Genomic DNA, 144,179 nt, shown 5'->3' on the forward strand with positions numbered 1-144,179 from the left:
AAATATTGGTATGGAGCTCTGCCTCTGGGCCGTGCAACTCCAAGAAAAGGGAGTCGTGGGCACCTGCCACTCAGTGTTGCGTTACTTACTGATCGAGGCTTGTCAAGAGATCAGTTTTGAGATTCTGAAGACGTGCGAGTCTTTTAGTTCTGTGAATCCGGTGGGAAATGGTTTGATTGAACACGTGTACCTCCCCCCTTCCCTCGGCACACACAGGGTTGTTTAAGATGCTCTGGGATGTGTACCGATGAGTCCTCGGGGATGGACAAGGTGAGGACTACTCTCGAGTACAAATGCAGGCGGATCCACTCAGCCTTTCATCATTCCAAGGTCGATAAAATGAGCACTGTGAAGGGGTTAACAATACACCTCTGTTATTAAGCAACAAAGACAACTCATTTGTCTCTTGGGTGCCATGCACTCTTATAAAGAGGGTGGGGTTGAAAATCGTCATGATCCTTGCGTGTGAACCCGCACCAAAAGGGTTATCTCTCCAGCGAAATACAATTTAGTCCATGTGTTCTAAAATAAAAATAAAAATGTGCTTACTGTGAAAGAACGGTAAGTTCGGTCCTTTAAATAGCAAGTTTAATATTAAACCAATTCAATGGTACTTATGTTATCACCTTGCAAGGACGTGGAGCTAATTTGCACCTGTGACGCATTAAGTGGCTACAGATATCTTTGTAGTGATAAATTAATCCACTGAGCTTTCTCAATAGGATTTGAACGTGTCACCAGCAGGTTAAAACACATAGATCTACAGCAGGTGCATCCTGAGGTGCTTTCATCTGTGCCACTCGGGGTGTTTGCTCTTTCACCTTATATATCTAAAGCGCCCTTTCTCTTGGTATAAAATCGATGGTGAGGTTTATTGCGTTTTTCAAGCTATTAGTATTGTAATAACAATGCCTTGTATTTATGTTTGAAAAACCCAAAACATAAATATAAGGCATTGTCATTTACAATGCCAATAGCTCAAAATCGTTTGAATGCAAGACCTATTTCAATGCAAATGCCGAGGTGGGCACCACACCACAGGAGCCCACCTCGGAGCTTCAAAGTGGGCCGCTCTCACCCTCCTGATTCATGTTGAGCCCTCTCCCCACCCACCGAGCACAAATGTAGTGTTTCTCTCACGCCACCCTTTCCCTGTGCATAGAGTGAGGCACCATCCGTGCCATTGTTTGAAGAGGGGGAACATTTAGTCCCTTTTCTACAGGCAAATCGACAGGGCATACCTTTGCGATCAAACTTTTTTAGGTTTCGACCTGGCGAAAAGCTGCGCAAGCAGCGGTTCGCGCAGGCGAAAACTTTTGTTAGAGTATTGTGGCTTGAGCACCGCCTCACTCTGCCATTGGCTAGCTCTATAAATGGAGGCTAGCCATTGGAAGAGTGATCTGTCCATCAAAGCCGGAGGAGATTGGTAGGCGTTCCTGGCATTTTTTCCCTCTCCGCCCCTTTGTGAACGCCATTCCGGCCAAACACGCCCCTGAATCCGGAAATTTCACTCCCTTGCGGCCGCCATTTTGCTGCTCGAGCTGCGTCTAACAGGACATGAGGTAAGCCTCTGCCCCCCTGTTTGTGCCTCATTACTTGTTGCCCCGCTGTCCGTGTCTTTTTCCCGCCCCAGTGTCGATGTATTTACGTACCCTAGACGATACCTAAAAAGTCAGAAGCTCTGTTTCGTTTGCAGAAAGGAGCTGACACAATGTTTGACTCAGGCCGTCATCAAGCGAACTAAGCGTAACTGGGTTTTCTCTGTGGCTCTTAAATATTCTTTCTTCGATTTTATTGGCAGCCAATTTCTCCAGCGTCTATGGTCTTTGATTGTTGTAGTCCACTTTTTATGCTCCTTAACCATTAAGTTCTGTAGTGTTTCTTTTCTGTCTATTGTTTATATCGGCCTCCTTGTTAAAGACTATGTTTTGCTACTCTTTTAAGCCGTGGGTATGCATTTTATTCCATCCGTGGTGTCTATGGAGTTCTGTTCCCTCACAAGTGTTCGAGTGTTATTCCTCTGCATGTTTCATTGCGTCGTTTTGTACCCCCACCCTGACCACCACTGGCATGTGAAAACTCACTGCCTCGTAAAGTGCCATATAATAACACCGTTGTCTTAAGAAGCTCGTAGCTAGCCGCTAGGTTTTAGGAGAAGACAGATTGACGTCCTGCCAAGTTTCAACAGAGAAGGCTCGAGGGGGCTGGGGGAGGGGTGCTATTTCTCCTAGGCATTCCTGCCCGTAGACTGTTGTATTTGCTTTCCACCAGTTCATGACATAGTTTGAAACCTGAGCTTCGGTTTTATACAAGGGAACTGGAATAGAAATCCACCACCTGTGTTTTCTTGGTAATATTTTTTCAAGCTGTGCGGCCCCGTTGGCTTGTTTCACCTTAACTGTGCATACTATGCTTTAAAGGCTGCACATGGCAATATCTGTATGCATTGGGTCTTGTTTAAGAAGGCAAGTTGGTTTCAGTCTTTTCTTTCCGTGTGTCTGTAAGAGGGTGAAACGTTAGTCTAGGTTGAATCCAAATCGCATCCAGATGTGAATAGTTTCCCACTTGATTTGTAGCTCGCAGAAGTGTCCATCAGCTCACCGCGTCAGCACTAAATAAGTGTTTTTTTTAAATACTAAGACACGACCAGGAAGAATTAGTGAATACAGTGTTTTAGGCACAGGCTTGGAAAATGTAGCAGTTAAGTAGGAGTGTTTAATTGGAAAGATTTGCAGTTTGGCATGTGAAACCTCACATTTTCAGAGTTTCTCATTTGAATATAGTGGTGTTGTCACAAAGAAATTAGTGATTACCCTCACAAGTTAGGACGTTTACGCTGATAATATTTACGAAAGGTTATCAATTTATGGACACTTAAGATATAACATTAAAAGTTAACGAAAATGTCCTGCACCAGCAGAGCATTACTCACACAAATATTGTCCGGAAAGGGTGCCTTTGGAAAAATCGAACACAGGGAGCCAAGTAATTTGTGCCATGTGCTGTCCTATTGCAGACATTACTAGCACCCACATATAATATTTCTCTGTGGATGAAGTGCTTAAGCGAGTACCGTGCCTAAATGGAAAGCCACTTTTCCATATCCAACCCACAAAATAACTGTGACCCATCATACAGAATGGAAGGAATTTCGTCATAGCTTTCAAGTTCTGCACTTGAGGATTTGAAAAAGTATTGATGTGACATTGAAAAATGAGTGTACAAGAACCTTGACGGCTTTGGCAGTGTGCAATCTCACCAGGGAAGGAATATCTTTTCACTGTTAGGCCTTGTGAAGAGATCAGGCTAACTGATTTAGACCTCCTAAAGGCAGTAGATGTCATATGGACTTTTGGATTCAAAGCAGGATACAAAACTGCACAGAAACAACATGCCTCCTTTCATGTTTTTTTTTTTTGTCGCCTTGTGAATGTGATGTCCTGGAATACAGCTGGTAGGACCTTACTGCCGTGGCACGTGTGCGGAACTGGTCGCTACCAGCACTAAATACCGCTAGTTGCCACCATATTGTAATTCATGACAGAAGGCCATGAGGCAGCTCACAGTGAAGGATATGCATGTATTGGACATGCTAAAAAGTTGCCTAGGTTCACATACATAACTGGAACTCGCATTTGCTCTTTGGACTACTTGTCGGCATGACTGGCACTGCACTCAGATACTGGCTTCAGAGGTTTGCCACACGTTCAGCTACCAGAATTCCCACCAACATTGGACAGGCTGAAGCTAGTGATGACCACACTGTCTGTTTATAAACTGAATTTACACTGAAGAGATACCGAGCCTCGGTTTTCATGCAGGCATGCCCACTCCCACATACAAGTTATCTTCAACACCTACATTTTGGCTAGTAACAGGTCTACACACCTAGCTGTTGTATTAAAGTGACTTAAAATAGATGAAGAGACTTGTAAAGCACGACTACTCACCAGTAACGTTCTCAAGTTGGTTGGGGGGGGGTGAGGGGTGACTGCTGATCTTTCGCAGGCACTTTTGTTCAGTTAAATAGCCAGGTCTTGAGGTCCTTCTTGAATGGGGGCTGGGGCTGTGACTGTGATTGCCTTAGGTGGAGAAGCAGGTTGTTACAGGTCTCCCCTGGCCGTGGTCTTGCGGACATGTGGGATGGCAGCAAGGGCCAGATGTGTCACATAAGGCTCACTAACACTTCAGGGGTTCCCTTAGTACTGCAAGCAAATTAGGTGATAATCCACATTGTCAGAGACTTGATGGGTAGGTAGTTTACTAGTAGCCAGGTCTTGAGAAAGAGAAGCGTTTGTACTATATCCAGGACAGTGTAAGAGAGATTCAAAGTGTCTCCTGAAAGCACCATCAACAAGTCTGTTTAAGCAAGGCACATTATTTAGCTCTAAGTTACTGGAATGCTGACTGTAGGGGAGAGTTTGATAGTTCTGATTGTGAAATTCAGATCAATACAATTGATAAAGCAGTGGACAATGAATAACATGTGAAAAAACCTGTTGTCCTCCAATGGAAGCCAGTGAGAGTGCAGAAGGGGGTAAGGAAGCTGAATCGAGGAGCTTCTAGAGTAAGTTAAAACACCAGCCTCTCCCACTCGCCTCCTAATGCATGGTGATCAATTACTTGACCCGGCCTATTATTGCTAGATGGTGACTGTATTGTTCAGGAGTATGTACTACCAACTTTAAACCTGTCCATACCTCCGGCCCTGCTGTTTATTATCTGGTGGTATGTTGCGTTGATTGTTAAAAACCTGGCTGTATTTCAACAGAGATTTTCAAAATGTTATAATTGGTAAGCCTTTAATCAGATGTGCTCACTGTTTCAATATGGCACTGTAAGTGGTGTGGTCACGTATAGATTGTGTTCATACATGGTAGTGGGAATGAGAGCTGCAAAAAGACTAAAGTTGAAGAGTGGAGGGAGCACACTGCCTGGCATATTAGTGCACTGTGATAAATCCAGTGCATGATAACGTTCAGTTTAGCTGAAAGTTTTAGTAGTCACCATTGTTGGTTCAGCCAGTGCTGTGTATTTCTATTCATGGTTGTGAATTTGGTACATAAAATATATTATAGAATGCACAAAATGACACAGTTGTGCACATGCTTGTTGCTTACTGCGTTGGGAAGTTAAAGTTTGCCAATAGTCGCAAGACCCGAGAGAGGAAGAGGGGCTTGAAAGAAATCTGGCGGAACTTTAAAGTCTTAGAAGATGGCCCTCCGAGTGATCCGTCGCGCTATGAAATACCAAAATTTAACCAGAGAAGGAAAAAAAAAATCGTTATCTGTGCAAATGTGTATAGAAAAAATGGGCATTATTTATGTAGGTGACTCAAAACTACAAAGCGGCATTGCTCTGTGTGAAAGTTTCTAGGAGAAGTTTTCAAGGGATGGGCAAGGGGTTATGTTATACTTGTCCCAAAGGAGCATCAAGAAAGTATATGGACTATGCAGCATTTATTTACAACAGGTTAGTTTCTAGAATGTCTGCTGGGTTGATGGCGTAGATAGATGTGTAGCAGTCCTTATGAATGTTAGTGTTAATATAGAGCATTGTTGCAAATCGAAATGCTAACAACTCCGGACATGCAGAAGAGCAAGGTGAGTGTGTTTGAGAGTCGTGTATGTATGTAACTTGCTTGTTGACTAGGAAAGTCTAAGAAATGGACTGCAATGCACAGGATAATTGCGATGTCTGGCTTTTGGCAATTTCAGAGTTGGAAGTTCATTGTGGTGTAGGAACTTGACTGTTCAGTGTCGCGTTTTGTCCTGTTAAGATGTAGCAGAGTGGGTACATCATGGTGACTTAATACTGCCAACTGCTTACCAGTACCTGGCAAGTCTCTGCCCTTGCCGTTACTGTGTTGGATGGAACAGTCCTATGTCCTATCTCATGTAAAGTGCTCTGATACCGCCGGGTCTAGCCAGTGCTATATAAAACTTTTAAAATAAATAAAATAAAAACAGTAATGTCATTGAGTTGTCATCTTTTGTATGGCGAGTGCATGGCGAGTGCTCCCTTATGGTTGACTGAAGGCTTACTGCATAGATATCTCCCACCACCCCCTTGCATGTCAAGCTCTAACAGACTGTTTCTCAAGTCGAAATTGATTTAGACCAACTAATCTAATTCCTTTCATTTGGCTCTCCAGGTACCCATTCTTTAACCTAGTCTACAGTTTAACTCTACATGCACGGTGATGCATTACACCAATGTTCAAAATCAGTTTATTCATCCACTACTCCCTGAAGGTAACTTAAATGGGCAGTAGTAGAATCCATACAGTCGGGGAAAGGCTTCTTCTAATTTTTCATCAGGTAGATATTTTTAAAGTCTGGTGTGCTAAGAATTTACTAGCTACTGATACTTTATTTTTTAGGTCTCACATACCACGTATCTTTTAGTTAGGCGAAAGTCAATCACGGACCAGTACAAAAACCGTTAGTGGGCTTAGAGACCACCCTTTGGTTGAATGTATTGTTACTTGATATTACCTCCCTTCTAATTTAATGCATTCACTGCCTCTTCTTGTTTGGCTCTCCTGTGATAACCTCTTTACTATCTTTTTTGCTGACTTGTACCCTTCCACTGGTCACCTTAGGAAACACATTTTTTCCTTTTTGTTCAATCGCTCCCATCAGTGTGCCTGTTTTTCTTTCTCTTCTGTGCTTCTGACTCCATACCTACCTTGCGCTACATGTTAGTCCCTCCTACCCACTCTCATTTGTGTGCTGCTTTTACTGTTCTAGCTGCCCCACTAATCCATGCGCCCCATGTTGCCCTCCACTTCATGTTTTTTTTTTTAAACCGCAGTCTGCCACAGCTCATGGTCCTATCATCATAATATTTTTAGGTTTCGCCTGTCGAAAGCTGCGCAAGCAGCGTTTCGCGCAGGCAAAATCTAATGTTTACAGTATGTGTGTGTTGTCCCGCCCTCTCTTTCCATTGGCTAGCTCCATAAATGGAGGCTAGCCATTGGAAAAGAGATCTGCTCGTCATTCTGCAAACAGATTCGTGGGCGTTCCTGCGATTTTTAGGCTTTCCGCCACGCCCACGCTGTGCTTGCTCTCCTGGGTGTGTGTGTGGCTCTGGGTGGGTGTGTGTGGCTCTGGGTGTGTGTGTGTGGTAGTAATTGCTGTCTGCTGAGCTCGTCCAGTAGGGTACAATAGGTGTGACATTTGCGATAGATTAAGCTATTGGCAATGTAAATGACAATGCCATTTATTTATCTGTTTTCAAAACCACTAAATAAAAAAATTGTCATTTACAATGCCAATAGCTCTAACTTTTGCAAAGGCGAAACCATTGCATTGTAAATGCTTGTTTAATGTGTGACAGTTGGCACTGGTATAAGAATTTCACGGGTCGATTCACAAATGTTTTGTTCCTTTGCTCCAGAAGTTCACGAGATCCGGCCAGTGAGTAAGTCACCCCTTCACCTGCAATAAAATCGTTGTGATCTGGATACATAAATCCAGGGGCCACGTTGTTTGATGTCTATATATGCATGTAGGGAAGGCGTCTACTTAGGTAATTGCAGTAGGGTGGGAGCAGTTCTGATGTAGTAGGCGATATTGTACCTCATTCCAGGTGTTGGGGCTGAGAAGGCTTACCTTCCACTCTTTTCTTTTCTGGAATTCATGGTTTCCAGTCTAGTGATGTCCTGGCTCGATTGTGTGGCATTGCCCACCCCAGATGTTTGTCTCTCAGCCATGAACGCTGCTGTGTTATTTCTGAGGGCTTGTTTTTGATGCAACTTGCCTTGAATATATTGTGGGACTGGAAGGGATTTTACTGATGCTCTTTAGTGTAAGGATGATGAGGTCACATTTCGCAGCCTTTAAGTAGAGTGTTCGTCTTAAAGATAACTTTCACACGTGCAAATGTAGAGCCTGGGATACTTCGATCCAGGTGCGAGAGGTCCAATATTGGTAATGTTGATCAGGAGTCTCAGAGCTGGCGGTCACTTGGCCTCTCTGATGGATTCCTAGTTCGCATACTCCCATGGTCGTCATTTAGGGGTCTGGCTTGCCCCTGGCTACCCCTGGCACTGCTCTTGCTACTCCGTGCCTCAGAGGTCGCAAAGGCAGCACCAGCAACAGAGAAGCCGGATACCTTGGTAACAGATAATACAGACAAAATAAACTTGTGATTAATTCATTTCCTTATCGGACCTATAAAAAAACAAAAAAAATAGGCAGGTGCTCAGGCGGTTTTAAATTAATGAAGTCCGGATGCTGATAGAAGTAAAAGATTTATTCTGGATACAGCATAACAGTACAGCTCCTACAGTACAGCAGGAAGCCCGTCTCTGGAATGAGCGATTCATCAGATAGCATGCATCACTACATTCCAAGACATAACAGTGTTCTAAGCATCTCAAGATTACAACACATCCCCCTTTCAATGAGAAAAGAACAGTAACAAAGAGAACTAAAAAACAGACTACAGTAAAGAAAAAAAGAAAAATTGAATAATCTTGCAAAGGAGACATGGTACAAAAGTACATTACCCCAATATAAGACCCAAGGCCAGATGTAGGTGGGCAAGTACCGGTCGGTAACGGTGAAATTCAGTAAATTTCACCGTTACTGATCAGTATTTTGCCATGTGGGATGTAGGGAAGGAATCGTAATAAGGAATCGGTAAATACCGATCCCTTATTACCGATTCCTTATTGGCCTTGCATTTAAGGAATCGGTAATATCGATTCCTTAACCGCATGCGTGCGGCCGCTATTTTTGCGCTGCACGGCTTTTTTCAAAGAGCCGCGTTACATGACGAGCTGAGCTCGTCATGAGCGTGCGAGCGGCACAACTCATGACGAGCTCAGCTCGTCATGAGCGCAGAAGGGGTTAAATACAATGAAATGCAATGCAATGTAGAAAGCACATAAAAGAGTGCTTTTGGGCCTTAAGGAATCGGTAATTACCACCAACTTCTAGATGGTGATAATTATCCAATTCCTTTAAAAAAAAGCCCTTACTTGCTTTTTTTGAAATGCCATATGGCACACATCCATGCCCTTAGGGCATGCATGAGTGCCACATGTGCACACATGCACATTTCAGGGGTGCAACAGGGTGTACTTTGGACACCCTGGCACCCTTGAAATACCTTCCGGTATTATCGATTCTGTAATACCGAACCGGTAATACCAAATGTCTTCACATTCATTCCTACGAGCCTCCAAGCTCATAGGAATGAATGGGTAGGTATTTGTTATTACCGAATGTCAATTACCGATTCGGTTATAACGAATATTAAGAATTCAGTATTTTTTACCGAATTCTTACCTACATCTGAAATACCGATTTCTAAATACGGAATCGGTAAAATTCGGTATTTAGAATTAGGTATTTCCCTATTACCTACATCGGGCCCGTAGTCTCAACTTCACAAACATCCTGCAAAGAAACAGGGCATAAGAGAAACATTGTATCAATATAGAACATAGGTGCATATTACCAACAACTAGCGATAATTATCGCTATGTTGGCTTAGCGGCAATATTTTTATCGCCGAGCTGCGGCGATTTTTATCGCTTAGGAACCTTGCTATTATCAAGGTTTATCTCCTAAGCGATAAAAATCGGCCGAAATGCATGAATATCGCTGAACAGTCAGCGATATTCATGCATTACCGAGCTAATGCTCTTAGCCATGTTATCCACCTACCATTGGATAACATGGCTAAGAACAGCTCAGGGGCAGGTGTTAGATTTTGGAGATATTCGTGCTTAGCGCGAATATCTCCAAAAGTTGGTAATAGGAGATAGCGATGTTAGCGACTGTTTCCAGTCGCTAACATCTTGGCACGCCCACTTTGCATGTCATTAGTGATAAATTTCACTGACATGCAAAGCGGGGCCCAAGATGGTCGCTATCTCCTACTAGCTGTCGCTAACTGGTGTTAGCGACAGCTAGGTAATAGGGAGATAATTTTATCTCTGTTTTTTTGGCTTTTAAAGCCAAAAAAGCGGAGATAAACCCCCTTAATAATATGCCCCTCAGTCTCTTTACTTCACAGGCAGATTCATACACCTACCAGAAGAAGTGTCAGCTTCCTTGTTGTAAGTACTTTTATTCAAGGGGTCATAACCATCAGAAAAACTATTTTCAAATGGTGTATGTAAATTTGAGAATTTCCCGGTATATATCACTAGTCTAGACATGCTCCACATGCAACCTGTGTCAACTTTCACAACATTCTTTCTGATAGAAACAATGGTGAAAGGACCAATGAAACTAGTATTCCCTTTCAGAGTATGTCTAGGATTTTTCACCATGACTTTGTCACCAATGCACCACTTCTTATTTTTTACACGCATCTTGGAGTCATAATTAATTTTGTATTTTCGTTGATACTCAGAAATTCTAGAACGCCTTGTTTCAAAAGAAATACCCACATCAGAACATGCAGGCTGCCAAGATGAGTTCAACTATGAAACAGCCTACCTTCCTCTCAAGGCCTCAAAAGGTGACTTCTGCATGACCACTTTCGGAGTAGTGCGGTATGCCCACCATGTATTTTTCAAGACACCACTGCAAGATAATCTTGATAAGAGCACGCTTTGACAACCCGGTTCATCCTTTCTGTCAAACCATTGCCTAGCGGTGTATATAAGGCTGTTTTCTGATGAATTATGTTGTGATCCTAAAGAAACTTGCACATCTCGTCCTCGTCGCCAGTGTTAAATTAATGAAGTTCGAATGCTGATAGTAGTAACATATTTTATTCTGGATACAGCATAATAGTACAGCACTAACTGTACAGCAGGAAGCCCAGCTCTGGAATTAGTGATTCAACAGATAGCATAACATAACAGTGTTCTAAGTATCTCTAGATTACAACAGGCTGCTTCTGGCTAGGAACAGTTGAAACTTTTTAGAGTTTCAACTAGTCAATTAGAAATGAGTCGCCTAGCATCATGCCCTTCAAGTTTCTGCAGGCTCATAGCACTGTGAATATTGGTCCTGCAGGTTAGGGATTTTGATATTTTGCTTCATTGAATTCTAAATTCTTAATTCTGAATTAGAAGCACTTGTATCTTCTGCAGGCTTTCCTGGTTGTTCAGTTCTGCTGGTCTCTATTTGTCGTTCTGGTCCTGCGAGCTATACTACCACAAGTTCAAGAATGCAGAATTTTGTTAATGTGATAACTGTTCCAGTCCTGAAGGCATTCACAGTTAGTGCTTTCTTTCAGCGGAGACCGGCAACATTACAGTATGGTGTGGCGCAATGCCCGAAACACTCTTCATGTATGTTTGACTTGCTGGCTTGCTGCATGCAAGTACTGGATGCATTCTCCTACTTCCTGCCGCTCTCCATGGCGCTTACTCAGGCAGAAAGGAAAGGACTTCCTCCCTTGTACAACGCTAAGCCAACCAATCGCTACAGGATTGGTTGGATCAGGCCTGCGACTGCAATTCCCCAACTATTTCTCAGACCCAGGATTGCTAGCTCTGAAGTGCGCATGTCAGATTGGCCGGCTCTCGACAAACGGCCAATTTGACATGGGCACTGACAGGGGCTGTAGTAATGGTTCAATTGCACTGATCAGTCGTGCCACCCTGCCTCGCGCTGTAACAGCACAAGCCTGGGACACATTATAATAAAATGGTATTTATTATTTTATAAGTGTGTGTGCCTGCTGCACTCGCAGCAGGTGGGGCATTGCTCCTCCGCCAAAACAGAGCAGCCACTGCTGCTTTCGTTTTACTTTCTACATTTATACAAGTGCCCGTTTATGTCAAATTCCACAGCACTGAAGGGTGCCAAACATTTACTTTGCTTATTTGTCATATTTTATTATTTTCTGTTTGCTTATGTAAGAGAATTTAATGCTTGTGGATATTAGAGAGTGTTCATGGACCTGCCTCTCCTGTCAGACCTGTCTCTTAGATGACTGGTGTGCTTAATAGGGTGTGTGGAGAGTGGTCTTCCCAATGAGACCTCTGCCTTAGATGATGGTTGTGTGTAGTAGAGTGTCTGGAGGGACTGGCAACTCTTTTCACAACTTTGTCAGATGACAGGTTTTGCATAGAAGTGCTCTGGAAGGGACTGCCCTCTCCTGTCAGACCTCTCTCTCTCTCGGGTGATGGATGTGCGCAGTAGAGTGTGGAGAGTAAATTGCCTCTTCATTCAGACCCCTCTCTCAGATAACAGGTGTACATGGTAGGGTGTATGAAGAGAGACTGCCTCTCCGCTGAGACATCTTTCTCAGATGTTAGATGACAGGCGTGCGTAGTAGTGTGCAGGTAGGGACTATTCTCTCCTTTCCGACCTCTCTCGAAGATGAAGGGTGTATGTAGCAGTGTGTGGAGAGGGACTGGCCTCTACCTAACACTACCCTCTCAGATAACTGGTTTATTGCCAGAGGATGTACTCCCTGTTGACACCTCTCAGATGACGGGTGTGTGTATGGGTAAGTACTAACACCCCTCTCTCTGATAATAGGTATGCACAGTAGGGTGTTGGAAGAGACTACACTCTACTCACAACTCTTACCAAACTGATGGACGTAAACAGTTGACTCTGATAAACACTATCTCCAGTTTCACTCCTTCCTACAGTAGCAAGTGTGTATACTACAATGTATGCAAAGATCACCTTCTTCTTTCTACTTTTCTTCCGTCCGTGAGAGTCTTACGAGATCAGAACATACAAAGATAAATAATAAATAACATTGTAATCATCACAATACTTATCTGTTACACACTTCTTATAAAACAAGTACCACAATGTGCATTCCTACTAAAAGTGTATTAAGAACTCATAACAACAGTAACATCACTGCAACATTTGAAAAGAAATTGATGAGAAAGTTGTGCATGGCGGGGGAATGAGTTATACCTTTGTTAGGGTATGTATAATAGATACTTGAAATTACATTGTTACTGAACCTTGCACCTAATTATGAGGTGACCTTAACCTTTGTTTTTTTTCAGTGAAATCAATCTCAATCTCAATATCTCTCTCCTCTCCCCAAACCGTCCCCATTTGGACAGAACATAATTTCAAAAAGTTGCACTCCATCATGATCAAAATTAGGGTGGTGGGAGAATCAGTCGCAGAACAGCTAAATAACCTATGGCCAGTGGTACTAGGAGAAGAACCAGTACTAGCTGTACAGGAACTGGGTGTGATTATGGAAACTGAGTTACCAATCTCACCTCAAGCATTAAATAAAACAAGGAACAGATTCCCTCACTTACTTATACAAAGACAAATTCACTCTTTCCACACGGTATTCAGAACCCAACCACTGTGGTACTGCCCAAAAGAAATTACTACAACAGCGCTTCTCTAGATCTTCCTAAGTCACTTCTGCACGGGCTACAATACCTACTAAATTCTGCATCCAAAATATAACACTACAGAATGCCCTGTTACAGCTCAGTAGCTCTGTGACTTTTCATTGGTGTCACATATGTGCTTACAACAGGTATTTTTCCACATTTCTTTCTTCTTTGAAAAGATGCAGCTTACTATACGTGATAAGTACTTTACTGAATAATTCACCAAAATAATTTCCTAGTTTCAGGAAACCGATCATTAAACTGTGGTTGATAGGATAATAACTACACATTTGGGTACTGCAAAAATATATATTTTATTATTTATTACCAAATGTACAAATCACAGTGTGAACTATTTAAAAACTGTAGCGTATTAAAAACATACTTCAGAAATAGCTTCAATCACAAGCTAATTTTGCGGTATACTATTTAGGAAAAAATGTTGAAAGTCAGGTAAGGCACTGACTTAAAAACCTGATTTGTTCCATTAAGTATTTATTCAAAAGACCACTTGGAAAGTATCTCTGAATGTGGGTATGTCCTCTTAGTGCGCTGCCCACAGCCACCACATTACTATGAAGAGTCCTACTGGTGGCTTCTTTTAGACAGTTCATGAATACAGAAAAGCAACAACTCAAAACAAGCCTTCCAACCTGCACGCTTCAACACCAGGTGTCTCCTACTTGCTGCTTCTACTCGGGGCTAGGATTAACAAAGCACTGTAGCAGGCCCGCTTATGACGAGATCGAAATGTCGAGCACCTTGTAAATGCTACTTGACGAGATTATCAATCTTGTCCTTGCATCACAAATTATTTACAGCAATTTCCATCAAAATGAAAATCCAGAGCCTTCCTTTGACAGCATGATGTCCGGCTGAATATTTAGCAATGAGCACAACTGTAAAAAGACAAGAAAAAAGAGGAAAGATCTGTAATTTATGAGATTTTCTTTTTTTTTAATTACATTCAGCATTCAGCTAGAGGCAACCCACTTTGTAATAAGTTGAACATAAAACAGTACAATGAAATGTTGGGAGCTCCATTGAAGATGATGGAGTGCTTCGGGCTTCAATTGGCTGATAGAAGCCCGGAGCTCCAACATTCCAATGCTCTCCTCACAGCTGTTGCTGTGTACAAGGGCCTCATGGATCCATTGGGGATTTCAATCCCCTCGGGCTCCCTGAGGCCTTTGTTTTACTTGTTAGTACATTCTGCCCTCAAGTTGCGGAATGTTCTAATAGCCTTAGAGCCCTCCGCAGCTGGGCTATACTGGCATAAAATTTCCGCTCCCATGTTAAAAGCCCGAGCTGAATACTGGAATGGGTCTTACATGGCCAGTATAGTCCGCTACCGCAGGCTGAAAGGCTATATTATGCACTTTGTTGCTGTTTTTACCAGTTTCTGGTTTTCAGCTAATATACAAATCACAGGCAACAGGGCCATCCATGCAGTGATATACACATGGCTCTTGCCAATGAAATGGTGGGTGTATGGACTAACCTATGAAAAGTTTAATACCATCCTGAGTGTAGCCCAGCACAGGGAGCACACCCCCGGCTGCTCCTGCTGCGTGTCTTCCCGGGGTCTCGGTCCCACCTGGGCACCCCACATGTCAGTTTCGTTGGAAGCCAGTTCAGGGAGCCCACCGACCAGCTTCCCACGCAGGCTCCCCGACTGGCCAGAACTCTTGCGTGCTGCCCCTGGAGCCGGCAGCTGTGTTCTGGTCTACCCGGTCCCACGGACAGACACGGAGACTCCCGCTAGTCCAGCCGGACCTAGGGGGCGTGCGTCGGCACTCCCCCCGCCTTCCTCATGCACTCCACCCTCCTGCACGGGGCACACCGGACCCTGTAGTTGGGGATCCCAGGACCCTCCACCTGGGAGGTCTACAAGGGGAGTGCAACTGTGCTCCCCAGCTTTGGGGACCCGGTCTGCATAGCAGTCTTCACGGGGAGCGTGACGGTGTACCTCGAATTCTCCCATAACTTTGGGGCCCAGAGTTGTGGTGCTGTGCCCCGGATACTGCTACACGGGGAGCAAGACAGTACTCCCCGGCTTCCCTTCTTGGCATCAGGGCCTTTTGGGCCACTTCACAGGGAGCGTGACAGGCCCCCCAACTTTGCTTCTTGTGGGAGCAGCCCCCAGTACCTGACCCACATCTTGGACCATGGTTACAGATTTCTAATCTTGTGCATCTAGATTAAGACCGGTGAACTGGTTAGTTGCTTAATAACATAATTTATCTTCCAAGGAAGATAACTGAAAAACTGCAGATCTGACTCCCATAATGATTTATCATATTTTTCCAGGAGAACAAAGATGTTTGCTGCTCTTATGGTAGACGAAGATGTGCCACAGACGTTCTTGCCAAATGTATTCAGTCAACTGTTCAGCCCAGTGCACAGATTGTACAGTACTTTTTTAATGCAGATGCAAGAAAATGATGGGCTTCCATACAGAAGTTTGATCAAATCAATGTGGCCTTGCGCACAAACCTTTTCTATGTTTTAAAAGAGCAAATCATAAAATTAAAGCATTATGGGCCAGATGTATCAAAGGGTTTTGCCCATTCTGTATCTATGGAAAATGTGTACATGCATATGGCCCATTGTGTAAGTGTTGAAGCTGATGTAGATATACAAGTAAATTATTGGAGCAGTAAGTTAGACGCATTAAATAAGATATATTTTCAACAGTAAATTAATTTTGGCACTAAGCTATTACTCTCTCCTAACCTTAAAATGCAACATTATACAACGATTTACCGATTTTAGTTACAGATTTTCTCTCTTTTTAAACAGTACCTCTCCCATGTCGTACTTGGGGGTGGGATTAGTTGTGCCCCCAGCACCAATTACAATTCAAGCATTCCGGTATCTAGCAGACTGTAAGCGCAGCTTCTCCACCGCAGCTCGTATTAAAGAGGGATTTTGTTTCTTTAGTTGGAGGATGAGCCAATCACACACTTGTCACTGCCGAGGTAGTGTGGAGGAGGCTAAGGTCTCGTTCTCTGCATTAAAGAGGTTAAATATACATACAAATCTGTACTTAATAAAATATCCCTGGAAAATGTTGTTAACAATGGGAAACAGCCTTAACAACGTGGGCTGAGCCACGCGTGCGGTTTCCCCCGCAAGCCTTACCACGATTGCCTTTACCACGCATGTGCCTTAACAAATCATATGCATGGTTGAGTTAATGCGCTGTCTAGTTGCCAAGTACCGAACGGAGGTACAGGAAGGGGAAGACAGGACGAGGGAGAACTAATCGGGAGAGGAGGTGGTGAGGTTAGTAGAGCTTAGGCTTCGTCTTGGGGTTGGAGGGGTAGTTTTTTTGGGGTGGGGATAGGGTTTAGAACTCGGGTTGGGTAGTAGTTAAGTTGGGGGACAGTTTTTAGGGCAAAGGGTGGCGGAAAAAGGGACAGTTTACAGCGCAGGAAGCAGGGTTGGGGTAGTTTAGGGATGTAGGGATCGTTTTTAGGGTTTAGAACATGGGGCTGAGGTCGTTTTTGAGATAGGGCTTAATTTTTAGAGCTCACGGCTGGGGGTCGAAGGAACAGTTTACAGGGTAGGGAGCAGGGACGGGGTAGTTTAGAGATGTAGGAAATCGTTTTCAGGGCTCAGGGCAGGGGACAGTTTTAGGCCTCAGGGCGGTTGGGGGGCTGGGTCGGGGTACTTCACGGAGGTAGGGAATAGTTTTTTAAGACTATGGGCAGGTGGGCTGGGATCGGGATTAATTTTTAGGGCTCAGGGCAAGTGGAAAAGGGACTGCTAACAGGGCAGGGAGCAGGGCGGGGTAGTTTAGGGGATAGTTTTTAGGGCGCAGGTGTGCTAAAGACGCAGTCCTGTTGGAGACTGATTAGTACTAGCGTGCGTTGTTGAGGCATGTGTTGTACCATCATACAACTGTTGGAGATCGGCTACCAGATAAGTATCTATAATTTGGGGGAAAATCAAAATTTGCACTATTCAAGTTACATTCTAAATGTGGTAGAGTTGCAGGAAGATACTATGAAGCTGAAAAATAATTTGGAAAATCAGTTAGGAAAGCCCAAAACATCCCATAAACAAATAAAGTAGAGGCGACCTAGACAATGTGAAACTGTTCCTCAGTTCAAAAAGGTCTGTAATTCGCATATCGCCGTTAAGAACAGTCTGTCTCATGTAAACAGTATTAATAAATTGTTTTTCATCTCAAGTCTCCGTTATCCCCCATTTCGTCTTCCTAGTTCTTAAGATGGTCACACTATTCATGTGACCGTCCGTCGAGATGTTTTTAATTTCCTATTCAGATTAATGTTGAGATTCTTAGTGCTTACAGAAATTCCATTTCAACTTATTATCTCTGATTATGTAACAAACTATTCCTAAAAATAGTTTAAATGGACTCTCATTGAGCTACTTCAGCATGATAGAATCCAATTACTTGATTCAATATTTTCCTTTAGAACAATTCCTGTCCTCTCTTCGTACCTCCTATTTATGAAGTTTGTTACATTCTGGCTTTTTTGACTATTTTACAGAATTAGAGGCCAAATGCACATAGTTGGGAGTCATTTTATACTGTGACCAAAGTTCTAAAAGCAAAATTACTGATTCTAAGGGGTCTTGCCTCATTAATATTTATGAAGCAGAAGTCTCTGAGAATCCATCCAAATATCTGTGATTGCAGGAACTGACGGCATGAGAGGAACAGACCTCCGTCCCTGAAGAATAAGTTACTTGCTTATGGTAACACCTTATCTGGTAGAGAATGTACCTAGGCTCAGAATGTCCCCATGTATTAGAAGATTTTTGGTGAGTAGTACCCCTGCACGCTTGTAGATGTGCTCAATAGGTTCCACATCCATTGTCCACGTCAGAAGTGACGTCACCGTACCAGTATAGGTGCCACCCAGACGCACTGATGTCAGTTAATTTTCATGACTTTCTACGCCTGAAGTGTGGAGCGATAAAGAATACTGAATAACGATGTGTCAGAACTAGGGCCCTGAAATGAGTCATCCCTGTCCCTATCCTTAGAAATCTGTCAGAGCAGGGAGATAGTAATGTTTAGTGAACGTGTGCAGGGAAGGCCAATTTGCAGCCTGGCAGATATACAGAACACAAACTCAGTGAGCTAACGCAGTTGTGTCTGCTTAAGCTCTGCTGGAATGACCCTACAAACCTTCAGGAGGCTGCTTCTTGGCCAGTGTGAAGCAGGTTTTGATGGAGAGCACAACCCAGCTGCTTCTGTACTGCCCCAACCTTTCATACCACACGAACAGTTGTACGTCCACCTGGAATTCTCATGTGGAATCAATGTAGAACGACAACGCTCTTTTGGGGTTCATATGGAAGAGTTGCTCCTTTTTTCCAGAGGGGCGTGGAGGAGCATAACATTTTAGGCAAGGTTACAGATTGGCATTCATGAAAAGGGGTGACCAATTTTGGTAGAAAGAAGGCCTTTGTAGACATTTACACTTTGTCAGGATAGACTGAGAGGTAAGGCAGCTCAGATGATAAAACCTGCAGCTCACTAACGCTGCTGGCATATGTAATCGCACAAGGAAGGCTGTTTTCAAGTGAGTAGCCTCAGGCGACAATTAATGAATGGTAAAGAAGGGAAGAGATGAGTAAAATCCTTGAGGAACCTATGTACAATAGGGGGACTTGAACAACGAGAGCTGATCAGGCAAGCACAAGGAGGCAGAAATGGCAGATATATAGCCCTTAATAGTGTCCAGTGCAGAGCCCTGCTGGCCAAGAGAAAGAATGAAAAGCAGAGTGTCCAATAGTGGCACAGAAAGGGGATCAATAGATTTTTCTACACATCATGCCACAGTTTTTTTTCCAACTGCAGGCATATACTGCAGCACACCAAACTGCTGACATTACTCATTCTCTTGAGTAGGCCAACAGATCTAACCAAGGTTCTCCCCACTGCTGAAAAATATCTTGCGCCACCTTCTGAGTGGAGACGCCATTCGTGATCCGCTAGGCATCTTCAGCAGAATTCGCCTGCTATGGCGTACAGAGAACCCGCCAGGTGTTGAACCACCAGGGACATGCCCTGAATTACAAGCCATGTCCATAGACGCAGGGCCTCTTGACAAAAGGTACACGACCCATCCCACCCTGGATCGGGCGGAGTTCCAGCAGGTTGATGTGGAGTCCGGATTACGCCAGATCCCAGAGTCGTCTGATCTCCACCTCTCCCAGATGGCCGCCCCATTACAGGAGTGACACATCTGTCACTACTATGATACTTGGTTGAGGAATGGAGAGGGGTCTTCCTCTGACATACTCGTGGTTCGTTGGCCACCGCTGCATATCGTTAGTAGTTTTGACTGAGATCAAGACCTAGTCAGAGAGATTCCCCTGATGCTCCTCCACTGGAATTTCAGGTCCCACTGCAGAGCCTGCGTATACCATCTGGCTTGTGTCACCAGCACGATGCAGGAGGTCATGAGGCCACGCGGCCTCAGAGTCACTCCCACCAAAACCCCAGATAGAGGCTGAAATATCAGTATTATAGCCAAATGTACTTGACTTGCCACTAGGGAGGATAATCCCAAAACTTCACTATGTCTAGAACAGCTAAGAAGAAAGGAAGCTCCCGAGAGGGAGTCAGGTGTGACTATGGCATGTTGATAGTTAACCACAGCGAGTGCAGTAGTTTCCCCGCAGTCTGGAGGTGGAAGACGAAAGCCTGGGGCGAGCCTGCCTTGAGCAGCCAGTACTCGAGGTAGGGGTAGAATGGCACCCAAACCACTGCCGATGAGCTGAAATCACTACCATCACATAGGTGAAGACCGGCAGGTTGCTGATAAGGCCAAAAGGAAGCACGATTTTAGGAAAATGCCTCTTTTTGCATGGTTAGCCCCCACTTTTTGTCTGATGTGATTTCATTCTGTTAGTGCACTGGATTCTAGCTAACTCAGTGTTTTGGGATATCACTTTCCCAAAACATTGTACTACGATTGGCACAACTTCGGTTCTGCCTGTAGGTTCCCAGTAAGTGGTACCCCTGATCCCTAGGGTATGGATACTAAATATGTTCCTTTGGGCTGCAGCACTGTTTGTGCCACCCCAAGGCCCCCTTCACCAAGGCTACGAACTCTGCCATTTTAGGCTACGTGTCTTGGTGCAGGAAAAGCCGAAGAGTCGACTTGGTACACAGCACTGTGTGTCATTCCACATTCTGCATATGATATAGGTTAGTCACCCCTATGCCAGGCCTTTAGCCCTAAGGCAGGGGTCACTATATCCTATGTGGACATACCTGCATTAACAGTTATGCATTCACTGAATGCTAAAATGTTTTTAAAACAGCCCCTGTCCCTTAAAAGAACAGGGGCTGATTTAATAAATAAAAGTTACAAATCAGTAAATTACATTGGGGTGAGCATGTGGTGGGCACCCAGACCACCATCTGCTTTCCGTGTGCCAAATGCATGTCAAATCATGGAGGCAGCGTGCCTTTTTTGAACAGGATACGTCCATATTACGAAGTCAGTACAAGATAAATGGTTTGCGACTGAAAATGTAGTAGCAACGTATTGTTAAATTCAATTGTAATTTGGTAGGAGTGGGGGATTGCCCTTTCATGCCCACATCTCTTAGTGGATTGCAATCAGTTGCAAATAGCATTTGGTTAATCAGAAAGTGATATTAAACTTGCAATTTACCTTTTGTACATTGCGACTTCCCTTGTTTATAATTATAAAGCCTTTGATTATGTGAATTCAAAGCTATGGGACTGCAACAAAGGCTTACTACACAGAGCCCTAGGTCATGACATTTTGAAAAACAGGATTTTTCTGATGTAGTGACATCGTAGAAACAAAATGCATTGGGATCCATGAGAAACACAATTACACTAATAAACTGTAGTATAAATCAAGATAATTGACCAACTTAAAAAAGCAATGAATAGATTTACTATTAAATATGTAGTAATAGTATTTGTTTGTATATGGATGTGCTGAGAGGGCATGCTGAACAATGTTGGGTGTGGATGCTTTGAGATTGTGATGTTGCATGGGTGTGGCCTAACGGCTAGCGTGTTCGACCTCAAAGCTTGGGAACTAGGTTCGAATTTCAGCAGGGACGCTCTGATGGAGCGAGATTTAGAAATATTTTTATTTCAACTCGTGAAGTCACATTTCCATAATTAATTAATTATGCTAACAATTTGTGCTGTGTGTGTATTAATTCAACCTAGTTTAAAGTTGAATTTTCACAGAACACGCGGGAAACTAACATGTGTGCTCATAAATGTGCATTATGTTGCATTCTCATGTATGTGGAAAATAATAAATTAATCTTGTCTATAGTTATGTCATAACTAATAGCAGCTGTTCTAATAATGGCATGTGCTTATTTTGCTTCCTTGTCTATGTAGTGTCACTTTACTCTTTACAGGTGCATAAAGAATCCTGTTGGATTAAATGAAGAATGGTAGATATAAATGCTGCTTTAATTGTTGGCTTCTGCTAGGTAATTTAGACTAATGGGTTAATCATTAGCAATGGAGGGTGGCAACAGAACAAACTGTATTTCTTTCATTAATTGCTCTTTTGTGTTTGTTTATATAATAGTTTTACAAATGAAGCTTAGAGATGGCTGCAGAAAAATAGTACACTTTTAAAAAGTGACGCAAACAAAAGTGGCACAGAAAATTTACGCTTTCTGAAAAGAGGCCTGATGATGAAAATATCACAAGAGAAAAATAATTCTGAAAAGGATGAAAAAGCCTCTGAGCTTTTATTTTGAAAGGTTTTGGAAAGAACTGTTAAAAGTGACTCTGTGGAGAAATTTGCTAACGTGCCACGGGAGCTCAGAACGGACAGGCTCAAGGCTGAAAGGAAGAGACGTGACAGATTTTGTATTGCTTGAACTTCTTTCGCTACAAAATGTAACAGCCTGAGGAAGTGCTGCCAAGACTTCGTGCATGAACAATGGACTAGTGAATAACTCGGACATGAGGAAGGAGATGTCACAATTGGCTCAGGTGGCTCAGCCAATGGAGAGCTAGAATTCATCTAATGGAATGTGAAAAATAGTTAGCTCAGCATAGTTTTAGGGTATAAGAATGGGCTCAGACAACAGTCATTTGGCTTACGCTCGAGATTCCTGAGGGACGTGTTATGCTGATGGACAACATATGTAAGGAAAGGAGCTTTTTATTAAATACTTTATTTCTAGGTGATGAGGGTAGAGACAGAGAGATAGTTAGGGTTTGGAAATGCTTAATTTTACTTATTTCTGCTAATGAATAATAATTCTTGAATTATGCTCTCTTTAGTAATTCTGAATAAACCTCACTTTATGACATTTTCTAATGCTTGTTTAATAAGATTCCAAAACCTGAGTTTTTCTAGTTATGTTTAAATAAACTTTCTAAATGACAAGCTGGTCTTGATTATTATGGATAGTTTAAAACAACATATTTAGATCTTATCTCCTCATGATTCAGTCGCTCTGTTGTTGATATGGGCCTAGTGTTGTAGTGTAAGTTTGGTGGTAGTAGATAGAGTCATTTATGCAAAATTTTGGTAAGAGCGCTGGATCAGCTCAACATCCTGTGATTCTAGGAAAATCATGCAATCTTCCCGTGCCTAACAGAACTAATGTGTCCGTCTGTAACGCTACTGGTGCTCACGTAAAGTGCTCTAATACCTTTGGGTCGAGTTTGCTCTATAACTAAAAGATAAAGTTGGTGTGCGTATGTTGGGTGCAGCCTGAGAGATGATTACAGCTGGAGATAAAAGGGAGACTTAGCAGACCATACCTGCTGTTATTGCAATCAAGGAGCTTAACGTGGATTAGAGTACCTACATGGAGCTGCAGTAGTAAAATGGCACCAGTTGGGTGCTGGTTCTCGAGATGGAGATAGGCCACATGACATAGAAGAATAGTAGGGGCACCCAACCCTTAAATGCTTTAACATGTGGTGTCAGCGCTGGCTGTGATGGACCGGCATTGGATTCAGCATACTTGAGAGTTTGGATAGCTTGGATGTGATGGACCGGCATTGGATACTGCATACTTGAGAGTATGGATAGCCCGGCTGTGACGGACCGGCATTTGATTCAGCATACTAGAGAGTTTGGATAGCTCGGTTGTGATGGACCGGCATTTGATTCAGCCTATTTGAAAGTATGGATAGCTTGGCTGTGACGGACCGGCATTTGACTCAGCATACGTGAGAGTATGGAGAGCTCGGCTGTGACGGACCGGCATTTGATTCAGCATACTTGAGAGTCTGGACACAAAAGGTGGAGGAGGAGTTTTCCAGTTTTGGTGTTGGGAAGGTGAAAAGTGGAACATCCACTCTGTTGCATCAGCTGAAATTGCAGTAGACTGGTATGGGGGGATGAGGAAGAATCGGAAGAGCAGTTTCCTGTAGATTGTGGTTGTGTGGGGGTGTGTCCTGTCGGAAGCCAAAATGAGGAAGCGTAGTACTAACTTGAGAGGAAACATTGGAGGTGTAGTAGCCAATGCTTTGAGACCTGAAGCCACCAGTTCCGCTTGAGTGTGCTCCGGGACCAGTTGTGACTGTGTAAGAATGGGCTATTTCAACAGATGCTTGGTGCTGGAGCAGAGTCCATCAGCGTGAGGGATTGTATTGCCTATATCTGCTGTGGGACAGGCCTAATGGTACAGGAGGTAGAGTGTACTGATGGTTGTCTTCTTGTGCTAGTGACTGCATATACTGGAGTCAGTCATCGTTGCGTATGGACCGGCGGAATTGATGTGGCGTCAGTATGAATTAAAGTGTAGGGTGTAGTATGTGGCGCTTGCTTATCCCCACTTCGTTTTGTGTTGCCTTGGTGCACGGACGTGGACTTGTATTGGGGCGATAGTACTGGACTTTACTGGCGTCTGAATGTAGCGTTATCAGACGTTTCAGTCTGCAAAGACTACAGGATGTCATTCTTGTGTGCAGGGGGTGTCTGTCTGATGTGTGTGCAGGCCTGGCGAGGGTAGCAGGTGTAGTTGCTTCCTTCTGTCTGGCACTTGCTCATGTTAGCTTGGCTAGCTCATGTGACGCTGCTGGGCCTCATGAAGTGCTGGGCCCTGCACTTTTGTGTAAGTGTGTTTGTGCGAGAGCAAGTGATTGAGTGTATTGTCCTTGTGGGCTTGTATGTGTGGATTGTGAAAGAACGGGAAGGTGTTGAGAGTTTATCCTCTTATTTATTTTTTATTGTTGCATTAGTTTGTGGATTTTCCTATGCTTAAGCTAACAGGATCATGCAGTAACGTGGCCTGCCTGGTTTGCCCCGTGCGTTAGGAATGGAATGACATAGTAACGCGATCTGTCTGCATGCATGGGCTGAGTGGGCATGCTGCAAAATGTGGAGTGTGGATGCTGTGAGAAAGAGCGGAGGCATGAAATGTTGCTGTGTGTGTTTGACGTGACGGCTGGGGGGGTGGGGAACTAATTTCAGGAATAAACATACATTGAAAGCAGTGGAAGGGTTTATTGAGTTCTGCTGATGGGTTATTGCCTATGGGATTCTCTTCAGTAAGTGGGTACTTCACATACAAAGCAGGTCACATTCAAAGCACCATTGAACAGTGCACGTACTTACCTGAAAAACTGAACCGTCCCAGAGGTCACCAAAAACACATGGAGCCATGAAATCAGACTACAGCGGATCAGGTGCAAAAAATGAAGAAAAAACATGGAGGGAAGACTTCTACAGCTACGTGCCTACAGTAGGTAGTTCTTTGGTTTAGTGTGTAAAATCAAGGTGACAAGTTATTGCCCAAAGGTCCTTCTAATACAGCCATTAGTAAAGAGTCTCACACCTCTATAGAGTGCTACTTACTTAGAGTAACTAGTTCGACACCGAATATCGCCCCAGAGTGATCAATACAAGTATCCATGACTGTGCAATGCAAATTACACAGAGACATAAATGTGTCAAGTAAAGAAAATTCAAATAACTCACGGGAGACATTGTGGGTTCAGAAACAGAGTTTGAAATGTACAATACATACCTGCTTAAATTTTCCTCTAACCTTCTCCAGGTTCTCTTGGAGTTTATCATTGGTGGGATCCTCCCAAGGGCAGGCTTTAATTATTCCTTCCAACGAATCCAGAATCTTCAACTTTTTGCTATAGGGAGGTTCAAAAAAGTAATTTCTACATACATGCAAAGTAAGATGGAAAGGTAATTAGCTCGACATCTGTAGATATTTATACTATGTGAATTGCTATTTGTGTTGCACATAGTAACTAAACAGCCACAAGCCGAATTATTCAAAGTAACCAATTGCATGCTGTGAAATGTATGTGCGCAAGTTGCATGCTTTAAGGCCAACAGCCTAAATTAAGGTCTGCCTACTGCGATGCAAGCTGTACATCAACTACCACTGAATTTCTATTTTTTATTGATGTTGCAATAAAAGACATAGGAAATATCAATTTCATGAAACAGTAAAGCAGTAAAAATAGAAACCAATAATATCATGAGAAATAAAACATAAATAATGTAAAGAGAGTAATGAGAAAACAGTATTTGTAAAATAGTGAAATATTAATAAATGAATCTATAGATTATGAAATTGATACCTAGTAGTAATACGGAAAAAAGATAACAATGCATATTCTATAAACTGTTATAAGAAATACTAATACAAAAAATATAAATATATATCATATATAAGTAATAGAATAACGAAATAACTATATCAAAATTAAAAGAAAGAAGAGAAAAATGGAAAATAAAACAGAACAGCGCCAGAGTAACAGGGGTAGGGGGGAAGAGAGGAAAGATAAAGGGTAGAGAAAGTGAAGTAGAATAGAAAAGCATAGGAGAAAATAGAGTTAAGTAGGTAAGTACAATAGAAAAGGATAGAAGAAAATAGAGTTAAGTAGGTAAGGTATGTACAGAAGAAGAAAGAGTTGAGTCAAGGTCGTTATCCAATGTGGTTTCCAGAAAGGGGCACCAAGTCTGTAGGAAGATGTCAGCTTGGTACTGAAGGTTGTAAATTGTACGTTCATGTAAGGCAGTCTGCATCATTGTCACCAACCATTCATCCTGAGAAGGAGCAGATGAAGACTACCAATGATGTAAAATGCAAATTTTGGCCGTAGCCAAAGCAGTATGAAGAAGACGAGTCTGTGGCTTAGAAGGTTTTGGAAAACTACGGAAGTCATGTAAAATAATGATGGCAGACATAAGTGGCAAAATTAGTGCCATTATAGAGTTCAAAGTTTTGCCAACAAAGGTCCAGAAGGGTTTAGTGAGTGGGCATTCACAAATTATATGTGTTTTGTCACAACCAGGAATGGAACATCTCCAGCAAGAATTATGCGGTAATAACCCGGCTCGATGTAATTTGACCGGCGACCAGTGAATCATAGAGAATTTTAAAGACACAGAATTTGAGGCGCACTTCTCAAACACCTTTATGCATCCCTTCCAGGATCTGATCCCATTGAGCATCCAAGTACAAAATAGATAAGCAGGACTGCCATTTAGTTCGAAGAGTATGAGAGAGAGGTTGTGAAAAAGGAGGGAGTAAGAAGGTTTTATAAAGACCAGTAGTCACTCCATTAAACTTTCCCCATATTTGCAGATAAGATAAAATTGGAGAAACCTGGAGCAACCAAGGTGGAGAACCCAATTGTTTTTAAGATATTTTTGAAGTTGAACATATTTAGAGGAATGTTGGAGTGAAAGATTAAATTCCTCACAGAGTTGGGGAAAAGTTTTAAAGTCTCCATTAAGTAGACGTTGATCTGTAGAATAAATGGCAGCTTCTTTCCATAAAGGCCAGGATAAGGTACGACCATTGATACGAATAGCTGAATTATTCCATAAGGGCGCTTTAAGGTGAAGTCGCGGATTTTAACTTAATGTGCGATGACCCCTTTGCCAAGATTTATGCATGACTGATAAGATTGGATTTTTAGGATCAGTAGAACTAGTACCACTACCGTATAAAAGAGATAGTCCTGAATCCTGAGAGAGAAGATGACATTTAACTGATACCCACTGTGGGATGTCTTTAGTTTTGGGTAAAAAATATAAGAGTTGAGAAAGATGTAAGGCAAGTGAATAATGTTCAATGGATGGAAGACCCATACCTCCATATGATGGGCCTTTAATTTAGCAGCCGCAAGACGCGATTTAATAGTGCCCCAAATAAAGAGTTTTATCTTGGAATCAATTGATCTAAGAGTAGCTAAAGGAATTTGGAAGGGAAGCATTCCAAAAACATAAATGAATCTTGGTAGGGTAACCATCTTGACTGCTTGCACTCTGCCCCATAAAGATAATCCTAAAGCTTTCCACTTGTCAAAATCCCTCTGCATTTGAGAAAATAAAGGAGCTAAATTATCTGCTATTATATTTTCCAAACCTTTATTAATCAGAATTCCTAGATACTTAAGGTGAGAAGGTTACCAATGAAAAGCGTTGAGTACACTCCTGAGGAAGGTTTCTGGCATGACATTTTTTTAAATATCGGCCCCCCAGGGCCTTCAAAATCTTTCGAATACTGATGTACACACCAGACGGAAAAACAACAAATTGTGTATCCACAAGCACACAAATAACTAAATAGAATTAAAACACCATTCATCCGATCACCATGAAACTTTGAGAAGTTGTTGAGTACGCTCCCGCGAAGGATTCTGGCAAACATTTTTTTAAAATATCGGCCCCCCCCAGGGCCCTCAATCTTTTGAATACTGATGTATCAGATGGAAAACCAAAAAATCGTGTATCCACAAGCACGCAAATAAATAAATAGAATTAAAACGACACTTTGAAATGTTTTCCATATTAAAATGAATGCGTTTCAATAAAAATGACACAATGTAAATTGAATGTTATCATAACGAGTTTCCTTGAATTTCCTTTTTTCGGAGATCGCAGCAACGCGCGACGGGTAAGCTAGTAACAGATAAAGGATGACTAGGAGTCATAATGGAAAGAAGAAAAATAAAAAATAAAGTAAAAATTAGTACAGTAATCACACAATGATCAAGAAGAAGCATAGGAGAGGGGGATAATAGGGCAGAATTAGAGGAGTAGTTACTCTGGCTATTAAATGAGATAGTATAAGAGAAAAGGAAAGTAGGAGAAAAAAAAGGGAAAAGGGAGTTAAAAGAAGTGGAGGGGAGTAGTAGATATGAAGAATGTTAGGAAACCTGGACTGTAAACCGCGGGTCCGGGCGGACATGAGCACCACCATGGGGTAGGACCCCATCTAGCAAAAGAAAAAAGCAGAAATCAGCAGAGAAGATGATAATGTTAGGTAGGGAGCCCAAAAAGATGTACTAGGAAAGAAAGAAAAGTATAGTAGAAGAGGATAGAGGAGGATTGAAGATCACTTGTGGGACACCCCCGCGCCGCACGGCCACCAGCTGCTGTGTGTGCCCCTGCCCGCCCTCTGCCTCGCTACTGCCTCGTTTTGCCGGCTGCCGGCTGCCCCCGCAGTAGGGTTGTTTTGACGAACAGTTGTGCCTGTTTCTCTCCGTAAAAACTCCTTGCATCTCGTTTTTTCTTCCTCATTTGCCGTTTTTTGTCTAACAGTTGTGCTTGTACAGTTTTTCTCTGTGTTCCTGATTTCTTTCCCCCCCATACCCCTTGTTTTGTTGAAGATTTGTGCCTGTTTTATTCTTTCTTCGTGTTTTCCGCCGCCCTCCACCCTCCCTTCCCGCCACCGCCGCTTGGCCCCGCCCCTTTCTTCTCTTCTGTATCCCTCCCCGCTCCCGCCTCCCAGCTGCCCCGCCCACCCGCGCACTTGGCCTTAAATGGCGACCGTGCGACGCAGGTGAGTGTGACCCACTTGTGGGACACCCCCGCGCCGCACGGCCACCAGCTGCTGTGTGTGCCCCTGCCCGCCCTCTGCCTCGCTACTGCCTCGTTTTGCCGGCTGCCGGCTGCCCCCGCAGTAGGGTTGTTTTGACGAACAGTTGTGCCTGTTTCTCTCCGTAAAAACTCCTTGCATCTCGTTTTTTCTTCCTCATTTGCCGTTTTTTGTCTAACAGTTGTGCTTGTACAGTTTTTCTCTGTGTTCCTGATTTCTTTCCCCCCCATACCCCTTGTTTTGTTGAAGATTTGTGCCTGTTTTATTCTTTCTTCGTGTTTTCCGCCGCCCTCCACCCTCCCTTCCCGCCACCGCCGCTTGGCCCCGCCCCTTTCTTCTCTTCTGTATCCCTCCCCGCTCCCGCCTCCCAGCTGCCCCGCCCACCCGCGCACTTGGCCTTAAATGGCGACCGTGCGACGCAGGTGAGTGTGACCCACTTGTGGGACACCCCCGCGCCGCACGGCCACCAGCTGCTGTGTGTGCCCCTGCCCGCCCTCTGCCTCGCTACTGCCTCGTTTTGCCGGCTGCCGGCTGCCCCCGCAGTAGGGTTGTTTTGACGAACAGTTGTGCCTGTTTCTCTCCGTAAAAACTCCTTGCATCTCGTTTTTTCTTCCTCATTTGCCGTTTTTTGTCTAACAGTTGTGCTTGTACAGTTTTTCTCTGTGTTCCTGATTTCTTTCCCCCCCATACCCCTTGTTTTGTTGAAGATTTGTGCCTGTTTTATTCTTTCTTCGTGTTTTCCGCCGCCCTCCACCCTCCCTTCCCGCCACCGCCGCTTGGCCCCGCCCCTTTCTTCTCTTCTGTATCCCTCCCCGCTCCCGCCTCCCAGCTGCCCCGCCCACCCGCGCACTTCGCCTTAAATGGCGACCGTGCGAACGCGCAGCGTTGACGCGCAGCGGGCGCGCCGATTGTGCGCCGAAGGCGCGCCAAAGGTAAGCCCGTCTGCGCCCGTCCGCGCCTGGACCGCGCCCAGGGCCAGGACCCCTGGCCCCCACCGACGGAAGCCGAGCCGACGAACCTACAGCGCCGCCGACCTCAACGCACTCAACACCGGCCGCATCCCGGGATGTCACCGAGCCGCCCCGAAGCACACCCACGGACCCTTCAGCTGCCTCGCCTGCAAATTCACCTGCATCCGGACCTTCCCTGCACCCGCCAAGCCGAACTCCAGCAGCACCCACCTCAAGTGCATCCTGCTCAACACCCGCTCCGTCCACAGACACGCCGTAGAACTCTGGAACCTGCTCGACACCACCGCCCCCGACGTTGCCTTCATCACCGAGACCTGGATGAACGCCTCCTCAGCCCCAGACATCGCCATCGCCATCCCGGAGGGCTACAAGATCACCCGGAGGGACCGCGACAACCAGACCGGAGGAGGCATCGCCATCATCCACAGAGACACCATCCGCATCACGACCAACACCGACGACACCCTCACCACCGCTGAACACCTGCACTTCCAGATCCACACCAACCCAAAGACCACCCTCAGAGGCACCCTGATCTACCGACCCCCGGGACCGCGCACACGATTCAGCGAGGACATCGCCGACTTCGTCAGCCCGCACGCTCTCCCCTCCGCCGACTACATCCTCCTGGGGGACCTCAACTTCCACCTGGAGAACAACAACGACCGCAACACCATCACCCTGCTCGACAACCTCGACAACCTCGGACTCAAGCAACTAGTGACCACCCCCACCCACCTCGCCGGACACACACTCGACGCCGTCTTCTCATCCAGCAAAGACGTCACCTTCAGCCACGCAACAGGACTCCACTGGACGGACCACAGCTGCGTCCACTTCACCTTCAGAAGAACGACGATCCACCACCTCCAGCAACAGGTTGCTCGAAGAAGCTGGAACAAGATCACAGCCGACCAGCTCACCGCCTCCCTGAGCCAGCACCCGCCCGCCAACTCAGCGAACCCCAGCCAGGCCGCCGACAACCTCACGAAGTGGATCAGCAACTGCGCGGACGAACTCGCCCCTCTGAGGACCCCGCCCAGCAGATCCTGCAGCAGAAAAACACCATGGTTCACCGACGAACTCAAGTGCTCCAAGAAGAACTGTCGAGCCCTCGAGAAAGCCTGGAGAAGGGAACCAACGACGGACAACATGGCCACCCTCAAGCTCGCCACCCGGAGACACCACCAACTGATCCGCGCCACCAAGAAAAATGCATACAAGGACCGGCTGGACAACAACGCACACAACTGCAAGGAACTCTTCAACATCGTGAAAGAGCTCTCCAACCCCAACGCCGGAAACAACGACATCACCCCGTCGCAAGACCTCTGCAACTCCCTCGCGTCCTACTTCCACAACAAGATCACGGACATACACAACAGCTTCAACAACCAACCAACGCAAGCCACAACCGCAACGACGCCACCATCCACCACCCTCCGCACCTGGACCCCGATCAGCACCGAAGACACCATCCGCACCATGAACTCCATCCATTCCGGATCTCCGACTGACCCCTGCCCTCACCACGTCTTCAACAAGGCCGACGCTGTCCTCGCACCCCACCTGCGGGACATCATCAACACCTCCTTCGACTCCGCCACCTTCCCCGAGAGCTGGAAGCACGCCGAACTCAGCGCTCTCCTCAAGAAACCCACAGCAGACCCCACCGACCTCAAGAACTACCGCCCCATCTCGCTCCTCCCGTTCCCGGCCAAAGTCATCGAGAAGACCGTCAACAAGCAGCTGGCCGCCTTCCTCGAGACGAATGGATCCCTCGACCCCTCACAGTCCGGCTTCCGAGCGAACCACAGCACCGAGACCGCCCTCATCGCCGCCACCGACGACCTTCGAACTCTGATGGACAACGGAGAAACAGCGGCCCTCATCCTCCTGGACCTCTCCGCGGCTTTCGACACTGTCTGCCACCGCACCCTAGTACAGCGCCTCAGCAACATCGGAATCCAGGAGAAGGCACTGGAATGGATCACCTCCTTCCTCGACGGAAGAACACAAAGAGTCCGCCTACCACCGTACAAGTCAGAGGCCACCAAAGTCATCTGCGGCGTACCCCAAGGATCCTCGCTGAGCCCAACCCTCTTCAACGTCTACATGAGCCCCCTCGCGGCCATCGCACGCCAACACAACCTGAACATCATCTCCTACGCCGACGACACCCAGCTGATCCTCTCCCTGACCAACGACCCCGCCACCGCCAGAGCCAACCTGCACGAAGGGATGAGAGACGTAGCCGAATGGATGACGACCAGCCGCCTGAAACTGAACTCAGACAAGACGGAGGTCCTCATCCTGGGCTCCACGCCCTCCGCCTGGGACGACTCCTGGTGGCCCCCCGCCCTGGGCACCGCACCCACACCGACGGACCACGCACGCAACCTGGGATTCATCCTGGACTCCTCCCTCTCCATGACCAGACAAGTCAACGCCGTCTCCTCGTCATGCTTCAACATCCTGCGCATGCTACGTAAGATCTTCCGGTGGATCCCCACCGAGACGAGGAAGACGGTCACCCAAGCCCTCGTCACCAGCCGACTGGACTACGGCAACGCCCTCTACGCCGGAACCACTGCCAAACTCCAGAAGAGACTCCAGCGGATCCAGAACGCCTCGGCGAGACTCATCCTCGACATCCCCCGACGCAGCCACATCTCCGGACACCTGAGAGATCTACACTGGCTCCCGGTCAACAAGAGAATCACCTTCCGGCTCCTCACCCACGCGCACAAAGCCCTACACGACCAAGGCCCGAGCTACCTCAACAACCGGATCAACTTCTACACTCCCAAGCGCCTCCTCAGATCAACCAACCACGCCCTCGCCGCCGTCCCCCGCATCCGAAGAGCGACAACAGGAGGAAGATCCTTCTCCTACCTGGCCGCCAAGACCTGGAACTCACTTCCGACCAATCTGCGCCTGACCCAAGACCACCTCTCCTTCAGGAAGAAGCTCAAGACCTGGCTGTTCGAGCAGTAGCGGCACCCCCCCCCCCTCCCAGCGCCTTGAGACCCTACGGGTGAGTAGTGCGCTTTACAAATGACCTGATTGATTGATTGATTGATTGAAGACAACTTGAGAATGCAATAAGTAGTAATTATTCAACAGAATGCTAAAATGACTACATTAGACCATGCCCATATTATCTTGTCATATCTTGTGAATGAAATAGCAACAAACAAAACCCTGGCATGGTAAAATGATAGGAAAATAGTATGGGAAGAGTGCAATAGATTATGGCAAAATTATGAGGAGTACGAATAACAACAACCTCATAATAAAAAGTGAGTTACTAATAGTATGAACTCTTCCAATTAAAGGATATAAAAGGCATAATGCATATAGCACTTAATATCTAAGCTATAGCTAAAGAAATACATATTAAAATGATATATTACAGTGAAAGGTGGTGAACTACACTATAGGATAATGGGGGAACATACATCATAATAAATAAAAGGAGAACAAATCGGAAATATAAAGAAAAGAAATAACAATAGCAACCGTAACTCACTGAGCAATATAAGTAGGATAAAACATGCAAATATAGATAAGGTAATTCAAATACCCCTAAGAATGATTAAAGAGGAAGAATAAAAATGCAGTTTACTGCGAAATATGTCTAATCATGCACCAAACTATTTGATAAGTAGATAAACATTTCACATCATAAAAATAATACTGACTGTAAAATTATCTAACAATACATAAATGAATATAGTATCACAAAAGGCAAACAGGTCAATTCTACTAATAATGTCGTAAAAGAGAAACTAGGGGTAAATTTAAGATATAGTGCTACTATAGCAAGGTATAAAAAGAGACAGTTAAATAACAGTAAATTAATCAGTCAACATCCAAGGAAGTATTAAGAGGTGATCTAGATTTATGCCTCTACTACTACTAAGAGTAAGCAATAACAAGAAATAGATATAGAGGTTGTTATGAACTGTACCTAAACATATGAAAACCCAATTTTAATAATGGGTAAATGAACACTGTATGTCAGAAGGGTAATATTAACTAAAATTCATCAAACAATTCTGATAATAATCTTGAGGAAAAAGAATGAAATTAATTATAGTATGTAGTAATATCTATATCTAGACATCTGATAGCAATTAGAGAACATTAAAATATTCAGTCAGCATCCGAAGGAGTTTAAGAGGAGATCTAGATTTGTCTCTCTGCGGTTCTTTTGTAATTGTAGAGGCAGAGTGTAAAGCTGAGGCTATATCTTCATGGGAGCGGGTGACTCTCTGCAAGTCTCTGCCTCTCTGCCTAGAGTTGCTGTGTGCACGTGAATTATGTAACGGTATTTGTGAGGAGTAAGAAGAAGATGATTGTAACTGGTCAGGATGTGAGGACTGTGTATCCATGTCCTGTGATTTGATGTCTTCTAGAAATGACCGTAGAAGTACTGGATCATAGAAGTCTTTAGATTCTCCATTTCTGGTAATACGAAAACGCACAGGTTCAAATAAGCCATACTCGATGTCTAACTGACGTAATTGAGGACGCATGAAGAGAAATTCCTTTCGTCATTCATTCGTTTCCTTGGAAAAATCGTCTGCCAAGTGGATATTATAACCTTTATAGAAAAAGGAGCCTTTTGAGCGAGCAGCAGCCAATAATTGTCGAGTTTGTTCATGGTGAAGAGAACAGGCAATGATCGGTCTCGGACGTGCTGCTTGTTCTGAGCGTGGAGGACCCAATCTGTGAGCCCGTTGAATTTCAAGAGGTGGGGTGAAGGAAATACCTGTCATTACTGGAAGGATATCATAGAGAAATATTTTTGTATTCTGACCTTCAATGTTTTCTGGAAATCCAAAAAAGCGAATGTTATCTCTCCTACTGCGATCCACTAAGTCAATGAGTTTGGTGTGTAGAAAAAGAAGATCTTGGTCTTTGTTTTGGACTGAATCAAGGTGACCTTCTATCACCAATATTTTAGAGTCAAGACTATCAATTCTGGATTGAAAAGTGGTTAGGTCAGCTCTGATTGATTTAGTTTCTTCAGCCAGGAATATAATTGTAATATCCATACCCTCCAATCGACGATTGACACCAGAGATTTTGTGCAGTATATGTTGCATGGTGTCCGTTAATGCTGGTTCACTAGAAGAAGGTGAAGCTTGAGGAAAGTTTGTTGAAGAAGATGCATTTCCTTTCATTGACATAGTAGAGGATTGTTTTAAAACTTCTGTGAAGTGTGGTTGTTTAGGAATTTTGCTTCCGTTTCTATTATACATTTGCATGTTGTGCTCCATAGACTCTTAACTGTAATGAATTAATATTTCAGCGTGATGTGGTGTAATTAAAAATAGTCTCACAATTGATCACTAGAAGCAGAGATAAACAATACTATGTGTATAGCAGTAGCATAAACTAGCCCAATTTTATTACATATAGATTAAGCAAAGACTGGAAGAAAAGTACATGAGAAATACGTGCTGAGGAAAAATTAAGATAGAACACTATCAGAGTCAACATTCGCCCCTTCCTTTTATGAACATGCATATAAATAGTAGTACTTGCGAGAGTATTTCAATATATGAAAAACTGTGCAGCAGAAAGAGTCATTTATGAAGATTATTAAAAGGATTAGCACTCCGTATTTACGTCAATTTGGTGATGTAAAAACTGCAACATTGAGAAGACTTTATCCATGAGGAACCAAGGCTTTATTGCGTAGAGTGTTGAAATAACACGCAGCATTAACTGTGACGATGGTGAGATGAAATATCAGACAAAGCGTGCATATAATGACAGGAAAAGAGTCTTAATTATAGTGGAGCTGGTACAACAAACAAAAGGTCCACTAAGAATGTAAGGGGATAGAACGCGGTTTCCTGACTAAATAATGCGTAGTGAAGGCGCTATGATAACATTATGGGGAGAACTGGTCGTTGTTAGAAATAAAGGCACACTCCCTGCAATGCTAAACAGTCAGCGCAGTATAATGAATTAAAGCTTGTTTCCTGAAGCAGGACGCCTGAAAAGGGGGCGTTTACAGGCAAGAGCAGGAGGCGCGGCTAGGGCGGGAACACGCTTGTGTTCTCCGTCAGCTGAGGAGGCGCGGCGTCCTGAAGACCATGAGGGCGTGGAATTACGCATCAGGCAAGGCGCGCTGGAGAAGGCGCCCCATTACCATAAAAAGTCCGGAAAACAGGCAGTCAGCAGCCTCACATCTTCTGACTGCAGGAGGTCGTCAAAAGAGGGCTCTAGAAAAGGTAAGAGCTGTTCTGAATCCGGTTGGGGTCCGTCCCTCGGCGGAGCTCACCCGTCAGGTGGCCACCTTCCTGCGTGGGCAGACCACGCCCCCTTCCATTGAATTTCAATTCTCTAATCGTTGTGCATGGTGTCAATAAATAATACATGCTGTAATGTACATCATGTTTACAACCTCGCATGTTCTTTTTGCATTATGTGAATAAACAGTGCTTCTTATGTAGTCCATAATGTAAATAAAGTTCATATGCACGGTGCAACTACCTTTCTTTGTGCTGTGGCCTGAATGGTGTAACTAAACTTCTGTGTGCTGTGACGTGCTGGTAGTAACTAAACTCCCAAGTTGCAACATCCATGGTGTAATTATCTTCCATGTGTTGCAACATGTTTGGTGGGAATAAGTCACCACATGTTGCACTGTGCATGGTGTAAATATGTAGGGAAGAGCCCTTTTTGATGGTCACCCCATACTTTTTACTCCAATGCTGATGCTTAAAACTCTGCTGCCCAGGTACCAGTGCTCTCTACCAAAACTGTTAAGTTTAAATTGGTAACGCCAATTGGCAAGGTCTTTATCCACTTATAAGTCCCTTGTATATGGTACCAGGGGTTCTGACCTCCTGCCAGGTATTGTGATCACTCCCAGGAGTCAGGAACAAAGGCCTGGGCAGGAAGGTGGTCGCACCTCGTCCCCTCCAGGCAGGCTAGTAAAGTAGCACATTGAGGCGGTGAGCTTCAAAGACTGAACTGTCTCCGATATGCATCAGGGCTGATTCCCAGAGTAGGAAACAGCCCTCCACCAGCCCCAAGCACAGTTACACCTAGGCAGGCAGGAAATTAGGTATGAAAGAAGATATAGACCACAAGGCTTGCCACACCTATAGAGAGGGTAGCACCGTCTGTACACTGGAAGAATGGTTCTGCCATGTTAACAAGCAGACAAATCGAGGGTTTTGGGTAGAAAAGGTGATTCATACCCCAGATGTAGTTATCTCAGGAACAGACTACCTGTAGGGGCTAGCAATCCATTGGCTACTTGCTCCCACAACCCAAACTCTCCCAAATCCAGAACTTAAGGGACAACGCTGACCCCAGAACCTCTGTTCTGAACAACCCAATTTAAAGAGGACAGAAGAAGAGATCTGTGCCTGCAACAACAGGGCTTTCACAAAGCAAAAGAGGGATATTCTTCACCTGTGGCAATGCTCCTGGAACAGTCTGACTGAAACGTGTTTTAGGCTGTCTCTTGGTACCCCAGACAGAGGGACTCATGGGGTAGCCTAAAGCACCCTCATACTCCCTTAGACCAGAGGCACTAGTCCCCTGCAAACTGCAGTTAAAACCAAAATCCAGATCCGAAGAATCTCTGGCTATCGGGCTCTCTGAGGGATCACCCAATTTCAGATGGTCTAGTGCGTTTTGGCAACTGTAGTTCTGCCTTCCTTGAAGTAACAGATAGCTGCTGTGTTTCCTGGGACCACTAGACATCGTAGTAACTTTCTGCTCCACTAACCGCTGCCAAGTCTGGGAACCGACCCCTTCAATCGACGCTGCACCAAGAGGCAACTTCATCCAACCTTAGACTGACGACAGCAACCACCTAGGTATTTCATTCTCTAGTAGCATCTCACTTTTATTTTCTAAATGAATTGACAAGCAGTATGCCGATCTACACATATAATGGGTCCATTCCTGTTTTCTAATAATATCCCTTTAAGAAATTCTACATGTATCACGTGAAAGCCCCAACATGTCTACGTATACACGAAGACTAGCCTTACAGAAGCCGGCTCGTAACTGTGAAAACGGCACACATTAATGACGACCTTCCTGCAAGGTCTACACTCTACGCCAGCACCTTTTTACATTTAGATGCAAGGTGCCTGGTTTTTATGTTTGTGTAGACCAGGTTCTCTAGCGGCCATACCTCAGAAGTTATTCCAACACTTAATCTAATGGAGGCGAAGTGGGAGTTTGAACCGTATGCAAACTTTGTTTGTAACCTAAGACGCAAGGTGCAGGGCTCTGCTGTGGGGATGAATTGTATTGTGTTAATGGGATCAACACTAAACCTTCTTACTCATAAGAGGATAAGGTATCTCTTTGTTATTTGCATGTTTCTATCTGAATAATACAACAGTCTCGTCGTAATACTTGGATGCTGGACAAATGGCTCTACAGTTTTACGTTACGCTGTTCATCCCCATTTCCACTTGTATGTTCAATTTAGTATTGTGGTAATACGCATTCTCTTGTGTTTCTGTGCAATTTGCACGATTCTATGTACGTACGCCTTACTTTAAACGAACTATGCACATAACTGGTCTATTCCTGTTTTTTAATAAATGTATCACGTGAACGCAAAAGCACGTACGCGTATACATGCAGACTAGCTGGACAGGAAGTACTCACTGAGAGGAACCGATTCGGTAGTGTGAGAACGACACGAATCAAGGTTAGAGCTGCCTGTAAGGTCTAAATCACACACCAGCACCATTTTAAATATAGATGCAAGGTGCAAGGTTTAATTGTTCGCGTAGACTACACAGTCTTGCGGCCGTAATACGGAAGTTATTCCATCGCCTAATTCAATTGAGGCGTTGTGGGCTCTGAACCGTACGCTAACATTTTTGTAAACTTAGCTGCAAGGTGTATGGCTCTATCGTCCGGATAAACGGTAGTGTCCTATTGGTGCAATACCGAGTCTTCTCACTCATGAGGGTCAATTATCTATTCGTAATATGCATGTTTCTATTTGAAAAATATAAGAGTTTCATTGTAATACTGGGATGCTTGACACAATGCCCAACAGGTTTACGTAACACCATTCATTTCCATTTCCAGTTATACCTTTAATTTTTTATGGTAGCAACACATATACTCTTATGTTTCGGTGTACTTCACGATTTTATCATAAATCATACGCAAGCCTTACTTTAATGGGTCAGTGCGGGGTGAAGATCATGGTAAACCTTAACAACACCATGGCTGATATCCCGCCACAAATCTTTTGACAAATTTTATTTATTTAATAGATGCTTATGCACCGAGGAGTTATTTAGCACACTGCTTTTATTTAAAGGGTTTCCAAGCAAATGCTCTTTGAAATATACCTTTCAACAAGCTCTTATTAGTAGGAACTGACCGTATATAGAAAAGATAAGACATTACAATCATTAGGCACTATTATGAAAAATTACAACGTTTTAGTGAAGTTTTAAAATTAAAAATAATTATTTATAGGTGTCTTATTACCTCTACATACAACAACGACGAAACATATTGTCCCTTAAATATGAGGATTCTATTAGTTCTATTATACATATTGGAATGTCATACTGATAACCCCTATATCTTGAAGGTCACAATTCAACATATGTTATTGCCTTTCCTCTTTTGCATGGCGTTTCTCCAGTCTTCTTAATTATCACTTAGGGTGTTCATTATATTGTTGCCACTTTCTTTTTTCAGTTAGAACAATAGGCGAATAAGGACTACGGTTACGATACAATAATGCATCTTCTCTTCATGGCCATCTACACCCTACCAGGCTTTGTACCTCAAATATGTTTAACTGACACATGCGGTTTGGCGCCAATAGAATGTTTTTTTCAGATTACCTTCTTGTTAATGTTTGTTTGTCGGGTTGTTTATTCTTTCGCACAATCCTCTTCGTGTTTTCTATGCTATTGTGAATATATATATATATATATATATATATATATATATATATATATATATATATATATATATATATATATATATATATATTACCTACTGGCGGTCGCCAGTAGGTATATATAGTTAGGATTTTTTCTCTATGGGATTTTTGAAAATTCTATGTCTAATAACTTTGGCGTTTGTGGACGGAATTGGCTGAAATTTTCAGGAAAATGGCACATTTTGTTTCTGAGCAGCCCTTGAAAATTTGGGGGGGGTTCGTCAAGGGGGGGCCGAGAAAAAAGGGGGTCCCAAAACGTGTTTTTAACATTGAGTTTTCCATAGGGCGGTTGGCCTCACTTTTAGCCCGAACGGCTGAATGGATTTGCACGAAACTTGGCAAAATTGTAGGGACTGGTAGCCCGATGTGCCTTTTGTAGGTCTCAATATATGTGCTACAGTGGATTTTGAGAAATTAACGTTTAAAAAAAGATATATATCTGTAACAGCGGACCGGGCAGCGCTCCAGGACGCGTACTTTTCGCGCAACGGAGCTTTGTGAAGCGAAGCTGATTGGTTCTCCGGCGTCTGTCAACATTCCAAACAGTCCGTAGCGGCCGCCATCTTGTCTCTCGGTAGGATCGAGAGACAAGAGGAGGCGAAAGCGAAGGGGCAAATGACCATAAGGGGGAATAGTAGATCCTCGCTGACCCCCTAGGTTTGATGTGGAGGTTTTAAAAGGGCCCCGCGGGGCAAAAAAAAATAATAATAATAATAAAACGGCTGAATGGATTTGCACGAAACTTGGTAAAATATTAGGGACTGGTAGCCCGATGTGCCTTTGCTAGGTCTCAATATATGTGCTCCAGTGGATTTTGAGAAATTAACGTTCAAAAAAAGATATATATCTGTAACAGCGCTCCGCTTCGCGTAACAGAGGTTTGCGAAGCTGATTGGTCATTCTGTCACTGGGCTATAGTTGGGCTACATCTGGCTGATATTTGGGCTACATTTGTTTTTTTTCGTCTCTGGCGGCCATCTTTGGGCTACATTGGGCTACATTGGGCTTCATTGGGCTTCATTGGGCTACATTGGGCTTCATTGGGCTACATTGGGCTACATTTGGGCTCCAACATATATATAGGCCAATGTAGCCCAATATATATTTTTCAAAGTTAATTTTCGTAAAAACCACTGGAGCATATATCTTGAGACATAGCAAAGGCACATCGGGCTACCAGTCCCTACAATTTTGCCAAGTTTCGTGGAAATCCATTCAGCCGTTCGAGCTAAAAGTGAGTCCAACCGCCCTATGGAAATGAAGGAAATGAATGGGTAATTTGTAATTAGCAAATAGCTCATCGCAAACTAGAAATGGTAAAGAATCGCTATTTATTCCTTAAAGTTCGCTATTTAGGAAATGCAAAAAACTTTGATGATACATATGGCGGTTCATCTCTAACAAGATAAGAAGCATAGGGATAGATTTATGATGACTGGCGCATCACCAGGGATGTGTTAGTCATTCTGTGCCGCTGTTCCGTCACCTATGGTGTGCTGCATTTACAATGCGGCGCATCATGGGGCAAAAACAGCACAGATGCGTGATGTATCTGTGCCGTAAAGGTGGCGCATTGCTGGAGTTGTATCGCAAGTGTGATGAAGCTCCAGCAAGGGTCGGGGGTGCCCCTGTCGCAGGGTTTCTGTTCTCACACAGAACTGTGGACAGAGGATTGGAACCTCGGCGAATTAGGGTGTCCCAAAACTCACCTTAGTAATCAAAAACCCCTTAGCAAGCTAGGTACAGTGTCACATTGGATATAACAAACTCTCAATGTTTAGACAATCCAGAATATGAACTTATAGTACCTCAGGATACGTGGAACTCATGAACAGTCGGTCGTTATATATTTCTTAGAAACCAGAACATGGAGTTAAGAAGAACACATGTGTATTTGAAATGTTTATTTACTAATGCCGTCTTCTCAGGCGTAGTATCTTAGATAATACAAGTACACATATTATCAGTAGCAAAATTACCAGCATAGTTACTAGTACATAAAAAGCGAATGGTGACAGTATGTTAACATGCTGTAAATGAATAAGAGTTAGCAACACTTATAAGCAGCCGCGGGCCGTGGAGGGAGTTACGGTGGGGCAGGGAGGCGGGGAGGGGGAGGGGCAGGGTGGAGAGGGCTCCACCCTGCTTCTCCCCCTCCCCGCCTCCCTGCCTCACCGTAACTCCCTCCACGGCCCGCGGCTGCTTATATCTCACCCTCCCTAATACACATATTATATTATTTGCTAAGAAGGTCTCTTTGTGTTGGTTTAGGGCGTGCCCATACTTTAGTGTCTTAGATTTGAAGGAATCACATCAGCATACACCAGCTCTCTCTTCATGTGAACCGCATCAAGTGTTGTGTATGTGTGTTCGGCAAAGCAATATAAAACCCGCCTCATGCCCAGAATTGGCAGAAGTTGCACTTATGTTATGAGGATGAAGTCGTGGAGATCAGACCTCATAACAATTCTGTATCGTGTTGTTCTTGAAACTTTAGCACTCGCTGTACAGATATAGTTTAACAAGCAAAGCAGATAGTAGAGCAATAACATATTATTCTCATGTAAACCACGATGAACTACTAGGTTGAAAGCTAAAGCAACAACTAAGTGTCGTGTGCAGAAGTTGCAAAAAAGGAAAAATGGCGTTTAAACCGGTAATGAGCCCATGCTAACTTAACACGGTGTAAAGATATCCAGGACCTAGATGACACCTCCCCATGATCCGGAAACGAACTGAATAAGATAATAGAAGTGCCATCTCATGAGAGCAGATTGCAAGTTTATATGTGGACGGTCCGCAAGGTAAAGCATTAAAAACTAGGAAAATGTAATGCTAAAGAAAAATAAAACAGCCAAGTACTTTATCGAGTCTTCAGCCAATAGGCAAGGTAAATAATAAAAACTTGACAAATAAGTCAATGAATTGTCAATGAAATGCTAGTACTCAGCATATCAAACATGAAAAAGGTCTATGACATAACTGTGTATGCAAAATAAGCTGCAACAGCCTCCAATAGGAAGTCACCGTCTTCATCCGAAAACAGTTCAGCCATCCAATTTAAAAGCGGAAAAGAACATACGTGCTCTCCCAGCACCGGATCCTCTATCACCATCAGAGGACAGCTCGGTGGGTTTTCAAGAAAGCTCTGTTCCAAGAAAGACTGTGTTGCCGCCAGTAAATTCCAGGGACCAATTAGTCCATGCATCAATGCCACAGCCATAATCCTTTCGCCAGGACAAACCAACTCGTGAGTAATGATAGGAGTCATCAGCTGATTAAAGTCGACGTCAGGAGAAACCGGTCCGCAGAGACACAAATCAATGGCCCAATCGAAATCACAGGTCAGGCAGTGAAATACAGGCTGGACACAGGTGAAGTAGGAGAATCGAAAAGATAATCCATATGCCGTGCTTAATATCGCCAACGGCATTGTGCCATAATATTCTAGCATGCGATTGCGGAACAGTGTCAGCAGCTGCAGGGCGGGAGGTTGCATAGGAGGGACATCCATATTTAAAAATGTAAAAAAGCACAAGAGCGTCCGCTGGTAATGCAAGTAAAAATGGCAATCCACGAAGCAGAGTGGAAAAAATAGAATGAAAGAAAGCAGGGATGACTCCAAAGATTTTCTCACATGAAGTCACGAGACCACTGGTAACAACTTTAAAAAAGTGCGCCAGGGCCTTTGTGGAGGATGCGTTAAAGATAGTCCGAACCATCTTGCTGAAATGGAAAGGCAAATCTGAATTGAAAAGGGTCTGCACCTCTGTACGGGTGTTCGCTATGTGAAGCACGAAAGTTTCACGGGCCGAACTCAAGGCCACCTCTCTCTGAGACAAAAGAGCTCTTATTCTTGCCATGCCGTTGAAATCTGCTCCCAAGGTTGGTATTTGTGGCGAGATTGAAAACTCCCTATGTTCATGTGTGGGAGGAAATAGAACATTTCTGCAGCAAATAACCCGTTCACTTACTGTTACGATAAAAGGAATACTTTTAATTAACCCAGAACAATCTTCATTATTGAGCATCAAATAACTACCATTTTCCAACAACTTGAACGTGGGGATGATAGCAGGAACTGGCGTGCCTTGCAACACGCAAGCCATATTTGGTCGGTGTTTGTTGCATGAACCGTGTAACTGTATGTGCCTACACATTAGTGAATGATCTGGCGTCTCAGTGCATTCCTCTCCATTCAGATAAACTTCTTGATCATCTTTGAAACATCTGTATGTGTATGGAAGCGACCAGACCTCATGAAGAAAAGCACTACCTAAAGGTTCATAACGACCTATTGGTATATATTTCATACAATTTGAAAACTTATATAAAGCAATAGGCAGCGTTATTAAACCGTGGATAAGGCACGTTGCCAAAAAACCCGCAATCCTCTGCTGATGATGTCACTGAGCATGTCATGAATGATGTAATATGTGACATCATCAGCAGTGGATTACGGGTAATAGTATCTCTAGTTTACTCCCCTATAGCTGTCTTTCTTTTAACATAAGTGTCTGTTTCCTTCCCTTATACTTACTGTTTTTGGTTTGCTTCCGGTTCGCGTACCGCCGAGCGAACTGGGAAGCGAACTAAGAGAAATAGAGGTTGGCACAGTTCCAAATATTGTACCAATTTTTTAATAACGGGGAGGTAGTTCTGAAAAGAACTTTTTGTTGTTATTGTTTTTGTTGTTTTATATTTTTTTTTATTATTTTTCGGAACATTTTTTTACTTTTTTTGAATTTTTCTGAACAGTTTTATATTTTTGGGGGTTTTTCTTGGAGGGGGCAATGAAAACGATTCATTGTAAAGGGCTCAACAGGAGCAACAAAACAAAAAAAAAGTATTTATTATTTTGGGCGTTTCGTACAAACTTGCATATGATAGTCAATAGCTCTGTTGATCAGAGTGATGCTTCTTTCTCCGTAGCAAATGAATCCATCGTAAAATACGCAGATGTGTTTTACTTCACCAAATCTCATTTGTATATTTGGCACCATCTCCCTGCCCTCTGGTCCCGTTACTTCCGGTACAACAGATCTTCTGGCCATAATAGGGAGATTATCTAGGTCGTTCCGAAACTGTGCAGCACTGTAGTTGTTAGGATGCCACCTAGTCATATGGCGATGCATTGTGTAGTTTCCGAAACTGTATTTTTTCTCGGTTCCTCTGGACAGTCTATCTTGACATATAAGGCAAGTTACGTATCTTGCATTTACTTTTTTCTGACCTTTGGGAATTTAAAAAAATTGCCAAATGAAGTTTTCTTTCCGGTGAGACGTCCTGGGCTCCTCAGGCAAAAACTGCCTCTCTTCGTGCTCGTCGTTCTGTTCCTCTTCTTCCTCTTCTTGTTGAATTATAACTTGAGCAGGTGGTCCACTCTTCCTTGGATGTGGTGGAGGTGGTGGGGAAGCACCAGCTGAAGCTACTAAAGAAGCCATTGCTCAGTGATCACAAAGGGTCTTTCTCTCACAATGATGAAAGTCAGAGTGAGGAAAGAAGGAGGGATTTTCATCATTTGGGAAAAACAAGAGTTCTCAACCAATGAAAAGTGTTCATTTTAGATTATATGACCTAGTCTTACATCATTAGGAAACCAAAAGTGAAATGAACCAATGAAAAGTGTTATTACCAAGTCACATGACCTGCTGTGTTTACGTTAAGCGCTTTGCAGGGCCTCCCGGTTTGCTTCCAGAAACCTGCGCTTTGCGACTCGCTTCACGTACCAGTTCGCTAACGTAGCACGTCATATGACGTATCACGCGACAACGCGAAACATCATGCGGACGGGAGGCGTCACGATGTTGTTTTCTAACGCGGCAGTTGCGGTAAAGAAACGTTTACCGGCTCGCGGTCTATTTCGCGGCATCAAGGTCAGCTAACGGGAAGCTTCCCGATTCGCGAAGCGAGAACGAAGAAAAAAAAATATTTTTAAAAAAAATTATTCATAAACATATAAAATATATTTTTGGATTTAAAGAAGAATACATTTTACAGCTACAGATATTAGCTGTTAAAAAACCAATGAAATTCACTGAAAAAACCATAGGTTATAGACCATATATAGTTAGGAATTAGCATTTACAAAACCTTGAAAATTCACTGAAAAAACCATAGGTTATAGACCATATATAGTTAGGAATTAGCATTTACAAAACCTTATTTTACTCACACAAAACCATTGAAATTCCATATATAGTTAGTTGCACTAACTATATATCGCGCACCCGCAATCCACTGCTGATGATGTCACATATTACATCATTCATGACATGGTCAGTGACATCACTGATGACATCTCAAATGACATCACTGATGACATCACTGATGACATCTCAAATGACATCACTGATGACATCATGACACACCAATACCAGTTACTACATACGCACTCACTGATTCCTACGTCTACACACACATTCACTCATTCACCCATACAATCACTCATACATACAGTCACTCATTATTACAACACTATCATATGCACTCATACACCTATGCAGACACTCACACACTGCCACTCATCCATGGAGTTACTCACACACCTAGTCAGTCCTGTAAAGAATCAATCACACTTCCATTTCCTCATCTATACAGTTAAACACAGAACACCATACTTCAGTGACATCACTGATGACATCACTGATGACACCTCAAATGACATCACTGATGACATCTCAAATGACATCACTGATGACATCATGACACACCAATACCAGTTACTACATACGCACTCACTGATTCCTACGTCTACACACACATTCACTCATTCACCCATACAATCACTCATACATACAGTCACTCATTATTACAACACTATCATATGCACTCATACACCTAGTCAGTCCTGTGAAGAATCAATCACACTTCGATTTCCTCATCTATACAGTTAAACACAGAACACCATACTTTTTCACACATATACTAACACATACTTACTCTCTTATACAATCACTGATACAAGTACACATTGATATGCACAGAGTCACACACCTCCCAGCCAGCCACACACACACTCAGTCTTCCATACATCCACTCATTCTTCAATATGTAAAACATATTTAAACTTTACAAAAACACACAGACACTAGATGATGTCATTTGAGATGTCATCAGTGATGTCATCAGTGATGTCATTTGAAATGTCATCAGTGATGTCATCAGTGATGTCACTGACCATGTCATGAATGATGTAATATGTGACATCATCAGCAGTGGATTGCGGGTGCGCGATATATAGTTAGTGCAACTAACTATATATGGAATTTCAATGGTTTTGTGTGAGTAAAATAAGGTTTTGTAAATGCTAATTCCTAACTATATATGGTCTATAACCTATGGTTTTTTCAGTGAATATATATATATATATATATATATATATATATATATATATATACACAATTTTTTTGATTTTTTTTTGAAGAGTATTAATATGTTGTTTTTTATTGTCATGTGATTTCATGTTGTATTTCTGTAGTTTTAACCTATACGTATTTGTATGTTTTACAGCCCTGACGAAGTTCACATGTAATGAACAAAGCTGGTCTGTTCTATTTCTAAGAAATATAAAGATTACCGTAGATGACATATGACGCGATTGGAATAACAATTGTAAATACGGATTGTGCAGTGTACTGCACGTATATATGTTAAACCCAAATCTGTGAATGGGGATGAATGCTTGATTTGTACAGCATTCCGTCCATCCTCTGTTCTTTTTGTTATGTCACCCTAGGTGGGAATGGTATGCCCAGACCTGGATATCATAATCACTGTGCCACTGGATTCAAGCAAGCGTGTATTATGAGGAGTGATACCCAGAAACCGGTCCCAGAATGCTTGTACCTGGTCCAGGGAAGACCTCGCCTGGCAGTTTGGGCTGGACTGTTCTCATGGGGAGCAGGGTCAAACCAGATATGCATATGGCTGGGTCCATACTAGTTGGTGTGGTGAGCAAAAAAATGATAGAATAAACCTAGATCTGAGACTGGGGGTGAATATATGATTTGGTCAGCATCCGTCAATCATCTGTTCTTTTTACTATAAATAAAATACAGGCAGGATGAATACTCATCCTGGGTAAAATACTTCATATTAAAGGAAGTGCAGAATTCTCACTTCTGCATATGAGATGAGCAAGCATTGGATTTAAATCGTTTTGGAAAAATATTTCTGATTTGGGGAAACCGATTACCTGATCATCTATCGCCAGTTATAATAATATTAAATTATGGACTTGATTACTTGACCCTAGACAAGATACAATGGTGAGCCCCTTTAGCCTAAGTCACAGAGGAAAAAGTATTCACAAAATCATCCCATATAACACATGGGTCATGGGTACAGGACTACTTTCAAACTGTGAATCTGATCGAGGGTGAATTCAGGTGAGGCATGTATACAACAGACTAAGGGCCCGTTGTAGGTAATCTTGATTTACCTACTCTTAAATACCGAATCATACCGATTCAGTATTTAAGAGTAGGTAAATTGGATGTAGGTAATTTCTCTTTTTAAATTACCGAATCGGTATTTACCGATTCGGTAATTGGGGGAAACATTGAAGGGTGCCAGGGTGTCACTTTGACACCCTGTTGCACCCCTCAATCGTGTATGGGTGCACATGTTGCAGACATACATGCCCTAAGGGCATGTATGTCTGCAACATGGCAGAGTTTGAAAAGAAAAAAAAATGCTTTTTCAAGGCTTTTCATTATTTACCACCAACTTCTAGTTGGTGGTAAATAACGAATTCTTAAAGCCCTGTAGCACTGATAACAGTGCTACCTACATCTCATAATACAGATTCGGTAATTTTACAGAATCTGTAAAATTACCGAATCTGTAAAATTACTGAATCTGTAAAATTACCGAATCTGTAAAATTACCGAATCTGTATTTTAGGTGGCCCTACATCTCATTTTCCAAATACCGGTCAGTAACGGCCGAAATTACCGAATTTCGGCCGTAACCGATCGGTATTTGGCTACCTACATCGGGCCCCATATCTTCAATCACTATCACTTCATGAGTTATCACTCTTGAGGCAGTTGCCCCTCGTTGGCCCTTTTTGAACCTTTCCCAGGCATTCAAACTCTTTTAAAGAAATCTGCGATAGTCGCAACTAGACACCTTGGTCATGTTCCCAGATTTTTTGCGAATAGTGAAGAAAGTCTATTCCAACCTCAGAGGACCAACTCGGAGTAGGCATCACTAGAGCTAGAAGAAAATTTGTCACCACTATAATAGGAGTAAAGCAAGGTGCATATTGACCTACTGCCGTTTAATCTATAAACTAATTACTTGTCCACTGTAATATTAAAAGCCTCCCAAGATATAGCTAAAATCACCAAAATCACAATTTATGAGCTCTTCTATGCTAATGACTCAGTTCTACTGAGGAGGACACAAAATGCCCTTCAACCTTCACTCAATGCAACCGAAAGATACTTTGCTACCCACCACCTCAAATCAATCTGGGAAAGTCAAAGGTTATGGCCTGGGGACTGCATGCTAAAAGGTCTCTTGGTAGACCACTGACTCTGAGAAAGCAGCCCAGCTCCATGTTAACAGAGACACGCAATCGATGGACGGAATGCAGAACAAATCAAACATTCAAACTGTGAGGAGAAGAAGTGTTTTACATCTCCCTGCCAAACATCTTGGTTCTTTAAACACGTTTATTTTTTAAATTTGTCGGATGGTGTCTGGAAACTTAGACATAACAATTGAGTGGACAATCAAATATACAGTCTTTAGTTTTAAAATAGTTTAAAAATGTAAAACATTGTTTATTTTTCATCGAGGTGGTTAATTAGCGTTTCTGAAACATTATGTTGCACCATGGGAATTGAAGTGTCCCGGGTGTCGAGTGAGTGGCCCAGGTGTAAACAATTAGAGTGAAAGGAATGGGCGGGTTTAGAAGAGAGGGCGTTAGAAGGGTTTAGATATCGAAGTTCAGTGAAAGGAATTTGTGCTACACGAAGGATGTGAGAGACACGTAGATCTTTGAGCAGGTACGTGTAAAGTGACTAAGAGATGGAAGAAACAACACTAATCGTAGAGATACCAGGTAACTGAGAGTGAAATATTGCTAGTCGTTAAAGTGGGAGGTTTTTTAGCCGGAGCGAGTGAGATGGGTAAACTACGGATTACAGTTAAATAGTCCTGGATAGTAGTTTAAATTGTAGACACGCCCTTGTGTTCAGTTGGTGTAGCGGAGGGGGGGGGTGCAGAGAGAGAAAGAGAGAAGTTCGGAGAAGGGAGGGAGCAGGTAGCGAGACAGAAGGTAGAAGAATGGTATGAAGGGTCACTCCTGATAATACAAGTAGGGAAAAGATTTAGCAAAGAAATGTTAATTCGAGTATATTTTATTTTAAACTAGAAGACAAAGAGGAAATGCGTATATATCAATTTTTATAAAAAAAGATTGTTTTATTGTCACTTACAGTTTCCCCGGACGAAGAACCCGGTGGGGTTCGAAATGCATTGGGAGTGAATAAACTGCTTTTGAAAGAACTTTGCCTCAGTGCGTGCTTGGGGAGAAAGGTTCGAAAGGCCGACCAAAGCAAGAGAAAATATGGAAATTGCATAACTGTGCAGGAGGATGCAGAATGAAAGGATTAACAATTTTTGATGAAAACACAAATAACAATGGATAAGAACACTCAAGTTTAATGGAATAAATAAGCATATGCACTTTTGAAAAAAAGCTGTCGCCACTGATTTGGGGCATTAAAGGTGCCCTAATTATTAACTACGTTTGGTTCATTATGTGCAGTTTTGGGCTTGGCACGTTAAATAGTGAGCACGCTACCATGTAGAAACTGTTGATTAATTTGGAGATGAAGTTTGAGAAAAAAGGTGTGCAACCCGTTCAAATAATGAACTACGTCTAATGCAAGCCACTTCGGGTTAGCACCCATTGAGATGAACTGTGAGGAGAAGAAGTGTTCTACATCCCCCTGCCAAACATCTTGGTTCTTTAAAGACGTTTATTTTTTAAATTTGTCGGATGGTGTCTGGAAACTTAGACATAACAATTGAGTGCACAATCAAATATACAGTCTTTAGTTTTAAAATAGTTTAAAAATGTAAAACATTGTTTATTTTTCATCGAGGTGGTTAATTAGCGTTTCTGAAACATTATGTTGCACCATGGGAATTGAAGTGTCCCGGGTGTCGAGTGAGTGGCCCAGGTGTAAACAATTAGAGTGAAAGGAATGGGCGGGTTTAGAAGAGAGGGCGTAAGAAGGGTTTAGATATCGAAGTTCAGTGAAAGGAATTTGTGCTACACGAAGGATGTGAGAGACACGTAGATCTTTGAGCAGGTACGTGTAAAGTGACTAAGAGATGGAAGAAACAAAACTAATCGTAGAGATACCAGGTAACTGGAGAGTGAAATATTGCTAGTCGTTAAAGTGGGAGGTTTTTAAGCCGGAGCGAGTGAGATGGGTAAACTACGGATTACAGTTAAATAGTCCTGGATAGTAGTTTAAATTGTAGACACGCCCTTGTGTTCAGTTGGTGTAGCGGAGGGGGTGTGCAGAGAGAGAAAGAGAGAAGTTCGGAGAAGGGAGGGAGCAGGTAGCGAGACAGAAGGTAGAAGAATGGTATGAAGGGTCACTCCTGATAATACAAGTAGGGAAAAGATTTAGCAAAGAAATGTTAATTCGAGTATATTTTATTTTAAACTAGAAGACAAAGAGGAAATGCGTATATATCAATTTTTATAAAAAAGATTGTTTTATTGTCACTTACAGTTTCCCCGGACGAAGAACCCGGTGGGGTTCGAAATGCATTGGGACTGAATGAACTGCTTTTGAAAGAACTTTGCCTCAGTGCGTGCTTGGGGAGAAAGGTTCGAAAGGCCGACCAAAGCATGAGAAAATATGGAAATTGCATAACGGTGCAGGAGGATGCAGAATGAAAGGATTAACGATTTTTGATGAAAACACAAATAACAATGGATAAGAACACTCGAGTTTAAGGGAATAAATAAGCATATGCACTTTTGAAAAAAAGCTGTCGCCACTGATTTGGGGCATTAAAGGTGCCCTAATTATTAACTATGTTTGGAAACATTGAAGGGTGCCAGGGTGTCACTTTGACACCCTGTTGCACCCCTCAATCGTGTATGGGTGCACATGTTGCAGACATACATGCCCTAAGGGCATGTATGTCTGCAACATGGCAGAGTTTGAAAAGCAAAAAAAATGCTTTTTCAAGGCTTTTCATTATTTACCACCAACTTCTAGTTGGTGGTAAATAACGAATTCTTAAAGCCCTGTAGCACTGATAACAGTGCTACCTACATCTCATAATACAGATTTCGTAATTTCACAGAATCTGTAAAATTACCGAATCTGTAAAATTACCGAATCTGTAAAATTACCGAATCTGTATTTTAGGTGGCCCTACATCTCATTTTCCAAATACCGGTAAGTAACGGCCGAAATTACCGAATTTCGGCCGTAACCGATCGGTATTTGCCTACCTACATCGGGCCCCATATCTTCAATCACTATCACTTCATGAGTTATCACTCTTGAGGCAGTTGCCCCTCGTTGGCCCTTTTTGAACCTTTCCCAGGCATTCAACCTCTTTTAAAGAAATCTGCGATAGTCGCAACTAGAAACCTTGGTCATGTTCCCAGATTTTTAGCGAATAGTAAAGAAAGTCTATTCCAACCTCAGAGGACCAACTCGGAGTAGGCATCACTAGAGCTAGAAGAAAATTTGTCACCACTATAATAGGAGTAAAGCAAGGTGCATATTGACCTACTGCCGTTTAATCTATAAACTAATTACTTGTCCACTGTAATATTAAAAGCCTCCCAAGATATAGCTAAAATCACCAAAATCACAATTTATTAGCTCTTCTATGCTAATGACTCAGTTCTACTGAGGAGGACACAAAATGCCCTTCAACCTTCACTCAATGCAACCGAAAGATACTTTGCTACCCACCACCTCAAATCAATCTGGGAAAGTCAAAGGTTATGGCCTGGGGACTGCATGCTAAAAGGTCTCTTGGTAGACCACTGACTCTGAGAAAGCAGCCCAGCTCCATGTTAACAGAGACACGCAATCGATGGACGGAATGCAGAACAAATCAAACATTCACCCCCATTAAAGAGATCTGGGTTAAATTCATCATTCTTTTGCCCACCAGGCCACCCCAGTTCAGACATGGCTATATGCAAATCAGTCTTGACCCTGTGCCTCATGGGAACAGTCCAGCCCAAACTGCTAAGCCAGTCCCAGGATGCTTGTTTCCGGTCCAGGCAGGACCTGGCTTGGCACTTCGGGCTGGACTGTTCCCACAAGGAACAGGGTCCAGACTGATTTGAATATGGCTGGGTCCAAACTGGGGTGGTGTGGTGAGCAAAAGAATGATGGATTTAACCGAGATCCTTGTGACTGCGGGTGAATGTTGCATTGTCCAGCATTCCGTCCATAGATTGTTTCTTTTGCACAGCTCCATATTAGACTTCTTCAAACATCGAGGCATGACCATATGCAATTCCCTAACCTAGTAGAACTACCTCAATGACGCACTAGTGAGGACTAAAGGTGCCACAGCCATTGTCCAATAAAACAAAAACAGCAATGTGAACTCAGAAATCCCAGAAACAGTGGTGCAAGAAAAAGTAGGAGTAATCGTTTTTCTACCTCAATTATGGGGGTTTTACAGTGACCTCTCAGCAGCAGACTGCCTGAAGATGCACAGGTGGAAAAATGTATGGACCTTACCTAATATTGAACAAATGAAACGTTAGAAGCAGAATTAGGGTACGTACCTATTGTAGACAGTAGCCAATGACCTTGCACTGCGCTGCCAAAAGAGAATGCAGCGCGTCCAATCATCTTGTTGATACCCCCAACGCTTGAAGTCTTAAAATCCAAAAACACTACCCCCATGAGCCATGTATGGAAAGCTCTTGGACTTTTTACTTCGCACATAGCTTAGCAACAACAATGCAAAAGCCACGTTGAAGCAACAATTACAAGGATTGCTCTACAAAAATTGCCCCAGCAATGTATCAAATAAAATCATTCTATGGCGCAAATCTTCATTACCATCAAAGCGTCGGCCAATTATCACAAATGTTTACTGTCTCAAAAACAACTATTTTTCGTGGCACATCCTTCCTGTTAACGAACTCTTGCCCAGAGGGTCCCAAGCAAAATCACCAGATTGTCCGAGCGGTGGTCACAGACAAAAATCTGTCACCCAATTCGTGTTCCTTTGTAGAACTTGTCACTGTATTTGTAATAGAACAACACGGCTCATAATTAGGAGGCAGGACTGTGACAAACCAAACCATAATTGATTATACTCCTGGACCAGGTCACTTCAGAAACCATCACACGACTGTGCCACTTCTTATGGGAAACCACGAAACTCAGTCGGTTATAAATTGAAAGTGGAATCAACCTGCAAATTACGGACACTTGCTGTAAGACAAATAACTTTCTGCACTACTCTTCAGAGTAGCAAAGGAAGCAAAACAAAAATGAATAAGGACTACCTATTGTCATCTAAACAAAAAGCTGAACTCTGTCTCTCTCCTCTCTAGTTTATTTTTTTTCTTCAAACGGACTCATCTTTACTAATGAATTCCTATTCACTTCAACTTTATTTCTCTTCTGACAACTCTTGCATCACACTTTTCTTATTCTCTTATATTACAAATAAAATGTTATATACTATTGCTTTAATTTAATAAAATGAAAAGACAATTACAGAAATATAAATGCAAACTGAAATGCCATGTTTTAGGCATAGCGGATAGATTCTCAAACTTTAGAAACCGAGGAGAAGCTCTGCCAAGTACAGCGCATCTCGCGATAGATGGTAATTTCCTCATTTACCCGGTAATTTCCCCGCATTAGAGCAATGGCTGAGATGGTCAGGTTAAAGAACCGTGTCCTGAAATGCGAAAGTACCAGTTTCTCACTTTGCTGGGGCAGACGGAAAAGCTCAGCTCAAGTGTTGTTTTTCAAACGCCAGAAGATGGCGCTAGTGCACAAGAGGAGATATAGGGTTCTTAATATATTATGAGATGGAAAGATCCTCTTATGATAGTAATCCAAACAAACTTCCAGGATTTCAAGACCAAATCAGAAAACCATGCACTGCCTAATTAATGTAAAATACCATCCCCAGCTCAAACAGATATAAATGTCCCGCCACAAAACGAAGCTACTAAATACATGCCAAAACTGGGTCAGTCTAAACTACAGTAAAAGAGGGGCCTCGTTGGAGAAATGCAAGGAGAGAAGATTCCCCCTGTGTGCTCTCCTATCCTGTAGTCGGCCCTGGATCCCATGTAGCAGAAAGCCTGGACAGACTATCAATTGATCATGATCTGCTCATGCTATTAACTTGATTTATTGCCATCCAAGGAGGTTTAGGCTGGCTAAGGCAGAAAATCTCTGTTTAATGTATTGTTTCCCTGCAGCCCAAGCTCGGCAACAGGTGTTCAACCTAGGGTGTGGGATGTGCCATGCTACTACTAAGGGGTCGATTATGATGGTTTTATGAAAGCGTTCCGCCCGAATCGGTTTCGGAATGGTTTACGGCCGAATTGGATTTGGGGAGTCCGACCGACCGATTACGTTGGCTCCGAACACCATTCAGTCGGACTCCCATTGACTTCAATGGGAACCTATGTTTCGACCGACTACACAGGCTCCCATTGAAGAAAGGGGTTGTTGTGAAAGATCGAGCTCCCTGTGGCGGGCCCCCCACTGTGCCAGCCACACTTCATGGTTGGGAAGGGGGACCCGTGGGTACCCACACAGGCCACAATCTGAGGCCCCCGGGTGAAGGGAGGCCTGCTATGGACCCCAAAGTCAGATTCTGACAGCTGATCCATGTCGGAATAACCGATTCAGAAAGGCTATCTGAATCTGACTTCCTAATCACTCGGTCGGGAACGCGGTCTGTAGACCTGCATGAGTTGGCTCCGACCGACTCGGTAACTCCGAATGCCGTTCGGTCACGAGTCAGAAATCTGAACGATTTCTGTACTTCATAATCGGTCGTTCGGAAATGTTTCAGAGTTGATCGTAAAGAATCGCACTTGGACTAACCGAACGCCTTTCTGAGCCTTTTTGACCAACATTGTAATCGACCCCTAAGTGTGGGTGACATTATACTGTTCGCGAGAAAGTTCATTCAGTCATTAAATGTGACTCATAACTACACTGAGACTATGAAAATGCCACCAATAAGCAATCTGAAACCTTGGCAGCTATGAGGTGTGTAGGTAATTTGGCATGGATATCAAAATATAAGTGAATGTTGGGTGGGGTATAAAAGAATTTAAAGAAATATGAGGGGATACAGTTGGTGTTTGATGAGTTATAATGTAACTGATTACTTGTTTGAATTCTTAGTTCCCTATTATGCATCTTACTCCATCGGTTTGTTTTTCTGTATATTTGCTATACAGCTATATAGGTACTTGGACTGAATCGAGTAAATCTAGCATTACTAAATTCCTTACTTCTGTATAGTCACTATGCTATTTTGCGGTATACAACCTTTACAACGCAACTTTTACCACGACCTACCATTACCACGCATTTTTTACAACGCAGGATCCATTACAACGCATACCATTACCACGCATGTATTTACAACGCAGGTACTTTTACAACGCATACCATATTATTTTATTAAAAATATTATTTGTTTTTTTTTGTAAAGGGGTATTTTTTGGGTTCAGGGTCAGTTTTGGGTTTTTGGGTAAAGGGGTATTTTTAGGGTTCAGGGTCAGTTTTCAGTTTTTGGGTAAAGAGGTATTTTTAGGGTTTAGGGTCAGTTTTCAGTTTTTGGGTAAAGGGGTATTTTTAGGGTTCAGGGTCAGTTTTCAGTTTTTGGGTAAAGGGGTATTTTTAGGGTTTAGGGTCAGTTTTCAGTTTTTAGGTAAAGGGGTATTTTTAGGGTTTAGGGTCAGTTTTCAGTTTTTGGGTAAAGGGATATTTTTAGGGTTTAGGGTCAGTTTTCAGTTTTTGGGTAAAGGGGTATTTTTAGGGTTCAGGGTCAGTTTTCAGTTTTTGGGTAAAGGGGTATTTTTAGGGTTCAGGGTCAGTTTTCAGTTTTTGGGTAAAGGGGTATTTTTAGGGTTTAGGGTCAGTTTTCAGTTTTTGGGTAAAGGGGTATTTTTAGGGTTCAGGGTCAGTTTTGGGTTTTTGGGTAAAAGGGGTATTTTTTGGGTTCAGGGTCAGTTTTGGGTTTTTGGGTAAAGGGGTATTTTTAGGGTTCAGGGTCAGTTTTTATTTTTGGGTAAAGGGGTATTTTTAGGGTTCAGGGTCAGTTTTGGGTTTTTGGGTAAATGGGTATTTTTAGGGTTCAGGGTCAGTTTTGGGTTTTTGGGTAAAGGGGTATTTTTAGGGTTCAGGGTCAGTTTTGGGTTTTTGGGTAAAAGGGTATTTTTAGGGTTCAGGGTCAGTTTTGGGTTTTTGGGTAAAAGGGGTATTTTTTGGGTTCAGGGTCAGTTTTGGGTTTTTGGGTAAAGGGGTATTTTTAGGGTTCAGGGTCAGTTTTCAGTTTTTGGGTAAAAGGGATATTTTTTGGGTTCAGGGTCAGTTTGGGGTTTTTGGGTAAAAGGGTACAGTGTAAAAATTAAATATAATTAAATTTAAATTACATTAAATTAAATTAAATTACATTATTTAAATTAAATTAAATTACATTATATAAATTTTAATTAAATTAAATATTAAAAAACATGATATACTTACCAATACTTACGTTGTAATTGTATGCGTTGTAAAGGTATATGCGTTGTAAATACATGCGTGGTAATGGTATGCGTTGTCATGGATCCTGCGTTGTAAAAAATGCGTGGTAATGGTAGGCGTGGTAAAAGTATGCGTTGTAACGTCATACATCCCTATTTTGCTATTCAGATTCTATGGCTGAAAGTACTTTTCACCTGCTGTGGCTGTATTTCCATTTAATAAAATGTCTTTAAAAAGTTACCATTTTACAAGGAACACATAATGAAGACCCTGAGACTCACATAATTTTTCTTACCTGAGCTTGCCATCTTCATTGGTTCCAGAGCGGAGAATACTCCTCCAGGTTAGGATAAAACCAAGATAAAATCCAATCTATGTAATCAAAACAAACGGAAAAGTTCATGATAACTGCAAAAGAAAGACTCACCCGAAATTAATTAGAATTCAGTTTTTTTACGCACAAGTTGTAATAATAAATCAGGGAAAAATAGACACCGAATATTCTGGAAGAGGCAAGAAGGTACAAGAATTTACAATGCAATGGTCTCGTTTTTGTTAAAGTTAGAGCTATTGGCATTGCTCATGACATTATTTTTGTTTTTTAAACATATAAATAATTGTCATTGTCATTTGCAATGCCAATAGCTTAATTTCTCGCAAATGCGAGACCTATTGCATTTGTACCCACACACACACAGAGCCATACACAGAGCCACACGCACCCACCCACACACAGACAAAGCCACACAGACAGACCACACACACACACACACAGACAGAGCCACACACACACTGACAGAGCCACACCCACACACAGACAGAGCCCCACACACAGAGCCCAACACACACACACAGAGCCCAACACACACACACACACAGAGCCAAATACACACAAAGAACCCAACACACACAGAGCTCAACACACACACAGAGCCCAACACACACAGAACCCAACACACACACAGAGCCCAACACACACACAGAGCCCAACACACACACACAGAGCCCAACACACACACAGAGCCCAACACACACACAGAGCCCAACACACACACAGAGCCCAACACACACACACACACAGAGCCCAACACACACACACACACAGAGCCCAACACACACACACACACAGAGCCCAACATACACACACACAGAGCCCAACACACAAAACACAAAGAGCCCAACACACACACACACACACACAGAGCCCAAAACACACACAGAGCCCAACACACACACACACAGAGCCCAACACACACACACACACAGAGCCCAACACACACAGAGCCCAACACACACACACAGAGCCCAACACGCGCACACACACACACACACAGAGCCCAACACGCACAGAGAGCCACACACACACACACACAGAGCCAAATACACACAAAGAGCCCAACACACACACAGAGCTCAACACACACACAGAGCCCAACACACACACAGAACCCAACACACACACAGAGCCCAACACACACACAGAGCCCAACACACACACAGAGCCCAACACACACACAGAGCCCAACACACACACAGAGCCCAACACACACACAGAGCCCAACACACACACAGAGCCCAACACACACACAGAGCCCAACACACACACAGAGCCCAACACACACACAGAGCCCAACACACACACAGAGCCCAACACACACACAGAGCCCAACACACACACACACACACACACAGCCAAACACACAGAGAGCCACACACACAGAAAGCCACACGCAGAGAGCCACACACACAGAAAGCCACACACAGAGAGCCACACACACACAGCCACACACACACACAGAGCCACACACACACACACACACAGAGAGCCACACACACAGAGCCACACACACACACAGAGCCACACACACACACACACACACACACACACACACAGAGCCACATACACACACAAAGCCACACACCGAGCCACACACCACCAGTTGGTCAAGTAAGGTTTCTACTGACCTATAAGTAAGTCCACCTAAAAGATTCAAGCCATGCCATCTCAGAACTGCACCCCTCACTACACCTTTCCCGACCCCTTAATGTCAGCTGCTCTGCAGGAGAAGGGTTCACAAATGGTGCTCTTGTATTTTGCCATATCAACATCTCAAGGATGAAAGACAGACCTAAGGATGAAAGGCTAAGTTTGCCCTGCTGGGCCTTGAGGCTACAGAAAGAGCTCTGAAGCAAGTCTCTTAATCCAGATAGCTGCCTTGTCTCAGAACCCAATAAAAGGAGGACGCACCACAGAGAAGTTTGCAAACTCGAACATAATAAAAAGCACACACAGCTCGAGCCCCTATTTCATGAGCCAACCTTTCCAGGTCCTAGTAGTGCACGGGTCTAACATAAATCTAGTACTTGCACATTTACCCTTGACATGAGGCTGTACACATCTCTCCTCTTCTTACAATTCAGCAATAGATGGGTCTAGACAACAAGGTGTCTAACTGTGATGAAACCAATTGCATGTACCATACACACACATTTCTGCAACTGGGGCACAACCCACAGAGGTGTATAATGGGATTGGATTTGAACCGGTGTCCTGAATCTTGGACACACAGACAGGTATGCGTCAGGGGCACTATAGCGGTAAGCAATCAACATAATAGGATATATGGCCTGTGGCGCGCAGACACACACACCTGCAGGGAGTGCATTAACCCTCGCAGATGTCGTAGAATTCCAACCTTTTGATCAGTGTGCACCCAGAAAACACAGGGGCATTTCCCGACGAGCTATATTAGATCAGAGAACGTGGCCTGCAGCAAACAAACATCCAAAGCAGGGACATTAACTCACCACTACACCCGAGACCCGCTGGGCACAGCCAGCTGTCTGCAGCAGGGACATTAACCTGCCAAGCTTTCTTGCTGAGACTTGAATCCGTGACTCTCTGTCACACACTCATCGGGCAAACTCAGTACTCCACCCCTCCCTTTCCCGTACAGTCTGTGAACCGGGGGAGGGATGTCTGCAGCAGGTGCGTTAACCCACTGATCTGACTCATTGGAAACACGACCTCCTAGCATCTTGCGACTGCAAATGAGGCTCGCCCCGGTCTCGCCGCTCACTCCCTCCTTGGTGTATGGCAGCAGAAACCGACACTGAAACACAACCTGGTATTTTAATATCAGCCCCTCGGCAGAGGAAACAGGCAGCGCCCCCCTCCACGTCCAGATTTACACAAACGGTGCAACGCATAAGGGGGCGCAGCGAGGAGGCAACAACTGAAAACACACCGTGACACAAAACACACAACGGGTACAGGGAGCAGCACCTCCCTCAGTCCCCGCCTCCAAAACAAACCCATTACTCACCTTCTTAAGTTCTGCAACCCCCTAGCATCTCGCGACTGCAGATGAGGCTCGCCCGGCCTCGCTGCTCACTACCTCCCGTTGTGAATTGAAGCCGCTTCAGGCGAGGCCTGAGAGCGGGCGATGTACCTGGTGCCTTTCTCTCGGTCCCGCCAGGCTCCGCATGCTCGGCCGCCGCGGGTTGTGAATTGAAGCGGCTTCAGGAAAGGCCTGGGAGCGGGCGATGTACCTGGTGCCTTTGTCTCGGTCCCGCCAGGCTCCGCCCGCTCAGCCCGCCGCTCCAAGGCTGGCCGCTAAAAGCCAAGCTGCTGGACGGGACAATCCATGGGAATCTGGCCACTTGTGCTCCCGCCACCGGGAGCAACGCACAAGGGCGCGCGCGCAGCGAGGAGGCAACAACTGAAAACACACACCGTGACACAAAACACACAACGCGTACAGGGAGCAACATCCCCCTCAATAAATAAATAAAGCGTCAGGAAAGCATCAGTAAGAGCCCAGACAAACAAGCAAAACGGTGGCAGCAGCTGCGGATAAGCCCCGTCCTTTTCAGACTGGGGGGCATGTTTTATGTTGAGTGACTAAAGACATCACGGAGAGAAAGGACAGCAAAAAACATGCCCCTCAATCCGACACGGACAGGGCTTAATGTGACGGACAAAGCTCTTCTCCAATGGCTGGCCGCCGTTTAGGAAGCCAGCCAATGGAGAAGAGCTAGCTCATTTACTTCCCTACTAGAAGACATAAAATCTTGCCAGCGAGACTGCGCAAGCACAGCCTACGCAGGCTGAGACCTAAATAGAGAGTACTGTAGTAAAGAGCCTTTCCCTTCACAACAACTAAAAAAAAAAAAGAGAAGGCACACACCCGATTTTTCAAGCACTATACTAATTCATTAGCAAAATGACAAATTCACTGTTTAGGACATCAAACAACCCCTCTCCTTTGATGGTGACAGCTCACACTATCACATTGTAGGTTATGGATCAGATTAAATTACTGTGCGAGTTCTTCCCCAGATGGTATTACGAGATGCCATGTTTCTCTTTTCACCTCTCTCACTTCAATTATTCTACCTTCTCCTTTTCTCATTTCTATCTGCTTACTACTTTCCCTTCCTTGGTCTGTCTCTCTTACCGTTCTCTTCCTCGCTTCCCTATTTCTTACTCACTTTATCTCTCTCCTTCCTGCTGTCTGGTCTCAGGGTATCTCTCATGCCACCCCTTTCTTTTTTCTTATCTCTCTCAATCCCCTCTAACCTCCCCTGTCCTCTTCTTCTCCCACCTAGTTTCTCTTTCGGTCCACCGTTATCCATCCCTATGGTTTGTCTCTGTGATGCATATAGTGAACAGGAGTACGCCGGCTCCCACTTCCTAAATGACCGGGCATGTGGCGGCCTGTGCTCCGGTACAGTTCCTCCATGCTCCCTGCTTACACGGCCCCTAAAGAGAAGTATGATGCTGCTCCGTAGATCGCATGATAGTGCTACTGTATGTCCAGGAGCCACCCAAGTCCACCAACACCCTCCATCACCTGAATGTCTCAGACCGGACAGACCTCATAAAAACAAAAAACAACAAAAAAGGCTGCAGTGAAGAGGGTCTCTCATCAGTTTTCTGCCCCATTTTATACAACCTCACCTCGGCAAAGGCTAGTACTTTCGTTATTTATTTAGTGTGACCTCCTTCAAAGACCGCCTCGACAACAACACACACAACAAGGAGCACTTCAACATCGTAAAGGAACTCTCCAACCCCAGCTCCAACACCAACGACATCCCGCTGTTGCAAGCCCTGTGCGACTACCTCGCCACCTTCCTTCACCACAAGATCGCTGACATCTACGACCGCTACAACGCCCAGACAGCCCCAACAGACATCGACACCCCGCACACCATTGACCACGACCCCCTGCCAGCCTGGCCCAACGTGAACATAGATGACACCATCAAGACCATGAGCACAATCCATTCCGGCTCCCCATCAGACCCACTCCCGCACCACATCTTCAACAAAGCCAGCAGCTCCATCGCACCCCACCTGCGCAACATCATCAATCTCTCCTTCGAGACCGCGACCTTCCCAGAGAACTGGAAACAAGCAGAGATCAACGCCCTACTCAAAAAGCCCAAGGCAGACCAGAGAGACCTCAAGTACTTCCGGCCCATCTCCCTGCTTCCGTTCCCAGCCAAGGTCATCAACAGACAGCTAACCCGATACCTCGAAGAAAACAGCATCCTGGACCCATCCCAGTCAGGGTTCCGCAGGAACCACAGATCAAGACTGCCCTAATTGCCGCCACCGAACATCAGGACCCTACTGGACAACGGTGAGACCGCGGCCCTCATCCTCCTGCACCTCTCCGCCGCCTTCGACAACGTCTGCCATTGCACACTACGCACACGCCTTCACGACGCAGGGATCCGTGAGGCCTGGAATGGACCACCTCCTTCCTATCCGGCAGAACCCAGAGCGTCTGCCTCCCCCCATTTCGATCCGAAGCCTCCAAGATCATCTGCGGCGTACCCCAGCGACACTGTTCAAGATCTACATGGCCCCGCTCGCACAAGTCACCCGACAGAACGACCTCAACATAATCTCCTGCGCCGACAACACTCAACTGATCCTCTTCCTCACTATGGACCCCCTGACCGCCAAATCCGAACTCCACGAAGGAATGACGGCCGTCGCCGACTGGATGAAGATCAGCCGACTGAAGCTGAACACGGACACGACGGAGGTCCTCATCCTAGGCTCCAACTCTTCAGCCTGGGATGACCGCTGGTGGCCTACGGCACTGGGAGCAGCCCCGACACCCACCGACCACACACGCAACCTGGGAGTCAACCTTGACTCAACACTCTCCATGCTAAGCAAGCCAACGCAGTCTCCTCCTTCTGCATCAACACCCTCCACATGCTCCGCAAGATCTACAAGTGGATCCTGACAGATTCAAGTAAAGAACAGTTACCCAGGCCCTCGTCAGTAGCAGACTCGACTATGGAAACGCCCTCTATGCGGGAGCCCCGGCCAAGCTCATCAGACGACTGCAACGTATTCAAAACGCCTCTGCACGCCTGATCCTCAACGTACCACGTCACAGCCACATCACTCCCCACCTGAGAAACCAGCACTGGCTCCCTGTCAACAAGAGGATTTCCTACAAGCTCGACATCCACGCACACAAGGCACTCCACTAGACCAGCCCAGCCTACCTCAACAGACAACTCTTCTTCTACATCCCCCACCGCCAGCTCCGTTCCGCCGACCTCGCCCTCGCATCCAAAGAACAACCACCGGCGGCAGATCCTTCTTCCACCTCACATCTAAGACCTGGATCACCCTCCCACTGAACCTACGACAAACCCAAAACCTCCTGACCTACAGGAGGCTACTCAAGACCTGGCTGTTCAACCAGTAGCACCCCCCTCCCCTTTTTCCCCCCAGTGCCTTGAGACTCTCACGGGTAAGTAGAGTACTCTATAAATTCTTGATTGATCATCAATAAACGCAGGGGTCAGTGCTCAGTGGTCCCAGTGATGCAAGAGCGTTACATGCTGCTCGGGAGATCTGACCTGCAGGATATAGGGAGCTGCTTCACCTCATACAGGTGACACATTGGCTTCAGAGGCAGCAAGCTGGCAGTCAGACTGACTCAAGAACACATCTGTCTCTGCCAGATGTAGCCGAGCCGAAGGGAGCCAGCGTGTTACTTGACATAAGCAAGAAGAGCATGAGTGTTGTACAGGCCGAGAACAGTGCACTGCCCTACAGCTGGACAGAACCATAGTAACCAGTTCATTATTAAATGTATTTTCCCACGAGGCTCTGAGTATTGCTTACAGTAACTTAAAGTTACTTCTAAAGCAGCCCCCACCCTGCCGAGGAGAGCAAAGACCTGCCCTGTTCTTTATTAAAGCCATCTCAGGCGTTTGCCCACCCTGGGAAAGAGGGATTTTTTTTGCTTAGCTCAGCACAGACTTTTGAAGGGAAAAAGGAAGAAAGGCTTGGACCAGAGACATGAACAAAATAAGAGCTGGAAGAATGCGATTGGAGTTCGGGGTGGGGGCGCTCCAGTGTCTACACCTTACAAATTACCCCAGCATTATGAAGTTGAAAGCATGACATTTGGGGGGGGTCAGTCTTCATGTCTTTAAAGAGTAAAAAGCAAAGTACAAAAAGCAACAGATCTATACGCAGAGAAGGCTACTTACAGAGAGGAGGGAACGATTTCAGCAGACAGGGTGGAAAAAGATTGAGTTGGCATACTAGGAGTCAATAGGACGGTGTGAACCAGGAGGACAAGAAAATGGGTGCACTCTCTGAGAACGGCGAAAAGTGTGCACTTGGAGAGTGCAAGGGGGTGTCTCACAGAGAAGAGTGAAATATGGGTACCCACCCAGATGTGTTTAATAGAAGAGTATTCCCAAATAGGGGTGACTAGCAGAGTGAAATGAGAGTACAATCTCGGAGGGATCAATAAACTTGAACTTACACAGAGCACTGCAGCGCAGCGAATGAGCTAATTAAAAACAAATGGTGACATGCTCGACCTAAAAATATGATTAATGGTACTACAGAAACTGATGCACGCAAGTACAACAAAAGTGAGATGTATGAAAAGAAACAAAAAAAACACATACAAAATATCAATCACACAGCGTAGTCCTACAGATAAGTGGGAGGTCTCTGAGACGTAGTACTAAGTCTAGCATAACCAGTTCCTTCTCTCACATCACAACCACCACTGGTGCCTCCCAATATCCTCACGACAGAAGCCCCATCTGTACCAATGCTACTACTGGTCACTTCATGATCATAGACTCTGAACATCCCTCTTCCTCTTTACTCACACATTCTCCTCCACTTTGATACAGAGCAACATTCCTGAAATTCCACTTTTCCCAATTTTCCAAAGTCACGGAGAACCTGCCTATTTTAACAGTACTGAAGGGACCTTTGAATTTCGAGGGAACCCTTACTGCTCTTCCTTACCGAACTTTGACCCAATCACCTACCCCAAATGTGCTCCGGAATACTTGTTTGGGTTGTACCTGACTATTATTCTGAACCCACTCTCTCAACCAACCAGGAACTAGTGACCTGACATAAAAAAAATCCTCTGTGACACACTATGGGTTGTGGTGCGATACGATAGCACCATATTGTTCACCATGGTTCCCACATCCTCTTGACTGGCAATGGCCAACTTTTTAGTACCTTTCATTAAACTGTTGTCCCTCTCTGCTAAACCATTTCCCTGGGGGTTATATAACAAGGTGCGAGAATGTCTAATACCAAATAGTTACAAAAATGTTGTAATTTCTTGCAAAACTACCTGGGTTCCATTATCTGTTACCAACACAAGTAGGGCAACCTTTTCCTGAAAAAAGTCTTTCAATACTAAAATAGTGCTTCTAGTAAGAAGGTCCTTCAAAAACCTGAAAGCAAACCACTTTGAATTAACATCCAACACAATGACAGCAATTATTAACCCTCACTTCCAACAATTCCAGCATTGGACCAATAAAACCCAAACAAACTGTACGCCACGGTTTACCCAGGTCTTCGATATGACCCTGTACACTTCTGCACCACACATGCAACCGCTTCTCACTTTGCTTGCAACTACAACACTCTACCCACCTTTCCACTTGTTTATCAATTCCTGGCCCCCAAAACTAATTCTTGTGCTACCTGCTAGTCCAGCCTTATCCTAAATGCCCCACATGCGCTAACCCAAATAACTTGCGCCTCGACCCTACAGGAGGAATGAAGCGATCCTCCCTCATGACAACACTGGGGCCACACACCAACAACTCATACAGCATCTTAAAATAAGGACACACAGACAGGGATAAAGTACTCTGCCTTGTTGCTCCGCGTCGAATCAAGGAAAACACCTCTTTGAGAACATTATCCAGCTTAATTTCATCCTCCCAATCAGTCATGGTGAACGCACCAAACCAATCACCACAGCATCCTGCTCAGACAGTACTACCCCTTCAGACTGGAAATTCATGACTGCCTCACAATCTATAATTTACCATGGTAAGGTCAATCTAGACAAACAGTTTGCTTGAAAATTTCGCCACCCCTGCACAAACTCCACAGTGTAATAATATTCCTGCGGGCGTGCTGCCAACCTGGCCGAACCCTTACCCGCACCACCTAATGACTAGATCTTAATCACAGGTTTGTGATCAGTATGCATGATAAAGACAAACCCCACAAATGCATTCTAAAATATTTATATCCCCATGCAGCAGCTAGCACCTCACGTTCTGTAAACGGATAATTCCTCTCAACTTGAGTAAGCGTGTGTGAGGCAAATGCAACTGTCCTTTCTTTCTTACCATGGAGCTGTGAGAGCACCTCTCCCAAACCTGTGGCACTGGCATCAACAGTGAGTATACGTTTCAACTTGTTATCGAATAGTGCCAAAATGCCTGCATCACAAATCCCAGTGTTAATGTTGCCAAAACACTTTTGCTGCTCTCTACACCACACAAACCTCTCCCCTTTCCACAACAGCCTTCTTCAAAGTTCTATTCAACTAGTCCTAAAAAGGACCAGAGCTGATATTTCTCGATGGGCACAGTTGCTCCCCTTTTAGCATCCAATAGAGATCTCTTGGCCCTTACTCCACCAGTTGATATGGTATATTCTAAATACTCCACCTGTTCACACAAGAACACACATTTATCTCTATTCAAAGTAAGACCAAACTCCTCCAGTTTTTTCAACACAAATCACAACATTGCGTTATGCCTTTCCACACTCTCTCCCATCACCAAAATGTAATCTTGAAAATAGACAACCTCATTCATCCCCTCAAAAAGCCTGGCCATCATATGTTGGAAAACGCTTGCAGTTGACGCCATACCAAATGGCAAGTGAGTGAACTGAAATGTACCTACAGTAGTAATGAATGCCGTCAAGGCCTTAGAATCATCATGTAGTCGGAACGGATGATAGGCACTTCTCAAATCCAATTTCGAAAAGTACCTACCACCATTCACCATGGACCCTAAAAATGCTGTCTCAAAAAGCGCTGAAATCCTAATTAGTAGTTTGAGTGATACAAATACTGGCTAGCTATAATGTTTGGAATTATACTGTTCCTATGGCTTAAATGAATGTAGTGTGCAACTGACATTTAGGGAGTTTTCTATTTACTTCATGTGCCACATAATTGCTGTGAAGAGCATCATGTCCCCCAACGATTCTACTATAACTTGAAAGGATCATGTACTCACCAACCTCACCCACACGCGCTGTTCAAGTAAAAACTATGTATAGCCATCTGTTCATAATCCAATATCCACTTAGTAGCTCTACATGTCCACTACAGAGGAAAGAATACACTCTATACACCTGTAAGTATACCATTACATATAGATATCTTTTTTTGAGTGCATAATACATGTAGTGAACAACTTGCCTACAAATGAACCCCCTTACCTTCCAGCAATATCAAGATCTTCTTGCCAACTGGAATAGTGTCATATCAACATTGTAATGTATGAAATACATCTACGATTGTTTCTGTCTATATTGTATTTTTATCTCTTCTAGTTATAGACTAAATCAGCATCTATTACTAAAAAATGAAGATAAGCGAATGAGATAAATGATAAAGATAGGTGAATAAAGTATTTACTCATCGACAACTACTAGGAAAGTAGCCAACTTCGATCTGGTCCTGAAGAAGGCCCACAGCACCGTGAAGACTACCAGAGGCCAATACATGTCAACGTACCAGGGGAGTTTGGGCTGGACTGTTCCAATGAGGCACAAGGTCAAGACTGATTTGCATTTAGCTGGGTCTGAACGGAGGTGGCGAAATGCACTAAAGAATGATGATGGATGCAATCAAGATCTGGGACTGGGGGTGAGTGTCTGAAAAGTTTTCAGCACTCCATCCATCATATCCTTGGATTTGCTTTGTTCGACCTACCACGAACCTACCACAAACCATCACCAGGTGCAGTGGAACATTAACACTTCCTTCATAGCACCACCGCTCACTTTTTTTTAACTTATCTCATCCTCTGCAAATTAAGAACTGAGGACAGGAGGAAATTTTAACTCCCGTGTTGGACCGGGCCTCGTGGCGTGGTCCTACCCCTCCCGCATGGCAGGCCCGGGACGACATCGGCCTCCGTCGACCCGCCGTCGATCCCCCTGAACACGAACCATCGACGAGAGCAGCCCCCCTGGCAACCCACAGCTCTCCCCCCCTGGGACCCCAGCGTACCCTGCTCGCCAACACTGCCGGTCTGGCGACCATGCCAGGCCACCATTTCCGGCCCGACTCCATCTTGGGCCCATCACGTCCCGAGCACGTGGCCGCAGCCACCCCTGGCCCCGGCCCCAGCGAAGCCCCGACATCGAGGCACCAAGATCCTCCCAGGTGGTAGAGTGGCCACTTGGCGGATCCCGGAGGAGGGGAGTTTCGATGGGCCTCCAGCCATTTCCGGACGCCTGGTGTCGATCGCCCTCCAGCCTCCCTGGGCCCTGGCTCCACCCCCCTGCTGGGTGTCTGGACACCTTCATCCCGGCCCCTCGGACCCCCAGGCGCGAGGGTCCGGACATCAAAGGACTCCAGTCCTATATCTGGGCCAGCCCTGGATTAGGACTCCAGTTGTATCTTGGAGTCGAAGCCCTGTCGCGGCCTGACCAAGCTGAACCACCTTCGAGGCCCTGCTGACGCTGTCGCGGCCTGACCAAGCTGAACCACCTTCGAGGCCCTGCTGACGCTGTCGCGGCCTGACCCCTTGAACTATCCACGCACTAGTTGGTGCCAAGACTGTCCCGCTACCCCATTAGTCCCGAAACCACGACTTTATGGATCCCTCGATCCCTGCCTGCTAACCTGCTAAGAACGTGCCTTCATTTCGTATATAAAGATACTTGTGAATATTCCGTCGTGTGGTGTCCGTCTGTAGTAGTGTGATTGCTCAGCTGGTACGATTGTAGGAGAGGAGTCTCGCCAAGGAGGCCTCCCTACGGCGCTCGGCCTATTCCATAGAGAGAGGTGAGTCTCGGGGCGGGCAGTCCGACATCTTCTGTCTCCCCTGGGATCGCCTTTCCAACACCCCACTTCACAATTACTCTCTTGCACGTTTTATCACAGCTGTTAAAAACACCAGACAGTCTACCACCGGGTGGATGAAAGGAGATCACTTGGAGAACCCAGTATTCGAGTGATAAAAGACCCAATGGTGATGCTATTCACATAACTACCTGAACGAAGAATCAAGATATACCACACCGTATGTTCTTTGTGAATGAGGGTCAACACACAAGAACCCTAGACTTTGGTAAAAACAGAACTTGCGACTCATTGTCCTTTTTTGTCCTTTGAAATAAGCTTCAGACGATACCAGTTCAGAGAGAATCTTTACCTGGGCCAAGTGGCTGATTACCTTAGATAAGAGACAGGGTAAAGAACTAGACTTGTATGGAAGAAGGAAGAAGCTGAACTCTAAAGAGAAGAAAGGAGAGATACAGCCCCCGACCCCATGAGCAGAAGTAAAAGGTTGAGCTGACTGAAGCCTATCAGTGCCACCTAAAGATTTCGAACCTGCAGCCATCCCAGCCTAAATGGATGTTAATGTTTCTCATCTTCACCCCATTTATCCTTATTGTTTCCAGTAGGCTGCAATTGATCTCCTTGATCTAATTTTGGAACTGTTTTAACCACTTCTGTAACCATAACATTTTATTTGTTTCTATACCCAAATCCTAAATCCCACTTTACTGGCCAGGTCTGTAGTCCAGTGGTAACCCTGGGCCGTGTGGGTGTATCCTCCAACAGAAATCCTTGAACATGGCTGGATATTTTAAAGATACAGGCTTCTGAATTAGTGTATTAACAGGTGTCTCCTGGAATTGTGATCAGCTGGATATGAAGCACTAGACTCCTGGAAATTGCAGTTAAGCAGATACGAAGACTTTTTTTTTTTTAATATTGATTGTTTTATTGAGTATTTCACAAAATGCAAGTAGCAAACGCCCCATAAAGAAAACATAGGGCATCAAATTTAGAATTAAACACACATCCTTTATTCCAATACAATATTGATCATTGGCAACTCCACCCATAGAAGACACAATAATTAAGCAGGGTAAGGTAGTGCTGGAAAGAGGAATAAGACTCAGGTTTAAAAATACTTATTTTGTATACACTTTTCTCCCCCAATACTCCCACTATATTTGGGCCAAAATCACAACACCTATTACAGTCGTGATAGCCTATGATGTCCGGTCCCTTTTGGTAAAGCTTCTACTGCCTTTTGGTAAAGCTAAGTTACCAGTCCTGCCTCAAGTTTCACCTTCTAAACGTTTTGTAGTCCTTGAGACTCCTAAAAGTCACAGTTCTCCTAATAGCAGCGGTCCTAGCCAAGGTCTCTTACCACACATAGAGTGCCCATTAGACTCATTGCCAGTCCCCTCTATGAAGGCATTATCCAGTGTACCACCTTGATAGCCTTTGCTGCCATGTTTTCCAGGTCCATTGCTGATGAGCTGGCTCCAGTTCCCTATTTTTCCTTGCATTCTATGACTTGCAGCCCTCGTTTTAATAGACTAAACAAGACTAAAAGTCCTAGAATAAAGAGTAAAGAACACACTAGCTAGCCACGCATGGACCTGTGAAGCTTGACAGGGCTATAAAGTCACCATAAAAAACTGCCAGTAAAGACCTACAGGTTACATCAGGACCTGACGACTATGGAACTGGGTAACTCGGATCAAATTCAGAACTGGCTGAACATCCTGTGATTCTGGGAAAATCACTAAATTTACTTCTATTTTAAAATAAAAAAGTAAATTATGTTGTGACTTTGTAATGTAACTGGTGCTTTGTAAGGCACTCCAATACCTTTGGGTCGAATTTGCGCCATATAAAACTGTTATATATATATATATATATATATATATATATATATATATATATATTTGACTTACATGGTTAGAGCTAAGTCGACTCAAAACGCATCTGGTTGACACATTTTGGTAGATGAAAGATGCTTTTCTTGGGCAGCCGAGATAGGCTTAGTTTCTGTAATCAATTTAGCAGTTTTGAAGACATTAGCCTTTATTATTGTGTGTCTGAGACAGAAAAAGGCAGATTAATTTCAGAGCACACATCTTAGTGACACTGGGCATTTGTTTATAAAGATTTAGTACAGAAAGCAAAATCATTCCAAAGTACTTAATACTGGAGACCGGCTTTGACAACTCGTCCATTGGGGAGGATGAGGGCAATAACGAGGAATCCAAGTGGTTGACTTTGTTTTAAACTAGACAAATTTCTGACTTGGATGGATTTAATTTGACATAGTTTTGATTAATCCAGTTACTGACTGCTTTCAACATGGGGGTTAGACCGGAGATTGTGTTTTCTGGGTAATCTTTTAATTGATGGTTTCTTCAGTCTACTTTCATGTTTTTATTTTATTATATACTACATACACATAACGGTTGTGCCCAGCTTGGGTTGGTCGCACCCACAAAGTTGGACCAACCCTGAGTGAGTGAAAAATCCCTGATATGTAGAGCCTTTAGCTGTAAGTGGCTGGAAAAGCACTAAACCCAACTAACTGTGAGTAAGCGTTTGCTGTACTCAGTGGAGGTTAGCCGAAGGGTAGGGCGGACCCTGCGCCTAACCAATCATGGGTGACTAACCTAACCCCACTGTGCACTTTGTTATGCTCATGTCTCCACAGTGCTCACCGAGTATGAGCTTTGAATTTTTTTGTTTTAACTTTTTTTAAACCTTTTCCAAGATTTACAAAAACAAAATTTAAAAATGTTCCCCAAAATCTACAGCTCTATTATATAATAAGCATTTCAGCTAAACCATATTTGAAGCTGTGAACCCTGTGAAAAAAACGGGGTTGTTTTTTATTTCCGAGTACAGTATCCGCTCCCAACATCCTCACCGCAAGGATTCTCTTCTAGCCCCCAATTTGCTTTTCCCACTTATTTCAGACCAAGGTCATGGCATACTGTAATGACTGCTGCAACAAAAATGTACAATTACTAGAGATTACGCTGTTATTCTATTCCTATAAGGAGTCGCACATCCTAAATAGGACAAAAGCACAAAAATGCTCCTTCTTCCAACAGGATCTGTTTATTTTTCAAATGTATGGTCCGTGGAAGACTTCAGGATCCTGCTCCCTGAATAATCGGAGGATAAACTGTCAATATATATAAGGACCTTTGTCTAATACACTTTGTAATAGTGGCTGATATGTTTTTGATACACAAGTGTCTCAAAAAAAAGCATGCTGCTACGTCAACTTTCTTCCGAACTAAGTTTGGTGTAATTCCATTCCCTTGTTTTTGCTGCTGCGGTGAGCAAAGCTTTAATTGGTAGCTAAAATGGAAAACACTTTTTATGTCAAAGCGCTATCACACCATGCATACTCCACTTTATGCCACTCCACTCTATCCCATTCTACTCAACACCACGACACTACACTCTAAGCCATTTCACTCTAGGACAGTCCATGTGACGTTATTTCACTCTATGCCGCTCCACTCTGAGAAACTGTACGCCACTTTACTCCACTGTACACCCTTACTCTCTACTCTGTGACCCTCCACTCTATGCCGCTTCATTTATGTCGCTCTACTCCACTGTAAGTTATGCCCTCTATGCCACTTCACTCTAAGACACCCTACTACACTTGACCACTCTACGATGCTTTACAACTCTACTGCATTCTATGCCACTCCACCATACAACACCCTACTCCACTCAACTCTACGACACTCTATGCCACTCCACTCCACGCCCCTTCTTTGCACGACACTCCACTCTGCCCCTTTTTGTCATTCTAAACTACGCCACTCAATTCCATTCCACAATACTCTACTCCATTTTACGCAATTCCCTCTATGCCCCTTAATCCACTCTATGACACCCCACTTATGACAGTCTACTACACGCTACTCTACGACACTACTCCACTACACCCCACCCAGCTGTATGCCACTCGAGGACACCCTACTCCACTCTATGCCACTCTACTACACTCATGCCACTTTACGCTACGCTACTGACACTCTATGCAATTCCCTCCTCGTGACTCCATGACACTCTACAACACTTTACACCCCTCTATGCCACTCCACGATCTCTACTCCACACCAATCTTTGCCACTTCACTCCACAACACTCTATTCTACTCTACAACACTACTCCACTCTAGACATTTTACTCCACTGTACAACACTATGCCATGACACTAGGTCACTCCAATCCTCCACTGCACACAAATCTATACCACTCCACACCACTCTAGGTTGCTCCAATCTATGACACTTTATTCCACTCTATGCTATGCCACTTTACTCGAAGCCACTCTGCTCTAAGCCACTCCACTCTAGCCATGCTAAACAACAGCCACACTGGTGTACAACATGAGTAAACCACACTGGGAAAGCCAATAGCTCTTGCATAGGTGAGACCTTTTGTTTCCTATGGGAGAAAATATGGAAAACAAATGTATTTTCCTCCACCCTACTCCTTTCTTCACTCCATTCACTCCCTCCTTCCCGGAGGGATCATTTGATTGGAATCTTTCAGTAGATTCGACAAACTGTTTTAAAGTTATAAACAAACAAAAATTATATACTTTTCAATCGGAATTTCGTTTTACCCACAATCACTATTGACTATTAGGTCATATTTTTCGGGGAAATAAAATACTTTAATTGTAGAATAAACGTTGTTCGTAATGAGTATAATAGTTAATGGTTTAGCATAATGCAAGAGGATCTTTACTAATTAAAATAAATAAAACCATGATTTATATTTTACCTCTGATCCAATTTTAGCACCATTTATTGCACCATATTGATGTCCCTCAATTAAACCAGCTTGCACTCCTTCAGAATAACCTTCATCATAGCCTTCACCATGGAACCTTAAGGAAAGAGTTAGATGCATTAAAAAATGTCGCATGGCAACAGAATAACAAACTACTTGTGCAATCTCTTCAAAATGGAACATTTTACAGCAAGCAACAACCGATAGCCCATCTGAATTCTTTGCCTAATCTTGTAATGAAATGAAATGAAAAAGAAATTTATAGAGCGCTCTGTGGCCATGCGGCTTCCTGGCGCTGAGGAACACATCGGAATCTGCCTAACTGGTGCGGGAGAGATTAGCCCGGGAAAGCCTGAAGAAAGAAAAAAGTTTTGAGGGCTTTCCGAAAATGGGAAAAAATGGGAATGGAGCGGATAGAGAGGGGAAGAGAGTTCCAGATTTGTGGAGCACGCACAGAGAAGCGGGTGCCCCCTGTGCGGGACTTACGGAAGCGGGGAACGTGAAGAAGAGAGAGGGAGGAAGATCGGAGGGAGCGAAGAGGGGCATGGGAGGAGATCAGAGAATTGATGAAGAGAGGAGCGGACCGGGCCTGCGCCCTAAAGGCCAGGCAGGCAAGTTTGAACTGGGACCTGAACTGAACGGGGAGCCAGTGAAGGGTTTTTAGGGTGGGAGTGATGTGAGAGAACTTAGGTAAACGAAGGACAAGACGGGCCGCCTGGTTCTGGATGGCCTGGAGACGACGGGTCTCGTAGGCAGGAATGCCTACATACAGGCCATTACCATAATCCAGGCGGGATGTGATGAGGGCAGTGATGATAACTTTAAGGGCATCAACAGAAAAAAACCGGGAGATCTTACGGATGAGGCGGAGGGAGAGAAAACAAGAGGATACGACAGAACTAATGTGCGCATGCATCGAGAGGTCATTGCTGACCTTGATGCCCAGAGTCCGGACAGAGGGAACCGGGGAAGGTGGGGGACCAAAAGAAAGGGGCCAGTGGGCCGAGGACCAGGGGTTAGAGGGGCCACCAGTGAGGACAAGCTCTGTCTTGTCAGGGTTGAGCTTCAAGTGATTGAAGCTCATCCACTGAGAAATAAAGACAAGAGTCGACCTGAGCTTGGGAAGAGAGTGAGTGGGAGAGGATAGATCAAAGACGAGCTGGAGGTCATCAGCGTAATTATACACTGAGACCCCCAGCTCAAGAAGAGAGGAAATGAGGGGGCGGATATAGAGGTTAAAGAGGAGGGGGGAAAGAGAGGAACCTTGGGGTACCCCACACGTGACCGGGAGGGGAGGGGCCGAGAAAGAGGAGAGGTGGACTGCCTGCGAGCGTCCCTGCAGAAAGGACGCGATCCAAGAAAGGGCAACGCCCTGAATGCCCGCTGCGCTGACACGGTCAAGAAGAATAGTATGATCGACCGTGTCAAACGCAGCGGACAGATCCAAAAGGACTAAGGCCTGAGGAAGATTACCATCGGCCTTGCCCTTCAGTTCGTCAAGGACCGCAAGGACCACGCCCTCAGTGGAGTGGCCCGGTCGAAAGCCGGCCTGATGGGAGGCCAAGATGTTATACCCCTCGATGTAGGAAGAGAGGCAAGATGTTACGTGGCTCTCGAGAATCTTCCCTAGATAGGGGAGGAGGGAGATCGGCCTAAAGTTCGATGTAAGGGAGGGATCCAGGCCAGCTTTCTTCAGGATGGGGAGCACGATGGCAGACTTGAAAAAAGAGGGGACAGAACCCCGAGCCAGACAGGAGTTGAGGAAGGTTAGGGGGGGGGGGTGGGACAACTAGTGAATAAGGTTCTGAGGATGCGAGCAGGTGCGCAATCCACCGGGGAGCCAGACTTGACCTTAGCAAGGAGGTCAAGAAAAAGCTCAGGTGAAATGGGTGTGAAGTGATCAAAAACGGGGGAAGAAAGGGGGGGATGGTCCGGTATATCAGGGGGAGGAACAATCGGGATATTGGCCTTAATGATGGTTATTTTATTGATGAAATAGGTGTTCAAGGAGTGACAGAGGGATTGCGAAGGAGCAGGGGAAAGACCAGCACGGTCAGAAGTGGCCAGGCTACGGACCAGAGAAAAGATCTCGCGAGTTTTGTTAGCCGAAAAGGCAACGCGGTCCGAGAAGTATTTGGATTTGGCTGTTAAAATAGCGGATTTGTAAATATTGAGCAGGGCCCTATATTTCAGGCGGAGAGTGGTGCAATAAGTGCGGCGCCAACGACGTTCCGACCGTCTGAGCTCAAGCTTCAGAGATCTGAGGTCATCGGAAAACCACCTATGGGCGTCGTGAGGACGGGCCGATCGAATCTTTTTAAGAGGGGCGGCCAGATCGCAGGCCGCGGAAAGCCAAGTGTGGATGGCATCCGCCTGATTCTCCACAGAGAGGTCAGTCAGAGCGGGGGCAGATAGAGAGAGAGAGGAGGACAGATCATTAAGATCAACCTTATTCCAGCACCGGGCCCAGATGTTCTTGGGCAAAGTAGATTTCTCGGGCTGACCTAAGGGGATTGAAAAGGAGATCAGAAAATGATCAGACCACCCACAAGGGGAAATAGAAGACACCAGAGGATTGCAACGGAGAGACCAGATCTGGTCAAGAGTATGACCATGGATGTGGGTAGGGGTCAGGACGTGGGATGAAAAGTTGAGACAACAGAGAGTAGCAGAAAAGTCTTTCGAAAGGGGGTCCTCCTGCGGGTCGCCCGGCCAGAAATTAAAATCCCCCAGCAGAATTAGCGACGAATTGTCTACAGCCAGGGTGGCCAGGAGATCCTGCAAAGAGGACACAAAAGAGGACATGTACTGAGGGGGGCGGTACAGAAGAATCACCGTGAGGGGGACCGGGAGGTTGAGAGAGCGGGCCACCAGAAAATCTACATTGGTAATGCCAGGATGCGAAAGAAGCTGGAATTGCAGGGATCGACGGACTATCATCGCCACGCCGCCCCCAGGTCTTCCATCTGGACGGTCGGCGCGGAGGGCATAGTGAGTTGCAGGGAGAATGGCAAGAAGGTCAGGAAGTGAATGAGAGGAAAACCAAGTCTCAGTGAGGAAAAGAAAGTCCGGGGGGTCCGTGTCCAGTAGATTGAAGAGAGCGGTTTGATTTTTTACGGCGGAGCGTGTGTTCAGGAGTATAGCAGAGGCATTAAGGGAGACAGGGGAAACACAAGGAGGGGGGGACGGAGAGGAGATCGGAGAAGACAAAGGAGGCAAGGCGACACCGGGGAGGGGGGGGGGCGTAGATGCCATGCGAGGATAAGTGAAGAGCTATAGATGGGGAAAGAGGGATTGAGGCAGAGAAAGATGAGAGTTGGGCCGAAGAATACGCCAGACGAGGAGCAGAGTCTGTGGCCCCTGGTCCCGGTCGGGCGCAGACGGGCTTGCCTTAGGCGCGCCTTCGGCGCGCAAACGGCGCGCCCGCTGCGCCCGTCCGCTGCGCGAACGGTAGAGGCACATGTTAAGTAGTGAGAGTGGGAGGTGAGATCCGGGGGGCGTGGCCAAGAAGTGGGCGTGGCCGGGAGGGCGCCCGCTGAAGGCGGGAAGCGAGTGTGAGGGCTACCGCTGCAGCGTCCAACTCGGCTGCGCGGGAGGGAGAGAACAAGGGCAAGGACCCTGAACAGGTAAGGAGAGGGTGGGTTTAAAAAGCGCACTCAGGCGCTGAGAACGCAAAATAATCAGGGCTGGTAAAATATGGCTGCTAAAAGCTCCCGCGGAAGGCAGGGAGTGATCCTGTGGCGAGTCAGCTAGCACTCAGCTGCTAAATAGTGTCCCAGGGGGCGTGGCCAAGAAGTGGGCGTGGCCGGGAGGGCGCCCGCTGAAGGCGGGAAGCGAGTGTGAGGGCTACCGCTGCAGCGTCCAACTCGGCTGCGCGGGAGGGAGAGAACAAGGGCAAGGACCCTGAACAGGTAAGGAGAGGGTGGGTTTAAAAAGCGCACTCAGGCGCTGAGAACGCAAAATAATCAGGGCTGGTAAAATATGGCTGCTAAAAGCTCCCGCGGAAGGCAGGGAGTGATCCTGTGGCGAGTCAGCTAGCACTCAGCTGCTAAATAGTGTCCCAGGGGGCGTGGCCAAGAAGTGGGCGTGGCCGGGAGGGCGCCCGCTGAAGGCGGGAAGCGAGTGTGAGGGCTACCGCTGCAGCGTCCAACTCGGCTGCGCGGGAGGGAGAGAACAAGGGCAAGGACCCTGAACAGGTAAGGAGAGGGTGGGTTTAAAAAGCGCACTCAGGCGCTGAGAACGCAAAATAATCAGGGCTGGTAAAATATGGCTGCTAAAAGCTCCCGCGGAAGGCAGGGAGTGATCCTGTGGCGAGTCAGCTAGCACTCAGCTGCTAAATAGTGTCCCAGGGGGCGTGGCCAAGAAGTGGGCGTGGCCGGGAGGGCGCCCGCTGAAGGCGGGAAGCGAGTGTGAGGGCTACCGCTGCAGCGTCCAACTCGGCTGCGCGGGAGGGAGAGAACAAGGGCAAGGACCCTGAACAGGTAAGGAGAGGGTGGGTTTAAAAAGCGCACTCAGGCGCTGAGAACGCAAAATAATCAGGGCTGGTAAAATATGGCTGCTAAAAGCTCCCGCGGAAGGCAGGGAGTGATCCTGTGGCGAGTCAGCTAGCACTCAGCTGCTAAATAGTGTCCCAGGGGGCGTGGCCAAGAAGTGGGCGTGGCCGGGAGGGCGCCCGCTGAAGGCGGGAAGCGAGTGTGAGGGCTACCGCTGCAGCGTCCAACTCGGCTGCGCGGGAGGGAGAGAACAAGGGCAAGGACCCTGAACAGGTAAGGAGAGGGTGGGTTTAAAAAGCGCACTCAGGCGCTGAGAACACAAAATAATGCATAGTATTGCTCCTCTGGGTTTTCACTGGTGTTTTAATATTTTATACTTTTATCTCATCCCACTTGAGATGGTTAAACGGATTTAAAATCCTTGTTTAAAAAAAGAAAATTCTGTTGATCATCCTCACACTTCCAGTCTTCTGTTCTATGGGAGAAATATGGAAAACAAATGTATTTTCCTCCACCCTACTACTTTCTTCGCTCCATTCACTCCCTCCTTCCCGGAGGGATCATTTGATTGGAATCTTTCAGTAGATTCAACAAACTGTTTTAAAGTTATAAACAAACAAAAATCAGCAGGTATGCGAGCAACGATGTGGGACTCAACAACAAACAGTATAACAACAGGGTGCTACAAGGCAAATAGAGAATTTCTGTCTAATTGATTAGGGGTGTGTGATTAATAACGTATGAGGTCTATATTGTATTTACTTTCCTAGTAATCATAACTACTAAGTTATCCATTATTATAATGTTAATCCATATTCATATAATTTATATTAGACTACATTACAATAGACAATGAGGTTTGTGTGAGTACAGATTGTGGGGGTCCCATGCAGTTGTTTCTTATCAATACGCTACATGAGTAAGCTCACCTGGGTAGTCTATCAGATCCTAAACACACCTATGTTCCTGTCAATACTATTAGAATGTGAGGGAATGGAAAATACATCCAGAATCGAAAATACAGACATTTTTCTAGACCTGCAGGTCTAGTGACTTGATTAACCTACTTGCCCTAACATTAATGCACTTCACCAATAAAACCTTTCTCAAATTGAGTGATCCTAGGCAAATATTTATTTCACCAAGCAGCCCTCTGCTTCATTATCCCATACAAGAGCACCTTCAAAAATAGGAATTCAGCATGACTGCTGTACAACAACTCTTTTCTTTGATTTATTTGACTAAACTTTATCTACAGGTATAATAAAAATCTATCCATATCTAGGGCACCCGAGACCCCTGACTTGTCTCTTAGTTTACTAAGAACATTGTCATCAGGGTGAGGACTGTTTCTCAATTGATATTTTAAAACTCACTTCTAATAAGCATTAGTAATATATTTATTATAACATTGGAATGTTGGGAGCACTATTGAAAACAATGGAGTGCTCCGGGCTTATAATGGCTGGTATAAGTCCGGAGGACCAATGTTTCTTTGTTCACAGCTCTGGCTGTGAACAAAGGCTTCAGGGAGCCTGAGAGGATTTCAATCCCCTTGCGCTCCCTGAAGGCATTGTTTTATTTGTTAGAACATTCTGCCCTCTAGTGGCAGAATGTTCTAATAGCCTTATAGCCCTTCAAAGCAGGGCTATACCGGCAATTAAAGTCCTGCTGCTTTGTAAAAGTCCCTCGCTTTCGGCTCGGGCCTTTAACACTGCAGCAGGCCTATATGGCTATAATGTGGTAGACCACTGTAATTTACATACAGTTTCCATTGTAATGGCCACAAACTTTCCCCACTCACATGCATTTTTACCTATAACACAAATGCTTAGAAATAAGGTTTCAGAAAATATATATCATTTGCATATCACCAAGTAAAGTAATCCGGTTTGTTTTTATCCTATTAAAATCTTCATTTCCATCTCACTTTGGTTTTACAGAAAGAGCACTTTCCTAATTACTGAAAAATATTTTGAAATATTTGTACAGTTAACTTCGAAGCTATTTAAATGTTGGGCTGTCAACAGAATTGCCAGACAGTTCACTTTACAAAATCCTCTAACTTTGCAGTCAGAGTAAGAGAAGTAAACAACAGTAGCAATTTTTCAGAACACATAAAGCTGACATTTGACCTCTGTCTTTGAACAGAGATGTTTCGAGGCCTGTAGATGTCTGATTTGATGTTCTGAATGGATGTCGCCTTTGGGGTATAAGACAATCTATCAGTGACCTTCAAACAAGGTGTGTGTGTGTGTGTGAGGGGGTGGGGGGAGAGAGGGGTCCTGACTATAGGGGGATACCGAATGCTTCGCTCCACAAAAAAGATTCTTTCAGGATAGTCCAGCCTAATACCCTAAATTAGTAGTTTTTAACAAATGGCCTTCTCAGGCATAAAAAGCAATATGGAAAATTGAAAATGTTTAAACAGGTTGAAAATGTGAAGGAAATTGAAATATGAGGCAAAACATTTGTTACTTTTAGCTTGGTTCGTGGGCGTAGCACTAATACACCAAACAGATATTACTGTGGACGCTTGGTGGCATTAAATGAAGCACTGATTTACACAGATAGGAAAGAGCATACATTAGGAACAAGAAAAGACACGTGATATACCAGAATCTAGCACATCAATTCTTCTTTTCAAAATAAAACCAAGTTCTGAATTGATACAACTTTTCTATACAAATTAAAATTCTACTTTTGTTTGTGAAATAAACCAAATATTTCATAGTGTGTGTATTTGTGTGATATTTAACTTTTTTTAAAGACTCAATTGCTTTTTCCGTTTGGGGTCATAGTATTTACCGTTGGGGTCATAGTATTTACATAAACCGTAACCAGCATGTTCGACAGTAACAAAGTCCCAACTACACTCCTCCTCCCATTCTGCTCGTCTGTCAGCATTAATAATTACTGCCCCTGGTTTAATGGTACTTATCTTTACAACATTTTTGTCTGTATTTATCCATATGAATTTTTTGCTCATTTTTTCTATTATCCATTTTTATTTTGTGTTTACTGTATAAATGAAGCGGTAATGGGTACTATTCCCATCAGTGGATCACCTACCGATGGGAGCCTCCTGGTCCAAGGTGGAGTCCCGTCTGGTCTTCGCAGCATCAGTCTTGAGGTGAGGTCTCTCTTCCACCAATTCCCATGAAGCTACAGATGTGTCAAAGAACAGGGATGTGGCGATGCTCTAGTTGTTGTGGCGAGAGCTGGATCCGGATGTTCCCGACCGGAACCGGATGGCGGCCATTTTGTGTGGTGCCCGCGATCCTAGAGAGCGCGCGCAAGCCCCGGCGCTCCGCAATAAATAATACTTAAGTACAAGCCGGCTCTGAGCGTCCTTTGGGGGAATTAAGGCACAGTCTTACAATGGCGACGAGGCGGGACCAGAACCTGTATTAACAAAAAATAAAAATAAAAAAATAAACAAATAAAATCGACAAAAGGAAAACGAAAACGGACCCATCGGCACACCTCAGCACAGAGCATCAGGCGCCATTTGCGGAGCGCGGCAGAGGGCGAGGGTCGGCGAGTTGGCCCAACGCAGGATCAGTACCGCGACACCCCAATACTTATGCAATGCACAGCCAAGTCCCCAAAGCGTCGGCGAGGACACTACTCGCCCAGATGCAAGCGGTGGGGGTGAGAGCGGGAAGGGAGTCCAAGACGTGAAGAACTTTGACGACACGGTCAGTCAATTACCAGACGCAGTCAAGGGAAGAAAGCACGACCTAGTGCACACCTACCCACGGCAAGCTGGCGGATCAGAGGGGGCAAGCTGCGGGGCCAAGCATAGTGGCCAGAGGTAGGCCACAAGAGAACCCAGCGTCAGAGGGAGCTGCAGGTGGCACAGGCAGCAGAGAGAACGACGAAGAGAACGGGGACACGAGACAAGCGCCAGGCAGCCCGCCCAACCACGCAGTTCCCGCCCAGGCGGTCCCGAGGGGCGACAGCAGGATGGCGACACCATCTACTTCCCTAACCCACATGGTGCCCTTTCTTCCAGAGAGGAGATCCCACGATGCCTTGGGAAGATTGGAAGCGATACTTCCTAAATTATTTGGACGCCTTAGAAGACGAAAGTGAGGCCGCGTACACGAGCCCGAGGAGAAGGAAGATACTATTACACAATCTGGGCCCGGAGGGACTGAGAGTGTTTGACAGCATAGTCAAAAGCCCGAGGGACGCAACTGATACGGATGTATTCAGGCACGCCATCGAGGACCTGGACGCGCACTACAGACCAGTGGTTTGCGTGGCTATTGACAGATACAACTTCTTCCAGAGAAAACAAGGAAATGGAGAGACAGTGGATGAATACGTGGCGGCGCTGCAGAAATTAGCGCTCACTTGTAAATTTGGGACCCTCCACGACGATTTGGTACGGGATCAGATCATAATGCACACAACGAGCACACATGTTCAAGAAAAACTGTGGGTAAACGGGGACGCTCCCCTGAAGGAGGTGTGGGCCTTGGTGAAGGAGGTGTGGGCCTTGGTGAAGAAGGCGGAGATGTCAAAACGATGTGCATAGGCAGCCAGAAAGGACAGTGGAAGCACGCAAACAGTCTGCAAGGTCATGATGCACAACAAAGGAGACAAATCGCGGCAACGAGAACCACCAAAGGGCCCAGACTCCAGAAGAAGCCCACCAACAGGGGGAACGAACCCAAAGACAGGTAGAGGAGGAAGACCAAGCTGCTACAGATGCGGAAGCGTATCGCACTTGGGCAACGACAAAATATGCCCAGTGTTCAGGGCGAAATGTGCGTTCTGCGGCGTCTTCGGACATTACGAGAAAGTGTGTTGTAGGAAATCCAAGGGAGCCACAGTCAAATACATAGACCAAGGAGGCCAGGAAGAAGAGGTAACACAAGAGGAGGTAGATGATCTGGAGGAACTCCTCTACATCGATGTCCAAGTCCTGGATGTGGGATGCAAAGAAACAGACAAACCGAGACTCAACATGCACATGGGAGGAGTACCGATTGAAATAATAGCAGACTCAGGAGCCCCCATCACGATCGTTCAAAGACAGGTGTGGGAAGAGAAGTTCATGACTAAGGTCAAGGAAGAACTACGTCCCATGGACGTGAGACCAGTCACCTACACGGGACAGAGAATACCCATGCTGGGCTATTGCCCATTGCTGTTCGAATTCAACGGGAGACAAGCCAACTGCAAACTGTATGTGGCAGAAAAAGGACCATCGGTACTCAGCTGGAAGGATCAAGGTGCCCTGGTTATCCAGTTGAATCCAGGAGGCATCGAAAAAGTGCTGCTAATGAACATGGAAAGAGGACAGGAAGGTGAGGCGTGGCACCGAGAATATCCAAAAGTGTTCAGCGAACAGATAGGAGAACTGACCAAGTTTAAGCACATAATAAGGTTAAAGGAAGGAGCGCAGCCTGTCATCCACAAAGTACGGAACATACCTTTCCGCTGCAGACAGGCAGTGCAAGATGAACTTGACAGATTGGAGAAAAGTGGGGTGATACAAGCCATAGAGAGTGCGGAATGGCTATCGCCTTTAGTGGTAGCTCAGAAGCCAAATGGGAAAGTCAGGCTATGTGTAGACCTCCGGGAGCTAAACAAAAACATTTTAGTAGACAAATTCCCACACCCACGTATCAATGAGATGCTAGCCATGACGAAAGGTGTCAAGTGGTTCCCGACAGTAGACTTGTCGTCGGCCTACCACCAGGTAAAACTTCATCCATCCAGCAACCACCTAACATCCTTCATAACGCCTTTTGGGTGTTACAAGTTTGTGAGAATGCCGTTTGGACTGGCGTCAGCTGCCGCGGTATTTCAGAAACTGATGCACAGACTCTTCCAAAAAGTGGACGGAGTTCAATTTTTCCAAGATGATATTCTCGTGATGGGAAAGTCCAAACAAGAGCACAACAAGAAGCTACACACCGTGCTTCGCACACTACAAGAAAATGGACTCACTGCGGAATGGACAAAGTGTAAATTTGGGGTCCCTTCTGTCACCTACCTGGGTCATGAAGTTAGCGAGAAGGGGATCAAGCTGAAGAGAGACAACATGGAGGCGATCCAGAATGCACTGGCCCCAGAAAAAAAAAAAGATGATGTCCGGTCGTTCCTGGCCATGGCCGAATTCTATAGTAAATTCATCCCCAAATTTGCCACCAAGACGCACTGCCTACGCCAATTGCTGAAGGAGAGGAACGGGTTCAAGTGGACCAAGGAGGAGCAGGAGGAATTTGAGACTTTAAAGCGAGAAAAGGGCGAAGCCATACCACTTGAAGGATTTGACCCGGCGGCAGATTCCATACTCACCACCGATGCCAGTGATAGGGCCCTAGGGGCAGTGTTAATGCAAAGAGCGGACAAGGGAGAACTCACGACAGTCAGCTTCGCATCCAGATCCCTGGCACCAAACGAAGAGAAGTTTAGTGTCATCGAAAAGGAGATGCTAGCTGTGGTGTGGGCGATGGAACGATTCCGCCAATACCTGTGGGGAGCCAAGTTCTTGGTACGCACAGACCATAAGCCCCTGGTTAAGGTCTTGACTTCCAGTGGATATGTGCATGCCACCCCCAGAATAGCTAAGGTGACACTGAGGCTATTAGACTTCGTGTACGAGGTGGAGTACATACCAGGGCCCCAGAACAAGGTGGCAGACTTCCTGAGTCGGGCGGCAGCCAAGGAAGGAGCGGATGAACAGGAAACGCCAGGATGGGAAGGCTACATGGTAGCGACCGTACAGGACATGGAGCGAGTGATCAGTGCGCAGGATTGGGCAGAGGCCTACAGGCAGGACGAGGATTTGGAGGCGGTCAAAGGATACGTCATCCATGGGTGGCCAGAGAAGAGGCACCTAAAAGAGGACTTGAGGAGATACTGGGAGGTGGGAGATGATCTGTCACTAGGGGAGGACCCCCGGTTCCTGCTCAGGGGAGACAAAGTCATCCCTCCCCGGGGTCTCATTGAACACTTGATGGCGTTGTTGCATGAAGGACACCAAGGGATCACGAAGACTAAAGCCCTAGCTAGACAGGCGTACTGGTGGCCAGCGATTGACGCTCAGATAGAAAGATATGTGAGACAATGTGACTCATGCTCCAAGGCGGACAAGTCCCAGGTCATGCTGAGCCCACAGTTAGGAAAGTTCCCCATGCCTGGAGGACCATGGGAAATGGTGTCCATCGACATCATTGGACCGATCCTGAACATCGAAGGCACATAGAAGTATGCTATAGTATTGATGGACAGGTACTCCAAGTGGCCGGAGGTAGAAGTGAAGGACACAGTGGACTCTGAGGCGGTGATAACATTCTTGAACACCGTATTCATAAAGGAAAGCATCCCCAAAGTGATTACATGCGACAATGGGCCACAGTTCGTCTCAGCCAAATGGGAGGCCTTCATGTCACGGAATGGGATAGAGGTCAAGCACACTCCCATATACCACCCGGCTGGAAATGGACTCGTGGAACGTTTCAATCGAGTAATAATGGGAACAATCCAAGCAGCCATAAATGATGGACAAGATTGGGAGAAAGAATTGCCCAAGATGCTATGGGCCTACCGCATCACTCCAGGCAGCACAGGCTACAGCCCCTTTAAGGTGTTGAGGGATAGGGAACCGTTTACCAAGGACAACATCGCTTGGAGGCAGATGGTGGTGCAGAGCAAATGGTCCCCGGCAATAGTAAGGAAGAACCTAGAGAAAGCACAAGAGACCTACACAGAACAATTCAACAAGAGGAGGAATGTGCAAGGAGTGTCACTAGAGAAAGGCGACCGGGTGAGAGTGAAGGGGATGTATGACGTTACAACGCATACTTTTACAACGCCTACCTTTACAACGCATTTTTTACACTGCAACATCCATTACAACGCACACCATTACAACGCATACCATTACAACGAATACTTTAAAACTACCTTTACAACGCATTCCACTACAACGCATAGTACATTTACAACGCATACCATTACAACGCATTACACTACATTGCATATAAGGTAAGTGTTGGATAGTGTAGGGGTTAAAATTACTATTCTAACTCCAGGGGGTGCAACAGTAGGGTAAGTTTTGGATAGTGTAGGGGTTAAAATTACTATTCTAACTCCAGGGGGTGCAACAGTAGGGTAAGTGTTGGATGGTAAGTTATGCGTTGTAATGGTATGCGTTGTAATGACTGCGTTGTAATGGTATGCGTTGTAGTGGTGTGCGTTGTAGTGTTCATGCGTTGTAAATGTATGCGTTGTAAATGTATGCGTTGTAATTGATTTTGCGTTGTAAAAGTTTTGTTGTAATGGTAGTGCATTGTAAAAATTGCGTTGTAAACGTTGTATACCGAGTGTAGGTGGCGACCATGAGGAGGAAAGGAGAGAGCAAGTTCACACCACCCCTGCAGGTGGTGGAACCATATGCCCGGTTAGCATTACTCAGTGATGGCAAAGTATGGTCGCAGTTGAAAGCAAGGTAAAATACCCAGGCAAAACAAGGAAAAACAATCTGGCAAAGTAAGATTATAATAAAATCAATTTCAATCAGTATGTACAAAACACAAGAAAAAGAGCAACAACAACAATAAGATATGATAACGTATAGAATTTAATTATAAAAATATTTGATATAGACATGTTCAGTATTTTATAAAAAGCAAATAAAGCATATATTTTTTATAAATTCGTTAAAACAAACACGAGTTTCTCAATCACAGTGATACACAAAAAATCCTGGGAGGCAATAGACTTTTGGTAATTCCCAGAATTAATTGAAGGAATTGAAGACTGTCGACGCGTTTCGACACATACAATATGTCTTCATCAGGACAATTCCAGCTGATTTCTAAAATTAAACAAATAATAATTTGAATCGCTCTTTCTTATGTACAGTAAACAAGTATTCTGGTAGCTGGTTAACATAATTATGTTCTATTCTTAATGCCAGATGGTTGATACTTCAAAATGTTGAAACCGTTTAAGAGAAAATCCCTACTATAATAAATTCATATATACAATACTTACAATCCTATTACATAATATTCATCAGCGAGAGAAATCAAAGATAAATAACAATGAGAATGAAGAAAAAAAGAGAGAGGGGTAAATGAAAACAGGGACTGGTGCTAGGAAACCCTTTTAAGGTCTAGTCTAAATACTCGATATTTCTAATGATCGATTTGAAAATTAATAGAGCAGTGGCTGATACGATTAGCTTATTGGATACGTGTTCTGGTTGCCTATGATCTTAATCAGATCTATTGTTTTAGGTCGATGGCAAGTTACTATTGGGTCTGGACACCTTATTCCTAATAGTCTTATATTTAAGTACTCAGATTATCTTACCTTTAAACTTGAGGACGAGGCTTTTTATGCTCAAAATCGGGAAAAACTAGTGCCTTAGACGATGAAATAGCTTGATCAATTAGTATCGGCAAGGCCTCAAACTAATTACAGCCTACGAAAACAAAAGAGCGGCGTAGATTGTAATATCGCTATTCTGAGTATTTTATAACAAAACCACATGATGTTTAGGAGTCAAAATTAAATTCGAAATTAGTTGTGCCATACGGGAAGAGAGCAAGCCATGTAGATCGTAAATCTGCTATTCTAAAACAAAGTAAGTCAAGCATATTTAATTTAGACCCGGTGACGGCAAGAATGAGATAGAAGTTTTACTTAGTGCCCCAAACGTTTCATTACCTGATAAGTAAAGCAAGTCAGGAAAGGCGTCTACTCCCATCTTTTCATTAAATAACAGTCGGAGATAAGAAGAGCTTCATCCGCATACGTGCCTCTTTAGTAAAGCTGTTGAGAAATTAAAAACAGCTTTGTAGGACTTCAAATTGATTATGTCATTCCGGTATGACATAATTAATTTGAAGTCCTGCAACCGTTATTTAACTGAGTCATCCGCAACGCTGCTCCTAAAATACTGAGTAAGGTATGTGTTTAGTCACACCAGCTCAGAAGATGCGGAAAGATAGTATGCCGTTATAGTATTTTTCTACAAAGCTGTTTTTAAAACTTCTATCTCATTCTTGCCGTCACCGGGTCTAAATAAAATATGCTTGACTTACTTTGTTTTAGAATAGCAGATTTACGATCTACATGGCTTGCTCTCTTCCCGTATGGCACAACTAATTCAAAGTCCTGCAGAGGTTATTTAATCAAGTCATTCGATCCTTAAAAGTAACCTGTTCGAACCGGGGGACGATAGAAATTAAAATAGAGCACTTTAATTTCGACTCCTAAACATCATGTGGTTTTGTTATAAAATACTTAGAAGAGCAATATTACAATCTACGCCGCTCTTTTGTTTTCGTAGGCTGTAATTAGTTTGAAGCCTTGCCGATACTAATTGATCAGGCTATTTCATCGTCTAAGGCACTAGTTTTTCCCGATTTTGAGCATAAAAAGCCTCGTCCTCAAGTTTAAAGGTAAGATAATCTGAGTACTTAAATATAAGACTATTAGGAATAAGGTGTCCAGACCCAATAGTAACTTGCCATCGACCTAAAACAATAGATCTGATTAAGATCATAGGCAACCAGAACACGTATCCAATAAGCCAATCGTATCAGCCACTGCTCTATTAATTTTCAAATCGATCATTAGAAATATCGAGTATTTAGACTAGACCTTAAAAGGGTTTCCTAGCACCAGTCCCTGTTTTCATTTACCCTTTTCTTCATTCTCATTGTTGTTTATCTTTGATTTCTCTTGCTGAAAAATATTATGTAATAGGATTGTAAATATTGTATATATGAATTTATTATAGTAGGGATTTTCTCTTAAACGGTTTCAACATTTTGAAGTATCAACCATCTGGCATTAAGAATAGAACATAATTATGTTAACCAGCTATCAGAATACTTGTTTACTGTACATAAGAAAGAGCGATTCAAATTATTATTTGTTTAATTTTAGAAATCAGCTGGAATTGTCCTGATGAAGACACATTGTATGTGTCGAAACGCGTCGACAGTCTTCAATTCCTTCAATTAATTCTGGGAATTACCAAAAGTCTATTGCCTCCCAGGATTTTGTGTGTAACACTGTGATGGAGACACTTGTGTTTGTTTTAACGAATTTAAAAAAAATATATGCTTTATTTGCTTTTTATAAAATACTGAACATGTCTATATCAAAAATATTTTTATAATTAAATTCTATACGTTATCATATCTTATTGTTGCTGCTCTTTTTCTTGTGTTTTGTACATACTGATTGAAATTGATTTTATTATAATCTCACTTTGCCAGATTGTTTTTCCTTGTTTTGCCTGGGTATTTTACCTTGCTTTCAACTGCTTTACCCCGACCCAGGAAACTTATCCGATTCAGGGGGTCCCTGTTTTAACTCTAGTATGATCGCAGGACAGGATGGCTAAACGCAGCAAAATACTGAAGTGGACTACAGGAGCGGAAGAAGGTGCGGAACGTTATACAGAGATGGAGAACGAGGAATGTAGAGGAAGGAGACAAGAGCAAGTAGAAAGAGGGACATGGCAAGTGGAGGAGGAAGAGAACACGTGCGGCGGGAGCAACAGAGAGAGGAGGAAATACGAACGGGAAAGGAAACGACCAAGAGAGGGATGATGGAGATGGTGAAGGAACAGAAGCGCGTGGAAGGACCGCCATGCCAGGCATGCAAGGAAGCGAGAAGGTAGAGGGAGTGGTAAGAACGAGAGCAGAAAGAATCGTGAGAACCCCCAAGAGGTTCGAGGACTTTGATATGGACATTAAGTAAGATTGTTTAATCTTTCATGCGTCTATTGCATAAAGGGTGGAGATATGTGGCGACGCTCTAGTTGTTGTGACGAGAGCCGGATCCGGATGTTCCCGACCGGAACCGGATGGCGGCCATTTTGAGGGGTGCCCGCGATCCTAGAGAGCGCACGCAAGCCCCGGCGCTCCGCAATAAATAATACTTAAGTACAAGCCGGCTCTGAGCATCCTTTGGGGGAATTAAGGCACAGTCTTACAAGGGATTTGCCTCTAAAAAGCACTGAACATATATTGGACGCAGTAGTGGCTGCTACCGGATAGTGGTGTTGGGGTGGGGGGAGGAATACAATACAAAAAAAAGGACTTACCTTGAACAGCCAGCTGCCGCCTCTCCTCTGTCCTTGTAATCTTCCTGTTCAACTGGCGGCAGTAGGAAGCCCACGGGAAGATAGGCTACCCTGAGCCTATCACAACGCTGTAATTCAGCATTGTGATAAGTCTGAGCGCCGTGGATCAGCGCTCAGACTAGATCAGGGAGCCTGTGATGGTTCCTGACCAGGCTGTGTAATACAGCCTGTAGGAATATGCAAAGTGCGCATGAACTGTTTGATCAGCCCAAGAGGCTGGCCAAACAGTACATGCGCTCTTTGGGAGTTCATACCACACCTCAGATTTATGAGCTAATTTAGCTGGCTACTCAGGTGGGAAAGGAAAGGCATTTTCCTAGCACACAACAACATTTTACTGTCTGTAAATTAACTGTGCAAATATTTCAGAAAGTATGAGAGATAGGAAAGCACAAATTACGCCAATTTTTTTAATTCTGTAGTTTGGACTTAACACATATTTTAATACAATCAAAACAAATCAATACACTAGGTGATTCCATTGCCACACACTACTGTTAGTGCGCTGTATAGTTTTATCAATAAAACTGTATATGCAAATGTACTGGTTATTTCAATTGAGAATGTATTATCGGTGATGGCAGTGTGCTACCAAAACATGGTTTCTCCGCTTTACACCAAACCACTCTACTCCATGCTCCTTCACTCTACTCCCTTCCACAACACTCTACAACCATCCACTCTATACCAGTTTACTACCCTCTACTTCACTCCCCTCCCCTCTGAGATACTCTACTCAATTCCCTCTACACTTTATTCTACTCTACAATACTCTACTCCACGACACTCTACCCTCACTCCTCTGTACACCAAGCCACTCTATGCACCGTCACTCTACTCTACTCCACTTCACAACACTCTACTCTGCTCCATTCTACACCCCTCCACTCTACATTTCACTACACGCTACGACATTACACTTTACGATACACTACGCCACTTCACTGTATGCCACACCACTCTATGACACGATGCCACACATTTTGACACTCAGCTTCCACTCTATTCCACAACACTATGCCCCACCACTCTACAATACTCTCCTCTATGGCACTAACTTTTAGACACACTGATGAACAACATGGCAAAATCCCATTGGGAAAGCTAATACCTCTGGTAATGGCGATACCTATTCACTTTCCCAATGCTTGTTTTGCCAGGAATGAGAATAGCGAGCACGCTTTTCTACTCTGCTAGTGGAAGTTGGGACGCTGTTGCATAGAACTGCATACAGTGCATACCATCCAGAAGACTGACAGCAACACAATCATGTTCTCCTGTGCCATACAGCGCATCCACCAGAAAAGCTCTCACCTCTCCTCAGCCATCACAATCGAGTCGAACATGTCATCCTCCTGGGCGGCCGCCATAGCCCCGGCAGAAGGCTCATACAGACTGCGAGCTCTCAGGGACAGCCTCACCTACTCTGCTTGTACACACTTGGGCCTGGGCCAGCAACTCGCCGGGCTCACTTCCGGTAACGAGGGCGGCCATGTTGGAAAGACTCCGTGTTTTTTTTTTTACAAATAGGTGGCTCGTCAGAAATAAGTAATGGTAATTTATATGTTTATAAGTTTAGCAAAAATGTGCAATAATTTCTATAAACGTATTTAAATTAAGAAAGTTCTATTTGTAATTGGTTTGAAAATCACTGTCTACTATAAATTACGATATTTTCAAATGTGAGGAATTATCATTTTTTTTAAATCAATTTCATGCTTCAACTTGCATTTTAAGAAAAGTAACCTCGTGGTTTTTGTAAGGGGCAGCATGGATATTATAATACTATGAACCATTTTCGTTATGGCGCCGTCGCTTACGAGCGAATAGCAGCACATTTACTATCGAAAGACGTCACTGTAATGTGTTTGGAAACGCGCAGAATGATTTTTTTGAAGAACATATAATGGCCACTTGAGGGCAGTATACGCATATTAAAGTGCCTCTAGTCTATTTATGTATTTTATTTTAGAAAATCGTTACTAATTAGGATTACACTACCGCTATACGTCTTCACGTCTATCATTAAAGCATCTCCTGGATACAATTCGGTAGGTTTTTTGCTTATTTATAATGGGGTAAAATGCCCGGTAAATACCGGTTTATAGGGATTTTGTTCCAGCGAGCACCAAACTTTACATATTATTCCCTATTATCAATGAAAAACGTGTAACTGAATAGTAATTATGACACCTGACAAATGCTGACTCAGTGAAATTGGATTTTATCAAGTGTGATATGTGTGGTGACCTGGGTCATGCTGGAGCAGGGAAAACCTACGCCACAAAGTGGGGCCTAATTATACTATAATGATGCACACAGAGGCTGACTGCTCATCTGGGACGAAGACCACGAGCGGTCTCGCGCGCGTTTATTTATACCCTCGGACGATCCCGCCCTCGGGGTGTATGCGTGCGTGTGTGCGTGGGCCGGGTGGCTCCGTCAGCTGTACTTCGCTTCGCTCCGTCAACTGTACCTCGCATCAACAAAACCACCATGGGAGGCAGATCCTTCTCCTACCTGGCAGCTAAAACCTGGAACTCACTTCCCACTCACCTTCGCCTCACTCAGAACCACCCTACATTCAGAAAGCAACTTAAAACCTGGATATTCGACATGTAACTCCTCACCCTCCTCAAGCGCCTTGAGACCCTTTGGGTATGTAGTGCGCTATACAAATCTCTTGACTTGACTTGACTACATCCCTCAAAACTTACGGATACATAGTCCTGCATAGGAGGATCCTTGGGCCTTGCCCAGGCCCCAAGCATAGTCTCTGAGTCTTTGGCTGGGAGTCGGATTTGGTCGGAGACTGTACCTCTGACTCCGGTGATTTTCACTGGTTTCCGTCACCTTGGATCGTTCTGCCCGGTCTCCGGGGTTTCCGGAGATGTCTTCTTGACTGGCCGTCGGTTCCTGCTGGGTCCTCGGCGGGGCTACCCCTTCTCCGCGTTGGCATGGCGGTGTCTCGACAAATGCAGGGCTCTCATCTTCACACTCCACATTTTCAGATGGTTGTCCGGGGGCTTCCCACTCTCTCGGGACTCGTTTGAACCATGACGCATTCCGCGTGACGGCTCGCGTGCCTAGCGCTACTGATACCATGGTGCCTTGAATGTTGACGATCTCCCATACTTCAGGTTCATACGCGGTGCGGTACTTCCAATTTGGGTATCTGTCTTTGAGAACCACCCTGTCACCAACCACGAGGGACATGGGCCGGGCCCTTCGAGCCCGACTGGCTCTGTCATTGGTTAGTTGTCTCCTGTTCTGGGTGGCGTTCTGATCCAGCTCAGGCGGATGCCAGGCGGGGCCTGCCGGCACGCAGTGTCTAGGGATTTTCCGAAACAGTAGATGTGCTGGGGCGCACCTGGTGGTACAATGAGGTGTTTGTCGGATGCGCTCAGGAATTGAGATAGGCATTCCTCCGCTTCTTCACCCTTCTCGACCCCAATCCGAAGGGCCAGATTCAGCGTGCGCATAAACCTCTCGACCTCTCCGTTCGCCTGCGGCTATTGTGGAGTGATTTTCCTGTGGTGAATACCTCTTGCCGCCAGGTATGTCTGAAAGTCTTTGCCTTGAAACGGCGGTCCGTTGTCCGATCGTATTTCCTCGGGTAAGCCCATCATCGCAAAGGTCCGATCTAAAACCAGCTAGACATGTGTGAATGCGGTGGAGGGTACCACCTCCACTATTGGGAAGCTTGAGTGGGAGTCTATGAGCACAAGCGTGTTTCTCCCGTTGGGGAATGACCCGAAATCAGTGCTCAGCTTTGACCACAGTTCTGGGCACGGGTCCTCCGTGATCACCGGGTGTGGCGCTGGATTCTGGCTTGTGATGGTGCACGAGTGGCAGTTGCGCATCCACCGCTAGATCCATTCTAGGAAACCACACCTTGCTGCGTAGCCGCGCCTTGGTCTAAGACGCTCCTTGATGTCCTTGATGCGCTAGTCGTACTACCTCCTTCTGCAGGCCTGTGGGGATCACGATGGCCGTGCCTCGCAGTACCACTCCGTGTGGGCCTTCGCTGAGTTCACTCTGTGCCCTCCAGACCTGCTGTCTGAATGTCTGTTCCGCTGCAGTGAGAGCGCTGACGCCATCCAGGAAGCGTTTCCAGCTTCGGTCTACCAACGTAGCTTTCACTCTGCTAAGGCACTCGTCTTCTTCGGTGGCTCTCCCGATGTCCTCCAGCATAACGGCCACTGGGCATGCCTCCTGTGATATCATCCGGATGAATTCCTCGACCTTTTCTGTCTGAGTGGGGGAAGTGAAGTTCGGGTGGTGCGACAGAAAATCCGTTGGGTTGTCAGCACCTGGTCGGAATATAACGTCAAAGCGATATGTCTGCAGCTGGACGGCCCACCTTTCTATCTGCGGAGGGGCGAGCCTGGCAGTTCACACGAATAGTGGTACCAGCGGCTTGTGGTCCGTAACCACTCGAAACTCGTGACCATATAGGTATAAGTGAAAGTGTTGGCAGGCCCACTTAATCGCGAGGGCTTCTCGTTCAATCTGCGCATAGCGCATCTCCGTGGCAGTTAGAGCTCGGCTGGCATAAGCGGTGGGCACCCATTCCCGGGCCTCCATCTCTTGCATGAGAACAGCTCCGAGTCCGACTGGGCTCGCATCCACGACGACCTTCGTGTGCCTGTTGGGGCAAAAATAAGCCATGACTTTGTCATCTATGAGTGTATCCTTGACTGCTGTGAATGCATCGTCCTCCTTCGCAGACCACGTCCATGGTTGCCCAGCTTTGGTCAGCAGCCACAGAGGTTCCGAGAAGGACGCCAGGTTGGGGATGAAGCGGCCACAGTATGTGGCCATCCCCAAGAAGCTTCTGACCTCTTTATTATTATTATTATAGAGGCTTGTAAAGCGCCTGGTGACGCCTCCCGGCGTGTCCCCGCGCTGTGGAGAAAGAGCTTTGCAGTGTGGAGCCAGAGACAGAGATTAGAGAGTAAAAAGATAGGTTTTTAACATTTTCCTGAATGATATTTCATCACTCTCTTGTCTGATGTGCATAGGGAGGGTGTTCCATTTTTTTGCTGTCAGAGTACGGAAGGATCTGCCTCCCATTCTAGCTTTTTTAGGGAGCGTTGTTTTAAGTAGACCTGTACCCAATGACCGTAAAGATCTACTAGGTACGTAGGGTGTAGCTAGATCAGACATATAGGGGGGGGCCTTGAGATGAATGATCCTGTGGCACCAGAGGAGCGCTTTGAATAGTATCCTCTTGCTAATGGGTAGCCAGTGAAGGGCAGCGAGGGAGGGTTTAGAGGGAGCTCTACGGGGGAGTCTCAGCACAAGTCGTGCAGCTGAATTTTGCAGGACTTGTAACTTCCTCATGTTTTTATCCGAAGTGCCCAGCAGCAGCACATTCCCGTAATCTATACGGGAAGTGACAAGTGCCTGAGTCATGGTGCGCCTGGCACTTAACGGTAAGAGATCCAGAGTACGATTAAGGGTTTTCATGACTCCAAAACACTTCCCTACTGTTTTTTTGACATGGCTGTCATAGGATAGTTTATTGTCTATCCAGACACCCAGATTCTTTGCTTCCTGGCTGGGAGTAGGTACGGGTCCCAGACAAGAGGGCCACCAATTATTGGTCCAATTTGTGTTATTGCCACCTATTATGAGCACCTCGGTTTTTGTTCCATTTAATTTGAGGCAATGCTCATTCATCCATGCAGCAAGCTTGCACATGCATGATTTAAAATTATCAGCCGCGGAGGAGGGAGCTTGGGACAGGGAGATCAGAAGTTGAGTATCGTCGGCGTAGGAGACAAGCTCTACGCCGAAAGATTGGACTACCTCTGCCAATGGAGCCATATATAAGTTGAACAGGGTGGGACTCAGGGCAGAGCCCTGAGGCACCCCCTGATCTAATGACATGCTGTCGCAGACCTCAGTCCTGGCGCCGAGCGGATTGCTTCTGCTTTTTTTGGGTCGACACGTAGCCCTACTATAGAGAAAATGTAACCAAAGAAGTCCACCGATTCTCGGTAGAAGGAGCACTTGGCTTTGTGCAGGGTGAGGCCGTGTTCCGCCAGGCGCTGAAGAGTGGCTCTAAGGTGGATGTGATGCTCCTCAAGTGTCTTGGAGAAAACTAGAAAGTCATCACTCAAATTGATAACTCCTGATAGCCCGGAGAGTGTCTCTCTTATAGCGTTCTGAAAAACCTCAGCAGCCGAGGAAATGCCAAAACTTAATCTTTTGTATCGTCTTAGGCCAACGTGTGTTGAGAATGTAGTGATGTTGCGGCTGTCTGGGTGTAACTCCAATTGGTGGTATCCCGTGTTGAGATCTACTTTGGTGAACCACCGGGCTCCGTTTAAATCTGCGTCGATGTCATCCATCGTGGGCGTTAGGTGTCTTTCTCTCTTAAACTGCTTTGTTCGAAAGGCGCATGTCCACACATAAGCAAATGGCGCCGTGCTGCTTTGGTTTTGGGGCAATGACAAGGGGCGACACCCAGGGTGTCGGGCCTGACACCTTTTCAATGACCCCTAGTTCTTCTAGTTTGTCGTAGCTCCTCCTCCACCTGCGGCCACAGGTGGAACGGCACCCTCCTGTGTCTCAACGCCGTCGACCGGACTGTGTGGTACACATGCAGCTTGAAGGTTTTTCCTTTCAGGCGGCCAAGGCCCTGGAGAAGCGCAAGAAAGTCCTTTAGCATCTCCTCCGCGTGAAGCTTGTGTTCTTTATTTGCGAAGAAGACTAGCCGAAGATCCTCCGCTGTGTGGCAGCTGAGCAGAGTTCCTCATTGTCCTCCCGTACCATGATATTGCGTCTTCACCTCCTGGCCATTGCTGGCGACCATCATCTCCATTACCCCTCGTAGCGGGAGCGGGTCATCGCTGTCGTAGGTGTAGATCTTGGCCTTGGACGGCCAGAGTGGCAGGCACAGACACAGTTTATCGTATTGGACACTGTCCATCACATTAACCGTAGCGCCCGTGTCTATCAGGGCTTGCACCTGAGAGTCTGCGATGGTGATGTCGCACATTGGTAACGGTTGCCTCCTGGAGCCTTCTCTGCCGACAAACGACACGAAGAACACATCGTCGTCATCGTCTTCCAGGCTGTACACCGAACGCGACGCGTCACTGCAGGGCCCCGGGTCTTCGAGTGTTAGCTGGCGCACACCATGTGTGGGCCCTCTCGCACCAGGAGTGGGACGACGACCACCACTGCTACGGCAAACTTTCGCGAAGTGGTCGAGTTTTCCACAGTTCAAGCATGTCTTGCCTTTTACATAGCACTTGCCTCCGGCCGGGTGGTCCATCTCGCAGTGGCCACACGTGGAGTACTGTGCGGACTTTGCACCTCTCAGCGGTAGTGGCCGTCTGCGGATCACGTTGAGCCGCTCTTCCTTGATCACAGGTGCGCGGGCCACCGCTCCAGGTCAGTTCAGGGCGGCTTCCATCTCGTCCGCGCGTGTGCGGGACAGTTCATGAGACCTGGCGAGGACAAGGATTTCATCGAGCGTGATGTGGGGTTGTCTAAGTATGAGGCGTCTGAGTTTAACAGATCTGCAGCCTTGAATGAGCTGTGCACGAATCTCTAATCTTTGAGCAGGCAGTTCACAGGCCGTAGCAAGTTTCCTTAGCCGGGCTTGACGCAACTTGAACCACTCATAGTCGGGGTTGATTTGCGGGTCAAAATGGCGATTCAGTGCATTGACCGCTCTGGTGTAGTCATCATCGTTGCCTCTGTCCGGCAGTGTCTCAAAGAGGTCATAAAGTTCAGCTCCGCCATAACACATGAGCAGGGACCGTTTCAACTTCCCATCCGTTTTGTCTGACGCCGACAAAGTAATGGTCAAGGCGACCAATCCAGGAGCGCTATCGTACCGCTGCGGTGGATGGGTCGCAGAGTTCGCTGAATGGCGGTAGCGGGGCTGCGATCCCGTGGCCAGGGGGGGGCAGGCGTGTTGAGCGCGGCTTGGACATGAGCTTGGGCACCGACCTGTTGAGGCGCCGGATTCTGGAGCACTGCTGGTTGGTGGGCTGGTGCTGTTGACGATGCGGTGCCCCCAGTGGCAGCAAGTGTAGTCTTCGTGTGAGTTGTCCGGCCGCGTAGCCCAGCGGGGACTCTCGGTGCGTGGGCGCCTCTGCGTTACCGCCTTTCCCTTCTCCTCAGGTCCGCACAGGCTAGGCTGCGCCACTTGGGCGGTAGTCAGGGCCTTGCGGGCACACCCACACGTGTCACGCAGTTTCCGGGCACGGTGCCGGGGCAGGGGACGTCCACAACCCTGCAGCGCTGCTGGAGGCCTGGATAGTAGCGCAGGGGCGCGGCCTCACTGTCGTGTGCCTCCTTTCTTCTCCCCGATGCGGTCCCCAAGCTGCTTTTACCTGCGCAGCCGGAGAGTGTGGGGGTGTGGCAGTGTGGGATGCAGCCATGCGTCCCTGTATGCTTTGGCGCCGGGCGCTGGCGAAATCACCCTCGTGGCAGGGGGACAACAGCTGAGGCACACATGCAGCCAATGTAGGCCTCGCGGGGGCCGAACCAGTCCCCCCCGAGCGAGGCAGCGGGTGGCGCGCACGTGGGCGTAGGCACTAGCACGGGCAGCCAGCAAGCGGGGGCGGGCCCTGTAGGCCGTGCACGGTGTAGCGCGGAGGCTGGGGAAAACCAGGGACCGAACGCGGCAGACGCCTCCTCACCGGGAGCTCTCACCTGGGCGCCGGACCAGGCGCGATGGTCGTGCCGGAGGAGGCGGGCCCAGGGCGGCCTCACATAGCTGGCAGAAGCACCGGACAGGAGCAAACTTGACAGCGGGGTGGGCACCCGTGACGGTCTGTCAGCCGCGCTGACTCGAACACACAGAGCGTGAGCGGCGCGGACACAGGGCAGGCACGCCGGTACGTGTCCGCGGGGACGAGGCGTGGGGAGACCCGCCTCGTCACAAATGTGGTGACCTGTGTCACGCTGGGGCAGGGAAAACCTATGCCACAAAGTGGGGCCTAATTATACTATAATGAAGTACACAGAGGCTGACTGCTCATCTGGGCCGAAGACTACGAGCGGTCTCGCGTCCATTTATTTATACCCTCGGGCGAGCCCGCCCTCAGGGTGTATGCGTACGTGTGTGCATGTGTGGACGGGCCGGGTGGCTCCGTCAGTACAATATGTATAGTGTAGTGAACCACCCAGCCACCATACCTGACCCCTTTAACTTGGATGTATTACACCTCAACCCTAATGGCCTGGCCAGGCCAAATGTATAAATTAAAAGACATAGGACCGCTAAGGGTGTTTTCCTGTAATCAGTATTTGGTGTTGCGTCCTGAGGAGCCACCTTGGGATGTAGCTCTATCCGCTTGCGGGCTGCAGCTGCGCATAAAATAAACACACCACACTCATGTATACTGTGCTGTGGACTGACCCCGTGCGGTCACGCCCACCTCTTTTATTTGCGCGCTCACCCTTCCGGCGTGAACGCGTGGGTGTCACATATTTGACACGGGCCGGCTGAGTGCAGCTCAACTGCTGACTCGTTACATCCCATCCCAACTCAGTTCTTGAAGTTCTCTTGGTAGTTCTGCTCGCTACCCACATGACATGCAAAGTCTCTCAGGCGGCCCCCCCCCCCCCCCCTTAGTAGAATGCAGGTCACTGCTCTTCGGGTTTGACTGGCAGAGAGGTTTTGCTTTTCTCTCCTCCTGATAGCGCCTTCCTCAACATAGGGGCTCGGGGCCCACCCCGGGAACGTGGGGAGGGTATCACGGCAAACGCCGTTGGCAATGAGCTTCCATGGCGCTTGGCATGTGGAGCTGTGGGGGGTGCTCCAGTATTCTCGTTGGAACCTCTGTAGGTGCTGTTCAGGGTCTGCGACTTCAACCACTTCAATGCTAAGAGTGTTGTTGAGAGTCCTCATAAATCTTTCAGTCTCGCTGTTGGTCTGGGGCCATTGTGGAGTGATGCAACTGTGTCGTATCCCATGGTGTAGTAGGAATTCTCGAAACTCATTGCCCTGGAACAGGGGTCCGTTGTCACTCTTGAGCTCACTTGCACACCCGAACATTGCGCAGACCTTTTCATGCACCAGGGCTACTTGGGAGAAGGCGGTAGAGCTGACAACCTCCACAATGGGATATTTTGAGTAACAGTTGATCAGGGTCGGGGTCATCTTGCCATCTGGAAAACTCCTAAAATCGATGCTCACTTTTTCCCTAGGACCCTTTCCGTGTTCTTCTGTTTGGATGGGCGCGGGTCTTTCTGCGCACTTATCACTAGGCAGGCGGGGCATCTCCTGACATGTGGGCTGCAACTGCACAGAAAATAAACACACCACACTCATGTATACTGCACTGTGGGCTGACCCCGTGGGGTCATGCCCACCTCTTTTATTTGCACGCTCATCCTTCTGGCATGAACGCGTGGGTGTCACATATTCGACGCGGGCTGGCCAAGTTCAGCAGGACTGCTGACTCGTTACATTTTGTTGTGGCGACTGGCTGGTGTTCCCACTAACATCTGCTCCATTGCCCAGGGCATAGCTCTTCATAACATTGACAAAGAGGGAGCCACTCGCCACAGCCACCACCTCTGCCAAGACCAGAGCATTGTCAATTGCTATTTGTAACACGTCCCTGATGCCCCACCTGCACAGCGGCCTCAGACCGCACGCGTCTGTCGGCACTTTGCCCCTCTCTCACCTGAGCGAGCGTCAAGCCCCTGTTACAGCCCTCACAATGGCTGCCTCCTGGGCCCGTAGCCTCACTGGTGGTCTTTGTTCAGGCGCCCAAGCAAGGCATGCTGCTTGGTATCTGGCTTCATCACAAGCCCTGCAACAGACATCTCTTTACCCCACGACTCTGCTGGCAGCCACTTGCCCAACGCTTGCACGTGATGCATTGGTGCTCCATTGCCTGCCGCCTAGACAAGTGAAGAGGCAACCTAGCCTACCAAGTTCGCCTGCCTGGGGTGCCACCATGCCCTGCACCATAACGCCTACTCAGACTTCAGTTTGCCCATGTGTTGCTCTTTTATTTTGCTTTCTTCTATTAATATGTTGCGCTTCTATTTTGTATCTGGTGACTATTTGCTATATACCTGCTGTAAAGGGTTCCGATACCCTAGGGTCAGGCCAGCGCTATAGAAACCTTCTTAAATGAAAAAAATAAAATAATAATAAATAAATAAAAATAAAAATAAACAACCTCATCCTAGCGCGGTACCACGACCTATCGGTAGAATGAGCCATTGCAATAGACGTGGCGCTAGCAACAAGGCATTTATCGTCAAGACACAAGTCATGGACGCAGTTTCCACCGTGACAAATAGCACTCATCTGAAACCAATAGCTTCTGCGTCCAATCCTCGGTGCAGGAACTGCCAGAGAAGTGAACACCCCCTGCAGCACTGCCTAACCCAAGGAAAAACTTGCTCCAACAATGGTTTGCTCAATCACTTCTTCAAGGTGTGCCACGGAGGCCTCAGGATGTGAGAGACCAAAGGGAGGGTGCCTGTAGCAAAAGTAATCCAACAACTCTCACTGACTGAACCAGGAGACCAGAGCACAACCCAATAGCGAACATAGCTAAGTACCCCTCAAGATGAATTGCTCTTAGAAGACGAAGATGTCTTCCTCATTCCTTCAATGGGCACCTCAAGAAACACAGATAGCCCTAACCCATGACAATCATAGCACTCATTGATGCTGGTGTGTCAACATAAGTGCTACCACTAATACTGATGCCTCTGCTCATGGCCAAAACTCTCGCCATCAACAACCAAGATCTTTACCTATGGAGGACGCACATTCATGCCATTGAGAGGGATAATGACCATAATGGTATAGTCAAATGCCAAGGAAACGCCGTTGAAGTTTCACATCATCAAAGGGATGGCAAAGACCCTCATTGGGTGCCACACAGCAGAAGAACTAGGCATTTTGTCCTTTGCCTGAAATGTTTACACCTACCACGTGAATAAACTCACAAACCAAATGGCATCCAAGCATTTTCCAGGGGCTTGGATGCCTCCGACTCCCCGATAAAATTATACAACAGCCAAACAGTAATTACAGGTGTTCCCAATTCACTGGGCAAGATTTGCCTGTGCATGGCTATGCACCTTCCAAACAAGGCCATTGGATGGAAGAGATACCCACATCACACCCATCATGGACAAATTCATCGCCAGCTTTAGTGGGGCCCAGTAGTTTTCAACGCTCAACCTTAACGCTGGACAACATTTACCACAGCTCGGGTATATCAAACCCTTCTTCACATACCTAGGCTTGTGGCGGTACTAGCCCCTAAACTTCGTGACCTCATCCATAGCCGAGGTGTTCCAAACGCCATTCATGTGGTTCTCTCTGGCCTCCAGGAGTAATGAAGGTTGGCGATGATATTCTGGTATATTCCACAACAGCAGTAGAACATCACCACCAACTCAAAGCTACCCTGACGCTACTGTGCGATCAAGGCCTCACTCTCCATCGTGAAAAATGCTCCTTCCTTGAGACAAGCATCAAATTCTTAGGCGATGTCTTTACCAAGAACAGTATTCAGGTAAAACCCCAGTAGGCACAGGCAATCCAGCAGTACTGGATGTATTACACCTCAACCCTCATGTGCGGGTGCGGCTGAGGGTGTCAATAAAATGGCATAAGACCGCTCTGGATCTTTGCCAGTACTCAGTATTTAGAGTGGTGACTGTCTGGTGTTCCCGCTAACAACCGCTCCATTTTCCAGGGCACAGTGCTCCACAACATATAGCACCACATTTATGTTGAGGGCTACAGTCAGCCTTGGTCAGCCCTTGCTTTTGGTCTTGATTGGCTGTCTATCTCATAATATTGCTTCTTATTCAATGGCTATGATCCCTATTCATTGTTTATTTATCTATGTATTTTTATATAGTACGGGCATTACCCAAAGATGCTAGAGTGCTAAACAGTATACATATGTCATTACTACCAATCCAAGTGTCTGTCCTTTTCTAAGCCCATACAATCCAGGAGACTCCAAGTGCTTGTATAACAGATTTATTGACAACGCGCCAAAACCCTACGCATTTCGCAAAACAGGCACACCCATCACTTTGATGATCATGCTGTCCTCTGGGTGCAGTATACAGATGTCCTTTTGTACATCTGCACTGTATCATTGGCCTCTGCGAAAGAGTTTGTGGAGATAATCGACAGAAATGAGCTCAACCTTACATTCACGAGCCACATTACTTGGCACACCATTGGGTTTTTAGACTTACAACTAGTGGTCAACAAAAATAGATTAGAGTCCAACTTACAACGCAAGAAAATTACTGGCAATAACTTATCAACATGCCACCAGCAGTCATCCTTGAAATCTTATTTGGAATATAGTGTATGGGGAATTACTGAGAGTGAGGAGAAAGTGCAGTACAGACAAATAGTTCTTGAGAGTAGCAGATAACATGACCAAAGATTTAAAGAAAGGGGCCATTCTAAACAAAGCATAGAAAAAGCTATCAGAAGCTGACCATAGGTTCTGCACCTCAATCCCTTTCACATTTAATTCAATGTATAGTCCTGTGCAACCTCTTCCAGCACTTGCCGCTGTTTAGTGCCATAGGAAACCAGAAGAACAGATATTTGGCAGTATTGTGACTGGTGGGGATGCCACCTAGCCAGTGGCTTACAGGGAGGCCATGTTCTACAAGCGGGCTACAAGGGCAGAGTGCGCATGACTGGTTTAGGCGGCCCCAGATGGCCAACCAAACAGTCATTATGCCCTCAAGAGTGGGCACACCACTCCTCCCCAGCTCGCAGAGCAGCCCTGCCCACCCACCTGCCCGTAACTAAACATAAAACGGTAATAATGGGAAGTTATTACCATTTTATGTTTCTGCATCTCACACTGCAAGTAAGACGTGGGCCGATGCTCCTCCACCCTAGTGGAGGAGCCACCCCTGCCAGGTTTAGAATGACCAAATATAGTTCTATAACGTCAAGAATTACAAAATGGTAAATCATTATAGCAAAAACAAATTTTACACAAAGTACAAATAGCAGTGAAAAAGTTGTAAGCACCTGAAATGAAGGTAGTGTAGTTCTGTGCCACAACGTGAGTGAACATATTTCCCCTGGAGAAGATTAGCTGCAATATCTTAGCTAAAATATTGTGGTAGGAGGAGTACTTTCAGTTTTGTTTTGAAGGTCGCCAGCCAGGTGGTATTGCTTAGGTGTGGCGGTAGTGAGTTCCAATTTTTGATTGCACTCCCGGAGTAGGATTGTACTAGGACTCATTCCTTTTTAAAGGTTGGGGTTCTAGCAGCAATGATTCAGAATTTTGCGATGGTCTAGAATCTCCTGAAAGCTTGAGCTTGTCAGCCAGGTAACTGTGAGTGAGTGTGTGTAGGGCAAACAGTCCAATATAGAGTCCTGGCCTCAAAGAGCAACCAGTGGAGAGAGCCCAGCATAGGTGTGATGTGGGCATTCCTTTTGGCCCTATAGACAAAGCTTCCTGACAAGTGTAGAATCAATTAAGGTGGGGTGATATGAGTTTTGGGGAGACAAACCAAGAGAGTGTTACAATAGTCTATGCTGGAGAACACCAGTGTATGACTAAGATGTTTCAGATATAGCCCTGGAACGTAGCAGTGGATTCCCCAGAGAAGAGGCAGCTGATAGCGTATGTATCTGGCCATGGTGCTGTTTTGAGATTGTAAGTTCAGCTTCTTGTCTAGGGTGCTTTCTAGGAATTTGGCACTGTCAATGATGGTGGGTTTACTGTTGAGGATGTTTAGTCCATCCAGGACTGTAAGGGAAGTGTTGACTCTCAAGGGAGATCTTGAGGAATTAAGTTTGGAAAGGTTCAGTTTTAGTTGATGAGAAGTGATCTAGTTTTGAAGAGAGCTAAGGATGATGGTGAGGTGCCTCATATTAACAATAGAAGATTCCTGCTTTCTTAAGGAGGACTCAAAGCAGTTCGTTGTCCAGGCTGAATAGAGTCTAGGCAAGGATAGACCCTTGGGGGACCGCTAGCACAACCACCATTCTTTTTTATCCTCTGCGACCTGCCCATAGGGAGTTATTTGTATTATTTAAGGACCACACCATCAATGCACATTCATTTTTTGAGCGTGTCTAGGAACATGTAGTGGGTGACCGTGTTAAAAGCTGATACTAGGTCGAGAAGAACTGGGAGGCTAGGATTCAGGGTACATCATCGACCATCTGTAGTATTGCTGTGTCTGTGCTGTAACCCTGATTAAAACCAGATTGGTATACATTTTGGAGGTAGTTGTGTTTGATGTTTAGGGTGAGTTGCTACACTACATACCATTCAATAATTTTGGTGAGGAAAAGCAAGTTGGAGATAGGGCGATAGTTGTTGAGGTCATTATTATCTGTGGAATGGTTTTTGTTAAGAGGGGTGAATTATCCAGTTTTGAGGCTTTCAGAAAATGTTCCTTGGCGGAGGGAGAGGTTCACCAACTTTTTTTGTGAATATAAAGCTCTTTGGCAATTTTGCTTGGGATTAGGTCTAAAAAGTGGTATGAGTGTTTGGTTTTCATGATAATTTTGAGTAAGTCTCCCTCTCTTATGATTTTAAATATTTGCCAATTGTCTTTGCATTTTCACACCAAACAACAGGTGGGAGGAACATCTTGATTTAGGAGCGATTTTACTTTGGAGTCGAAGAACTGTAGAGACTTTTTCTGCTTTCACTGGAGGGTTGTCAAAATTGATGAATGTGAGCATGGAGGCTTGTTGGCAGTTTCAACCAGATTGAAGAGCTGATTTGGTTGGTTCTTGGTTTACTATGGATCTAATGTGATTATATTTGTTGCAAAAGATATATCTTTTGGACATGGAACCTGTGTTTCAGAGACATTTGATGTTAAAGGTGAAGGGCGTATATCTCCATTTCGTTTCTAGAATTCTTAAGGGAAACCTTGCTGTACCATGGAGCTGATGCTTTAGGTCATTTTGTTTTCATTTGGAGTAGAGCAGTTCAGAAAGACATTTCGGGCTGTGGGAGACCAAGTCATTAACATCTGTGATGGGGCCGATTGGAGGTAGAATCTTCTGAGCAGTGTTGCTGAGTATGCAGATGTCCATGTTCCTGATTCCATGAGACCAGGTAATTGCTCTTTTTGGTAGGCCCATTATCACTGTATGAGAGAATTGTAAAGGGAAGAGAATACAGAAATAATTGAACCAGCATCCTGGTATGGGTTTATTCACCAAGAACAGGTATTCTATAGAGATAATTTTGTAATATGAAACCTTTTGTGTGTATTGGTTTAGGTTGTCTAGGATCAGATCATTGCCAGGGTAGTGGAGGTATAGTGGTTTACTGCAGAGTCTTTTGTGGTGTCCCAGTGAAGAACAAAGTCTCCTAAAACAGATCGCTTTGTCACTTTGTGTGCTTTGTCATTTATGAAGTCCATGCATTCCTCAACAAAGGTTGTGTTATCATGTGGTGGGTAGTAGAATGCATTTATTCTTATATGGGAATTGTGTTGAGCACACAGATCCATAGTGAGGCATTGGAATGTGGAAGAAGAGCCATTGGGTATCTCCCTGCATTGCAGGGAATCGCTGAAGATGGCTGCAATACCTGCCCTGACACTGCCTAACCGGTACTTTCTGATGATGGAGTAGTTTGGAGGAAATAGAAAATCAAAAGTGTTGATGTGGGCTGTGTCATTAAAGTAGGTCTCTTTTAGAATTAATAGATCGAGGTTGTAGTGTGTGATAGTGTCAGAAATTTCCAGCTTGTGCTTCATGGCAGATCTGCAATTGTGGAGCATACAGTGTAAAGCTGAGGTAATTGATGTGGTGTGAGGGTTGTCAGGGAGTTTGGTCATGATATAAATAATGCTTCTATTAGTCAACGTTTCCTTTAGGGAGGTCTGGTGTATGGGGCGAGTCAAGGGAATCACCAGAATTCTGTACTGTTTGAGTTGTCTAGAGAGGTGGTGATAGTGAGAGTAGAGGAAGTAGAGGAGGCTGGGGAAATCAGGATGCTGTAACTTGAAAGTAGGTTGATAGTGTCAGATTGAGAGAAAATGGGTGGGAATCTTCTGGGATTAGGTAGATGACTTTATCTCTGTTTTGAGTGCCAGGGATAGTGTGCCTTCAACTGGAGGAATATAGAGTCTAAGAGAGAGGATATTCTGTTGGGGGTCACCTAGTTGGGAGACTTTCAAGTTGAAGAGATCTAGTTTGTGTTCTAGGTGGTGGGTTATTGAGAAGAAGGTATGTAGGACTAGGGTTTGAAGGGTGGGTGGGAAGATGTGTGGTATGTAGTACTGGTGTGTGGTAGAAGGTTACTTTGCTTTAATCGACAAGGTGAAGAGCAGTGTATGGTGCAGTATAAGGGAGAAAAGTTAGGTGATGTGTGAAGTGTGTCCTCAATGGTGTTGCAGAAGGTGGCCTTACTGGTAGTGGTTGAATGAAGTGGGGACGGATACCTGCTCCTGTGCTTGAATGTCATGTGGGTAGAAGGAGTAAACTAAATGATAGACAAGGAATTGTCATTTTAGTGAATGAGGGAGATGCGTACATAGGGGTCGATAATGATGTCATCCACCAAGGCTCCGAATGGCATCCGATTGGGTCGAATCCGATTCGGAAGCCTTGTTTCCGACCGACTCAGACACATTTCCGGACGAGCGATATAATGTCCCGAAAGCATCCGAACTGTCTAACTCGGTTCAGAATGGTATTCGGAGTAACAGTGTCGTTCGGAGCCGATTCGTACAGCTCTACGGGCTTCATTTCCGGACGAGTGATTAGGATTTTGGATTAGGACAGCTTTTCCGAGTCATTAGTTCCAACATGGATTGGCTGCCGGAATCTGACTTTGGGGGCCCGTAGCAGGAACCCGTTCACCCATGGCCCTCCGAATTAGGCCTGCGAGGGTACCTATGTGTCCCCCCCCTTTCCCTGCATACACAGTATGGCAGGCACCATGGGGTGCCTGCCACAGGGTGCAAGGTTTTGCCCAACCACCCCTTTTCTCAATAGGAGCCTGTGTTCTTATTCAGGACACAGGCTCCCATTATAGTCAACTGTGTACGAACACATCGTAATCAGTCAGTTGGACTCCTCGAACTTGAGTCGTTCGAAAAGCATTCCTAAACCGATTTGATTGGAATGCTTTACGGATGACATCATAAACGGGCCCATAGTGAGAGGAAGGTAGCTGTGAGATTTATTGTTCAGGTGTGTGGGTTCCAGTATGGCGAGGAAGGGTATGATTGTTTAGGTGGGGATTCGGTTTGAGAGGAGAGTAAGGGATCGATAGTTGCAAGGTAGTGTAGCCACGACTCATCACATGAGGTGGTGTGTAATGTGAGAGATCAATCAGAGGGATTGTAGCAGGGGTAGATGAGGGAGCGGCAGTGCTGAGGGATCTATCCCATAATAGGATGGTGATGTGTGTAGGAGTTTGTAATGTGGGAGGATTGTATGATGTTAAGGGGTGGTTTCATTGTGTGGGTGAATACTCCAGGTGTGTGTGAGTGCAAGGTGAGAAGAGGAGTGACTTGACGTTGGAGGGTCTGGTGGTTTGCTGTGACCTGGCAGAATAGAGGTATACAATTGGTGTCTGCTTGGGGGGCTTGCAGTTTCAAAGCAGTTCAGGAATGGTACTCAGGGGAGTAGGATAAACGTGATGAGAAGAGCATTGTTGGAGAAGAAAGAGGAAGTAGGGTATTTGAGGTATTTTTGGGAGGGTGGAGTAGACTTTAGGAGGTAAATTTGGGAGGGTGTGTATGTGTAAGTGGAGATCAGGTGTTGAAATGTGGGCGTTTATGGGTGGGCGTAGTTCACGGAGTGTCACTTCACAGAATTACATGGAGTTGTAGAAAAACTCAGCCAAATTCCGCCGAGTTCCGCAAGTCAGCAGAGTATTGCTAGACACCTGTAAACATTGCCATTAAGCACCAGAATTAATATTTCAGTTGAAAATTAGTAGAAACCTGCACAGTGAAGAAGCCACTAGTTGGAGCTGCAAGCTTAAATACATCATGCCGAAACCAAAGTGAAGGCTTGAATATAAGCGGATTAGCAGCATACCAGGCATTTCAATCCACATCTATCAGTGTGTGACATGGCACCACAAACTCCCACACATGTATCACTGATACATATGCAGGCAGGCAAGCATATACAATTGAACACGTTTTCCTAGCACAGTTGGCTGGCATAAAAATTGGGGGATTACTTATTTTTAGCATATAATAAATATGGCATATTACGATTTACTATTTAGTTATTTATTTCAACCTTCCAAAGGCCAAGTATTTGTATCATTCAGGTGGGTCCCTCTCAAAATGCCACAAACTGAAAGTGCAGAGCTTTTTTTTTTTTAAACATATGTGAAATTAATAATTAGCTATTACTGAATAGGGGCTGGAATATATGAGAGGACGCTGCGAGCATTAGAAAACTTCACTTGTACCAGAGCGTGGTTACATGTCGGAAAGAAAGGGAGGAGGCTTTCATTTTATATAAACACGGGGATTCGCAATCCATGGTAAGCGCAGAGTAGCTATGTTTAAAAAGCTCGTTAAGGAGAGAAAATCATGGTAATATGTTTTATTAAGAGGGCTTAAAACATAGGGAAATGTAGTATTGAAGGCGAGGGGTAAGATTATGGAGGTAATTTAAATGTTTCTGAATGTGGGTTAAACTATTTTTTGAAAGGCTTGTAAATATGTCTCTGTTGGACAACTGATTAATTTCGTTTGCTGAAATGTTACTGAATATTTCACATAGTGAAACATGTTAGCTAAAAACATTCATCTTGTGTTTGTAGATGGACCTGATGAAGGGAATTTATTTCTCGAAATACATTGGGCTGCCAAAAAAAAATCATGGCACGTGGAACCTAACTCGGACTCCAGAGCTTTTGTGAACAAATGCACGTCATGATATATTGAGTAAAATGAATTGAGCATGACATGAGAGTAAAAGTGTAAATCGGACAGTTTAACTATGAAGAAAAAGAGAGTAAAAATTACGTAATTGATTCATTTGATTCAAACTTTATAGTGTGGCAGTGCAGCCTGAGGGAATCGGATTGGAGGTTCCTTGTTGTTCTTCAACAAAGAAAGAAAGCCAGAGGACCAAGTTATTGAAATAACCAGTCGAAAAGAGAGTCGTTGGGAAAAAGAATAGAAGTTGTCCAAAGGCCAAAAAGAGTGAGAAGACCAAATCAGAAGTACAAATCACTTGAATGGACATATATAATACTGCCTCCAATTGAAGTAGTAAACAGCAGTCAAGAAAATCTGAACTGCCCAAAGATAAATGGGAAAAGTGAGTAAAGAACTGTATCACAGAGAAAAGTGGTAATTGATCAAAAGATAAGGTGAAGATAAAACCTAAAACTCTGATAAAAGAGAGGGCACTGTAAGTGAAAAATAAAAGCTTGTAGGTGACACAAGGTCGAAGAAAATCTGTTAGAAAAATCGCTGTGTAAATTTTTTTTTTTTTAAATGGTTAACAATGAGCATAAAACGAAATGTTCTATTGTTAGAAAATGGTGTAGATTATGTTTGATATGTACTGGATTACTAATATTGATATGGATAATCTTGGCTATTGTCATTCCTTTCCAGGATAACTTAGTAAAGTGAAAACATAATGTGAGTTCAGGTTAACAAAATGTGGAATCAGAGTCTAACAAGCAGCATGTATAAAGCCCAGCAAAACATCAGGATAGTTCTATTAGTGATTTCACTAAAAAAACATTTTCAAGGTTATTGTCTTAATATGTCAGGACAATGGATGCTAGGGACTGTTATGTGTGTGTGTAGTTACCTGCATCTGTTTCCGAAGGGGTGACATATCACCACCTTCCGCTTACATATGGAGTCACGTGTAGTGTGATTGCAAGCCTGTTTTATCAAACAGGAAAATTAAAATATCAATATTCTAATACAGATGTAGTTTTTGCAAAATTGAAAATCGATAGTACACTGAATAAGAAAAAGCCAGCCACAGTTATGGGAGAATTCATTTTAGAAATAGATGAATTGAGCCATGATTACGCTTTTAAAAATAATTAGACATGTAAAATGAGAGTGGAAGAGAAAGCACTTTTAGATATGGTTGTGGAAAGAAGAATCACCTATAAACGTAAAGAAAAAGTAAAGCATGAGAAATCCAAATATTGGACTTTGATGACGAAAATCTTGATGAAAGAAATGTGAATGTAGCTATAAATATAGATACTCCATTGTTAGGGAAATTTTGTATTAGGAGAGACAATACTGTGTATGACAATTATTTTTGGGAACAAGTCAATGTACAGATACTTCTAGAATCCTAGGGGGTTGGGCATTTAAAGGGGGAAAAGATACAGTTTTTCCTGGCATTTATTTCATTTGTGGCTTATTATAGATTACCTGACCACTGGTACGGGACTTGCTACGTGGGCTTGGTCTTGCCTAAAATCTTTCATGTAGATAGAGGTACTAATAGCATTCATGAGATAGGTAAACCTTTAAGTCGTAGAAAAAGAGAGAGTGTTATAGAAATAATAGGTGATGTTTTGGAGCACTGATACCAGCAGTGGGAATATCTTTTAATGCAAATCAAATTCGAAGATTATCAATGATAGTAGATCGTTTGTCAACAGACACCGCAGGTGGATTTTTAATGGTAAACACTGAAATGATTACTATGAGAACCATGGTAATGCAAAAACGTCTTGCTCTTGACATAATATTAGCAAAAGAAGGAGGAGTTTGTGGAATTTTGAAAGTACAGCACTGCTGCACCTATATTCCAGACAAAAGTCAAAATATAAAAAAGTACATCACAAATATTACAGAGTAGCATAGAGAAATTGTACCACTGGAGGTTGATGGTATCCTTGAACGACTTGGTAAAAGTTTTACAGCAGTTAAACAATGGTTTCAAGAAATAGGTAGTTCAATTATAGGCAAAATACTAATTCCAGTAACAGTGGTAGTATTAGTGATTTTAATGATTAGATTATGTTGTATATACAGAAAAAGAAGGAATGTTAGAAAGTCATTAAAGAAAGTAATCCAAGAAAAACGAGAGAGAGAAAGGAAAAAAGGTGATCTAGAAATGGAGGAATTCCGAGAGAAGATCTTTAAAGAAACTAGAGAAAAATATAGTAGAGTATAGATTCATACTAATCTGAAGAATTTGAAACATGTTTTGATAAAATTTGAAACATTTAGGGAAAGATTTGGTGATAAAATCACCAAAGGGGGGAGTTGATGGAGCAAGGTGAAGAAACAAAATTTTGTGTACCCCTTGTAAAATCACACTTCCATAATCATAACTGGAACTAATTGAGTAATGTGTAAAATTAACCAACCTAGAATAAAAATTGCACCTATACAGACATACGTGGGAACTAATTTTGCTTATGTTGGAATCATAATTAACTAATTATGTGATTTTGTTGTGTCCTAAACTAATAAGCAGCTTTCAAATAATGAAATGCCACATAAATGTGCTTTTTTTTAAAGTATTTTGTGGCAAAACATGAAGACAGGTGAGCATTTAACTCCTAAATGTTGCTTATTTCGCTAGGTAACTACTAATAGAAAAAAACCTTAGTAGGGGGGAAGGTAAACAGAAGGGTTACATTTCTAAAATTAACGTTCGTTTGTCTTTCTCTCTATGATAGTTCCCAATCTGGCCTGTGAGGCCTAGTGAAAACATGGCTGTTGTATTAAACTGTGAATAGAAGATGAACTGAGCATGCGCAGCCAAAGTCTGAGTTCGAATGCGAGCTGCTTGTGCCTGAAGTGAATGCGGTACAAGGACTCAGTGGCCTGGAAGTCCAGATGGCTGCCAAAAAGAATGAGCACAATGGGTCTAAACGTGAGAAGATTTTGTGAAGTTGGTAATTGAGAACGTGACTAGGCCGTACGTTGCCTAAACAATTAACCTTTTTCAATTTTAGCTGATGGAAGAAAAATGAATATTGTAATGATGAGGCGATGCTCATCCAAACCAAAATTGTCCAATCAGAACTCGAATTTATGCTGAAAGTTGCTCTTTTAGATAGATAGAGCTAGTGAAAAAGGTATAAAAAGTGCTGGTTTTACTGAGGAAAAAACTTCTCTTCGATATCTTCCCGAGATGCTGCCGGTATGCTGATTTTCCTGAGATGTGAGACTCTAAATAATTTTCTATTTCTTTTTGAATGAGGACTGAGCTTTAGATGAGGTTATTAGTCAGGGAAGTTAGGAGAAAAAATGTACTTTGGGAACTATCTGTCTTTTGCTAATACTTGCATTTCTGAAATCTAAATAAAATGTCTATTTCTGAATTTTCTAAAATAAATGAAAAATAACTGAGATAAACTCATCCTTTTAAATGTCGTTTTTGTATAAAGAAATAAATAAAGTGAATAAAACTTTTAGACATGCTAAATTTTGCTTATAATACAAATTAGATAAATGGAGAATTAAGCTGGTCTTGAGTTTTCCTACGCCTAATTTTTTACTAGCAGATTCGTCGGCCATAATGGTGGTGTGTCTAAATAAAAGTTTTGTTAATAGAACCATGGTAAATTAATTTAAACTGTAGGGGTAAATAGTATAAATATCCAGTTTTAGTTTTAGACACTCCACTATGATACAGCAGTTCTCCTTTGAATCTCACCGATCCATGAAGTAGGATGGAAGTGTTTTGTGAGCGACTTGCAGTGTTATGGGCCCCACTGTTAAGTATACGTATGATTTTGTACTTCAGGGAAAGTTGACATTGTTTTACGAATTATTTCCGGAGTAGCGCTGCATCAGGAGCTTGTGATAGGGAATTGAGCAGGATTGGCACTATGTGAACACAAATATCCTTAGACCCAGGTTTACAAGGGGATCGCCGCATCGTAATAGGGCGGAACACACATCTCTAGTTTCAAGGTTTCAAGGCGATTACCGCCTCATCATATTAGGGCAGAAAACATATCCCTAGACCCAGGGTTTCAAGGCAATCGCCGCCACATCATAATAGGGCGGAACACATGATCCCTAGACCCTGCGTTTCAAGGCAATACCATCAAAACATAATAGGGCGGAACACATAACCCTAGACCCAGGGTTTGAAGGGGATCACCACCGCATCATAATAGGCAAAATGTAGGAGAGTAGGGTCTGCTATCCTATGGTCACCCCAAATGTTTGCTTTTTGCTTCACTGGTTTTCGACTACTGAGGCTGTGGGCCTGCTAATAAGACCCCCAGCCTGCTGTTCTCTCTCTAAATTATTAATACATGTGCTATAGGTACATACCACAATTGGAAATGAACTCCTTGTTAGCCCCTGTACCATGCACTATAGGTGCTCTGGGCATAGGTGCCACCAAGGCCTACCAGGGGCTGCAGCATATCTTTTGCCACCCCTGGCTGGTTCTTAAATTGACACAACTGGCTGATCACTCAGCTGCGGCAAGATGGTGTAATCACCTCTTGCTTAGATATAGTATACCTATATCTAAACCTATATCTGGACACATATAAACCTGTGAGCCACTCCTATGGAAGGCCTTATCAATTCTGGAGGCAGAGTGCGTGGTTTAATGTGAGATGGAGCTCTAGCATGAGCTGAGCCTGTCTGCAGCCATCGGGAACAAATCCCTAAGCTGTTTCAGGATAATGCCATACCATATACTATTAAGCGCATTATAATCCTCGCGGTTATATAGCAACTCTGGTTTGGCTTTATCAAAACATGTCGTGTAAGGTGTCATACGATTTGGAATACTATCCCCTCGCCAGTTCTGGTGACGGGGATAGCATTCCACCCCTCTAGAGGGAGAAGACATGTTACTTTACTGAAATGCGGTTGATTTCTAAAAGAGCCTCAGATCCACAAAATGGATGCTTCTGCCACAGACACAAGTCTGACCCCCTGAAGCTGACCGAAACTCAGCCAAAGGGGCCTGGACAAAGGGTTTCCTATCGCAGGGAGGTGTCACACCACCCCAGACAGGAGTTAGTGGATTGTAGCAGGGAGGTTTGAAAGAAACCAGACACTGCATGGGGAGCACAAGGCTGCCCCTTGCATAATCCGGTCAAACCGGTTCTGGGGCACACCAGCCCCAGTCCCAGCGTGGCCTGGATCAAAGGAAAGGGGTGTATCCACCCCCTTCCTGGGTCCCACCCATAGGAGGGGACCTAGCAGGTAATCCAGCCCCCAGATTCGAATAAGAGTGGGAGTAGTGCCAATGCACTTCAGATTATCCTGATGAAACATAAGAAATGAAACTCTGGACCCTTCGACATCCTACTCAACGTAGAAGACTGAAGAATCTCCCTTGTGGTCAAGGAGTGACCACCCTGTTCAAACAGGCACCATCCAGCACCTCGATGTCTGCTTTGTTGCAGTTCCCGCCGGAACTCGAGTGACAGAGATCGACGAGATCAAGCTTGCCTGCCTTCTAACAGCCGGATCCACAGTCCCTGCAGAGCTGAGACCCGTGGAGGTGACCGGAAGCGTGGGGCACGCCATCTTGAAAGGACCACGAGACGCTGACCGTGCAGCCCATGAGTGACCCTCGAAGCTGTACACCGGGGTTTGAGAAGCCCCAACCCTGAGCCACTCTTGCACCGAAGTTCAGCCCTCCACACTTGACGAGTGCTACGTGGGGCCCTTCTGCTACTTTTGGCTCAACGCGTTGGCCAGTCCCTTGCCAGCTGGCTTCTGGCCCCTGTGCCGAGGAAAACCAAAATACGACTTGTGATTCTGATTGCTTCAGATTTGCACCAGCTCCCCTGAAAAGGAGCCCCCACTCTGACCTTCCTGGTCCGAGTGAGAAGCTACCTCCCAGTTCCGCATGGATTGCTTTTGCCAAGTGTTGTTTGCTCCAATCTTGAAGCCGACAGCGCCAACGGCGAGAGCCTTTGTGGGACAGATCATGACCCGCTCCTGGACTTTGTAGATGTCCCCGAGCCCACGTGACAGTGGAGAGAAGCTCCTCGACAACGACCTGATTGTGCTCGACATTGCCTGGTTCCATCCTGGTTCCACCCTGGTCACTGCTGAGTGACCCAGACTCTGTCCCCTCTGCTTTCAGGTACTTTTCGACTTCGATCCACCCTTGGATCCCACCGGACACTTCTCCTTCACAGCGCCTGCAGCCTCTTCAGCTTCAAGCACCAAGAACCAGCGTGACGAAACCCGACACTACTTCGACCCTGTGCACCCGCTTCCTGTGGGTGAGGTAACATTGCAACGCTGGTGTACCCACACTGGCACACACCTCTAGGGTCTGTGTCTTAAGTTTTGTCTTTCTAGGTTCAGCGGAAGTGTCCTAAAACTCTATTTGCTTAACTTTTACGCACCATTGACTTGCATTGGTGCATGCGTGTGCTTTCAGCACTGCACCCGAATCCTGTGCTTTTGATTTAACGCTTGTGCCCCTTTGTTCATAAAGAATACTGGGGATTATTGTAAGTAATAAATACATATATTTTTATAATATATACTTGTGTGGTGTCCTTTCATTTGATATTACAGGACTGTGATTGGTAAAACAGCTCGCTTAACACGACCTCTTGAGTTAAGCCTTTAAGGCTGCTTAGTCTATGCTTCCATTAAGATAGCTTGTCTACAAGGTTGACTTACAACCAGACACCATAAGGGAAAGCTTGGACTGATACAAGGTGGTTCCAGAATTGGAAACATCATATATCAGGCCAACTTCTCACACGGAACCTATACTCTAGACCCTGAGTGACAAGGCGATCACCACGATCATAATAGGTCGGAACACATAACCCTAGACCCTGTGTTTCAAGGCGATCATCGCCGCATCATAATAGGGCGGAACACATAAACCTTGACCCTGGGTTTCAAGGCGATCACTGTCTCATCATAATAAGGCGGAAAACATAACCCTAGACCCTGTGTTTATAAGGCGATCGCCGTCGCATCATAATAGGGCGGAACACATAACCCTAGACCCTAGGTTTCAAGGCAATCACTGCTGCATCATAATAGGTCGGAACACATAAACCTAGACCCAGGGTTTCAAGGCAATCGCCGCCGCACAATAATAGGGCGGAACACATATCACCCAGGGTTTCAAGGCAATTTCGCCATATCATAATAGGGCGGAACACATATCCGTAGACCCAGGGTTTCAAGGCGATCGTCACCACATCATAATAGGGTGGTACACATTACCCTAGACCCAGGTTTTGAAGGCGATCACCGCCGCAACATAATAAGGCGGAACACATTTCCCTAGACCGTGGGTTTCAAAGCGATTGCCGCTGCATCATTATAGGGCAGAACACATAACCCTAGACCCTGGGTTTCCCGGCAATCACGGCTGCATCATAATAGGTTGGTACACATAACTCTAGACCCAGGGTTTCAAGGCGATCGCCGCCGCACCATAATAGGGCGGAACACATATCACCTAGGGTTTCAAGGCGATTGTCGCCATATCATAATAGGGCGGAACACATAAACCTAGACCCTGGGTTTCAAGGCGATCGCCGCTGCATCATAATAGGGCGGAACATATATCCCTAGACCCAGAGTTTGAAGGCGATCGCCGCTGCATCATAATAGGGCGGTACTCACATATCCCTAGTTCCAGGGTTTCAAGGCGAACGCCATCGCATCATAATATGGCGGAACACATATCCCTAGACCCAGAGTTTCAGGGCGATCGCCGCCGCATCATAATAGGGCGGAACACATATCCCTAGACCCAGGGTTCAAGGCGATCGCTGCCGCATCATAATAGGGCGGAACACATATCCCTAGATCCAGTGTGTCAAGGTGATCCCCGTCACATCATAATAGGGCGGAACACATAAACCGAGATCCTGGGTTTCAAGGCGATCGATGCCTCATCATAATAGGGCAGAAAACATAACCCTAGACCCTGGGTTTCTAGGCGATCGCCACCGCATCATAATAGGGCAGAACACATATCCCTAGACCCTGGGTTTTAAGGCGGTTGCCGCAGCATCATATTAGGGCCAAACACATATCCCTAGACCCAGGGTTTCAAGGCGATTGGTGCCGTATCATAATAGGGCTGAACACATATCCCTAGACCCAGGGTTTGAAAGGCGATCGTCGCCGCATCATAATAGGGTGGAACGGATAACCTATATCCATTAAATACTAATATTCATTTATAAAAAATAAAAAATATTTAAAAGTATATTTTAACAAATATAACAAAAAAAATACTTTAAAAAACTGTAAACACATATATAAATAAACATGCATATATAAAACAAATAAATGAACACATTTTAAATAATATTATAATTTAATAAATTGTAAATAATATAATATTATGAAAAATATATGTATACATATTTAACCGCATCAACGCGGTGCAGATTTCCGCGGTGCGCTGAAGAATTCAAAAACCCGCGGTTCATCGTACGAGAGGTGTACCTCATGACAAGCTGAGCTCGTCCTGAGCGTCGAACGGGTTAAAGATACCAAAAACATAAAATACATACAATTACAAAAAGGAAGCTAAATTAATTTTAAATACAAATTAAACAACACACATTTCTTACAATTTAAATAAAAAATAATTTACAAATACAAAATAGTGTAAATATATATTATTATTATAATAAATTGAACACATAATTATAAAAATTATAACAACATAAAATAAATAAATATATATAAATTTCCCAGTACAGAAAAATATTTATATACTAAATAAATATAAAAAAAATACTCCCACATAACACAACAGTAACAAACATTTTTACATCACACAAAAATAATATTTACTACTCTAGATACAATAAAAATAAAATTACATAAAATATAACATGGCAAAATACTACAATTTTTATATTCCCAGCACAATCAACACAACAATAAAATTAATAATTAATAACAAAATGTTTTTTCAAATTCCCACTAGACTCAAAGCAACAATAGGGAAAGTGTTGAATTGCAGAGGGGCAACATTCACTATTCCCCCGCAAAAGTAGGAAAAACGCTGGATTTTGAAGGGGTAAAATGTACTATTCCCACTCCAATCAGTGCAAAGGTAGGGAAAGTGTTGAATTACGTAGGGGGTAAAAATTTACCATACCCACTACAGTCAATGCAATAGTAGGATAATTGTTGGATTGTGGAGTGGTAACATTTACTATTTGCATTCTAGTCAGTGCAACAGTAGGGAAAGTGCTGGATTGCGGAGGGATAACATTTACTATTCCCACTTCAGTCAGTGCAACAGTTAGCAGAGTGTTGGATTCTAAAATTTAAAAAATATATATTAATCCCTCTATAGTCAGTTTAACATTACAAACAAATACAATCTCTACAGACTCTAATTCTAAAAACAAAATAAAAATATTAAAACATTTTTTTTTTAAATGATAGATATTACATTTAAATAAGCAATGGAAACTAAAACATTTCTGAAAAGTGAAAACATCATAATAATATTACAGACAATTTTAAACATTAAATGCAATATTTTTTCACATATAAAAATGTATTTGTTAATAAAATAAAATTCATAAAATAAATTCGTTATAATTTCCTCCCACCATCTACCCCTACAAAACTTACAACCGAAACCTAACACTAATATAAAAACACACATATTTGACAATATTAATATACATATGCATTAGCAAAAAAAATATATAGTTAATAAAAAATTATTATTTGTGCAATTACATTTATTTAACTTTCCACAACTTACCCCCACAAAATATACACCATACTTTAACACAATTAAATATAAATTAAATCATTATTAAATAAATGAAAAATATTCCTAATTGAAAATTAATTTAGTTTCCACTCAATTCAATTCAAATCTTTATTTCAGTTAGACAAACCATAAAAGAATCATTTACATAAAAAACAATACAATCTCTAAAAACAAGTGGTACCAGTAATAACAATTTCAGTTTCCAATTGATAGCAGGCCATAAAAAAAGGGTCATGATAAACCAATGCAGTATTTTTCTGAAGGGAGCTTAACAAAACCAGACAATTGCAATTCCTAATCCACTATTATAATCAGTGAGTCCCTAGTTCGCTAAATGCATGGAAAATACACTGTTTAAAAATTTGCAATACATATAAATATTAATAAATATTAATAATAATAAATACCAGGTGCTAATATTGGTTAATATTATTAACGATGATAAAAAAACATGTTAAAAGACAAATACAATTTTAAAAGGTATTTCATCCATTTCGTGTAGGAAAATTTAGATGTACAAATAACTCAATATCTTATCCACCACAAAGCCAAAACCATGTCAACATCAGTATCAATTTTTGTGTCAGATGCCTTATCCTATCACATAAACTATTACAGTTTTCAGACCTCATCTTCTTCGTACTATTGCTACAGCAAAAAGATATCGGCTTAAGCTAAATAAAATGGTCTGTGTAGTATCAGCTTTAAACACTCTTTCTGCTTCCCTAATACGTCTGACTCCTAGGAGGCGACAAATGGGTTTTAGCCACTTCTTCCTACTATGTTGGTATGCTGGACAGAGAAATATAACATGGGCCTCATCCTCCCTTGTGCCCATGTCGCACAGCTCGCATTTTTCAAGCAAATCAACACTTGTTCATGCCCATGTGTTAGCTTTAATGTGGAGAATGCCATAACGGAACTTTAAATACAATGTTTTTGCCAAAGTTGGCAAAATTTTGTCCATAAGACTTTCAAAGCTACTTTCACTTTTTACTTCAAGAAATTTGAGGGTCAATACTCCAGTTTTTGAATTATATAGTGTAGAATTCAGGACAGAATCCCAGAACCTTTCACGCAGTAGCTTTTTGCTAGTTAGGGTCAGAGATCCTGGGTCTGTCCAATAATGATATAACCCCAATTTGTAGAACCAGTTCTCGATATGGATCAACCACAGCAGCCGAGTTATGTTCCTTATTACCATAATTTCTTTTAATGCTTCTTTGTAGTGAATTAATTCATCCGTTGCCCACAGACGAATCCAATATAATAATGGACGTAAGATGGCATGATCATCAGAGCGATGTATATTTAGATCAAGAAAGAGTGGGGTAAGGGGTGTGCGACGTGGTACTGCTAATAATTGTCTAAAAAAATTATTTTCTTGCACTGAAAAGGCATTTTTAGCAGCGTGGCCCCATAATTCTGCTCCATAAAGTGTGGCAGATTAAGCCTTGTACTTACACAGCTCAATTGCGGGGGATACAGCTCTAGAATAACTGTTCCTGTGCCTTCTGACTACGGGGGCTAGGTTTTGTATCAGAATTGTTTTAGATTTTTCAATTTGTGGATTCCAGTTCATTTTTACATCCAAAGTAATACCCAGATAATTAAAACTCTGCACATGCTCGATCATTTCATCATTAACAGTAATTAATTTTTTAAAACTCTTATGGGGACTAATTGCCATGAACTTTCTTTTGGACGAGTTAATCTCCAACTTCTTATCCATACAATAGGATTGAAATTTATCAAGCAAGTTCTGCAATCCTCTTGGGGTCTGGGAGATTAAAACAGTGTCGTAAGCAAATAACAGAGGTTAGAGCTTGGCCACCCAACTTGGGAGAGTCATGCTCGCAGCCCAAGAGGGTGGTCGGTATGTCATTTACATACAAAGAAAAAAGAGTCGGTGCTAGCACGCAGCCTTGCCTTACGCCTCTCTTTATATCTATGCGCTCCGATAGTTCCCCATTAGAACCCCACCTTACCCTTGCATAGTTGGCCTCGTGGAGCCTAACAATTTGTTCGATTATTTCCACAGGGACACACTGATTCCTTAATCTTGTCCACAGCTTGTCCCTGGGAACGAGATCGAAGGATGCTCTGAGGTCAACAAAAGCCACGTAGAGGTGGGAGTTCCTTACATTTATGTATTTCCAAATTAAACAAAAAAATTAAAAAACCTGATCGGCGGTGCTAATCTTCTCTCTAAAACCAGCGTGGTACTTAGTTAAAATAGAGTTTTCTTGAATCCAATCATTTAGCTTACTGAAAACTTGACGAGCATAAACTTTTTGAATAACGTCAATCAGACTGATAGGTCTATAGTATGCTGGGTTTATTCTGTCCCCTTTTTTAAATATAGTCACAATTTCAGCACCCCTCCATGTCTCTGGGATTGGCGCTCCTCTTGCAATTTCATTGCTAAGTAAGTTGATATACAGGACCCATAACATGTTCTCATGTTTCCAGAGGTCCCCAGGAATCTTGTTCGGACCTGGTGCTTTCCCTGATTTAATTATATTAATGGCTGATGTAGTGTCTGCCATACTAAACGATAAGGGTGTCCCACTTACATTTAATCCTACATCTTCTTCGTTACCCATTTGATCATTTCCATCGTAAGAATATAGTGTAGAGAAATGTGTGACACAGACGTTCGCTTCTAGAAACAGGTCCCTAGATGGCGTTCCCTCTTTCTTTCCCCTGGCTGTAAGACCCCAATTGTGTTGAATTACGTAGGGGGTAACAATTTACCATACCCACTACAGTCAATGCAATAGTAGGGTAATTGTTGGATTGTGGAGTGGTAATATTTACTATTTGCATTCTAGTCAGTGCAACAGTAGGGAAAGTGCTGGATTGCGGAGGGATAACATTTACTATTCCCACTTCAGTCAGTGCAACAGTAAGCAGAGTGTTGGATTCTAAAATTAAAAAAATATATATTAATCCTTCTACAGTCAGTTTAACATTACAAACAAATACAATCTCTACAGACTCTAATTCTAAAAACAAAATAAAAATATTAAAAAAATATTTAAAATGATAGATATTACATTTAAACAAGCAATGGAAACTAAAACATTTCTGAAAAGTAAAAACATCATAATAATATTACAGACAATATTAAACATTAAATGCAATATGTTTTCACATATAAAAATCTATTTGTTAATAAATTAAAATTCATAAAATAAATTTGTTATAATTTCCTCCCACCATCTACCCATACAAAACTTACAACAGAAACCTAACACTAAAATAAAAACACACATATTTGACAATATTAATATAAATATGCATTAGCAAAAAAATATATAGTTAATAAAAAATTATTATTTGTGCAATTACATTTATTTAAGTTTCCACAACTTACCCCCACAAAATGTACACCATACTTTAAATACACAATTAACACAATTAAATATAAAATAAATCATTATTAAATAAATGAAAAATATTCCTAATTGAAAATTGATTTAGTTTCCACTCTATACTTCTATAAACATGACAACCCACATCTAAAATAAAACAAATTACTTACATAATTAACTTAATGTATTATCAATTAAATAATTCATATGAATTACAAAATAATTATTTACAATTAAATAACTGCCAACACTGTACACCTATAAATCCCACAACAATTATTACAGTAGAAAAGTAATTTTAAGCAAGTTTAGCTGTTCTACTTTAGATTTTAGGGTCGAGTATGTGAAGGGCAAAATGAGTAGCTACCAAAGACTGTGGTGAAGTTCAATCAGTGGTTCAGACCATCAGAACCAGAGGCGCATAGAAGAGAGTAATTTCTTAATCCTCTAAGGCGAAGAACTGAGGGGCCTCTGGATGTGTGAAAATGATTTCTCAAACCCTTTATCCAAAGATTGAGTGGGTTGGTTCTAGAACAATATACAGGAAAGTACAGTATACCAGAAGTAGATAGAGACAGTTAGGCAAATGTGACAATGGTGTGGGGATAATGCCTGGGAGTTGAGGTCAGTAACCTAAGCAAGTCACTTCCTCCAAGTAGTCAGCATCTTTCCTCTATAAGTCAATCAGCCAATCATCAGACTTTGAATGTATAGTGTACAATATAAGTATAATGAGGGCTGACTGTCCTTTATTTATTTCTATAGTCTGCATCCATCTGCTACAGTCCTCTCTCAGTTTCCAATCATTGGGGTGGTAGGCAGCACTCCACTTCATTTTGCCTCACCTCTGTCTCTTCGCTACTGTGTTCTGATGGAATGATGTGTGCTGTTCCACTGCTAGCATTCAGGGAGCTACTTTTTTCTTCTTCGTCTTCTAGCAAAGACATGCCAACAGCATACATGTCAACATTTCCAAACAATATATAGAGACCTAGTGTAATGATGATTCTCCAATTGTTATGCTGGGAGAATCTTGATTTCATTAGAGACGGACGGAGGCTAACATTATGCATATACTTGTATTGGCTGCCCCCAACATGCAGCCCTTTAAAGAACATTAATACATCATAAACATATAGAATATTCGTTAAGAAGTATAACTATCCAGTGCACAGGCCTATCTTCCTCTTTAAGCTTCGAACATACCAGGATGAAAGGTATCCATTTCTGTTACTATGTAAAAACGGAAGTACTGAAAAACCATTGTGTTACACATCTCAATACTAGGTGAAATGATCTAATATAAGAGAAAAGAGATTATAAAGTAAAAGGAAAAAGGAGCACTGGATGGTAAACATATTAGAAATTAATATGTTAGAAAATTAACAAACTCAAAACCTTATACTCTCCTCATAGGGTGAGGAGGGTGGGATAATGTTAGCCTCCGTCTATCTTTAATGAAATCAAGATTCTCTCAGCATAACAATTGGAGTCATTTCATTACAAGAATGGAGGCTACCATTATGATGTTCAAAGCTGTTGAGAGCTACACTGCTAACATGCTCTATTGGTCTAAAATAAAAGTTTCCAAAGGTATTAGCGCTTGACCAATCAGCTGTTTTAAGAAGCACCGAAAGAGATCCTTCTGACCAAAAAAACCTTACTAGACATTGCCTCTCTAGAAGAGTGGGCTCCATCTCTGGGGGGGATAGGAAAACTGGTCAGTGAGGGAGAGGTAATATACCATTGTACATTACAACACTCACAAATTGCTCTGATTTTATCCTAAAAAATGTTGGGAGGTTATCACAGAATATTTGGGATGCCTCCAAGAGAGACAACTCGCATAAGATTATTTTAATGATCTAGGGACTATAAACATTTCTCTTGTAGAACTATAGGCTGTTAGAATTCTATCAGCGTAGCAATTAGCTTCAGCAGCCATAGCTTTTTTTTTATACTCTTTAACAGTACCCTTCAAGTGACATCTTACAATAGCTATTTCTCCTGACCCACAGCATTTTTTTACGGTCCAGGTTCAACCATCCCTTTCTATGCAGTATACCAGGGTTAAGCAGGTCTCTTCCAGGGAGAGGAGAACTTCGAGAAGGAAAAAACACATATAAATTCAGAATTTAGACAACTGTTATACCTTTCTAACTTCTCCATAGAGAGTTCCCTCTCTCCTTGTTTAAATAGGAGTAATCCTGGCCCTGGTAAACCCTATCAGCAGCTTTAAAATCCAGCCTAGTCAAGGTGGGCTTAACAATAGTCTTCCCGAGGTAGGCCGACAGGTGTAGTCGGCGGAACCCCATCTGAAGAAGGCGGGCCTCGTCTTGAAGGAACCTCATTGACCCGTCTTCCTTCGTGGCAATAGGCAGAGTTGAGAAGTCGACCGAACTCCACTTTAAAAACGCTTGTCCGTTCCTGGAAGGAATTCAAGTGACGTTTCATTCCATGTGGTAGAAAAAGCTGTATCGTAGTGCGCACCGGTTGCTCCGAAATTGTGATAAGTAGTGGTGTGCCGACTTAAATCATCGGAAATATAGAGTCCATATATCGCCTCGTACATCGATCCGCCCCTGACTAGAATCCCGCTTGATATTGCCTCTGGAATAGTGACATATCCAGGAAGTGGACTGAAAATTATTAACTTCCGGTACCCGAAAGTCCAGGTTATTTTCATCTAACATTTGGACGTATTTTCTCAAGAAGTTTCAGGATCAATACCTCTGGAGGCCAGTCAAGGAACGCAAAACAAATTATATTAACTTCTCAGTGCAGCAGATCCAACCATACATTTGTGGTCTCCCGCGCGCTATATATGCATAAACATACAGATTTTATGATTGTGTCCCTCCCAGTACACTGCCCCTAGCCCTGACGAAGGTGTGGCCCTATCAGCCTGTCACCGAAACGCGCGTCGGCTCATGTTTCCAGGAAGACGGTTCTGTGTCCTAAATACATCAGGAACCGCAGTAAAAGTCATCTGCCTGGAATAACATCCCGATTCATGCAACATATTGATATTCTATGTGTTGCACACGCCAGGATTAGAAGAATGAATGGAAGAATGAAAGTTGAATGGTAGAATGAGATAGAGTGAGAATATATATAAGTAAGTGTGGTTGTGTGGTTGAAGTGTGGTTGATACTGGGTAGGTCTTAATGTAGTAGTATTATTTTCCAAAATTTCATTGTGGTTTTCATATGTCTTTGTCTTTTTTATGCTCTAAATATATCATGTAAAACTAAAGTACAATTTACTTTTTACCCCCCAAAATTTTTTTGGATACTTTAATTCTAAGAAAAATGAAAACATATATATTTCTAATATGTTTTGTAGAGTCTACTTGGATTGACCTTGTGTTTGTTGTGTGCAGTGTCAGCTTCTGGTTTAATCACCCCGTTTTATATACCTTTTGGACCCTCTAGCAAGGGCTACTATATCCCTAGGCAGGGTATTTTCTTTTGTTCTATTCATACTTAACAATAGTCTTACCAGCAGTGAGGAATTCTCTGGGTTAAGGGACTGAAAAGTTTTGAATTGAGCTAGACAAAGGGTGGTCCATACTATAGAAGAATCACAACCATATCTGGCAAGGTAAAAATGAAATCCAGCAAATGCCTCCTGTTATGAGTGGAACCAGAAATTAGTTGCAGTAAAAAGCGGTAATCTTATAATCCCCAGATTTAAAAAGCCAGTTGGGGTGGGAGAGGCTTCATCATCTGCACTACTAGGCAGTGGAATACTCTCCCAACAGAAGTTAAAACTAAGACAATTCTGCTGGACTTTAGGAAACAACAAAAAACCTGGCTGTTCTGCAAATAACTCACTTTTTCCAATTTCCCTTAGCCTGTTGTTTGCCAAGTGCCTAGATACCCCCGTGTGATTGTCGCGCTTTATAAATCCTCATTTTAATTCATTCATTTCAATCATTTATTTCATTTCATTTCAAATATTGACGTCAAATAATACTGACAAGGCAGAATGGCTCACTAGTAATGGAGTCAAAAAATAAGCAAAGAGCTTGACAAAGTTAGAGTGAAGACCAGGTAGATAGTAACAAGGCATTCCAGAAATTACTATATTTTTGGAGCACTGATCTGAAAACCCCATTAACTCTGACTCAAAGAAAAGGTCCAACTCAAGTTGAGAGAGCTAGATAGAATCTCAGAAAGTAATTACAAAACCCCCTCCCCTTTGCAGGAGGCAGGATATGTGAACAATTCTATATCCAATCAGGAAAGCAAGAGCCAAATTCAGACTGGAGTAGTATTTGACCAGGTGTCTGTTTATATACAGAATCTGTAATTAGAGGCTAAGTATGGTATTGTTAACCTTGATAGCACACTTTTGATAAGATTGTGTGCTCACCAAGACGCGAGTGCCCAAAATTCATCTTTATTGTGAGAAATTGCCCTTTTTATGTGGTAACCCCTATTTTGGCTGAATTTTATTGCTGGTTTTAGTCTCTGAACATTAGGGCACTGTTGTCTAGTGCTCAGTATATGTACTCTGACCCCTAAACGTTTCGGAATGTACTAATACCTGATTGGTTGGGGGCGGAGCTTGTCCGATTCCAGACCTTGAGAGACCCCCCGGTGCCGAAATTAATAACAGCCTTAAATATCCTTAAATGCTGCTGAAACCTGAATAGGAAGCTGCCTAACAGGCGAAGATAACCGAAGGTATCGCAATCCGTCTTTACCAGGTGATTAACAACGGCGAACTGTTGGTGGTGATGAGCTGCAGGCGCGGCCTGGTCGGCCGGCAGACACGTAGGACTTCGTGACCACCTCCCACCATCGGCCTGCTCACACAGGACCCCTGATTTCTCGAGGGGTCCCCATGAAGGTCTGATTGGTGAGCAAGCTCTTGTCAATGAGCTGATCGAAAGCGTGCCTCCCTATTGCATCGCCGATGAGACGCATGCCCCGGAAGACCTTGAGCCGCAGTGTGAGCGAGATGGTCTACCGGTAATAAGAGTTGAGCTGGAGGGGATCTTAAGCACCTTCTGCCTCCACCTGGGTCTGTTTCTTGTCCATTGGATGGTCGCTAGCTCGCACTCGCGCCCCTGTGGTGCAGACAGGGATCTGAGTGGACGTGGCCTGCAGCACTTGGGCCCACATGGTGGCATGGTGAGCAATGGAATGATGGATTTAACCCAGATCAAGAGATGGAGGAGGTGAATATTTTGATTTGTTCTGCATTCCATACATCAATTGTGTGTCTTTTGCTTTCTCGCCCTGAGTGCGCCAGGTATGCTCAGACATGGTTCCTGGGCTCACTGTGCCACTGGAATCAAGCTATCCTGGCTGAAGAGGGGTGATACCCCGAAACTGGTCCTAGGATGCTCGTTTCCGGTCCAGGGAGGACCTGGCTTGGCAGTTCGGGCTGGACTGTTCCCATAAGGCACAGGGTCAAGGATGATTTGCATATAGCCAGTTCTAAACTGGGGTGTCATGGTGAGCAATAGATTGATGTATTTAACCCAGATTTCTTGACTGGGGATAAATATTTTGATTTGTTCTGCATTCCGTCCAACAAATGTGTGTCTTTTGCTTTCATCGCCCTAAGTGTGCCAGGTATGCTCAGACTTAAGTCCTGGGCTCCCTATGCCACTAGAATCAAGCTATCCTGGCTGAAGAGGGGGTGAAACCCTGAAATTGGTCCTAGCATACTTGTTTTCTGTCCAGGGAGGATCTGGCTTCGCAGTTCGGGCTGGACTGTTCCCATGAGGCACAGGGTCAAGACTGATTTGCATATGGCCAGGTCTAAACTGGGGTGGCATAGTGGGAAAAAGAATGATGGATTTAACCCAGATCTTTTGACTGGGGGTGAATGTTTTGATTTGTTCTGCATTCCGTCCATCAATTTTGTGCCTTTTGCTTTCTCAACCTAGGTGCGCCAGGTATGCTCAGACGTGAGTCCTAGGCTCACTGTGCCACTGGAATCAAGCTATCCTGGCTGTAGAGGGGTGAAACCCCGAAACTGGTCCTAGGATGGTTGTTTCCAGTCCAGGGAGAACCTGGCTTGGCAGTTCAGGCTGGACTGTACTCATGAGACACAGGGTCAAGACTGATTTGCAAATGGCCAGGTCTAAACTGGGGTGGCATGGTGAGCAAAAGAGTGGTGGATTTAACCCAGATCTCTTGACTGGGGGTGAATTTTTTTATTTGTTCTGCATTCCGTCCATCAATTGTGTGTCTTTCACATTGTGTTGTAAGGCATTGGGACCCACTGATGATTGTACACTAATGTTGAAAAAAGTGACATTCTGGGTGGTGTATTGGAGCATTCCTACAACTAATAAATGCTTGCTTGGTTGGTAGGACACATTTGTACTGGGTAGGGAGAGTACCCTCTACTATTTGAGATTGAAACCTGACCTAGTAAACCCGCCCTGAACCTGGGAAGTGGCACAGCGCTGCAGCTACAATTGTGACCCCGGCAAGATGGGAAAACTAGACAGAACTCCACCCAAAGTGAGCTTCTGATCAACGCAAGTCAGTGCGTACCTGTGATGATGAAGCCCCCCGTCCAAGAACAGAAGGAAAGTGCAACAGGGGGTGAACAAGACACTGATATCAAGCAATTATTGATAAATATGCAACAAAGCCTGCCCATTATTGATGGAAAAATTGACTCCCTCGTCTATCGTATGGATCGCATGTCCGAAAGAGTAGATAAGCACTTGGAAAGACTGGATATGGTGGAAAGACGCGTCTCGGGCGTCGAGGACTCGCAAGCACAGGCGCTAGGAAGTCATTAAAAAACTGAATAGAAGTTGGAAGCGATGCAGAACAAGAACGGAGATTTTGTAGCGCGCTCCAGAAGCAATAACCTGTGTATAGTTCTCCTAGCAGAATCTGCAAATACTGGCAATATGGAGATCTTCATTGAGAACCTACTCGCTGGACTACTGGGGTGTGATACATTCTCAGCTATGTATGTGTGCGCTCATCGTTCTCTCGCCCCACGCCCAGTGCCGGGGCCCCTCCCTGCCCATCAAAGCGAGATTGCTCAACTGCCGAGATAGAGATGCCACCCTGCGCCGAGCAAGGAAGCTCAAGACACTCAACTATGAAAGCTCTGCAATTTCGTTATATCCAGACTTCACCCCCCTGGTGCAAGAAGCGAGGCGCCTGTTTGTCCCAGCAAAAAGGAAAATCTACAAGCTCAATATGGAATATGCTATGCTCTACCCATCGAGGATGTGAGTCATAGTAGAAGGGAAGCCTAGGATCTTCATCGACCTAAATAGCCTTCGGCAACTGATCAAGAAGCTGGACACAACAAAGAAGCGAGATGAGACCACCAGCGGTCTCGACCAACAAGATGAGTGAGCAACGACCTACGTGATCGGCCATTCCTGTGGAACCTTGACGAACTATAAAAGGTATTCAGAACCGTTGGTCACTTGTCAGTGCTGAAGGCTCGCCTACTTCATTATCTCCTAAAACACTGAGGACTCAGTAAGTCTGAAGGATAGACATAGCAGGACCAGTTCCCAAAGACGGCAGCAATTGAACTATTAATTTTGAATGGTCAATAAGGTATCCGAGAATAGATGACGAAGCAGCAAAAAGTTTTGACAACAATAATATTATCTATACATAGACCTATAGAAAGAAGCTGGCATTGCACTCGCCGCCCTCGAGTGTTAACCACACCGATCGAATTTACCTTTCTTTTCTTTCTCTTTTCTCTTTCTTTTTCTCTTTCGCTTCCTTATGGGGGCTGCAGGGGAGGGGTGTTTGTAAGCTAAGTCTCATGTTTAGGGACATGGCATGGGTGGGAGGGGGAGGTAGACACTGGGATCTTTAGTTGTTTTACGGAACTTGTTGACAAAATCGAGGCAACAGAATGGGAACATACTAGAAAATGCATGAAAAGGATAGGTTTAATGAGTGACATGTCTGAAATAGCCGGCCCATCAGCGTAGCGAGGTGCTGCCCTCAGATTCCTCATGTGGAAAGTACGGGGACTAAATGACCTTAGAGAAATACACAAAACAGTGGCATTAATATTGCTGTGGCCATACTGCAAGAAACACATCTGGCAGCCCAGACTTGTCTTCTTTTACAGCGTAGAATGAGGAGAGAGTGTTTGGCAGCTGGGTTTACCTCGCACAGAAGTGAAGTGGTGACGGGTGTGACGTAACTCCAGTATTGCACTTAAAATGGTACACTCTGACACAGAAGGTAGATTTGTGGTCGCCCACTGCAGGCAGGGACAATTGTGGCACTTCTGGTAGGCGTATACATACCTAACTATGATGACCCGCTTTTTTTAACAAACATTACAAAACAAAATAATCACATACAATGATATTCCACATATGTGGGGAGGTGACTACAACTGTGACTGTGACTACAACTGTGTGTTATCTCCGGAGCTGGACAGGTCAAAAGGCCGAGCACGCAAACCTGCGGTGGCTGCCCATGCTATCACTACTATAGCAGAGACAGGTGGAGTAGTGGACGCCAGGCGGCAAACCATTTCCCAAGGTAGAGAATACACACATTATTCTACAGTCCACAATACTCACATGCGCATTGACTACTGGCAAATATCCAGCTCCTTGCTGCCATACCTGGAGACTTGTGAACAGCTACCCAGGACTTACTCTGACCACTCACCAGTGTTGCTTACCTTACGGGCCCTAGATATGCCCCCATGGCGATTTCCGCAGTATTTGCTTCTAGACACAGTGTTACGACCCAGTGTTTCGATATGTCCTTGCAGTAGCCATTAACAAATATTTCAACATTAATGCAGGAAGTGTGGATACAATGTCAATGCTCTGGGAGGATTTTAAAGTATATATTCATGGTATCATGATTTCCAAGCACACAGGAGTGCTGCACTCCATTTGTGGTAGACTGCAGAGACTAGAGGAGGTACTGAAAATCTTAGAGCTAGAACTGACGAAAAAGTCTAGCCCGGAATTACAAGTGCAAATTAAAACCTCTTTAGACGAATAGAATGAGGTAGCCCAGACAGAGATCACACACTTGGGGAAGTAAGCCTCTGCCAGGGTATATGGCGAGGAAGCGAGAACTAGCGCCACACTGGCAGCCCTGACTCGACCAAGTAGAACAGCATACGAAGTGCTCAGAGTGCAAGGAAGTAGAGGCAAAGTGATTAGCGGACCAACACAGGTAGTGGACAGATTTTGCGAATATTACTCTGACCTTTACACATCTCACCTCACTATGGCAGAAGAAGACACAGCTGACTACTTGACCCATATCCAAATGAAATGGCTCACTATTGAGAATAGAGAAAGGCTGATAGCACCTCTCCGCCCTACAGAAATACCTGCAGCGCTTAAGGATATGCCTAACGATAAGGCCCCCTGGAGCTAATGTCCTTACAGTGGCCTTCTATAAGACATATCAAGACAAACTGGTCTCCCACCTAGTCCAATAAGGCACTATGCCAGTTACCATGCGTAAGGCAATGCTGATAGTAATAAGAAAAACAGGGAAACCAGAGAAGCACTACTCTTCCTATCTGTCATTACTAAACACCGACACAAAAATATTCGCCAAAATGTTGGCGAATGGAATAGCTCCCCTACTACTGCACATTATAGAACCTGAACAATCGTGGTTTGTTCCAGGACGAACCGTGACCAGCAACCTTAGAACTCTGTTTGGCATAGTCACCCTGTTTGACTTGGCGGTTAAAGTGGCAGTGTTGTTTCTAAACGCTGAAAAAGCTTTCGATTCTGTGGAATGGCCATTCGTGCTGGTTGTGCTGTGACGCATGGGAGAGGTCATTAAATTAGTACAAGTCTTGTACTCAAATCTAAAGGCACGTATTTACATGAACGGGATGCTATCTACTCCTATTGTTATCACGCGCAGCACCTGCCAGAGTTGTCTTCTTTCCCCCCTCTTATAAGCACTGGTAGCGGAACCCCTTGGGCACACGGTTCCCAAACTACAAATTTATCATTTCGACATTTACAGATGACGCAGTTATAACGTTATACGTTAGGAACCCAGAGCAAAACCTAGCACCAGTACTGTGAGAGGTAGTACGATTTGGCGGCCACTCTGGACTGAAAGTCAATTGGGGGAAATCTTTGATATTTCCACTCACAACTCTATTACTTCTACCCCAACTGAATTCCCCTTGGTGTGGACTAACGAGCCAGTGTGATACCTAGGAATACAGGTATAGTCTGACCCTAACATAGTAATAAGATAGAATTACAGTAATGCAGTGCAGCGACTGACAGAAGCAATAGAATGCTGGATACCTTTGCCTCTTTGGCTACTAGGCCGTAGAGCACTAATGAAAATGAGTGTACTCCCTAGATTTTTTTTTCTATTTGTTATGATACCAATAGTGCTGACAAAATTGGTCTTCTATACACTACGAACGCTTATGATCCGTCTTGCCTGGGTTGGGAAGCAACCCCGGGTAGGAAGGAGCTTGTTGACCCTCCCCTACATGTTAGGTGGACTGGATGCCCCTGATCTAGAAATATACTACGGAGCTGCACATATTATGCACAGGTACTATTGGTTACATGATCCTCAGGATCTCCCACATCTGCACCTGGAAAAGGTAGCCGCTTCTCCAACATCGCTCCCGCGCTACCTATTCACCACAGCAAGATGCAAATTCCGAATAATTGACCCTATAGGCACTACAAGTTATCTTCTCCAAAAAACGGCTAAGGAAAAACAGGCCCTCCTACTGTACTCACCAAAACTTCCCATAGAATGGTTTACCTAGTTCCCATTGAGTGCTGATGGGGTGGTAATGCGAACAATAAAGCCGGTGAAACTACTTAACATGTGGGACTATTTCAAAGATGGAACCCTGAGACCCTGAAGTGAGGGAATAGTGTAGGAATAATACCTGAAAAGACGCTAAATGTTACATATAACTGCCACAGAGCACACCAATCTCTGCATACGCAATTCAGCATGGACAGGGCAGAACCACCTAAAATAATCTGATTGACATACCTACTGCTATAAACCTCCCCAGCCCACAAGACCTCTGCTCTGTATAAATCTATGCGGCATAAGGATGATGTAGATAGTAGAAAGGTACAACTGGAAAGGCAAACTTAGGTGTTACAATCACGGACAAACAATGGGCATACTACTGCTCACTTACTAAGACCTCCATATGCCAAAACAGCAGGCATCGTCTAGTGCACTTTAAATACCTCAACTGTGTACTATAGTGTACTATACCCCAACCCACTTATATAGGTACGGTTTGCGTGAGGGGGATAAATGCGTAAGATGCGGAGCTGAAAGTGCTGGGTTCGTACATCTGGCTGGTTCTGTCCTGAGATACATACATGGTTAAAGGTGACGGCAGAGCTTCAGGGAATGATAGGACTGTCCTAGACCTTTGAATGATCAAAAATAAATTCCTGCTGTCTGAAGAACCTGAGGAAGGCAGCACCTTCTCACCTTGAGCGCAGTACCAACAGAGGTGACACCAAGGGTCAGTTGGCTTACCTCCTGTTTGAGTTACAGGTACACAAAAAGCTACCAGTGTTCTTTCCTGCAACTGCCCAACAAGGTTTGTGTCATTGTATTCTTATTTATTATTGTTATATATGTTTTATCACATGTTGGCTCATTACATTACCCTTTACTTTCCCCACCACCTTTGCAAATGGTGCGTACTATAGAATGTTAAGATGGAGTTATATGATGATTGTATCTTGCACCATTTAATTAGTTTGGATGCATTCTCACAGAAATGTTCAAACAAATGGGTTTGTGTTCTAAATTTGTCTCATGTTGTAATGCTACATGATTTGGTAATGAGGACGGCATACGTCCTGCACCCCTCTGCTTTGGGCTCCTGTGGGTGACTGTAAGTGGTGTTGCCATCCTTTAGAGAGCTGAGGCACACCCGCTCAGTTGACATCATTATTGTACCAGTGGTGAGTTCAAAGGAAGAAGCGTATACATCAAAATGTATTTAACCACAAGAGGGGTGTGTGTTCTGGAGTGGAAAGACCAATAACTTTTACAATTTATGCTGGATCATAATGCTCCGGATCCAGTTTTAGTGATACAGGAAGATGAGCAGAGAAATAAATTGATACGAGAATTTCCCAAGACCTTCAGAGAAGGCACAGGAAAATTATTGGGTTTTATACATGGTAAAAGAGGGATATGTCACAGTCAAACAGAGGTTAAGTGGTGTACCCTTAAGTGTATGAAAAGATTTGTAAAAACTATTACAGGAGCTTCTTCCAGAAGACATCATTGAAGAAGCCTAATCATCTGGGTGGGTGTCTCCCATTGTTTTGACAAAGAAAAAAGAAAAGCCATCGCAACCTTCACTTGTGTGTTAACCTCAGGGAATTACATAACAAAACTCACTATTGATGGACATCCACTACCAATAGTTATTGAAGTCATATATATTCGCAATGGAGCTGTGGTGTTTTCAACATTGGATTTATGACAGGCATACTACCAGGTTGAACTGACGACACATTCGAGACCATTAACTGCTTTCATTACTACAGTTGGTCTTTTTCAATACAAATGAATGCCATTTGGGTTGTCATCTACCATCTTCCAGACATCCATGGTTAACAGTAATAAAGACTTGGAGGAGCATGTAAAATGTTTCCAAGACAACATACTTGTCTTTTCCAAAGATACTCAACAACAATATGAGGAATTGGGGCGAAGTATGCTCCTGGTTAGAAGCCAAGAGTTTCACTCTTTCTCCAAATACTTATAAATTATTTCAATAGCAAGTTGAGTATCTTGGTTACAACTGAATAGGATGTGGCGTGATACCCAAAGAGTCTATGATCAATGCAATCAACATTGCTCCATAACCTGACAACAATGATCTATTACTGATGTTTGGTGGCCTGTGGGAGTATTATTCATGGTTTATCTAAAACTTTGCAATTGTCATGGAACCCTTTAGACTTCTTCTATGCAATGACCAAAAATACGAATGGGTAGATCGAAAGAACAAGCATTTGCAATGCAATAGGTCTCGCATTAATTAAGTATGAGCTATTGGCATTGCTAAACCAATTGCAACAAAAGTCTATAAATTGTAGGCCAAAAAATGTGTATTTAGTTTTGTAGCAATGGTGGCATGCTGCGCTTTAGATGAATATGTTTAAAAGTAAAGTGCGCCATACTGCGATTGCTACAATAGTTAGTAGTGGATGCGTTAACAATTGATTGGAATGCCAGCAGCAGAGGAACCTGATTAAAGCTGACGAAAAGAGAGGGGGAAAAGGGAGGAGGGTGTAGGGGCGGTGAAAAGGCTCTAAGGGAGAGCGTTGTAAAGCCTTATGACTGCTTTGCGCGCGTGCACGTCTCGTGCACTGTAGCTCTATGCCAGCGATGCCAGAGGTCGCACTTTGAAGACGCCCTTACTAAATGTCTCGCTAGCAGTACATGCACGCTGGTGGTATCATATTCAGTAATGACAAATGTGTGCCACCAAAGCAGTCAGGCTGTCTCCAAGGGCGCATGGCAACGTCAGATTTGTTGAACTCTTTAAGGGCACAATTTTGGTGACTAGGTATAGCCAGGTATGGATGTTGACGATGATCTTTATGAGAGAAAGTGTTTGAAGTGTGATAAGAGCTGGAAATGTATTAAACTCCTGTGCATCTAGTTAAATGGCTACATGCTCTATGGCAGAAGTTACCTTTTGTTGTGTCGAGCCCATTTAAAGGTCTACCTACCCATATGCAATATGCTATTATGAATGAATGAATGAAAGAGCATTTGCAAAGCGCACAGCTACACAGAAAATGTGTCTTGGCGCTGAAGGACTCAATCAGACCCTATGCTGCCCCAGGTGCCCAGAGTTAGTTCTGGAAAAGCCAGGTGTTATGCATTTTTCTGAAAGCGGTTATATCGGGCAATTGCCGGAGAGACAGAGGTAAGAGGTTCCAGGCACGTGCACCCTGCACCTGGAAGGAGCGGGCGCCTATACAGACGCGGCAGATCTTAGGAATGGAAGCCAAATTTAGTGTAGAAGATCTCAAGGTTCTAGGAGGCACATAGTGTGTGTCTCTCCTTCTGAGGTACTGCGTGCCGGTTCAATGCAAGGCCTTGAAGACGAAAACTAAGACCTTAAAGCAAATTCTCTTTTTTACAGGAAGCCAATGTAAGGCCTTCAGATGAGGTGAAATATGAGTCCTGGGTTTGAGCAGGAGGACCACCCATTCGTTCGTATTCTGAACCACCTGCAAGCAGTTCAGTAGATATTTGGTAGGCCTAGGTATGAGACGTTGACATAGTTTAATCTTGAGAGTATCAGAACTTGGACAATGGTTCTGATTCTCTGATTAACCTTTATATGTCTCCCTTGGCTCCTCTGGCAGAAGAGTGCAGTGCTAAAGTTATCTCCTACGGAGATGACACACAGCTTCTGTTCGCCTGCGACAAGGGAGCAGACTTCGCAGGTGAAAAGATTAACCTATGTCTTTTGAAGGTTTTCTCCTGGCTGAGATTGACTCAGCTCAAACGTAACCTGGAAAAAACAGAGGTCATCTCTTTCGGACCCACGGATGAATGGAAACAGTGGTGACCATCAGATATGTCACTGCCCCTCTCCTCTGTTAGCTCAATCAAAAAACCTGGGCATCAAGATATTTAGCGCCTTGTCAATGAAAGCACAGGTCAAGTAAGTTGCTGGCACATGTATTGGCCTCTTGCGGATGCCGAGGCAATTCTCTCCTCTCCTGCCTCTTGATCACAAGAAGACCGTTGTTTCAGTTTTTGTGACACGTGGAACAGTGGGACTTAGTCTGTTTTTGAGGGTCTTGCCACGCCGATATGAAATTTGAGGTCTGATTGTAATCGCTTCCCTTAGGGACTTGTTAGCCATAAGTACACTCCAATGTTTATTGATGCTTTTTTTGACACAGAGGCTCATTCCATTAAAATCCATGATGAGCCTCACTGGTTGTTTGGTTTCAACTTGATATTTCTTGCTGATCATTGTGGATTCTCTTTTCATTGTCTTTATTCTTGTGACAACTTTGCGCAGAACCTGCGGTATGTACCCCCTCCTGTAAAAACGTTCTGTCATGTCACTAATGCAGTTATCAAGTTCACTCTCTTCACTGCAGCTTCTCCTTGCACGTACAAATTCACCATAGGGGATGGTGTCTATTTGGGTGACTAGGATGAGAACTCTCTACATGCAAGACTGAATTGCAGGTAGTCTCCTTGCGAAATTAGGGACTGTGTAGAACATTGTTCTTGATGTACAATTCTACAGGAAGGTTGCTATTTCAATAAAAATTGTTTTCCTCTAATTGCAGTTTTTTCCGTTTCTTAAACTTGCCGTTTTCTGTACCATTTTCGTACCCCTAGATTTTCCTTCCGCCCCCACCCCCTTTTTTTCTCATTTGGTTATATTTGAGTTTACAGCTGGCCTTTTACGGTCACTCACACCTACCATGGGTACCATCTGTATAAAATTTGAATGTCACATCTGTTACCCTCTGCACATATTCTATAGGGTTTCCACTCACTTGGAGGTGTCCTCCATGTAACTCATTTAACAAACCTTGTTTATATTTTTCCGTTTTCTGTCATGCATTGTACCTTTTCTTTTTGTATCACACCCAGCCCTGAAGAGTCGCAGGTAACTACCCGTCTGACGAAACACGAGTCGGCTGGTTTTTTCTTTGGATCTCCTCTTGAAGGGGGACTACTATCATATATAAAACCAAAAACACTAATTATCAAGTGTCGTTCTTGTTCTCTTATTTGTGACATTACTTCTCAATTAACTCTACATGTATGCTCTGGACTTGAAGGGTATAATCCAAATAACGAGTTTACTAATTTAATTTCATTGGTAGAATCAAAGGAACATGCAACCCATTTCAATATTGTGGTTCTCAAAGTAAAATCTACCGAAGAGTGGAAATAAATTAAAAAATAATGAAAATTTTTCTGCGTATAGAGTAAACTCGTAGAGTAGATGTTGAACTTACCAATTTTGTTGGCGGCATGATACCTCCCATTGCAGACACGAGAAGTGGTTATTGAGCAGCAAACATGTGCTACTTACGCTGATTGTTTTTATACTAAGTGCTATTCTAGGTGACCAACAAGCGTGTGTGAGTGTGTAGTGAGACAGTATAGTGGGAACTGACTAACGATGATCTTAAATGACAATAACAATTTCATAAATTATGTAATTTTATTAGACTAATCTAATGATTTATGTGCAATTCACAACATCAATTTCTTCATAAAAGAAGTAGAAAAATTGTGAAGTGTAAAACCAGTTAACAAAAAATCTTATTTTTTTCTTGATGACTATGGATTCAAATACCCTGAAGGTGCGATTATTAGATCACAGCATACTCATTACACTAAAGCCTCTTCTGAAATATAGTGTAATTTCACATGGATACCATGCATAAAAAATGTGGCATGTGAGTTTTATTCTAAAGAAATATTGATATGGTGACACACAGTTTGTGATAAAATCATGACCCATACAGATAATTGACTAAATCAAATTAGGTTCACTAATTTGCATAGAAATGAAAGATGTTCATATTTTAAAATTCCAGAAGGTAAAGGGCTGTCAACAGGAGTCACTCACGTTTTTTATGAATTTTATTAAGGGCCCTCACAGACCAACCTAGTTGAAACATGCTTCATCATTGGGCCCCCGCCAGAGAGGCCGAGTGCCTCTCCTATGTGCTACAACGCCTGACTACAGCGGAGCGGGATTTTTTTTTAATATCTGCTAGTGCTGGTGCAAAAAGTGGGAGTAAAATAGTCTTTACTATTCCTAATAGATGTAATAGTGGGGTAGTAAGACTAGATTAAAATTAGTGCGGTGAATGTTGCGACTGAATAAATGGATCAGTTACATCCTAAGGTTAAAAATTAGGTCTACATGTTTCAGCCTCTAAATGCCAATCAGGAGGCTTTCTTCAGGACCAGGGACCATGATGGTATGCACTCGCTAAGGTGCACCCTAACCTATGGCCTCAAAGGGAACCAAATTACTCACAGTTCGCAAATCTTCGCCTTCAGGACTTCTGAACGCGTTAACAAATCTGTAAGGAGAGAAGGACATATAGAAAAACAGAAGTCCTGAAGGTGAAAATTTGTGAACCGTGAGTAAATACCCTGAAACCGGTCCCAGGATGCTTGTTTCCGGTCCAGGGAGGACCTGGCCTGGCAGTTCGGCCTGGACTGTTCCCGTGAGGCACAGAATCAAGACTGATTTGCATATGGCTGGGTCAAAACTGGGGTGGCGTGGTGGGCAAAAGAACGATGGATTTAACCCAGATCTCTTGACTGGGGGACAATTTTTGCATTGTCAGCATTCCATCTATTATTTTCTTGCTGTAACACTCTTCACCCTAAGTGGGATGGGTATGCCCAGACGTGGGTCCCTTGCTCACTGTGCCACTGGATTCAAGCTAGCGTGGCAGAAGAAGGGTGACATACCCTAAAACCGGTCCCAGGATGCTTGCTTCCTGTCCAGGGAGGATCTGGCCTGGCAGTATGGTGTGGACTGTTCCCATGAGGCACAGGGTCAAGACTGGTTTGCTTATGGCTGGGTCCAAACTGGGGTGGCGTAGTCGGCAAAAGAACAATGGATTTTACCCAGAACTTTTGACTGGGGGAGAATGTTTGTCAGAATTCCATCCATCATTTGTTTGCTGTAACACTTTTCGCCCTAAGTGGGATGGGTATGCCCAGACGTGGGTCCCTTGATCACTGTGCCACTGGATTCAAGCTAGCCTGCCTGAAGAAGGGTGACAAACCCTGAAACCGGTCACAGGAGGCTTGTTTCTGGTCCAGGGAGGACCTGGCTTGGCAGTGCGAGGCACATGGTCAAGCCTGATTTTCACTTAGATGGGTTCAAACTGGGTTGGTGTACTGGGCAAAAGAACGATGGATTTAACCCAGATCTTTTGACTGCGGGAGAATGTTTGCATTGTCAGCATTCCAGCCATCATTTGTTTGCTGTAACACTATGCAAATTCAATTGCCACACTTATGACCTGATTACGTTCTTGTCGAACAGGGTTACTTCATCACAAATGGGATGGATATCCCGTCCGATAAATTAGATTTCTATTATATCCAATGGAACTTGTAATACAGTCAGCGGAATATCTGTCACGTTTATGACAGAGCATCCCATCCATCAAGGTCATAATCAGGCCCTTATTCTTCAAAGTGATAACTCTTACAGATGTGATCGCTGGTTTCTGTATTATATAATTTGTCAGATCACTATCAAAATGCAGAAGATGCCAGCGATTAATAAATATCTTATATATATGTTTATTTTCTTGGCTAATGTTAGTAATAAATCTAATTTTATTATCAAATTCTCTTTCATTCTTTTTTATATTATGGTTATAAAATAATATATGTCTTGACTTGAGTGTTGCTTTTACCATAGCTTTCTGAACTGTATCAGCACAAAATCCCTAGTACCTGAAAGAAATTAGGTTATTGGTTGAGGGGATGGTAGTCTGACTCAGGCAACAACTACAACAATTGTCAGGATCAGTAATAAAGTGAAAGAAATATCACAAACCAAATGAGTAGATTTTAATAAATAAAGTTATACCAGAATGACAAAAATCTAATAATTTGAACAGGAGATATTCAATTTGAAAGTGTTACTTAATATAGCGCCTAAAAGCACAACGTGCCACTCTGGTCATCTAATCATGTAAGATAGGGGCAAAGTGATAATTTCAGGCTGATTGCAATGACGCACGGATTGGATACAGGTAAGTTACCTTCTCAAAGTCTGCTGTAAAGAGTTCAATTTGCAGTAGATCAGATTACGAGGAGTATGTAGAGCATCGTGGATGGTTGCCACTGTAGCACAAAGAGCAGGTCAGGCAGCGTGGGCAGTCATTGCTGTAGCCTGAAGAGTCAGTCAGGCAACGTGGACGGTCATTCCAGTAGCTGTGCGTTGATCACCACATGTGGTTGTTACTGTAACACGAAGTGCTGGTCTCGTGTAGGTGGTCTTCCCTGGCAGTCTGTATAGCATGAAGAACAGGTCTTCACTAGAACTTCGCTTTGGGGATCATCACGGGCAGCAGAATCTAGGCATGAATGGGCAAGTTCACAGTTGCGTAGAGCCCAAACTTCAGGACTTCACCTTTTCTACTTCAGGTGAGCTCTGACTGATGCAGTCCAAAGGGCCCCACATTGATGGTTCTGTAGTACATTAAGATAAAATACGTGCTATCCGTGAAAAACCTATATCTTTGATTTTATATTTTATATGAGCCTTAAATATTCTCCTGGCATGCACTACCAGGAACTAGTAACACCATTTGTTATTTTTGCTTTGATGGAGAATTTTAAGATTTTTAAGAATTCCAAAGGTATCAATGAAACAGTAACCCCCTGTGACTTAAAATGTGACTTAAACTGTAACGTTCAAGGCCTGTTGAAGAAATATTGTGAACCATTTAATTAAAAAACGAATGGTTTTAATACTGCCAGTGCTTATTTATAG

At 44.2% G+C, this 144,179-nt stretch overlaps 1 protein-coding gene across 2 annotated transcripts; it reads right to left on the minus strand.

Moving 5' to 3' along the window:
• Positions 1–13,598: 13,598 nt before the first annotated feature.
• Positions 13,599–93,087, minus strand: LTO1 (LTO1 maturation factor of ABCE1). 2 transcript variants are annotated; one of them, XM_078684248.1, is made up of 5 exons: positions 92,931–93,087; positions 74,982–75,087; positions 58,115–58,191; positions 25,295–25,412; positions 13,599–14,202 (listed from the first exon to the last, which is right to left on the minus strand). In XM_078684248.1, exons 1-5 carry the CDS (start codon positions 92,984–92,986, stop codon positions 14,134–14,136), a joined length of 426 nt encoding a protein of 141 aa, XP_078540374.1. In that variant the 5' UTR covers positions 92,987–93,087; the 3' UTR covers positions 13,599–14,133. The 2 variants fall into 2 exon arrangements, with proteins under 2 accessions (XP_078540374.1, XP_078540373.1); XM_078684247.1 differs by having other exon boundaries at positions 13,997–14,202; positions 25,295–25,439.
• Positions 93,088–144,179: the final 51,092 nt, after the last annotated feature.

This window comes from Lissotriton helveticus, chromosome 3_2 (assembly GCF_964261635.1).
Source record: "Lissotriton helveticus chromosome 3_2, aLisHel1.1, whole genome shotgun sequence".
NCBI lineage: Eukaryota > Metazoa > Chordata > Amphibia > Caudata > Salamandridae > Lissotriton > Lissotriton helveticus.

Coding starts and splice junctions, on each gene's coding strand:
- LTO1 (XM_078684247.1), bottom strand. CDS start 92,986: ATGGCGGCCGCCCAGGAGGATGACATGTTCGACTCGATTGTGATGGCT. Junction 75,088..92,930: donor ATTGTGATGGCTGAGGAGAG/GTGAGAGCTTTT, acceptor TCTTTCCTTAAG/GTTCCATGGTGAAGGCTATG. Junction 14,203..25,294: donor TTAGAGGAAAATTTAAGCAG/GTATGTATTGTA, acceptor GTCTTTTTACAG/TTGTGCTCATTGCTAAATAT.